General features: G+C 39.6%; 1 protein-coding gene and 2 pseudogenes across 4 annotated transcripts; 1 reads left to right on the forward strand and 2 right to left on the reverse strand.

Moving 5' to 3' along the window:
* Positions 1-11539: 11539 nt before the first annotated feature.
* LOC100353863 (transformer-2 protein homolog beta pseudogene) lies at positions 11540-12071 on the forward strand (annotated as a pseudogene).
* Positions 12072-18418: 6347 nt separating this feature from the next.
* LOC100354371 (vesicle-associated membrane protein 4 pseudogene) lies at positions 18419-33669 on the reverse strand (annotated as a pseudogene).
* Positions 33670-39510: 5841 nt separating this feature from the next.
* YTHDC1 (YTH N6-methyladenosine RNA binding protein C1) lies at positions 39511-76469 on the reverse strand. 4 transcript variants are annotated; one of them, XM_051820233.2, is made up of 17 exons: positions 76073-76469; positions 65581-65682; positions 64534-64862; positions 63980-64412; positions 60337-60426; positions 59824-59877; positions 59187-59281; positions 57696-57804; positions 57496-57613; positions 50343-50427; positions 49243-49409; positions 46636-46718; positions 45399-45435; positions 45263-45302; positions 45087-45149; positions 42153-42287; positions 39511-40510 (listed from the first exon to the last, which is right to left on the reverse strand). In XM_051820233.2, the coding sequence occupies exons 1-17, from the start codon at positions 76098-76100 to the stop codon at positions 40286-40288; spliced, it is 2193 nt and encodes a 730-aa protein (XP_051676193.1). In that variant the 5' UTR covers positions 76101-76469; the 3' UTR covers positions 39511-40285. The 4 variants fall into 4 exon arrangements, with proteins under 4 accessions (XP_051676193.1, XP_051676192.1, XP_051676195.1 ...); XM_051820232.2 differs by having other exon boundaries at positions 45263-45326; XM_051820235.2 differs by lacking the exon at positions 59824-59877.
* Positions 76470-126038: the final 49569 nt, after the last annotated feature.

Here is a 126038-nt window from a genome sequence, read left to right on the forward strand (position 1 = left end):
GGTGCGCCAGCCTCAGCGTGCTGGCCGCGGTGGCCATTGGAGGGTGAAACAACAGCGAAAGGAAGACCTTTCTCTCTGTCTCTCTCTCTCACTATCCACTCTGCCTGTCAAAAAAAAAGAAAAGAAAAGAAAAGAAAAGAAAAGAAAAGAAAAGAAAAAGAAAAAGAAAAAGAAAAAGAAAAAGAAAAAAGAAATTGGTTACAAGCCTTCTGTTTCTCCTTCCCCCTACCTCTTCTGTAATATTCTATGGTGGAAAGTTTTCTGGATGTGGAGTTCCTGAAATCCCTCTGAACTTCACAATGGAGCTGATAATCCCCTTGGTGCACAGTAGGGAAGATTCCCTTTGGCTGCCCTCTGGGAGAGTGTTGGTAGCCCCTAAGAACGTTATTGAACAAGAACAAGACTTTTGATATTTAAACTCTGGTCTGCTTCTACATTTCTTCCCTTGTTCAATGCACATACTCACACACACACAAAGAAAAACCATCCAACAAGGCTATGAAATAAGGGCAAGTCTTAATGTGTAAATACTGGTCTGCTCCCAAGGCTGGCTTCTGTATTTCTTGCCTCATTAAACCACACAAAAACTTCTATTTTTTTGGCCCCTCATACACACATAAGCTAATGTCTACCTAGCTACCTTAACATTCTCCCCTCAAGAGAAATTACCCATAATCTTATAGGAGTAGCATAGGTAAAAGTCTATCTTCTGTATTTTCTTCAAGTTGGCAAATGAATGTAGATCTGGTTATAAGTATTCTTATCTTGTTGTCTGTCCTATGGTGTTTAATGGTGACCTTGAAAAGATTGTCTTGTATGGTCCAAAGAGCTGATCATATTGTCTAACATGACAGTCTCAAAGTCCTACATCATAACCATGTGGAGCTAGAAGGCTTTTATTCTGTTAGAAACAGAATGAGGGCATTAAAGACACATGGTATAAAAAGAAACAGTAAGAATGGAGCTTTAGGGACAAGGAAAAGAAATAACCAGGATTTCTACTACCCAACGCTGAACCAGAAATTTTGGGAATTTATTGGAGTAGGGTAAATGGGGTGTTACTGGCAAAACAAAGGGATGGAGTGCAATAAGTACAGAGGAAAGCAGAGTTAAAAAGTCTTTTAAGCATATACAGTGACAAATCACGCTCTTCCATGTATTGTACGTTCAGATATGGCTGCTGAAGCATCATCACAAGAGTGCATTTGCATTATAATGAAACACAGGTAGCTTTCTAGTCATTCTGAGCTGTTCCTCAAAGACTCCAGTCATAATGCTGGATGTAGCTGGTTTTGTCTGTTTTTAGCACAACATAGCTCAGCAGACTTCTAGCAAAGACAATTGTTACGGGATACCAAGTTACTACACAATGGCACATAAATGACTGTTGCAGGCTATTAATATTTTAGGTAACTGGCCGGCGCCGCGGCTCACTAGGCTAATCCTCCGCCTAGCGGCACCGGCACACCGGGTTCTAGTCCCGGTCCGGGCGCCTGATTCTGTCCCGGTTGCCCCTCTTCCAGGCCAGCTCTCTGCTATGGCCAGGAAGTGCAGTAGAGGATGGCCCAAGTGCTTGGGCCCTGCAAAAGCATGGGAGACCAGGAGAAGCACCTGGCTCCTGGCTTCGGATCAGCGTGGTGCACCGGCCGCTGCGCTCAGGCCTCGGCAGCCATTGGAGGGTGAACCAACGGCAAAGGAAGACCTTTCTCTCTGTCTCTCTCTCTCACTGTCCACTCTGCCTGTCAAAAAATAAAAAAAAAATATTTTAGGTAACTAGGTAATCTTGCTAATAGGCAAGGGGAAGAGGGTCCTTTATTTTTCAGTTTCAATCCTCTCTTTTCTTTGTTCATTCCTCAGTTTGAGAGGAAGAAAGGACAATGACCACTCCTAGTTTCTTCCTGCTGATGAAGGGTGCAGATCAATCGGCATTTAAGGAATGAAACTTCTTGGCATTGAACTAGATACATTCTTAGTCACTTAGGCAGAACTGATAGAGAATTTGATATCCTCCAGACTCAGATATGAGATGGCACAGAAAGCAGGAGTGGGAAATGTCCAGCCTGCAGGACTTATACAGCCCGTAAAATAATTTGGTCATGCTGTGCAAAGGCAACCGTAGATGAGACTCGAAATTCAATACATCTACAGCAGGTTAATTTTTAGGCTGATAATTTTTTTGACCCATGAATGATGTCATAAATATCCAAATGGCCTTTGGCAGAAAAAAGTTCCCCCACCTAAGCCTAATGGCCTGCAATCTGAGGAACAAGTTTGCCAAGGAATTTGAGAACTATGGACTCAAATAAAAGGACTAATAAAACCATGACCAAAAACCTTGTAGTGGGTATCATCAATACCAGTGAGAAACTCTGGATATAATTGCAAACCTCTCAGAAAGAAGGATTGCTAATGTTGTATAATCAGCTAGCCAGTTAGTATATTTCCCTCATATTCTGTTCTACTGCAGTTCTGTTAATCCACATGTAGCAGGAAGTGTTAACAACTGTATAAACAACTCCTTGTTCTACCAGAAAATACTTAAGGACTGTTCTGTTATCCATTATTATATTTGCTAAGGAGTGTATTAAGATCTTTAGTTTATCTACACTAAAGGCTATAGTTTTAGCCAATTACTACATTGGCTACACTGAGGCATTTAGATTTCAAAGGGTGGCCTCATGCTAAGTACATCCTCCCCTTGGTGCAATCAATCCCAGTGCCAAATTTACAGGAGATTATTCATTCCAAGACTGTCTTTTTTGTTTATTCCCTGTCTGCTTTCCTGAGTGAAAAATTCTTATCTTTGGGTATACATGTCCCAGTGTACTTTGACTACTGATTCACTGGAATGCTCTTGTCTGGTCAGAAGTTGGGCCCCTGTTTTCCTTGGACAATTGGTTCCCTGGACCTCCACAGAGAAACATGAATCATTTTGGTGCACACAGTGTCAACCATGTGTTATCCTGGAGGGGCAGGATAAGGTCAAAGATGAGTTAGTAGTACATGGGTGATATGAGGAAGACAGTGGGCCTGATTCATTTGATCTGATAAGCTATCGTGCCAACTTTTATTCTGGTTGGCTTATACAATCACAGTATTATCATCTGCATGAATTCCAGTAGTCAACATGTGTTAAGATTTTCTGGGAAGCCAGCGCCGCGGCTCACTAGGCTAATCCTCCACCTAGCGGCGCCGGCACACCGGGTTCTAGTCCCGGTCGGGGCGCCTGATTCTGTCCCGGTTGCCCCTCTTCCAGGCCAGCTCTCTGCTGTGGCCAGGGAGTGCAGTGGAGGATGGCCCAGGTGCTTGGGCCCTGCACCCCATGGGAGACCAGGAAAAGCACCTGGCTCCTGGCTCCTGCCATCGGATCAGCACGGTGCGCCGGCCGCAGCACGCCGGCCGCGGCAGCCATTGGAGGGTGAACCAACGGCAAAGGAAGACCTTTCTCTCTGTCTCTCTCTCTCACTGTCCACTCTGCCTGTCAAAAAAAAAAAAAAAAAAAAAAGATTTTCTGGGAGAGATAGGAACATCCTTGGTAAATTTTCCCAATTTTTATTAGGGTCAGGTCATTTATTAAACATAAGAATTATTCACTAGGGGCAGCATTGTGCCATAGCAGTTAATTAAGCCACCACCTGTGAGTCCTGGTTGCTCCATTTCCAATCCAGCTCCCTGATAATCATCTTGGAAAGCAATGGAAGATGGCCTGAGTGCTTGGGCCCCTGTCACCCATGTGGGAGACACAGATGGAGTTCCAGGCTCCTGGCTTTGGCCTGACCCAGTCCTGGCCATTGTGGCCATTTGGCAAGTGAACCAATGGATCTCGATCTCTCTCTCTCATCAGTTGTCCTTTCAAATAAATAAAATAAATCTTTAAAAATTTTTAAAAGATTTGTATAAAAAATGACTATTTTAGATTGCCCTGGCAAAAATGTCACAATTTGGAAGATTATATGCTTTAGCTAAGACACACATTTTAAGGTATCTTGAGTTGCAAATGTATGCCGAGTTCAAGCTCTGTAGAGAGGCATTGAAGAATACGTTTCAAAACCTGATTAGCATGTAAAGGGAAGTCAGATTAATATATGGGAATGTTGTCTGAGAAGTAGATATTACAGTAGCCTCTAGGGGGAGTGCCAACCTTACATAATTTGGTTCTCCTTTAATTAATAATGGGAGACTCTGGGAAATGTTTTTGGGCTGTGAAAACTGAGACTATTTTTTCCTGGTTATGAGGATTCAATATTCCTTTTCACCTCCTGCTGTAACAGTTTTTAGAGTTGATACAGAGTATTTGTATCATTACACAACAACTGTGAGCAGAAAAAGAGGGAGGGCCAAAGACTGTGCTCCATGGGGTTTCTTAAGATCGGGGATAGTTAAGTTACATGTATTAGATTCTTCAGTTTACAGAAGTATCTATGTCTGAAAGCAGACTCTCAACTTATTCAACTCTACATTAATATCTGAGGATGAACGAGGTTACATATGAAAGGACTATGACCTTCTAAAAGTAACATGATTGAATTTATCAGGTCATACCCAAGAAAGGCCGACGCCGCAGCTCACTTGACTAATCCTCCACGTGCAGCGCCGGCACCCTGGGTTCTGGTCCCAGTTGGGGCACCGGATTCTGTCCAGGTTGCTCCTCTTCCAGTCCAGCTCTCTGCTGTGGCCCGGGAAGGCCACAGGTGCTTGGGCTCCACAGGTGGAGGATGGCCCAGGTGCTTGGGCCCTGCACCCACATAGGAGACCAGGAGGAATCACCTGGCTCCTGGCTTCAGATCGGTGCAGTGCGGCAGCCATAGTGGCCATTTGAGGGGTGAACCAATGGAAAGAAGACCTTTCTCTCTGTTTCTCTCTCTCACTAACTCTGCCTGTCCAAAAATAAATAAATAAATAAATAAAGCATAAAATAACAAAAATTGAAAATATACAATTAAGTAGGCCAATCAGAACAGCAAGACTGGCAGTTCCATTCATAAGCTAAAGGGCACTATAATTACAGTGGAAGTTAATCTAGCATTTTTGGCAGAAGTCAATGAGTATCCAGAAATTGATCAATATAAGGTAACAACACAAAATAATAGAATGCCAGGCAGTGATTATAACATTGCCTACGTATACTCACCTTAGTGGAACACACATATAACAAGATGAGCATTAGCTTTAGAAAAAAGAAATGAACGTTCTCCTACAAAGAATTAGTCAGTTAACTAGTACTATGCCAGTCAAAACAATAATATTCTCTAAGTTCTGTCAAGATCTGACATTAGGACAAAATAGATTACTTAACTGGGAATTTTTTTGGGGGGGTAAGAATTTAAGATCAGTCAATCACTAAGTGGAGTATTCAGTTCCTTCTGATTGGAAGAAGCTGGTGTTTTCAATGTGCTAGTCTTCCATGAAGGGGAGTGTCAGATGCTGTGCTCTTTGCTGTGAGCGAAGTTTCTGTTTCCTGTGTTGCCCCAATAGTGGATGCCAAGAAAAGAGCTTGGTTCATCTAAGGGTTGCAATGCTTCATGTTTGACTTGGGAATGATGGATCCAAAGCTTGATTACCTGAAGTTTTCCTTAAGGATAACTAACTCACCAGTAGCATGGGTTTGGGTCCTTCCCAAGGAGACTGGAGTTCTTCTTTAGGGTACTTGTATTTCCAGGATTTCAGCAACACCAAGTCTTCTGAGGCCAATCCCTAAAGAGGCACATCTGTTGGACAGGTCAACCTGGCGGAGGCAAACTTGAGAATAGCAGTTACTTTCACGCTGATAGATTACACGTTATGGCATCTATTCTTACCTGATCATTGTTGGTTGAACTTTGATTGTATTCATTATATAGGAAGGGTCTCCCACATAGCATTTCATAAAACCTCAGTTGGAGCCCACTTCTGAGGGATACAAGAACTCTAAGCGGTACCTTATCTCAAGTTTGTTTCTTGGCAAATTTTGTTTGTTTTTCCAATGTTCATTTTCTCTGTTTTCCACTGGATTTCTAGAACTCCTGATACTTCCAGAGCTCTGTCGGTGAGGATGGTTCTTCCAATGTCACTCAGAATTAAATAGTGGAGTCACAATTTGAGAATTATTTCCTAGAGAGGCTCTTTATCATTTCAGAAGCCTTTTTCCATTCTGTATGAAAAAACTTCTCCCTATCCTTTAGTGGTGTCTACTAAAACCATTAACTACTGAGGTTTCCTCTTGCCTTTGTCATCAGAGTAAAATCTATTCTCCTTGTCCAGTTCCCCTGGCCCAAACTACATTAATGACCAGGGGATTCCAAGTCTTTGGATTATTTTTCGTACAGTGTGCCCATTTCTGGAACACCATGTCAATAGTTTTTCTCATATTTAGGTCACTTCCATACCCATGTATCCTTTGGAGAGTGGCATATGGCCATAATGGGCACTCTGGAGAATGTGGTTAGTCACCTTTTCAATAATTGCCCTGATATTAATGATTCCCAGTGGCCGAAATTCAGACTGACAGTAAAGATACCATATAAGGTGCCTTCATTCCATGAGAGTATTTGGGATTTGATATCTACCTCTGGTTCCTGACTCCAGCTCCCTTCTAATGTAGACCATGGATGCAGTGGCAATAGCTCCAACCACTGGATTCCTGCCACCCATGCAGGGAGACCTGGATCAAGTTTACAGCTGGAAAGCTCAGCCCCCATCGTGGACACTTGGGGAGTAAGCCAGTGAATGGGAGCACTCTCTCTCTCACCCCCAAATAAATTTTTAAAACGTGTACAGGCCTGTATTCATTATAAGTCCATATTTTCATGCTACAATTCTGAATTAAATCACATAAGTATGGAAGGCCTCATTCATCAGGATTTCCAAGTCTTCGTCAAAATAATTAGGATGGATATTTGTTAAGCCTGTGTGAGGCACTGAAACCATAATATTGTCTTCTCGGAATTTTGGTAGCTTAATTCACAGTTTATCTGCCTGGGCTGTTTCTTTTAACTCTTGTGATCTTTGGTGTCAGCTTTCAGAAGTCCCAGACAATGCAAAATAGTGACTTATTTGGCATCATGATGACCTTGAATAGCCAAGAATTTCTTACTATGTTCACTTTCCCTGGTATTTGCTGCTATGAGTCCTCATTCCTTCCAGATGACTCTAGGAGCATTTTCCACTGAGAATACATACTTTGAGTACAAATAGTCACCTTCTGATTGGTCAAGCAAGCATAATTAATTTAGCTTTCTGAGCTCGGTTCAAGAGTCTCGTTGTGGGTGACTGCCTTATACTCAGCCTATGTACTTCTTCTTCCATGCAACTTCTCACACTGGTGAACATTTTCAAATCTGAATTTTCCAAGGAGGAACCAGTCAGTCATGGGCAGTTTATTCAGTACTGCTTGGCAATAAAATGGCAGGGATAAGGACTGATACTGCTCTTAATTTCACATTTGGGTTGTCTAGCAGAGTGGTCTGATAGCTTCAGCCAACACCCCCTTTTTGTTCTGGCAATGGTAATATATAATGTGGGGTGTGCATAGTGGTTGGCTAGCCCAGGGTGAGCTTTTCTACTTCCTATAACAAATCAGCAAGTGACTGTTACTGCACTCAGGTAGGCTGGCCATCCATGGGAAACCATGTCTAACCATTTAGACAAATATGCCACTGCTCTGCTTAATCCCAAATTCTGGATCAAGACTCCTTAGCTGATTCCCTGTCGTGGACAAACACATCAAAAAAAGTTTGACAATATCTGGCAGACTGGAGGCTTGTGCAGTTCATAGCTTATGATTAAGAAGAAGGATTGGTGTCATTCTCCATTTCATTCTAATGGCTCATTTTCTGAATTTTGGGGGTTTCAAATAGAGGTTTCACTCTCAGGTTGAAGTTTGGAAACCAAATACAGTAGAAGCTGGAAATTGTAGAGCGTGGCAGAGACGGACAGCCTGGAAAGAGCCCCTCTCTGGTCAGGAAGTAGGCTTCTTTGCCCTATGAAAGTTTAAATCCCAGATCCTTTATAGTTGAGAAATCTAGGCCCTTTATATGAAGACTCAGTTGGAAAATTTGAAGACAATATGGTATATTTGTGTGAGGTCTCTGTTCTTAGTGGTAATCCAAATGTAATTTACGTATTGAAGCAGTGTGCCCTTTGTGATTGGTACATCTCTCAAATCCCTTGCTGGGGGATTTCTTCAAATATGGTTAGGGCATATTTGAATACCTAGGGTAGGACAGTGCAACAGCATTGTTGTTTTACTTGAGGCTCAGGATCCTCCCAATCAAAGGCAAATAGGTCCCAAAACCCAGAGCCCAGCGGGGGTACAGTAGAAATCATCCTTTTAACCTCTAACTGTAAACCAGCTATAATCTCCATCAAGTATGCAAACTGCTGGGTGGATATCTTCCACAGTCTGGTTGATAGCCCTTCAATCCTTCACAAACCAATATTCCCACAAGGAGACTCAAACTGAGCTCAGAAAGCTAAATGAATTGTGCTTGCTTGAGCCCTGCAGCTGGGAACCATTTATACTCAAAGTATGTCTTCTCAGTGGGCTGTGCTCCTAGACTCATCTGGAAGGAGTGAGGACTCATAGCAACATATAACAGGGAAACTGAACATGACAAAGAGATTCTTGGCTATTAAGGACCAAATCAACTTGTATTCAAGGAGTTTTCTTAAGAGGGTCTGGATTCCTCTTTTGGGCAATCCTCTCAAAGGCTATTGCTTGAAGCTGGGTGTTTGGAAGTCAGGTCAGAGCTTTACATTACATGGAGAGGATGCTCTCACTCTTCCCTGATTCACCTGCCCTTCTCTCTCTCTCAAGAAATCTTCAGGACTGTCAGCTGGTGTTTCCCTTCCCTGTAGGAGCAGAGCTGCCAGGAAAACACAGGCATTCTCTTGAGGCAGCTGAATTCCCAGTCTTTCAGGGGATAAGGCATTTGTCATCCCAGGTTTGTAATAAAGCCTGCCCCAGTAGAGGTACTGGACAGTCAGCATTTGGAGACAAGCTTGTTTTAAATTATTCTCTCTGGGCACTCTAATGGTCAGAGGGGATATTTTCTCAGTGGCTCCACTCAAACAGAGTAGCTAACTCCTGGGTTCAGCAGAAAACCGCCACATCCTTTCCCACCTTTAATGTCATCAGGAGCTCCACGGGGGTGATCTTCATGGAGCTTTTGAGGTGTCTTAGAGCCTTGGGATCCCTCATTCTTGGTCACTCTTGGTTATCTGGAGCATTCCATTATAGTCTCCAGACTTCCTGGGAACTGGACCCTCCTTTTTCTAGTGCCCCACTTCATTACAGTAAACACATGAATGGGGTCCCACTGATTGGTGACCTTTCTTACTGGGGATTTGGGGCCCAGGGCTCTTCCTGGGATCTGATGGTGATGACTGCAGTAGAACCCTTCTCTCCTGGCCAATAGCTATGCCATGAGGGTGGTCTGCTCTTTTATCTTATGTTGTTCCTTTTTTCCCCTGAACTTAATTATATCTACTAAAACTTGAAAGTCAATCTCCACCAATTCAGAGATTTTCCCATGCTACTTTCTTTTTTTCTTTTAAGATTTATTTTATTTATTTAAAACACAGAGTTACAGAGAGAGGTAGAGCCAGAGAGAAAGAGAGGTCTTCCATCTGCTGGTTCACTCCCCAAATGACAGCAACGGTCAGAGCTATGCTGATCTGAAGTCAGGAGTCAGTCGCTTCTTCTGGGTCTTCCAAGCAGGTGCAGGGATTCGAGGACTTGGGCTATCTTCCACTGCTTTCCCAGGCCATAGCAGAGAGCTGGATTGGAACAGGAGCAGCCAGGACTCGAACCGGCACCCATATGAGATGCCGGCGCTGCAGGACACGGGCTTTAACCCACTGTGCCACAGCGCCAGCCCTGGTACTTTCCACTCTTGGAAATTTCTTTTGAACATCAAGTTTGCTTTGCCCACTAAAGCCCGTGCTGACCACGTTGAAGTTAGCAGCACCCTGGGGATGCACGTCAGTATACATCTAAGCGCCTCAGCACTCCTTCCTGAGTAGGCGGAAGGGTCCTCATGTGGCCTTTGCTTCACTTCGTGTTCCTTTCGTTTTGCTGTCTGAGCACTCCTTTTTTATATTATTATTCTTAAGATGTATTTCTTTATTTGAAAGGCAGAGTGACAAAGAAAGGGAGGCAGAGACAGATATCTTCCATCCACTGGTTCACTCCCCAGTTGGCCACACAGCCAGAGCTAGGCCAGACCAAAGCCAGAAGCTCCATTCAGGTATGCCATGTGCATGCCAGGGGCTGACACTTGAGCCATCATCCACTGCTTTCCCAGGTGCACTAGCAGGGAGCTGGATCAGCAGCTGAGCAGCCAGAATTCCAACTAGGTTCAGATATGGGATGCTGGAAAAGCAAGTGGTGGCTTAGCTGGCCACTCCACAACACTGGCCCTGGGACTCCTTTCTTTAAAGGAGGGTGTATTCTCCACACTAGGCCAGCATCAGTAAAGCCCAAGGCTGGGTCAGTTACTCGGAAAATCAGAGCAGCGTGCTGGTGACTTGGGACGTCATTCCCCTACAGTCTACCCAGCTCTTTCCTAGCCTGCTGTGAGGAAGGTACTCATGAGCAGAAGGACTTCTACCTGCCTAAGTATACAAGTTGTGAAAAAAACAGAGGCCAATTTCCCCATCTTTGGAAGGTCTTCCCTATGAGTGTGCTATTGTTAAGCTTGAGGTAGAAAAGTGAGCATAAACATTAGAGCATTCCTGACGTTTATGTCACTTGCCATCACCTGCCTTTAGGGAAATGGCTCTCCTCTACGGAGGCAGTACAGAGCACCTCGGCTCTGGGACACTCTAAAACTGGCATCCTGCCAATCCGCAGTGGAACCTCTTTAAAGAAAGGGAAGAGGGGCCAGACTGTGGCATAGCAGGTAAAGCCACCGCCTGCAGTGCCAGCATCCCATGTGGGCACCAGTTCAAGTCCTGGCTGCTCCACTTCCAATCAAGCTCTCTGCTATGGCCTGGGAGAGCAGTGGAGGATGGCCTGAGTCCTTGGGCTCCTGTGTCTGCATAGGGGCCCTGGCACCTGGCTTCCGATCCATGCAGCTCTGGCCATTGCGGCCCGCTGGGGAGCGAACTAGCAGATGAAAGACTTCTTCCTTTCTCTGTGCATCTCCTCTCTCTGTGTAACTCTTTCAAACACATAAATAAATCTTTAAAAAAAAAAAAAAGAGGTTGACAGCTTTGACGGAAGCACAGAAGCAGCAGCGAGAGGAGCCAGGAGCAAGAGGAGCCAGGAGTCACGAGTGGCAACAGCTAGCAGAACTACGGCGAGTGGGATCCCGTTCCACTTCTAGCAGTGCAAGTGTTAAGGGATCCAGGAAGTCTGCAAGGCTTTCCCCTGCAAGGTCTCACTCCAGGGGAGATTCCAGGCGTTCCAGACATAGGCCGGGCCAGATCTGAATCTAGGTCTAGATCTGAGAGAAGCTCTGGACAGCCTTATACAAGTCATGATCTGGGACCAGTTCCCATGCACGATACTGCAGCAGGCCTCACAGTGAGGTTAAGCAGATGGCATGGCCATTCTCCCATGTCTACTCACAGGCGTCTTGTTGGAAATCAGGCAAATCCTGACCCCAACTGTTGTCTTGGAGAATTTGGCTTGAACTTGTACACCGCAGAGATCTAAGACAAATTTTCTCATGGCTATTGTATATGACCAGCAAATTTAACCATTCAAGAGGATTTGCCTTTATTTTGAAAACGTATATGATGCCAAGAAAACTAAAGAGCTTGCCAATAGAATGGAGCTTGATGGGCGTAGAACCAAAGTGGATTTCTCTATAACAAGAAGACCACATACTCCAACACCAGGAATTTACATGGAGAGACCTACATATGGCAATTCATGTTGCCCGGATTGCTGTGACACAGGGTATGATCGAGGTTGACAATGGAGACTACCACAGCAGGTCCTAGAGAGGAGGTAGCAGAGGAGGAGCAGGTGGAGGGCTGCTCCAGATAGAATCAGTTACAGAAGGTGGTCACCTTCTCCTTAATGTAGTGATGGAGGGTGCAGATCACATTCCAGATCTCGATCCTACTCACCTGATCACTACTAAACCATGAAGCTGGAAACTCCAAACCCTGCCCCAGATAGGCTGGGATGTTTTTTGCGGACAATATATTTTTTAAAAAATTTATTTATTTGAAATTCAGATTTACAGAGAGAGGTAGTGAGAGAGAGAGATCTTCCATCCATTGCTCCACTCTCCAGATGGCCACAACAGCTGGGGGTGGGCCAGATGGAAGCCAGGAACCAGGAGTTTCATCCAGGTCTCCCATGTGGTTGCAGAGGCCTGAGCACTTGGGCCATAGTCCTCTGCTTTCCCTGCACATTAGCAGAGAGCTGGAATGGAAGTGGACAACCAAGACTGGAACTGGGGCCCATGTGGCATGCCAGCATTGCAGGTGGCAGCTTAACCCACTATGCTGTATTACATGCCCCTGTAGACAATATTTTTATCATCTCCTGTTTAAAAAGAGAACAGTGTCTAATGAAGTTGGGTGACTTTTACAGTTTTTATGATGACTACTTTTGGTGGAGTTGAAACGCAAATGCTGTTGTCATTCTGCATTTGTGTAGTTTGGTCCCTTGTCAAAGTTAAGTGGTTTCAGAGAAGTATATTTTGCAAGTATTTTTTTAGTCTAAATGTTGACTGCTGAGAAATTTCTATAGTTCCAAACTTCATTTAAAGGCTTTTCTGTTGAATCCAGTGTATTCCAAAGATTGATGCCTGTGTGTAAATTGCTACCAAATGGCAAAACTTAATGGTAAAGTTTTTTTTTAAAGGGTGGGTTGGGGAAAGAATTGTTCTGCATCAGTCTGAGTAGCTTCTTGACCAAAATGAGCACACTGCTAGGATTCAATGGAGACCATTCCCAGGGAGGAGGAGCAGGCAGGGGTGAAGAAGCCCTTGGTGGTCTGAGGGTATGGGATCACCTTCAGAACCCCTGTAGGGAGGCATCAGAGCTGCCGGGGCACTCAGCAGGGTCAACAGTGAGTCCCTGTCCCCCACACTGGACTCTGGCAAAGCATTTTATCTTTTTGTTTGAATCACATTACATTTCCTTTGCACAGTCTTAATTCTGATATGTTATAAAAACCTGCACCTAAGGCATTTCCCTCTGTCCCCTGCCCCTTGTCTTTTATAGAATAAATCCAATTGCAAAATGTTGCTATAATTCAGGAAGCCATTTTCTGGCCAGATTTCCTGAGCTTCAAGAATGTACCAGAACCAAGCACTGCCACAGAACCATATCATACTCTTTTTTCTTCATGGGCTTATTACTAAAAGTACAAAAAAAAAATACTATTATTTTCAGAATACAGTGTAAAGGGCTGCACCCAGGGGTGGACATTAGCCATTTCCCATGATGGCACACTCACAAAAGGACAAAGAAAACTAATATAAACAAACCAACCCACACATAAAGATGAAATGACTGACAAATGAACCAACCAACCATTGAATGACCAAATCTCAAATCACTTTTTTTTTTTTTTTTGACAGGCAGAGTGGACAGTGAGAGAGAGAGAGAGAGAAAGGTCTTCCTTTGCCGTTGGTTCACCCTCCATGGCTGCTGCGGCCGGCGCTGTGCATTGCAGCCGGCGCACCGCGCTGATCCGATGGCAGGAGCCAGGTGCTTATCCTGCTCTCCCATAGGGTGCAGGGCCCAAGGACCTGGGCCATCCTCCACTGCACTCCCGGGCCACAGCAGAGAGCTGGCCTGGAAGAGGAGCAACTGGGACAGAATCAGGCGCCCCGACCGGGACTAGAACCCGGTGTGCCGGCGCTGCAGGCAGAGGGTTAGCCTATTGAGCCAAGGTGCCGGCCTATATATATATTTCAATAGGTTAGTTTTGAATGAATAAAATGTTATATTTATTGAATAAAAATGAATGTACTAAATCAGTTAGCTTGTATTTATGTGTAATGAATTAAAATTTGTATTCACTATGTTTTTGTTTAATGTATTCTTCTGATTTTGTTAAAATGCTCAATATGTTTTTATTCTCTTAAGCTGCCAATTATAAGTTACAGATCCATGTTTTTCCCAACTATCTCTGATATGAAGGCCCAGAAGCAATAACATCCCTGTGATAGTTTGGCACACCTACTACCTGAATCTTTGTCTCTAGATACTACTGTTTCATAAAAGGAACAACTTTTTAGGGAAAATTATCAGTATTAGTCACAGAGCAGGAAAAGTACAAGATGAGCCTAAAATATTTAATAGTGTCAGAAATACACAAAACTGGAACATGTCCAAAGGATTTTTGGCACAACTGAAAAAAGCCCCAATAAATGAAGTCTGATTTTAAGCAAAAAAAAAAAAAAATATGATTGATAGGTGTGCATTACAATCCATAGAATAAATTAAATATCTATACTGGTAGAAATAAAAACAAGAAGATAACGTAAAAATATTGTTCTTCCTCATAAAATTCTAGTAATTGAAGAAGTGATGGAAAAGAGAAATTGTCTTTAGCCAAATCCCACAGTAATTTTAGAGAAGATGCTAAAATGGGAAGAAAAAGCATGAGAAGCAAGTATCTCCTCACAAGCTACATATCAATTCTTATTTTATTTACTTGACAGGTAGAGTTATGGACTGACAGGGAGAGAGAGAGCGAGAGAGAGGTCTTCCATCCACTGGTTCACTCCCCAAATGGCCTCAAAGGCCAGAGCTGTGCTTATTCGAAGCCAGGAGCCAGGAGCTCTCTCCAGGTCTCCCACGTGGGTGCAGGGGCCCAAGCACCTGGGGAACCTTCTACTGCTTTCTCAGCCCATAGTAGAGAGCTGGACTGGAAGAGGAGCAACCAGGACTAGAACTGGCCCCCATATGGGATGCCGGCACTGCAGGCAGAGGATTAACCTACTGCGCCACAGCACTGGCCCCCAGCTACATATCAATTCTAAAAAGGAATAACTAATACTTTACAATGAAGAAAGCTACAGATGTCAACTTATCAAAATGATCAAAGCTGACATCACCGTTAAGATACATCAACATCATTTACCTCCGGAAAATGACACACTGCGTGCACATTCTCTACAGCACTACTCTTGCAACACCTGAATTTAATCACAAGGAGACATCAAACAAAAGAAAAGGAAAACAAAACAACTACAAAGGAAACAAAAAATGAAAAAAGAAAATTAAAAAAAAAAAAAAAGGAGACATCCAGCAAACTATACTGAAGGTCATTCTACAAAATAACTGGCTAACACTTCATCAAAGGACCAAAATTCAGACAGGCAAAAAAGAGGGAAGAGAGCGGAAAGACAGAAGAAACATCCCAGATTTAAAGACCAAGGAGAAATGAAACTAATACCACAAGTGATCCTAGATTGGATCCTGGAACCAAAAAGAAGAAAAGCAAAATAGTGAGCCAGAATGAGAATGCCTGAGGCTAACCCTTAGTGCAGCCCCTGCACCCCTTCTCTGCATTTCCTCTCCAAAACCACAGAGTGCTTTCTCTAAAGAAACTGAAATCAGCTGTCCAGGATGAAACAGAGTAGCTGAAATCAATGTAACACAAAGTAAAAATGTCTTCATTGTGACATGTTCGGGTCCCTTTAAGTAATGTCTAGTAGTGTATGCTCAGCATACAAATCAAAGCCAACCGATTAGCAAGTCCTTCACAAATACAATGAAATCCCAGTGAATCATCCTATTTCTTCATTCTGAAATATAAACCCACGAATGATCAGCAGACATTCGGAGAAAGCTAATAAAATGACAAGGCCAAAAATACACACATAAACCAGAATAAACGGATATTGTCAGTTAAGAAAAAAGAATTTGGGGGAAAAATACAAGTCTTAGTAGCCTCTGAGATAGTCAAAAATATTTCACCCATATAAAGATAGCATACCATAAAGATCAAACGATAGAATGGTGGAGTTATTGTGTACTTGACCTCTCCTATGCCTCATCTCAGTGTCTCAGGCCGGATTTGGTCTCTGTCCTTGGCTGTGGCAAAGGCTTTGCACAGACATCATGTGATGGCCCATCTCCCACCTCTGCACAGGGCTCCTGTGACAGCTCTGAGGGTCCTCTCCCAGCACCCACCCACTCAGGGATGACCTGGCAGCGTGAGCAATAGCAGCTGCTGCTAAGTGTTCCCACCTTCCCTCCTCACAGCTTCCTACTGAATCCCAGTGGGACCGAGTGCAGTGGCTCACGGAGATGAGGACTCGGTAATACACTGTACTGAGCTTCCTCCCTCCCAGTTTGACCCCTCTGTGTCTCCTACAGAGATCCTGTACCCTACGATCACTTCCCAGCACAAACCACTGTGCTCTAATCCCCATCTCACACTCTGCCTCCTGAAGTGCACACACACTGGGACACTTTGTATCACAAGTGGTTCTTTATTTAGTATGTAAAACTTTTACCTCCTTTTTAGTGATCTAAGCTGGCTATAAAGTTCAACAAATATATTTAGACCTCCATAACTTGCCAGTGTCTTGAGTGAATGTCATTTTTTTCATTTGGAATTTCTCAACAGAACACTTTTGTCTCTTATTAATTCTAATCCTATAGAATTAAGCAAAAAATCCCCATAAGTTTCCATGTTTCATATATTTTGAGTTAAAATACCAAAGAAGTAAAATGTACACAGCATTCCCCCCACACACACCATTTCTATTAGCTTCATTTCTAATTTAGGGGCATCTCAAGATGTCCACATGCATAAGTTTCTGAAGAACCTCAAATTTTATTATAAAGCTTCTTTCTCATACACATTGGGGGACTATATATTTTCACTTTGATTGTTTAAACAATACAAGGAAGCTCGTACACTTTAATATTAACATGTTTTATAAAATATATTATTAAAAATAGGCCGAAATTAATGGAGACCCCTAGCATTTGGTCACTGACTGACCAGCCTACATAGAGATTACCTATGCTCGTCATTGTGTTACTCATCACCATTGCCTGATTTGACACTTCACTATGCAACACATATCTCCCCAAGGATGACAAGAGAATGCAAAGATACAAAATTCAAAGCTGATGATTTTGCAAATTTTTTTATTTTGTTTTATTTTTGACAGGCAGAGTGGACAGAAAGAGAGAGAGAGAAAGGTCTTCCTTTTTCTGTTGGTTCACCCCCCAATGGCCACTGCAGCTGGCATGCTGAGGCTGGCGCACCGCACTGATCTGAAGCCAGGAGCCAGGTGCTTCCTCCTGGTCTCCCATGTGGGTGCAGGGCCCAAGGACTTGGGCCATCCTCCACTGCCTTCCCGGGCCACAGCAGAGAGCTGGACTGGAAGAGGAGCAACAGGGACATAATCCAGCGCCCCGACCAGGACTAGAACCCGGTGTGCCAGTGTCACAGGCGGAGGATTAGCCTATTGAGCCGTGGTGCCAGCCTGATGATTTTGCAAATTTTAGCACTTCTGGTAAAAGGGCTAAAAATAAGATGAGGAGTTAAAGTCACCTGTGGATTTCATTGACTCACAGATTGGACACTAACTGGTAACTATACTCATATACTGAGCATTTTAAAACACTCCAATGATGTTCTCCAATACTTTTATTATCTCTGGTTTCATGGCACCATAGTATGTTTTTCATTAAATTTCCCATTTCTATAATCAGAATATCCCCAAATTACTACACATTCCCTTATACAGTCAAAAATAGTTTTACTGGAATGTTTTTAGTAATAGCTGAAGGCAGCAACGTTTACAACCTTCAGCTTTTGTTACACCCATAAACATGTGGGAATTCCTTGCAAAGGACCTGCACAGTAAAAAGAATGATTTTTTTTTTCTGACAGGCAGAGTGGACAGTGAGAGAGAGAGAGACAGAGAGAAAGGTCTTCCTTTTGCCGTTGGTTCACCCTCCAATGGCCGCCGCGGCCGGCGCACCGCGCTGATCCGATGGCAGGAGCCAGGTACTTATCCTGGTCTCCCATGGGGTGCAGGGCCCAAGCACTTGAGCCATCCTCCACTGCACTCCCTGGCCACAGCAGAGAGCTGGCCTGGAAGAGGGGCGACTCGGACAGAATCCGGCGCCCCGACCGGGACTAGAACCCAGTGTGCCGGCGCCGCAAGGCGGAGGATTAGCCTAGTGAGCCGCGGCGCCGGCCAAGAATGATATTCTTGCAAATATTGATGGAATGGTTATACATCTGTTGTAGTATAATGATTTGGAATTCCATATAGGCACCTTGACCCCACCCTGATTCAGTTAACACAAGTCTATATGCCACTATAATACTAGTATGAAATAGTATCATCAATGTTTACACAGATATAATGAACTGACAAATATCTAGTTTCAAATTAGCTCCTTGGAATACAGCAAAATAGAGGCTGGTTATCTTAGCCTTAAACATAATTATTAAAAGCACATTTTGTTAGAAGAGAAGAAGGTAATTGGACATTCTCAATGCTCCAACTTGAAATGATACTTGCCCCTTAATTAGTTTTGAAAATTATAAACATAGGTTTCATCTAAATTATGCTTTTATTATTGTTATTGTCCCAGATCTTGTTTAATGAAGATTTCTGTCATCAGATCAAATATGGTATTTCACAACTATAAGAATGATAATCACTAGCAAAAGGATAACAGCAACCAAAGCCATGGTGGCTTTTATTTTGCACCCTCACTGCCACATTTGCCTGAAGTTGTTTGGCTATGTTGCTAAAAGCAGTTGCACTATCTGACAAGCTTCCTGATTTGTCCTGTAGTTCATCTAGCCTGTCCCCTCTTTCAATTACCTGTGTAATATTTTCTTGCATGACATCAGTAACTTCATCCATCTGATTCTGAACATGCTTAATTTTATCATTTCTAGGTCCCAATCTTGGTCCAGACAGTCCCCTTAGAAAAAAGTCCTCTTCTTCACCTGAATCAGCTTCCAAAAGATTTTTCCTTTCACTTTTCACAGAACCAGTGGCATCATCATCATCATTTAGGTGACCTTGAACTTGGGAGGCTTTTTTTTTTTTTTTTTTTTTACTCTTCTACTTCCCACCAGAGCAAGTATTCACCACCTGAGGCTCCAGGGGAGCTCCAGGAAGCTCTCTGGAGCTGGTGGTGCAGGGCAGGCAAGGGAAGGAGTGGGAAGCCAAGGAAAAAGCTGGGAGGGGGAGACAATGGGCGGGACCCTGCATCCGCCGCTGTACCGCAGCTCATCGAGCCCACAAATGGTTCTAAAAAGCAGACTGGAAAGAGGAGACTTGGAAACTCACACAACTCAGTGGTAACTGGAAATAACCAGCTCATTGCTATGGCAGTGAGAGGTACTGAGTGCTAGCATCCGGGAAAGTCACAATTTATGATTCATACAGGGGTGAGAGGAATAGGAAACTCTTGGAGAAGGTCAAGCATCTGCTTATGGACAGAATGGGGGAAATGTTACTTACACACTTAGAAAGTGAAGTGACTTTTTAATAATTTCTAAAGATTTACTTTGTATTTTAAAAGTCAGAGTTACAGAGAGCGAGTGAAAGGGAGGCTGGGAGGGTGAATCTTCCAAACAGTAGTTCTCTCCTCAGATGGCCTCAACAGCCAGGCTGGGCCAGCCAAGCCAGGAGCTTAATATCCCAGGCCATAGCAGAGAGTTGGATTGGAAGAGGAGCAGCCGGGACTAGAACCCGCACCTATATGGGATGCTGGAGCTTCAGGCCAGGATGTTAACCTGCTGCGCCACAGCGCCAGCCCCATGAATTAACTTTTTAAAAGTAGTTCTAGAAGCCTGGTTAAAAGAAAATGACAGAGTTATTTTGGCACAATGGTTAAGGTACCCCATAATGGGATGCCTGGGTTTGTGTGCCTGCTCAGTTCCAGATTCCAACTTCCTGCCAATGTACAACTGGGAGGCAGCAGGTGATGGCTCAACACTTGGGTTCCTAAAACTCACATGCGAAACCTGGATTGAGTTCCTGGTCTATCTCTGGCTATCGTGGACATCTGGGGTATGAACAAGAAGATGGGAGATATCTGTCTCTTTCTCCCACTTTCAAATAAATATTTTTTTTAAGATTTTCATTTGTTTATTTGAGGGGTAGAGTTAGAGAGAGAAAGGTCTTCCATATGCTGGTTCACTCCCTAAATGGCTGCAAAGGCCAGAGCTGGACTGATTCAAAGCCAGGAGCCAGGAGCTTCTTCTAGGTATTCCATGTGGGTGTAGGTGCCCAAGCACTTGGGCCATCCTCCACTGCTTTCCCAGGTCATACCAGAGAGCTGAGTAGGAAGAGGAGCAGCCAGGAAATGAACAGGTGCTCACAGGGGATGTCGACACTACCTGCAGGCAGAGGATTAACCTACTATGCTACTGCGACGGCCCCTAAATATGTTTCTTTTTTTTAAAAAGAAAATGATCAATATTTCTGCAAATAGTTTTGTCACATTGTTTTATATCTTTGTCAAACACAAATGGTTAAGAATGATATACTACTATAATTTTAATGATCTTAATTATTTCTAAAATTTACTTATGAGTGAAACTGATGGCTTTTTTTTTGTTTATAGTACTTGTGTATATTCCTGCTTAACTATGTTTTTCACATTTTACTTGCTGAATTCTTTATTAAGTAGAGCATTAAGCCTTTGACTATAATGTAAACTGTTAATACAAAGCTCTTATAATGAAAATGTTATCTCAAAAATTAAAAACAGGGGCCAGTGCTGTGGCATAGCAGGTAAAGTTGCCGCCTGCAGTGCCAGCTGCTCCACTTCTGATCCAGCCCTCTATTATGGCCTGGGAAAGCAGCAGAGGATGGCGCAAGTGCTTGGGCCTCTACACTGACGTGGGAGACCCTGAAGAAGCTCCTGGCTCCTGGCTTCAGATTGGCTCAGCTCTGGCTATTGCAGCCATTGGGGAGTGAACCAATGGATGGAAGATCTCGATCTCCCTCTCTCTTTGCCTCTGCTTCTCTGTAACTCTTTCAAATAAACAAATTTTAAAAAAAATTAAAAAGAGAGCTGGCATTGTGGCATAGCAAGTTAAGCCTCCGGTTTGAAACCTGAGTGCTCCACTTCCCAAGCAGCTCCCTGCTATTGTGCCTGGGAAAGCAGCAGATGATAACCCAAGTGCTTGGGCCCCTGTACCCATATGGGATATGTAGAGGAGGCTCTGGGCTCCTGGCTGTGGCCTGGCCCAGCCTGGTCATTGCGGCCATTTGAGGAGAGAACTAGCAGACAGAAAACTCTGTTTCTGCCTCTATGTCTTGCTCTGCATCATTCTATCTTTGAAATAAATAAATAAGGGAGCCAGTATTGCGGCATAGCAGGTTAAGCCTCTGCCTGCAATGGCATCCCATTGGCACCAGTTTGAGCCCTGACTGCTCCACTTCTGATCCAGCTCCCTGCTAATGGCCTGGGGAAGGCAGCTAAGGGTGTTTCAAGTGCTGGGGGCCCCGCTACCCATGTGGGAGACCTGGAAAAAGCTCCTGGCTTCGGCCTGGTCCAACCCTGGCAGTTGTGGTCATCTGGGGAGTGAGTCAGCGGATTGAAGATCTCTGTCTCTCCCTCTCTCTCTCTCTCTGTAACTCTGATTTTCAAATAAATCTTTTTAAAAATTTAAAAAGGAAGAGAGAGAGAGGGAAGGAGGAAGGGAAGTATAAGAATTGCAACTATGGGGGCCGGCGCCATGGCTCACTTGGTTAATCCTCCGCCTGCGGTGCCGGCATCCCATATGGGCACCAGATTCTAGTCCCATTTGCTTCTCTTCCAGTACAGCTCTCTGCTGTGGCCCGGAGTGCAGTGGAGGATGGCCCAAGTGCTTGGGCCCTGCACTCGCATGGGAGACCAGGAGAAACACCTGGCTCCTGGCTTCGGATCAGCATAGTTCCGGCTGTAGCGGCCATTTTGGGGGTGAACCAATGAAGGAAGACCTGTCTCTGTTTCTCTCCTCTCACTGTCTATCTATCAAATAAAGAATAAAATAAAAAAATAAAAAAGAATTGCAACTATGAACTATATTAAATGTGTTCTCTTTATATTAAAACAAATGCAATGACAGGCTCCATTTAAACAAGAATCAAAAATTCTGCAAAACTCAGTGTTTTCCTTTGTAGTGTTTAAAGAGAGCATAACCAAATATAGAATTTAATTGTAAAGGTGCCAGAGGTACAAAGGGACTTAATTCCTAGCCTCAGTAAGCCTCCTGTGCCAAAGTTAGGGCCTGGAGAAGAAAATAATGGGGTGTTGAGACCTTGGATGGGGGGCAAGCCTAAAATTATTGAACCCCAAGATTCCCCTGGGTTCTGTTTCGGGGTGTGGAGTAGCAGAGATATTTTTACGAGGGGTCACAGAAAGGTTTCAACTGAACTTAAAGCTATAGGAACCACAGTAGTGATCTTAGTTTGGGCAGCAATATCACAGCACCATGGATGAATGGCATGTCAAGAAAATGTTTTTCACGGAGCCAGAGGCTGGACATGAGATCAGAGTCCCAGCATGGAAGGTTCTGGTAAAAACCCACTTACAGCTTGCAGGCTCCCAGAGGGAGGGTCACAGATCTCCTTGGGGGCCATTTTATGACAACTAATCTCATTTACAAGGGGTCTTCCCTCAGCACCTAATTATCTCCCCAAACCCTACTTCCTAAATCTATCACATTGGGAGTTGGAATTTCATGTTATATTGTGAGAGGACACATTCTCTAAGAGCCATTTAGGATTCCTCGTATCAGTGAGCCAGCAGACTAAAAAGTCACAATATTAGTGAGTACTACTGATTACCAGAAAGAGGCTACGATCACAGTTACACGAGAGGGGAGGAGAGGAGAGGAGAGGCCTTGTGGTAACTCAGCTCCTGGTGATAACTCGAGGAGTGTACTTGCAGCAACCGTGACCAAAGCAGGAAAAGGCAGCTTGGGGAGGAAGGCCCATGTCTCCCAGCAGACCAGCAATCTAGAGCAGCCAAATTACTAGCCTAAAGTGAGGACAATACAGAATTTGTAATGGAGGAGGTGGAGGATGAGAAATGCTAACTACACCTTGAGGATCACTGGTAGCAGCAGGGACACCTTTGTAAAGGCCCAATTTGGCCACTTGCTTTGTCCCACCGCACAGCAATACTCTTCAGCTGCACTGCATGTACTGCATTGTGCCCTTGGCTTTCTGTTCCTGTGAGACACCTGTGAGAAGCTGTGCAAGTACTGACTCATGCATATGCCCATCCAGATGGTGTGGAGTTAGCTCCAAATGATGCAAATCTGAACCCACGGAGAAAAAGGCCAACACACTCTCCTCTACCATTTTCAGGTGAGCTAATCTGACGAGCATTCTACATCCCACTCCAGACGGCCCCAGCAGCACCACTATCCACAATTATGCACAACAGTGACCAGCGTGGTAATGCATGGTAGAACTGCCTTTCCCCTTTTCTGTGTTACTTTCCTCATCCCACGCTCCTTTCTAGATCAGTTCCAGATACAAATAATAGCATGTAAGCTCTTCTGTTCTTGTTTTCTTAGGGCAAATAGGCTAAAAGATACATTTTTGAAAGTCAGAACTATAGTTAATAAAATTAAAATACACATTAAGACATATTAAAAGGTAAAGTCAAGGAAATATCTCATAATGTAGAAACAAGAGATAAAGATGACCGAAAATAAGATGACAGAGAAGCAAAATGTACAGCAGGTTCACCTTGTGGTCCAAAGAAAATAAACTGGACACAAAAAAAGCAAGGAAAAGGTAGAGAGAAAATCATGTAGCAAAATAATGCAATGAAGTTTTCCAGAATACACACACAAATGTGACCTAAAAACAGAAACACCCAGAGCCAAGTTTGATGAATAAAATACTCAAATTCTGCAAAATATCAAATGAGGATTGATGAAGATCCTGAAACATTTGAAAAATTATTATCTGCAAAGAAATAGGAATTATAGTGCCATCACTCTTTATCAGCAACCAGGAATGCTGGAGGATACTAGAGCAAAGTCTTCATATTTCTGAAAAGGAAAATAGTTTTAATCTAGATTTTATGTCACACCAAATTATCAAGTGTCAGAAAATTATGTTTCACATATCCCAGGAGTGAAACAGAGTCACATACTCTTCCTACAATATACTAGGTCATGCTGCCATAACCACTCAAAAATCTCTCTGGTTTACAAACACTCAAGGCTTATTTCTCTCTCATGTTACATACCCCTTTCCAATATAGTGGGAACTCTGACACCTTTTCTCACTCCAGAAAGCTAACAGAACTGCCGTTATTGGGAATATTGATGGTGACTGTCACAAAGGGAAAAAGGCATTTCTGCTGGGCAAATCAAGCTAATTTCATGAAAGCACAAAACTGTAATTCTACCACACTCCTGGAACGTAAGTTGTGTGTGCAGGGGAGAGAAAAGTAAATGGTGGATAGCACAGGGCATTCTTAGGAATTAATATGAAGAATATATTCCAGTAAAACAAAATTGTAAACTAACAAGTTATTGGGGGGCTGGCACTGTGGCTTAGTGGGTAGGACCACCTGCAGTGCTGGGCATCCCATACGGGCTCCAGTTCAAGTCTTAGCTGCTCCACTTCCGATCCAGCTCTCTGTTATGGCCTGGGAAAACACTGGAAGATGGCCAAAATCATTGGGCCCCTGCAACCACAAGGGAAACTCGGAAGAAGCTCCTGGCTCCTGGCTTTGGATCTGCACAGCTCTGGCCATTGTGACCATCTGGGGAGTGAACCTTCAGATGGAAGACACCTCTCTCTCTCTCTCTCTCTCTCTCACTGCCTCCGCCTCTAACTCTGCCTTTCAAATAAAATAAATAAATCTTAAAAAAAAAGTTATTAGATCTAGTAAACAATGGATTTACTGACCTGAGTTGACTTCAAGGAGGAAAATAGATAACTAGAGGCAAAGACAGTAAAAAGGGAGTAAGATTAGGATGATTGAGAAGCTAGGGAGAAATGAGATTATGATGAACAAAATTACAAACAGAGGAGGAGGACAGGAAAGAGAAGGAGAAAGAATCATATTAGAACTGACCCAGAGGGACTGATGCTGTGGTGCAGCTGATAAAGCCACCACCTGCAGTGCCGACATCCCACATGGGTACCAGTTCTAGTCCCAGCTGCTCCACTTCTGATCCAGCTCTCTGCCATGGCCTGGGAAAGCAGTAGAAGATGGCCCAAGTCCTTAGGCCCCTGTACCCACATGGGAGACCCAGAGAGGCTCCTGGCTCCTAGCTTCAGATCAGCTCCAGCCATTGTAGCCACTTGCGGAATGAACCAGAGGATGGAAGACTCACTCTCTCTCACTGCCTCAGCCTCTTTGTATCTCTGCCTTTCAAATAAATAAAAAATCTTAAAAAAAAAAAAAAAAAAAAACTGACCCAGAATATCATCCACTCAGGAGCATGAATATAATGATATGAAACACATAAAGAAGTAAATGGCATTATTTGGCATTGGAATGAGTAACAGTAACAAACATAAAGAAAACAAAACATTTATTAATTTTCAGTGTTAAAAATCAACTTACAGGGAGCAAGCATTTAGCCTAGTGGTTAAGATTCCTACATCTCACATTAGAGTGCCTGGGTTTGATTGCTGGCTCTGGATCTTAATTCCAGCTTCCTGCTAATGCAGACCCTGGGAGGCAGCAGCTGATGACTCAATTAGAAGTGTTCTTTGCCACCCATGTTGGGGACCTGGATTAAGCTCTCCTGGCTTAGGCCTGGCTCAGCCCCAGCCATTGCTGGCATTTGGAAAGTGAACTGGCAGATGGAAGCACGCTTTCGTTTCTCTCACAAAAAAAAAAAATGTTATAGAAAAAGTCATCCTACAGATTAGAAGTGTTAACTACAATTACAAAACAGCATATGCTATCTACTTTGGCAAAGTAAAAGAAGCATATTTTAGAGTTGTTACATGAAGGTGGAACAGGAAGTGGAGGAAAAGATGAGACTCTCCTGTTAGAATATGAAGAAACAAGTGAAGCTTTCTCTGAAGAAAAAGAACTAGCGGTTGCAGTTCTCAATGGAGGAACTGAGACGAAAACTGTAGCTGGCTCAGAAAAGACAAAAAACTTTATAGCTACGGAAATGTGTTACAATGTACATTGCCGACTCTTGGGAAGTCAGGAAACAGCACGCAAACACACTATTCAGAGATGTTTTAAACATCAGAAGAAACAGAAACTAAATTGGTTTAGTGAGGCTGATGGTCAGAAGAAGAAACATTTATTTCAACATAAACCCATATCCATTATTTGATTGGTTTAACAATGTGGATGAATTCTTAGATTTTTCCTAAGTCATTTTTTCTGTCACTAATAAAGTGTAATGAATGTCAACAATTGAATAAGATTTTTTGCCAGTTAATATTACTGTTTATCATTGTATTTGAAGTCCCAGATAATTCAATATGTAAAAAAAAAGTTTATAAACTATAGTATTTGGAGACCAGCATTGTGGTATAACAGGTAAAGCCACCATCTGAGAAGCTGGCATCCCATGTGTGTGCTGGTTTGAGCCTTGGCTACTACACTTTAAATCCAGCTCCCTGACAATGGTCTGGGAAAGTGGTAGATGATGGCCCGAATACTTGGGCCCTAACACTCACATGGGAGGACTAGAACTAGCTCCTGGCTCCTGGCTTCAGCCTGGTCCAGCGCTGGCCACTGTGGCCATCTGGGGAATGGACCAGCACACAGAAGCTCGCTCACTCTCTCTCTCTCTCTCTCCCCTCCATGCCGTAACTTTCAAAATAAATAATCTTTAAAGAAAAGCAACAGATTTTGGAACACAGAATAATTTAGAATATATGACAATAATGTCATTATTTGTGGGTAATAAGAAAAAAACAAAAGTAACAACTGCAAAATTATCACAGGCATTAAAGCTTCTAAAAGGTGGCTGATTATATGAGATCAATATTAAAAAAATCAACAGAAGTGATATTGGCAAGACAGGGGAGTAGGATATACAAACTTTCCTTGCCCACAGAAATCAACAAATATGTAGACAATTATCAATGAATGATAGTAACCTTAGGAGATTTGAGGGACCATTTAAGGAACTGCAGCAGTATAGCTGAAGGAAAAAAAATACCACTTATGAAGGGTTGCTGGGGAGATCAGCAAAGCTGAGACACCTGAAGATGGGAAAACAAAAAAAGACAGGGCTATCAGTATTAGCCACTCTGCAGGTGCCACCATGGTCCCCAGTGGTCTGCTGCGTGGGTGACACTGGCATCATCTGCCACTGAAGTAACCAAAAGCCATCCATCATGTGGACTCCCAAGTGGGAAATATAGCTGTGCCCCTCCCAAGAACAATTCACTGTTGTGCTGCTCCAGGGAGCGAGTCACCCCCTCTCAAAGCTGTGCACTGCCACTCTGTGCCTGCCTTGCATTTCATATCCTGGCTTTGTGGCAGCATCATGCACACCTGTGCCTCAGACATCAAAGCTACCACAGGTATAGTGTAGACACTCCCCAGACACTTAAGCCCAGTGTCTGACTGCAGTACAGAACCCAGCTTCGTAGATGGTCTATGACCACCCATGCCCCTGACATTTGAGCCATACACACACAGTTAACCCAATACCCAGATCTCAGAGCTGCTGCATCTTCTGCCATGCTATAAAGATTCCAGCTCTAAGACTGGAGTGCACACCATCACAACAGAACTCCTACTCTGAGCTTGTCTGCAACCCAGGTCCAGAGCTGCTGTAGCTCTGCACATCCCTGCAGTCTATAACCGCCCAAATTTGTGCACCATCACCATGGAGGCAATATGGGTATCTTTGCCCCCGGCAATGATGGCACCAGTGCCTCAGACTATGAAGACCGGATCCCTCCGCATGTACTTAGGACTCAGACCCTGGTTCCAGGGTCACTCGATCTGTATCATAAACACTGGTGCCACTGCTACCACGACCAGGTCCAGAAGACAGACCTGCTGCCTAGAGGGATCCAATTTGCCACCACTTGCCTAGGTAGAAGAAAAAGAAATAGGAAAGACCCCAGCAACCTTCACCACCAAAGACCCCAATAGACATTTCCGCTGTTGCAGACACAGCCTTGGCCACTGGGGATTCCTGCCATCTCCATCCATGTCAACGGCTGCTGACAGGGCTAAGAGACTACATGGCTACGCCTCTCCCAGAATTGCCACATCCCATCTAGCAGTCACATTGGCAACCACCCATGAGTCTTTCTCCACTGAAACCAGTTCAAGAAGTCTAGAAGTGGCAACTGCTCTATCAAATATGTAGATATCATTGCAAGGTAACAAAAAACAGGAGGTGGGAGGGAAGGAAACAAAGCACCAAAAGAACACAGTAATTTACCAGTAACTAACACCAAATACACGTAGACACATTGTCTGACAAAGAATTCTAAATCACTGTTTTAAGGAAACTCACTGAACTTCAAAAGAATACAGAGACAACTTAAAGAATCAGGAAAACAATGCACAACAAAATGAAATCTGAAAAAAAAAAAGAACCAAATGCAAATACTGGAGGTAAACAATGAATGAAATTTAAAAATGCATTTGAGGGCATCAACAGAATTAATCAAGCAGAAGAAAAAAAATCCATGAATCATTTGAAATATATAGTCAGAGGAGAAAAAATGAAGATGAAAAATCTACAGGATTTATGGAATATTCTCAAGAGTTAAAATTCACATTATAGAAGTTAAAGAAGAGACAAAGGGACAGAAAACTTATTTGAAGAAATAATAGCTAAAATTTTCCCAAACCTGAGGAAAGCTACAGGTAGCCGGTTACAGAAAGCTCAGTAATGTCCAAACAGATCCAAGCAAGACATAAGCCATCAGGGCAGGCACTGTGGTACAGCAGGTTAAAGCCCCAGCGCGCAGCACTAACATCCCATATGGGTACCAGTCCCAGCTGCTCCACTTCCAATCCAGCTCCCTGCTAACACACTCGAGAAAGCAGTGGAGGATGGCCCCCTGCACTCACATGGGAGACCCGGAAAAACCTGGCTCCTAGCTTCAGATGGGCTCAGCCATTTGGGGAGTGAGCCAGCAGATGGAAGACCTTTCTCTCTGTCTCTACCTCTAATTCTTTCAAATAAATAAATCTTAAAAAAAAAAAAAAAAGACATAAACTGTCAAAAGCTAAAGAAGCTGGTGCTGTGGCTCAATAGGCTAATCCTCTGCCTTGCCGACACACCGGGTTCTAGTCCCGGTCGGGGCGCTGGATTCTGTCCCGGTTGCCCCTCTTCCAGGCCAGCTCTCTGCTGTGGCCAGGGAGTGCAGTGGAGGATGGCCCAAGTGCTTGGGCCCTGCACCCCATGGGAAACCAGGAGAAGCACCTGGCTCCTGGCTTCGGATCAGCGCGATGCGCCGGCCACAGCGCGCCGGCCACGGTGGCCATTGGAGGGTGAACCAACGGCAAAAGGAAGACATTTCTCTCTCTCTCACTGTCCACTCTGCGTGTCAAAAGCTAAAGAAAAAGAGAATCTGGAAAGAGCAATAAAAAGATCCTTACAAGCAAGTCCTATAAGGCTTTCAGCAGATTTCTCAACAGAAACTTTGGAGACAAGGAAACAGGGATAGAATCAAAGTGATGGAGAGGGGAGGCGGAAACCCGCCAATCAAGAATACTTTGCCTAGTAAGGCTGTCTTTCAGAAATGAAGCAGATACTCTCTCAGATGAATAAATTGAGGGGGTTCACCAAAAGGCCTCTCCACCCATGAGAAATGCTAAAGGGAATTCCTCAAGCTCAAAGGATGCTAATTTAACAGTACCCCTCCCCCCACCTTTTAACCACAGTATTTCTAAATCTCATCCATTTCCCAATGCATCCTAATTCACCACCTGAATTCCTGCTCATATTCTCCTTGGATATACTTTAACCTCCATATAAGATTTAAACTCCTAGGTGGCAGAAAATGTCCATCTATATACATCTGCCAAGGTGTCCCACCAGAAGTACTTAATGTTTGCTGAATAGAACTTACACATACTGCAATGCTGTATTGAACATACTTTCACATTTCCTTTCCCTTTTTAACAGGAATTCTAGGGAGGAAGAATGTAACTGCACTGTTCTTCCCTCACCAAGGGAGGGAAAGCAGAGTCCAGTTAGGTCAGTTACAAAACATAGCCTTGCATGACCAAGTTTTATTTGTCCCTACTGATCCTCTATTTGGTTTTCACTCAGATCTATGTCCTCTTCCCAGTTATTTTTCATGTTTATTTCATTGGCTGCACTCACAGGGTCTTTGTATCCAGTGAAGTAGAAAACTTCCTCAAAGCTTACAAAACTTTTACCCATTTCCATCATCCAAGATACTTCAGCCTTTTGCCTTTTTCTGTTGGACTCACCCTTAAGCCAGTATTCTTAGGCTCAATACACTCTCATGATTCAGTGTTCTTCTAACTGTCCTCTAAGAACAAGTAGACCCCAGGAAATCCTTAGAAAAACTGTCATTGGCCTACCTTCCATAAACTGCACAGTCTTAGACCAAGTCTTTTTTTTTATATATTTATTTATTTGAAAGTCAGAATTACACAGAGAGAGAGGAGAGGCAGAGAGAGAGGGGTCTTCCATCTGCTGGTTCACTCCCCAATTGGCCGCAATGGCCAGAGCTTCGCTGATCTGAAGCCAAGAGCCAGGAGCTTCTTCCAGGTCTCCCATGTGGGTACAGGGGCCCAAGGACTTGGGCCATCTTCCACTGCTATCCCAGGCCATAGCAGAGAGCTGGATTGGAAGAGGAGCTGCCGGGACTAGAACCAGCGCCCATATGGGATGTTGGCTCTACAGGCCAGGGTGTTAACCCACCGCACAATAGCACCGGCCCCTAGACAAAGTCTTGGCAAAATTAATATCATGCTTTGATTTAGGAATTCCTGAGAACAGTATTTCCCAGCCACTGCATCTACTCTTTGAATAAGACCAACTACTGCTCAATCAAATGTCCTGAGAATGGTGGAATCTACTAGAGTGATAAGTTTAGTACAGTTAGGAAGAATAAAAGGAGGCTATATTACAGGGGAAAAAAAAATCACACTTCTCACAATTTAGTAAGGATTTATATATTGTTGGGCCGGCATTGAGGAATAGTGGGTTAAATCATCACCTGCAAAGCCAGCATCCCACATTGGAGTGCCAATTTAAGTCTCAGCTACTCCACTCCAATCCACCTTCCTGCTAATGTGGCTGGGAAGGCAGCAGAGAATGGCAAGTACTTAGGTCCTTGCTACCCACTTAGATCAGGATGGAGCTCCTGGCTCCCAGCTTCAGTGCAGCTTAGAACTCACTGTTGCTGTCAATTAGGTAGTAAACCAGAGGATGCAAGCCCTCTCTCTAACCCTCTAGCTTTCAAAGAAATAAATAAATAATTTTTAAAGGATTCATATATTGTGTCAGTGGAGACTATTTCAAATTCTCCCACTCAGTATGACCTCACAGAAGTAATGATAAGCAGCTGCTATTGGAAAGGCAATGAATGTATTTGCAAAGATGTCTGGTTGAAGCACAGAAGCTGTTTTTGCATGAAAGAGGAAACAGAAAACATGGGCTTATGATTTTATATCAGATGACATCAAGAGGGACCTAGCCACATCAAAAACCTCTAAAACAGTCTATATACCTGAAATATTTCATGTGTACATAAATGGCTTAAAAAGAGAAACACAGTGTTGAACTTAAAATTAATCTCAATAATATTCTATCTCCATAGATATAAGTTGAAGACTCTTATAAAATACAGAGCAAAAAACCTAATTACCTCCATCACAAAGGAGACACATTATTCTTTATCCTGCTAAGGATGCATTCATGAAAACCACTTGATCCTTAGCTTTGTACCTAAATTCTCCACATCTGAAAATCATTGTAAATCCAATGGGATTTAACATTCTATAAACCAGTGCCAATTTAATATTTTCAGCCAAATCACAGGCACAGTTAATCAAACAAAGTTCACAGCCCAGAATCACTAAGAACACCTGGAACCTCTGGGCAGCTAATTGCACATGTGATGTAAAGACAAGTTCTTTCAGTGACTTCACTGGTACCAAATCTGAAGTAGTTTACTGACCTGTTTTACGGTCTTCAGGATACCACAAACAAGTTTAGGATATAGAAGAAACTGAAAGGGAAACTGAAGTGTAAGATTTAGAAACAAAGGAGAGACAAAATATTAGACAAAATGATCCACATGGCAGATGAAATACTATGAATTGTACATGCACTTTAAGGTTTTTATCTCTACTATCAAGAACTTGGGGTCTAAACTGTTTGGACGGCCGGCGCCATGACTCAATAGGCTAATCCTCCGCCTGCGGCGCCAGCATCCCAGGTTCTAGTCCCAGTCGGGGTGCCGGATTCTGTCCCGGTTGCTCCTCTTCCAGGCCAGCTCTCTGCTGTGGCCCAGGAAGGCAGTGGAGGATGGCCCAAGTGCTTGGGCCCTGCACCCGCATGGGAGACCAGGAGAAGCACCTGGCTCCTGGCTTCAGATCAGCGTGGTGCACCGGCCACAGCGGGGGTGAACCAACGGAAAGGAAGACCTTTCTCTCTGTCTCTCTCTCTCACTGTCCACTCTGTCAAAAAAAAAAAAAAAAAAAAAAAAAAAAAAAAAAAAAAAAAAGGACCACTTCTGTAGAATATACTTCAATTTTTAATACGCATCAAGATATTAGGAATGCTTTCTATCAAAGCAGTTAAATGATAAAAATCAGGAAAAAGTGACCCAGGGTGTCATAGACACACACTTATCCTGGTCCAGCTATCCCAAACAAAAAATTTAAAACAGAGTCCTAAGTTTAAGACTTGAAACTATGTAACTACTTAGTAGAAAATATACAGGAAAAGCTTTAAAATGTTAGTGAAGGCAAAGAAGTTTGGGATATGACCTCAAAAGCAGACAATAAAAGCAAAAATAGAAAAAAAATTACATCAAATTTAAAAAGCTTCTGCACGGAAAAGGAAGCAAATCAAGTGAAGAGATAACCTGCAGATGGGACAAAAGATTTACAAACTAAACATGTGATAAAGGGTTAATATCCAAACTACATAAGGATTCAAACAGCAAAATAAATAAATAAAAAATTACTCAATTAAACAATAGATATGAAATCTTCATAGATACTTCTCAAAAGACATACAAACAGCCAACAGGTCTTTAATCACTAACCATGGAAATGCAAATCCAAACCATGAGATACCACCTGTCTCCTGTCAGAATGACTATTATTCAAAGACAAAAGGTAAGTATCATAAAGGTAGGGAGAATTCCTGAACATTCTTACCAAGAAAGTAAATCAATACAGCCATGTGAGAGTAACCAAGATGACAGAGTAGGAGGGAGCTTACTGCTCTAGTCCAGAGGAAAATAGTTAAAAACCATCAGAGCGCAGTCTCTGGAATGAGTTAGGGAGAAAACGGCAGAGGAAGCTCCACACAAATCAGAGAAACACTGTGGATCCAAGAGGAGGATGTGAATGCACACAATTCAGGACCCCAGCAGTTGAGAACCTCAGCACCAGCTTTGCAGAGTGAGGTGAGACCAGACTCCAGCAGCCCAAGCCACTGGCGATTAAGCTGCGGGAAGAGCCTGGCGTTAGTCTAGCTTGGAGCCCTGTGGGGGACAGCATACCTGCCAACCTAGAGGATAAAACAGGGTTCGTTTTTCTCTCCCTGACCACCCAGCATTGATGTCCTGTAATTAGCCGAAAGCGGGCAGGCACCATTTTGGACATAGCAATCAGCCAAGAGATGTCGGAGTCTGGCTGGGGGAACTGACGAGGGGCTTGGTGCTCATGACTGTGGGAGCCTTGTGTGCTGGACTGTGAAAACACTGTGGCTTCATGTGATGGTGCAGAGTATGGGCTGGGTCTTTGGGCAGTCACTGTGGGCGGGGCTACGCATGCTTGGGGCTCCCTGATTCCCTGGTAAGTGTCAATGCGGTGGAATCTGCACGCACACCGAGGACTGCACGGATCCTTTGTGTGGTTGTGGCAGTGCGGATGAATGTTGTACCCACAGAGGCTAGTACCCAGGCATTGAAAAAAAGGAGGGGTGCGTGGAGACTACGCCAACAGAGCTAAATACATCTCCCCTCTGATTAAAAAAAAGAAGCATTGTGGCACAGTGGGTTAAGGCCCCGATCTGCAGTGCCGGCACCTCATACGGGCGTCAGTTCAAGTGCATGCTGTTCTACTTCCTATCCAGCTCTCTGCTTATGTGCCTGGGAAAGCAGCAGAGGATGGGACTTGCACCCACATGGGAGACCTGGAAGCTCCTGACTTCGGATCAGTGTGCCCCGGCCTTGCCACCATCTGGGGAAGTGTACCAGCAGATGGAATTCTCTCTGCCTCTGCCTCTCTGTAACTGCGCTTTTCAAATAAATAAAATAAAATAAAAAAAGCCAAAACAGGGGAAAAATAAATAAACCAGTAAGTCTCTCTACAAATGCCTAAAAATAAATGCAGCAATTCAAGAAACAAGAATAAGACAACATGACACTCCCAAAAGAACCCAACATTTCAATGCTAGAATGTGAGACTGAAGTAACACCAGAAATGGAATTGACAGGATCACTTAGAAGTAATCAGAAGCAAATCCATGAACTAAAGAAATCCGTCAACGACATGAAAGAAAATTTTTCTCATGAAATTGAGATTTTTAAAGAGAAATCAAAATGAAATCTTTGACATGAAGACTTCAATAGAACAAATGAAAAATACAGTGGAAATCCTTCCTTAACAACAGAATCAGTGAGGTAGAAGAAAGTATATTTGAGAAGACAAACTTCAGGAATTTTACAGTCAGGTCAAATTTGAAAACTGAAAGGGGCCTTCAGGGGTTTAGTGAGTAAAGCCACTGCCTGCAGTGCTGGCATCTCATATGCGTGCCAGTTTGAGTCCCAGCTGCTCCACTTCCGATCCAGTTCTCTGCTATGGCCTGGGAAAGCACTGGAAGATGGCCCAAGTCCTTGAGCCCCTGCAAACAAGTGGGAGACTCAGAAGCAGCTTCTGGCTTCAGATCAGTGCTGCTCCAGCCGTTGCAGCCATCTGGGGAGCAAACCAGTGTATGGAAGATGCTCTCTCTGCCTCTGCCTCTCTGTAACTCTGCCTTCAAGTAAATAATCTTTTCAAAAAACTAAAAAAGAAAACTAAAAAACAGTGTTGGCAATCTATGGGATACTATAAAATTACCCAACATACAAGTCTAAGGTGTGGAAGACAATGGGATTAGAAGGCCCTTTAAGTGAAACAGTTATAGAAAACTTCTCTAATTTGGAGAAAGAAAGGGATGTCCAAGTACACAGAACTCCTAACAGACATGACAAGAAAAGATTTTCACCATGAAGTCAAACTCTCCACAGTAAAACATTAAGATTCTAAAATGTGCAGTAGAGAAATGCCAGATTACCTTCAAAGGATCTCTAATTAGACACACAGCTGACTTCTGATTAGAAACCCTACAGGCTAGAAGGGAATGGTGAGATAGAGTCCAATTGTTAATTGAAAAAACCTGTCAACTCAGAATACTACACCCTGCAAAGCTCTCATTTATGAATGATAAACAAAAACCTTCCTAACATACAGAAACTGAATTTGTCACCACTCATCCAACCTTACAAAAGATGCTTAATGATGTGCTACACACAGAAATATGGTCATTATGAAAGAAGGTGAAGGCAGAAAATCTGCCAGTAAAGGTATAGAGAAATCCAAAGTAAACAATAGGAATATTTATGGGAAAACACGGGGGACAAGTTGTTACTTTTAATAGTCACCTTGAACCTAAGTGGCCTCAGCTTTCCAGTTAAAAGGTAGACTGGCTGAACTGGGGTGGGAGGGACCATCTATTTGCTGCTTGTAAGACACACTTCTTAACAACAGATATACACAAACTGAAAGTGAAAGGATGGAAAAAGATACTCCATGCTAACAGAAACCAAATTAAAAAAAAAAAAAAAAAGCTGGTGTGGCTATCCTAATATCAGAAAAAATAGACTTTAATCAGCAAAAAATGGCTGGGGAAAACAGTAGAAGATGGCCCACCAAGTCCTTGGGCCCCTGCACCCTCATGGGAGACCCAGAGGAAGCTCCTGGCTCCTGGCTCCTGGCTTTGGTGCAGCTCCAGCCACTGCAGCCAACTGGGGAGTGAACCAGCAGATCGAAGACCTCTCTTTTTCTCTGCCTCTCATTATCTCTGTGTAACTCTTTCAAATAAATAAATAAATCTTAAACAAACAGATGTTAATACAAAAATGATAATAGGAGAGGAGGAAGAACGGTGGGAGTGGGGGTACGGGGAAGAATCACTATCACTATGTTCTTATAGCTGTATTTATGAAATGCATGAAGTTTGTAAACCTTAAATAAAAGGTTTCTGGGGGAAAGATAATAAATGAAGTTAAAAAATTTCAAGTATTATACTTTAAAAACAAGTATTTACTTTACCTTTTTTTTTTTTTTTTTTTTAAGATTTATTTGAAAGACAAAGAGGCAGAGACAGAAAGGTCTTCCATCCGCTGGTTCACTCCCCAGTTAGCTGCAATGGCCGGAGCTGTGCTGATCCGAAGCCAGGAGCCAGGAGCTTCCTCCAGGTCTCCCACATGGGTGCAGGGGCCCAAGAACTTGGGCCATCTTCCGCTGCTTTCCCAGGCCATAGCCGAGAGCTGGATTGGAAGTGGAGCAGCCGGGACTCAAACCAGCGCCCATATGGGATGCTTCAGGCCAGGGCTTTAACCCGCTGCACCACAGAACCAGCCCCTGTAATTGTAAAAGAAAAAAAAAGAAACCAGCCATATGGAAAGAGTGTTGAGCTTCCTCAAAGTTAAAAATGGATGCAGGGGCAAGCGCTATGGCATAGTGGGTAAAGCCACTGCCTGCAGGGCTGGCATCCCATATGGGTTCCAGTTCAAGTCCCAGCTGCTCCACTTCCAATCCAGCTCTCTGCTATGGCCTGGAAAAGCAGTAGAAGATGGCCCAAGTCCTTGGGCCCAGGCACACACATGGGAAACCGGAAGAAGATCCTGGCTTCGGATCGGCACAGCTCCAGCCATTGCAGCCAATTGGGGAATGAACAAGTAGATGGAAGACCTCTCTCTCTCTGCCTCTCCTTCTGTGTGACTCTTTCAAATAAATTTTAAAAAATAAATAAAAATGGATGCATTTTAGTGCAGCAGGATAATCCATTGCTTGTAGTGTCAGCATCTCATACTGGAGTGCTTGTTTTTAGAGTCCCTGCTGCTCTGTTTCTGACCCAGTAACCCTGGGAAACAATCAGATGATGGCCTAAAGTACCTGGGCCCCTTCTACCCATTTGTGAGACCACGATGTAATTCCTGGCTCTTTGCTTCCAACTGGCCCAGCCCCAGGTTTTGAGATCATTTGCAGAGTACACCAGAAGATGAAAATAGTCTCTTTCTCTCAACCTTTCAAATAAATCTTTTAAAAAAATTAAAAAAAAAAAATAGACCTACAAAATGATGCAAGCCGACTGAGTATCCAAGGAAATGGCATCAAAGTCAGATATTTACATTCCCATGTTTACCTCAGCACTGTTCACAACAGCCAAGATCATGCATAAACCTGTGTGACATCAACAAATGAATGGATAAAGAAAATGAAATATATGCAAAGGACATTCAGCCATAAAAAATAAGAAAATCCTGTCATTTGCAATAAAATGGATGACCCTAAAAGACATATGAAATAGGCACAGAAAGACAAGTATCATGTGAACTTTTCTATGGCTAGAACTTAAAACGTTGATTTCATAAAGGTAAGAATAGCATGATAGTGACCAGAAGCTAGAGTGGTTAAATTACATGAGAGGGCCAGTTAGAAAATGTTCATCAAAGGATATAAAATTACCATTAGGTAACAGGAATATGTTCAAGAGATCTATTGTATATCATGGTGAAAATTAATGACCACTTGTATTTAGAATAATGCCTGATACTTAATAAGAGCTCAATACATTTTAGCATCTCAGATTAACCCAACACAAAGTTCCTTAATATTCAAAATACAGAGCAAAACACCTACCCGGATAGTCACTTAGAAAAATCTGAAGCTAATGTTAACATTTGAAAATCAGTAAAATTTAAAAACACACATAAGCATTTATCAATTTCTATTCTGCATTTTTCAAAAGCAATGAGGTAGTTTCTTGGAAAGACTAAATTAGATCAACATCATCACAGTATAAGCATCGAAGTGCCTGTTGCATATTAAGTGCTAATTATGATTTGTAACTCATTACAATTATTTCAGCAAAATTAGCATTACCGACCAGTTTTGCATAGTTGGTTATCTTAAAAATATCTTTTCTGATGATTCTTCTAAACTCTTTAGCAATCAAGAATTTGGAAAAAAAAAAAAAACCACACTGACATTAAATTTTCTAACTTACTGAAAAATATAAAATGTCATGGAAATGACTCACCTATATCACCTACTGGTTTAATTAAAAGTTAATGCCAAAGACAGAACCTAGATTTCCTAAAACAAAGTCAACCCTCTTTCCTCTGTACCACAATGCACAGAATTAGAATAATTTTTCTTAAGCTTTATTTTTGTGACAGGTAAACAAACGTTATTGAGAATGGCTGGGAAAATATTCTAAATTCTATACAAATACACACATAGTAATATTAGTTTTAAGTATCCCTCAAGAGTGAACCTCCTGTGGTACAGGTCAAATATAAGCCTGTTCCCTGGGATTTGACAAATATGTAAGTGTCTTAAATACGACACTGTATGAAAAACAATAGCAGCCAAAAAAGCAAATGTCTTTTAATGTTTATTGAACTTCATGAAGGCTAAAATTCAAGGTATAATTCAAAAAAAGTGAAACACACAAAAATTCTGATGAACTTTTCTTGTGTTGCTGTATTTGTTATAACTTAGTTACTATTAGGAGGGACTGAATTAACTTAAAATATGGAACCACAGTGGCTAGTGTCATGGCATAGCAGGTAAAGCCATGGCCAGCAATGCTGGCATCCCATATGGACACCAGATTGTGTCCCAGCTGCTCCACTTCTGACCTAGCTCCCTGCTGATGGCCTGGGAAAAGCAGCCAAGTTCAGCTCAAGTGCTCTGGCCCCTGCCACACACATGGGAAAGCAGCCCTGGCCATTGTAGCCATCTAGCTGATGAACCACAGTATGCGAGAGCTCTCTCTCTTTCAAATAAAGAACTAAATCTTTTTAAAAATATGTGTAAGTATAAAAGGTTTAGATTGCAGAAAGCCCATTTAAGAATTAAAATAGAAAACATCTACAGAGTACTTCACAGAAGACAATGGATGAAAACTTAAAATGCAGGCATCTGGGGAATAAACCAGAGGATAGATGATCTATGTCTGTTGCTCTTTTGCTCTACTTTTAAATTAAAAACATTTAAAAATTTTTTAAAAACACAGAAATGTTTTCATATATAATTGGCTTAGACTACTCAGTTCTGTTGAGTTTCTAAAATTCTTATACAAAAAGCAACCTTTTATGTTCACTAATCAATCCATAAGATAATCTTTAAGAAATTTTGCAATCAGACAAGAAATACAACAGATAGGTGTCAATCTTTACCAATTTATTTTATACAAAACAGTAGCAATGTAGAATATGGGAATTATCTTCCGCTGCCACACACGCAAGTTGTGAACATTCCAAGCCAATGTATACAGTTTAGAGGGGAAGGCTATAATGGCATCAACCATGCTACTGAACATAGGATTTTTTTTATTTAAAAAGATTAAAAATTAGATAGCAATGTCTTCTTAATATTGCTCTCATCATTGAAGACTGAAAAAAAAAAAAAAAGTGACTTTATAAGTTTAAAAAAAAAAAGGAGGGAAAGGGAGAAACCAAGAGGCTGCTACAACACTGCCATATAGTCAAACCATCATACTTCTATATTTGCATACTTGATAGCAGCATTATTTTTTCTGAACCATGTGCAACTACATGTAGAAACAGATCAAAGCAAAATATCATGGCAGTTATGAATCAAGATCCAAAAGAAAGAAAACAAAAATAATAACTCTAGGATGAACACACCGTAAGATGAACATTTATGGAGAATGAATCAATATCTACATCCTTGGACTGTTCTTCTGCCCCAATAAAAGTGTCAATTCAACTGTCAACTGTGCATTTTTGGCGATTGTTGAGAGTTTCCAGTTCTTATTATACTGCATGCTTGGAACAAAGGGGTCATAATAAATCCTTCTACACAATGAACTTTTAAGTAGACAGCTGAAAATAAAATTTACTACTTGTAAACACACACAAAAAAAAATACAAGTTTTTTTTATCTTCAAACAATCAGTGCTTTCAAAAGCACATTATCTTCGATATCGACCTCTCTCCCCTCGGTCTCTGTCCCGGTCACACAATCGCTCTCTTTCTCTTTCTCTATCACGGCCTCTATCTCTCTCTCTGTCTCTTCTGTTATCTCTAGGGCGATCTCGCTCTCGCTCCCGATCTCTTTCATGGGGTCTACTTCTCCGGCCACTGACAACAGCTTGTGTGCGACGAAGGAAATCATCCACCCTCATATCATAATCATGCTAGAAAAGGGAAGAAACAGGTTAGGCATATCAGAAATCTGAATGGAATTTATGAGTTCCTATATTATGACTGGTATAGAGGAAGAATTTAGAGAAATGCAATAATGAACTAATTCACACAATGTAATTTTGACAGAAAGAGAAGAATAGACATCTCCAGCAAGTCACTCAAATCTATTCCACTTTAATGACTTTATGTATCTGCTTTAGTAAGACTTGGGCTAATGCAGTCACCTAGTCGTAAGCATCAAGCGTTATGTTTACATGCTGCCTAAATTTTCCCTCTTGAATCCTACAAATTCATCAAAACAAATTCTGCCCTCTTAAGGTGAAATTGCTAAGTCTTATACTCTAAATTTTCTTTCAAACTAAATAGCTGTTACTAAAAATTTAGGGAATTTTAAGAAAATATGTACTGTTTCACACAAGATGAGTATCAAAATGAGGCACAAGGGCAAACTGTGGCTACCTGTAAGCCTGGCTCCATCCCAGTTTAAGGATTCTATCATATCTCTCAGCTTACTTTTACTTACTGATTTTGGTCCCCTTTCAAAAGTCAGCTTAAATGTAGCGAACACACAGTTCAAAAACACCATTCTACACTACCTTTCATAATAATGAATAAGTGAAAGATATAAACCATACGAAACATTGTCATGTACAAGTCCATGAAACAGAACTTGTTGAAAGTACAAACATACTTCAATAAAGGAATCTTAGAAAGACTTCCTATTTTAAAAATCATGATCATTTATTTTAAGCATGCTTTAAGTCAACCCAACTCAACTAGTCAGTCAAGATTTCATCATATACAGGCTGTGTATTTCTTTCTTGTGTGACTAACTTGGGAAAAAAAGCACTAAAATCTATTAATTAGTCATAATTACTTTTTCTAAGATCAGAAATACTCTCAGAAAAAACTGAACACTTTTTAATGAACAAAAAATCAAATATCTCAGACTATTATCTTTCACACATCCCATTTTGAAGTGACCCAAAAGGCTTTCAGATCAATTAAGTAATTTGTGTGAACCAATTACTAAGATAGTTATTCTTTTTCATTTTCTAACATCTGCTTGTTGCTTACTAGCATTACCATAGCTAAAAGAGCTAAGAGACAAGTGATAATTTTTTTAGTTCCTAGTTTCAAAAAAATTGGGTAGAAATCTATTACAAAATGAGTTTAGAAAAATCTGTTGATATACTCTTTATCTATTAATAGGACTTAATAACTAACAATATATACCATCTATCCTAGAAAATTTGAGGCAGTTAAAATATACAAAAAGCTTAAAAACACCTATTGCAATACTAATTACGTAAGTATCATTTAGATCCTAGTACAGAAAGAAAAATACCTTAGGTATAACCTATCTAGGACATGACAGTTATACTTGTCTGCGTAGGAGTTGCCTCAACTTAAATAATTTGTGACTTGAGTGGTAGAAGGATCATAGTCTGTCTAAATAATCCAAACATGTAGGACCAAGATTTTTAATAAAAACAAGTTTTGAAACTCCAAAAGACTTCAGTAAGAATACAAAATGGTCCATCATTCAACATAAGCCGGTATCCCCATATTTAAATTACCTACAAGAATTCTAAGTGGTTCCCTCACACCTTTGCCTTCATGTGCACTTACTACTCGTTTATCTCTGTATCTTGCTTCATGTGGTACTGGATGATGTCCTGAATAAGGTGGATGAGCTTGAGGAGGTGGAGCATGGTGTTGATAGTAAGGATGATGTGGAGGTTGTTCCATTCCTGGATAAGGGGGCTATTAAAAAAAAAAAAAAGCTATTCTTAGAATCTCTCCCATCAAAACCACCAATCCCAAACAAATAATGTAATATGTACTAGCTACTTATTTTGATGACAGTAAAGTTTTTCAAAAACTTATCCATATTTGTTGAAAACGGAATGCAAGTAATAAACTACATACATTCTAAATACTTTTACTTTTCTTCTCCTACCATTTAATTAACAGAAATGGCAAATAAATAGTACTTACTATGAGCCAGGCACTGAACTAATTATACACAATATCTCATAAAATTCTCAGAGGAACCCCATGAGTTAAATAGCATTTCTAGTTTACAGAAGGAAAACTAAGACATCAAGCAGGTAACCTGGGGCCAGTGCTGTGGCACAGTGGATAAAGGTCGTCACCTGCAGTGCCAGCATCCCATATGGGCGCCGGATCGAGTCCCAGCTGCTCCACTTCCTATCCTGCTCTCTGCTATGGCCTGGGAAAGCAGTAGAAGATGGCCCTGCACCCATGTGGGAGACCTGGAAGACGCTCCTGGCTCCTGACTCAGCCGTTGTGGCCAAAGGGGAGTGAACCAGCAGATGGAAGACCTCTCTCTCTGTCTCTCTGGCTCTCCTTCCTTCTCTGTGTAACTCTGCCTTCCAAATAAATAAATAAATCTTAAAAAAAAAAAAAAAGGTAACCTGTTCACAGTCACAATGCTAGCAAAGGGGATACAATATTGGTCATTTGGTTCTAAAATTAGGGATGTGCTTAACCACTATGCCAAAATCTACCCCAAAAGTCCAGGAGCTAAATGACTTTTTCAATGCCAATTTAAGGGCAAATTAAGGTTACTTTCATACTATTATAATCATACACTAAATATTTCAATTTGTAAAAACTTGCAAAGAATCTAAAGGAAGAAATCTTATAATTCAACTGCCTGTGTAGAGTGCTATAAGACCATATATATGGTAAATGAAACAAATGTCATAGGAAGAGGTCAGATAACAGCACTGTTTTCAAAGCTTTCTTTTATTTATTTGAAAGGCAGAGTGACACAGAAAGTGGGAAAGACAGGGAAACAGGAAAGAAGATCTTCCACCCACTGGTTTAATCCCCAGGTGGCCAACACACACATCAGGGATAGAGCCCAAAATTCACTGGGTCTCCCATGTGGGTGGCAGAGGCCCAAGTACTTAAGGCATCCTCTGCTGCTTTCCCAGGTGCATTAGCAGAGAGTTGGACTGGAAGCAGACACAGGGACGCAAACGAGCACTCCAATATGGGATGCCGGCATTGCAAACTCAGTGTAGCCCACTGTGCCACAACACCAGCCACAATGGATAGCATTTAAAATAAAAAGATAATAAGGTAAGAAACAGTAAGACTACTAAAGTTACTAAATTCTTATTTATTGTCAATTAATGTTTTAACTACTCTAAATATCTTAATATATTCTAAGAATATCCAATTTTCTTAAGGGAACTAATTAAAAATCAGGAACTGGGACTTTTTTTGGGAAAGATTTGAAAAAGCAAAAGGAGAAGGAGGGAGGCTGGGGGTGGGGGACAGGGACAGAGAGAGATAGAGAGATTGACTGATCGATCATCTATCCCCTGGTTCAATCCCCAATTTCTTACAATAGCCAGACATAGAACAGGCCAGGCCAAAATCAGAAATGTAGGTGGTAGGGACCAAAGTACTTGGGTCTCCCATGTAGGTGGGTAGGTACCCAAGTACTTGGTCAATTATCCATTGCCTCCAAGGCACATTAGCAAGAAGCAGGATGAGAAGCATGGAATAACAAGGACTTGAACCAGCAACCCCAACAAGGGATGCAGGTGTCCTGCGCCACAATGCTTACTCATATTGGGGCTTATTTAATTTTATTTTATATAGATTACTATTGTTAACAAGCCCTATGCTATAACTGCCACGTGGTCTGTGGATTTATCTTTTCTTTCTTTCTTTTTTTTTTTTTTGACAGGCAGAGTGTGCAGTGAGAGAAAGAGAAAGTTCTTCCTTTTGCCGTTGGTTCACCCTCCAATGGCCGCCGCCCGGCGCGCTGTGGCCGGTGCATCCCGCTGATCCGAAGCCAGGAGCCAGGTGCTTCTCCTGGTCTCCCATGCGGGTGCAGGGCCCAAGTACTTGGGCCATCCTCCACTGCACTCCCGGGCCATAGCAGAGAGCTGGCCTGGAAGAGGGGCAACGGGGACAGAATCCGGTGCCCCAACCAGGACTAGAACCCGGTGTGCCGGCACCACAGGCGGAGGATTAGCCTATTAAGCCACGGCGCCCGCCTGTGGATTTATCTTAACAACCTTATGAGACTGACAGACTCCATTAAATTGTAAGCTACGTGAGGACGATGTAATATCCACTTCATTAACCACTTATAATATACAGAACAAGCACAGTGCCTTGCACACAGTTAAGTATTCAATATGTCTGATAAGCCAAACAATGAACAAAGACTCACTGAATTTTACAGATGAAAAAAACTAAAGAGATGCATTATAAAATCACTTGTCCAAGGTCGGAGAGTTGGGGAAAGAGAAGGGAATGCTTTTAAGCCCCAAGACAGAGCTTGTACCAACTATTACCATAATACACCACTGTATTTCCCCATCAGGCAGCAGATACTATTAACATAAATCAACTTACTCATTAGTCTTTGGATTTCAAAACAGTATGTAATCACTTATCATCCAAAATTTGTATTTTCAGTCTAATGACTAACTGCCACAATATTCTAAGTGAGCACTGAAATTATTAAGAACTGCATATGAAGTTAATAACGTGTAAAAAAAGTAGAATACAAACCATTCCTTGCCAAGGTGGTGGTGGTCCCATGTTATGAAATTCCCTCACATAATCATTGTAGGACTAAAATGAAAGATGACAATGTCAACAACAAATAAAAATCATCCCAGAAATAAAAGCAAAGCAGACCCTGATTTAATTTAATCTGTATGAAATACGTAAAATGTAATGCTTACCCCATTTAAAAACACATCTCGACGAACTCCTGAAAATCGTCTGTTGGGAATAAGATTTGTGAAACTAAATTCAGGTAATTCATATACTAGTTCCAAGAATGTAATTCAAAGCTAAGCAAGAGTGAACCCAACTTACCTGTCTACTTCCTGGTATCGTGGATCCTTTAAATACCCTGTTCAAACATCAAGCATTTTAGTAAATCAAATTTATATTTCTTTATTACGGCATTACAATTAAACCTTCCTTACCACACATTTCAATTCTTTCCATGAAATATGACTCTAAGTGATGTTATTATTCCATTTTCAAATTTTCTTCTCAGATTACATGATAATCTAGAAGTAACTAAATAACTTAATGATATTACTTCTAAGGAAGTTTTCTTATGTATCTTGTAAGTTCACGGCCCAAATCTAGAAAATTTCTTCATTCAGCATGATGGGGAAGGTAAGGGCAGAGGTACTACTTTGAAGACACTGTAAAAGAACTTCCTTAAAACAAATGTTTGCTTTCAACCTATGGTATATAGAAGGCCTTGCTAAGTAAGCCATAAATAAGCAGGGAAAAAAAAATTGCAAAAGTTGCAAAAATGAAGACAAATACATTGAGTATCAAAGAACGTTGGCATTAAGAGAAATATTCTTCCCCCTGCTTCTATTAGAAGCACCCAACAAATCAAAATGCAAAAACATCTGCGTGGTCATGTTACTGAGGAGAAATGATTTCCATCATCTGCAAGAAAATCTTCCATTTTGGAAAAGAATGAGAATTCTTATGTCACTTATTATACAACAGTTTTAGGACGCTCAGTAACACCAATTATAAATTGTGTCGTTTCATAAATGTAACCCTGTATTCTAAATATGGCATCATTTCTCGAATATGGTTTACCTTTTAAGTTCCATAATTTAAAAAGTACATTTAGATTACAAACCAAGTACCTCCCATTCCTCTCCAAAAACAAGAAATCAAAGCTTTTTATTAAAAAAAAACATAATTTCATTTCTAGTTAAGGTTAAATATTTACCACAGAAAACAATAGTATCACAAACGTAATAACGTAAAAGATCTTCATTTTCCCTAATTTTAATACATGTGCAAGTTTCCATTTTTGCAAAATTAGCAATTTCATGTAATTAATAGGTTATGATGAATCACACTGAATAAGACTGAACCTTAACGTGTTAGATGAAGAATTTCTAAAGAGAACTATTAATTATTTTCTAAGGTTTAAGTAATCCTGTCCTAAACTTTTCTCTTTTAATACTATAAGTTTTTCACTGAAGGGTTTTTTGTTTTGTTTTTTTTGCTTTTTGCTTTTTTTTTTTTAACAAGTTTAAGTCAAATATCTGCAGGATGATAAAATATTAACCTGGTCTCTGGTGAAACTCAGGGGGATAGTCAATCCTTGGTTTCTTTCTGCTGTTATGAATATCATAATCTTCTGGTCGACGCCTACACAAATTAGACACATTAAAAATTAAACCAAAAACTGCTAGGAGAACAAACAGTAAACAAGAGTTTTTGACAGAAGTAAGAACAAAGAATAAACCATTATTTCCTTTACATTAACATCTCAATTCTTGAGAAATTATCTCAACATTCCTAAATTGATTCCTCAAATTAATTCCTATAAACCAAACCTTAAAAGTATCACAATAAGTAGATATTCTCTGTAATCTCATGCTATGATAAGACAACTGTAAAGAGTAATCTGATCAAAACATGTAAATAAACACTTTAGTGGTCTGAACAAAAGTAATTAAGTGACCAAAACCCTAATGTAAATGTTCAGTATAACAATTGAAACATTTTCCCAAACAAAGTCTCCATTCAGGTGAAAATGGGAAGGAAGGGAGTCCTACCATAATTATACAAAAAGTAGCTAAAATCTGTATGTTTAAACTTATTATTAATGTCATCTTAAGTCTGAACAAAATTTCTTAAAAATATTATTCTCTGCACAAAATTTTTACTTTTTACAAAATCATACAGAAAATTTAACACTTATTAAAAGTGACTTTACAGGCAAATTTTTAAAACCTTAACTTTGAAAAACTAATTTTTTAATCTCTTAATTACACTTATTCTTTCTATATTAAATAACATGTAGAAAGTGAGGAAATTTTTTTTCCAGAGACAATGTCTTATAATAAATTTGGCTTTTATAAACTGGCAAGTAATGGGTCAGAGTTCTAACAAAGTTCATAAAACTAATTTCAAGTGCACTCTTTATAAGGTGAAATTTTACTATGTACAGCAGGCTGCTTTTTACTACCTTCCATAAATATTGATGGTTTTGTAACACATCATAAATACACTTCAATTGCTTAGCATTTAATAAAGAGCTAAACAAAATTAAAAAAAAGTATCTCTTTTTATCCTTTAAGTCAAATAACTGTTATACCCTAGCATCACTAACTTTCCAGGTGTTTTTCTGAATACTGTTTTCATTAACTTTTCCAACACAAATTCACTTAATCTGCAAAGTTAAGTGCAATAAACCCAACCCCCCCAACAGAATTAAAAACAATTGCATCTACAATAAATAATACTAAGAAAATTAAAAGCTGGTTTAAAAAATAAAACATACCGCTTTCCTGTAGTTTGGGGAGTGCATTTACGACCGGTATAAAACATGATAGTAACAGTTCATATAGTAGTCCAACTACTGACTTTAAGCTGTAAGCCACATACATAAATGGAGGCCCTGGCAGGCTTGAGAGAAGGTGTAGTGGTGTTATAAGTATAGTTTGCAGTCCATTGCAAAACTGAGGTAAAAACTTCACTTGCATATACTGTATTTTGCACTGGAAACCTCTTAGCTTAAAACTTCAAAAGACATCTTGGTGCTCAGTCCTTTTAGGCCAGAAATAAGGGGGCTCTGCCAGGTTTCCTCCTACCTACTCGATAGTGTCCTTTTTTAAGCTCAAAGAAATGGGGACTCTTGTTGGAATATCTGTACCTACCACAGGATGTTTCCACCAAAAGGAAACTTAACCAAAGGTTTCATCCCATCAACCACATATCCAATAGTCTTTAGTAGAATATTTTAGATATAGCTGTACGCAAATCTATACAGGGGAAGGTGTTGGGTAGAAGGGCTTTTATCAGTCCTTTGCAAAGACTTCTCCAATTCTGCAACAAGTTAAACCCCCTTTTCCTGGAAAATGCTGTTTAGTTCATAAAGTAGTGATCAATAACCATGGCGATCCTCTAAAAAACACTTTTAAGTCCACAGGTACTGCCAGCATCTGGAAAAGTTGTAAACAGACACAGCAACAGCCCTTCTTTTCGGTTTGTTGCCGGGTCTCCCAGGGCCACTTGATCCCCTTTGGAAAGAACCTATTGTTTTCAGAAGCTCAGGAAGATGTATGAATTCACTGGGTACATGTTAGAGCATATCTGGCAATGGGGTTAACACATCACGGTGATAAAATTTCAAACAGTCCCAATAATGCTCCTCTTGAGTATCAGAATAACTTAAAATATTTATCCTCTAAATGAGGCGTCATCTTCTGAAAAAATATTAGTGATCCTTTATATAAGTCCCATATCTGATAAGGCTTATCCAGAGACACACCTGAAAGAAAAGGCTTTTTACAAAATATTAACAATTTTTGCAAATAAAGACTTGACCTTCTTTTCCTTCTTTCTATCCTGTTCTTAGGAACAAATGCCTACCTCATTTCAATAGCATACTGTAATTATCAGAGTATTATCTAATCTAAACTGGCTATCATCCTTTGGCAAATAATTTTTTCTGCATAAGGAAAGATCCCCATTTTCATCTTGAAAAATGACTGAGACCAAGGTGACCATGTGAAATCCTCAATGAAGCCACAAACTAGTCCATGCAGCTTGATTTGAGGATTTTCTCTTTCTTCTTTACCGCAGAACAAACTTTTGACGAATCACATTCCTCCATCATGTTATTCTGATACATGTGCCTATTATCAGTCCAAAGAACGTTTCTAACCTTCCCACATCCCGGACTGGTTCTCGACGGGATGGACGTCCTCTTGATCTGGGCTGAGAATGCATTCTTCTCTTGTGACGCATTTTATGAATGACCTGATACAAGTCAATACTTTCATCAGGGGGAAATAGAAGACAAAGCTGGGTTCCACATTCAAGTTCAATTTCCTAGAATAGGAAAGCAGCAGTTTACAAGACAAAACCAGGAGAACCTTTTAAAAGATTTGTATTTTCCTGATGTATAGAACAAAAACTGACTCGGAGGCTTCCTTCCCATAGCTGATCACATGGGATTCCAATAAACTTCCTTTCACATAAACAAAAGTGCTTTGTGCATTTGTATAACAGGCAAAAACCAAAAGCATAAAATCTCCAAAGCTAAATAAGACAATAAGTCTCTGAAAACAAGTGAATATTTCTTTGTACAAAGTACAAAAATAACCAGGACAAAGTCATCCATCCTAAAACAATGTAGAAAAAATACATGTTAACGTGTATTAACAACTTTGATAATAAGAATTCCTAAATGCAATGAAATATATTAGAGTAATTATAAAGGCTCACTAACCTATGGGCTTTGAAAAATGAAATCTTATTCTCAATCCCCAGTATTTTCTCTCATGAGCAATGAAAACACCATACCATAACTTCTGGTTCCAAACTACAAGTAGGAATTATGAGGGTTACCAGTTGGGGCTCATTTTAAACCACACTACACAATTTCAACTTCATTTGCAGATTTGATGTCAGGTTTCTTTCCATTCTGATAAGTTCAGCAAAAAGTTTAAATGGCAATTCTAAAATGTATTATACAAAGCGCAAAATTTGTTAGCGACACCATAATGAAAACCATTTAAAATCACGTCACCTCTTTTTCTCCTTCAATTGTATTAACGAAAGGAATATATAGTCTACTTATATTCAACATTAATCAAAGTCTTGTCCGTCAAAACTCACAGTAATCATGAACACTAAATAAGAATTTTCCCCTCCATCTTTCCTATGAATTCTATCAAAAATTTATTATAAAATGTCCTTAATAAAGATCTCAAAAAGGGTGGTGAAATAATGTATTTTTTTAAAGAATCAATAAAAACAAACCTGTCCATCACGTCCAATTTTTACTGGCTTATGTTCATTCCAAGGATTCGTGAGATGAGCCGACTTAGTGAAAGGTAATTCACGTCTAAAAGAAAGTAGCATAGATTACATTCTTTTGCAAAAACCTTTCTAAAAGATAGCAAATTCCTAACTTGACATTTAATGTGACTAACATTAAACACTCCCTTACCACTGGTAGAGCACAGTCCCTACAGAGAGAGATCTTTCAGGGACTAGCTCTTTCCGCTTTCTCCAAAATTCTCAACAAAAGCTAACACTGGTTTTCTTCAACTTACTACAGGGTTACATCCCAATAAACTCATAAAAATTATCTTAAGTTGAAATGCATTTAATATATCTAACCAGGGCACAGCAATACACTATGAAGTCTTCCTTATTTACCCTGGTAAGCACATGGCTCACTGAAGCTGCCACTACTAAGAGACAGGGCACTTTTCTGCATATCATTAGCTCAGGAAAAGATCAAAACTCAAAGTTTATGGTTTCTATTGAATGTGAATCACTTTCACATTCTTCAAGTCAAGCCAGGGACCACCTATCTGGACAGCATTTAAGAGCATGGGCTAGAGAACCAAGACAATCTTGAGTTTGTATTTCAGCTCTCTCTAGCAACCTCTCTGAACCTGATTACAAACAAGGTTATTACCATCTACATTTCAGTTACTTTACAACAGTACTTCACAAGCGAAATAATGTACTTGGTTCTGCTTCTGTGTACTCAAAAAAATGTACTTATTAACTGACCACCAAGAAGCTCCACCCTAATCAGACTATTAACACGAAATGAAAATAGAAGAATTCCCCATCCTTAGTTCAAGGCTGCTTTCCTAGATTCATATCTTCTCCCCTACTCAGTGAGGCACATTCTCTACCACTCATGGAATGGCTCCAAGTTGTACAAAGACTCATAAATATAAATTATGTCCGCTACTAAAATTCAATAAGGCACTAAAAACCTGGCTCTAGGAACTCTTGAGCTATAGGGCAAAACAGTCTTACCAAGCTTAAAAAAGATATTCTGTGTTTTAATAGTTCTTTATCAACCTAACACAATACTGAAACACAAAGATGGCAGGTAATAAACAGCTCTTAGGTAGGTAGGAATACTAAAAAATTAATAGCATTGGGTAAGATTTTATCTTATGCAAAGCAAATAATGACAAATTAAAGAAATGCTTTAAAGAACTTTTCACTGTACCTACAACTAAAACTGTTCAGCTAAAGGATACACAAAAATGAGAGGCATATAGCTTGTATTCCCACTTTTACAGCTTTTAGTCGAAAGTGAATGAAGCAGCACATATAATTATTTAGTAAGACAATGGGTACTATGTGCATAATATAGAAATTTTGCTTTATTTTTAATAAGGGTGGTCACATATATTTTGAGAAAAAAGAAATTTGTGAAAATATGTTTCAGGAAATAAATGCCAAATGAGTTAAGCCTGAAAAAATCACGAGTAAAATTTTATGTAGAGGCAAAGCATGATAGCAAGAGAAGGGAGTGCACAAAGGCATAATGAAGGAAAAATATAATTAACTAGGTTTTATAGCAAGTTATATAACCTTACAAATGAATTCTGAATGTTCAAATTTTATATAACTTTGTATTAACTTCAGACAACTTCTGATATCTACAGAAGTACAGTAGAGTTACACTGACAACGTGGCAAGCTCTGTGGCATCCATGCTGGGGATACGTATGCATGCCAAGATCCAAAATGGGATAGTGAGTAATGGAATGTAAATCCCCTCTAGATACGGTAAAAAGCTTAGTTTCTCAGTCTAATATACATCTCACTTCATACATTCAGAGTAATACAAAAACAATTCCCCCCCCCCTTTCATTCTGTCAGAGGTAGAGACTATCAAAAGCTTAGAATATGCAGTGCTCTAGTTATTTCCTTACACTTTGTCCAGTATTTTTAAGATTTTTCCTTCTAAACTGCCAGTTTAACAAGAAAGGAATAAATAAAAGCTTTCTTCAGCCACCAAAAATACAAGAGGGTTACAGATTATTACTGAATGGAGTAAACACTATAATCTAAATATTAGCAACACAATGCCTAAGATCCAAACTAAAGGTATATGTGCCAAGTGAAATACATCATTTTGGGCTGAGATTCTTTGTTGGCATTTGCTCTAACTAGATGCAAGAGACACCTGCTCACTGAAAACAGTCTTAGCCAGGACACATCAGAGAGAGCTGTGAAACCATGGGCAAAACAATACTCAGCATTGCAGGGTATAAGGTCCATGCATCATTCTTACTTTATCCTTTCTTCTCAGGACCACAATTACAGAACAAGTATCCTGTCACCTTTTGAGCAAATGGATTATGAATAAATCTACAGATAGAATTAACTTTTATGTGAATGCTCTGGGGAATGCTGGAGGGACACTGACCTAAAGCTGCTCTGCAAGGTGGACAAACTGAACAAAAGAACATAAAATCAGGTGCCAACAAAGTACCTGACCCATCAAAGATTCACCAAGTTCGGGGTGGGTCTTCGCACTCTGCACTTAATCAGACGTCACTGATGCAAGTGATCCAGTGACCACACTGAAAGAAACTTATGTCTAGTTATTAAATACAAAGGATGAGTAAATCAGTCTAGTAACTACCAAATGTGACAAATATTAATAGTACTTAATTGGAACACACTGGATTCATGTCCAAGTTCCACTTAGGATTCAGGTTTCCTGCTAATGCAGACCATAGGAGGCAACAAGTGCAGGCTCCACACTTGGGACCCTAGCTACATACATGGAACAACTGGAGACTGAGTCTAGGATCCTTGGTTGGGATCCTGATGCAGGCCCAGCTCCAGCTATTACAAGCATTTGGAGAGTGAACCAGAAGATGGAAGATCTCTATCTCTGTCTGCCTTTCAAATAAATGAGATAAATAAAAACTTGGAACAAACTCAGGGAGTGCAAGGGATTTATCAAAGATAATAATAGTTTAATAAATATCACAAGGCTTACAGAACTATCAAGTAGTATAAAATTACGAATAGTATTTCCAAGTATTTTAAAAATGTTTAGTTGGTTCTTTTTTAAAATTTAAAGATATTATTTCTAAGAAACGTTAAAACTTACTTTAAAACAATAAAAGCACTTAGGGTCAGCGCTGAGGTACAGTGGGTTAAGCCACAACCTGTAAAGTCAGCACCCCATAGAGTTCCATTTGGAGTTCTGACTACTCCACTTCTGATCCAATCCACTGCAAATGCACCTAGAAATTAGCAGAAGATGGCCTAAGTGCTTGGGCCCTGCCACTCACGTGGGAAACCCAGACAGAGTTCCTGGCTCCTGACTTCAGCCTGGCCCAGCCCAGACCTTGTGGCCATCTGGGAAGCAAATCAGTGGATGAAATGGAACATCAATCTTTGTCTGTAACTGCCTCTCTAGTGAATAAAGAAATCTTTTTTTTTTTATGTTTATATTGACTTTATTTCCTTTTTTTTTAACTTTTATTTAATGAATATAAATTTCCAAAGTACAGCTTATGGATTACAATGGCTTCCCCTCCATAACATCTCTCCCACCCGCATCCCTCCCCTTTCCCACTCCCTCTCCCCTTCCATTCACATGAGGATTCATTTTCGATTCTCTTTATATACAGAAGATCAGTTCAGCATACATTATGTAAAGATTTCAACAGTTAGCGCCCACACAAACATAAAGTGAAAAATAATAGATGAGTTTTTAAATGATGATGAAATCAGATCAGACCTATTGTCATGTTTAATTCCAGCGAGAGTCAAGTTGGGAGTTGATAATTTCTTTCTTTCTTTTTTTTTTTTTTTTTTTTTTTTTACAGAAGATCAGTTTGGTATACATTAAGTAAACAGTTTGCACCCCCATAGAAACACAAAGTGAAATATACTGTTTGAGTACTCATTATAGCATTAAGTCTCAATATACAGCACATTAAGGACAGAGATCCTACAGGAGGAGTAAGTGCACAGTGACTCCTGTTGTTGACTTTACAAATTGACACTACTGTTTATGGCATCAGTAATCTCCCTATGCACCAGTCATGAGTTTCCAAGGCTATGGAAGCCTTCTGAGTTCACCGACTCTTATCTTGTTTAGACAAGGTCATATTCAAAGTGGAGGTTCTCTCCTCCCTTCAGAGAAAGGTACCTCCTTCTTTGAAGACCTGTTCTTTCCACTGGGATCTCACTCACAGAGATCTTTCATTTAGGTTTTTTTTTTTTTTTTTTTTTTTTTTTTTTGCCAGGGTGTTTTGGCTTTCCATGCCTGAAATACTCTCATGGGCTTTTCAGCCAGATCGGAATGCCTTTAGGGCTGATTCTGAGGCCAGAGTGCTGTTTAGGACATCTGCCATTCTATGAGTCTGCTGAGTACCTCGCTTCCCATGTTGGATCACTCTCCCCTTTATTTATTCTATCGGTTAGTATTAGCAGGTACTAGACTTGTTTATGTGCTCCCTTTGACTCTTAGTCCTTTCATTATGGTCAATTGTGAACTGAAATTGATCACTTGGACTGGTGAGATGGCATTAAAAAAAAAAAAAATTAAAGCACTTTATTGTCCAAAATTTTACACCTAATGTTACTACAATGGACTGTATAGGTCTGCCTTTACCTCTTCTGTTATACACATTTCAAACAAGTTAGTAAAATATTCAGTAAAGAGCAATATGGAGATTAAATAATGAATGAATAAACTAGTATTATAAAATTAAGTAACAAATTTTCTTCTCAATGATGTGAAAATGAAGGTTAATAGAGTAAGTTACATAAAATAAAATCTCTTGCAACATTATCTAAAAATGGCACTTTCTCCCTTGCTCTCAAAAAGGCATCATCCAGAATTATTTTCCAATGATACCAATGTCTCCTTTGGTCTTCACAGTCAGTCACATACATACACAAATAAAAACAAACACAAGTAAAAATCAATGATAACAAAATGTCTATATTTAAAAATAATTGCCATGTTGTTTTCATTATAAATTGTCAGTAGGTTCTAAACTTTTAATTATACTTTGACTATAGTTTTATTTCTAATAAGCAATAAATTTTATTGAAAAACTAGAGGCAGCAGAGTGGGAGGAAAGAGTGAAAGTCTCATTCCAACATTACAAGTACATATTTTTTCATTTGTTATTTATTTTCATGTTGTTACATGGAAAGTTATTTTTGCATAATTATGTTTAAGTGACAACCCATAATTTACTTAAATAACTTTCTACTTAGGAAAATTCAGATGGCTTCCACGTTTTCATGCAGAAAATAATGATGGGCTAAATACCTTTTCAGAAATGGTTTTTGCTATGTTCTACATGAAGGATCTCTGTGAGTAAGACCCAACAGAAAGAAGTGGCTATCACCTGGGAAAGCAGTAGAAGATGGCCCAAGTCCCTGGGCCCCTGCACTCACATGCAAGACCCAAAAGAGGCTCCTGGCTTCGGACTGGTGCAACTCCGGCCACTGCAGCCAACTGGGAAGTGAACCAGCAGATGGAAGACCTCTCTCTGTCTCTCTCTCTCTGCTTCTCCTTCTCTGTGTAACTCTGACTTTCAAATAAATAAATATATCTTAAAAAAAAAAAAAAAAAAGAGAAGCGGCCATGAAAGGATGTACTTTTCTCTAAAGGAAGGAGAGAACTTCTACTTTGCATATGGCCTTCTCCAAATACTGATAGAATCTGTGGAATCAAAAGGCCTAGGCAGCTCATGTCAAGAGCCCTGGGTGGTCACTGATGTCATACCAAATAGTGTTAATTGTTAAATCAACGACAGCAGTCACTGCGCACTAACTCCCAATGCAGGACCACTGTCCTCAATGAGCTGTATTATGAGAGTTAACTGTAAAACTAGTTCTCAGTTGTGTGTGTGTGTGCAAATTATTGAAATCTTTACTTAGTATCAAGTTTGTCTACTTAGTATAGCATTGGTCTTCCATTCACAAAGTTAAATGAAAATGAATCTCAATGGATAATGGGACTGGCAAGGGGAGAGGAAGGAAGGGGAGGTCTGGGAATGTGGGTGGGAAGGCAGGTATAGCGGGAAGAATAACTATATTCTTAAAGTTGTATTTATGAAATTTGTATTACTTAAAAAATAAATTTAAAAAATTGTTTTTTGTCACCCTAACAATCAACTTCATATAGTATTTCTACTTTGTATTGATCCATAAATATATCTTAATAGTTCTTCACTATCCCTAAAAAGTTTATGCTAGTTAGCATTACAATTTATCCTTGCCTTTTCTTTTACTAACTACCTTGCTTCAAAAAAAAAAAAAAATCTGGCTATTATTCTATCATATCTGTTGAACCATTCTCCAATGGTTTCTGTTCCCACATTATCCCTGTGCTAGTCAGCTTTCCTAAATACAACTAGCAGATTTTTCTTATTTATTCTTAACTAATTTCCTCATGCCCAACAAAACACAATATCCTAAGCCAATTTATAACTCACAAAGAATCCACATGGTCCCCTTTCAGACATACTTTAAGTAAAATTAATCTTATAGGTAATAGATTTGTGTATTCCATGAAAAGTTCACTTAAATAGCAAGCACTGTTACACACAATGATTCAGTAAGGAACTAAAATTAGGACAGTAACTCAATGTTCTGTTTTTCTTATATATAGTCTCAATCTATTTTCAGAAGATCAAAATGCCGACTAAACATGTTTATTAGTTTCCTTAAAAAACAAAAAAACTTTAACTTCTCACAACCAAATCAGTTAGCCCCTAAACAGTTAGCAAGTTAAAGATTAATTATTTTCCCACTCCACAGTAACTAAATGACATGCTGAATCACTACAGTGCAAGCATATACTGAGCAACATTCCCAGCAGGTGTCCCATTATTTTTATCACTATATTGCTAATACACAGAACAAATGAAATACATGAACCCTTCACAGAGTAAACTATTGCCCTTAGCATAATTATAACAGATTTAAGAGGGTACTGAACAAAGTAATATCAGAATATAATGCTTTTACTATTAAATGTTACGGATACAAATCAGTCCAGGAACAACACAACCAAAAAAGGAAACAAGTATAATAGTAAACTACTATGGAGTTTTTACATTATTCCCAACTGCTGCCCATTCAAAACAAGGGTGGACTGCACAATATACCTGCAAATCCAGTCAATTTTAAAGACACCTCCCAGCATCTTAGCATTCATTCCTGCAGGAAGCACCCAGTGTATAGGAGATCCTCCATGATGGGATTCTGAAGAAAGTCTTGCAAACCCTAAGGAAATCATAACACAAGAACTATGAAGATGTTAATATAGTTAATGCTTTTATATGCCCAAACTATTTTATTTTCTTACCTTGAAATTTTCCACTCTCTCTGACTGAAAATATTAAGATAACACTCCTTGCAGATCTGAATGCAGCATTTAATTTCTTCTCATTTACAGGCAGTGTTGACCATACACCCTATACAAATAACACAAAGAACACAAATTGCACTTAACTGTAAATCTCACATTTTCTGCACATGTGGCAAAGCAGCACAGCTGATTTCAGTATGCTTTAATTCAAGTAAGCTATAATGAAGAAACATCTTATTCCTCAGCCATCAAAATAATATAGTAACGACTTAAAAAACCTCGGGAAAAAAACATGGAAAAAACAACTAGCAAACACCACAAGGGGGTAGTCAACTCTTAAGGGATAGAATTCAATACAGTAAAACTAATCACTCACAATTATCTTGAAATTACAACCATTTACAGTGGTAAATACATGTTGTTAGAAGGTGGATCACAACTGTGTCTGAAAATCTGTGCCAAATCAAATATTAAAAGTCATTTTATTAGTAAATCTGTAAATTATGAAATTCTGGGAAGATTCTAGCATTTCTAAATTTTTCTATTTAAGTTCAAATGTTTACGTATCAATAGTCAGAAGAGGCTAGTGTTTCCACTATATATATCTGGAATATATATTTACTAATTTTTGAAACATTTTAACCAATTGTTTATGCATGAAAAACAGAAATAAAAAACAAAGAAGCTTTAATTCAGCTCACACCAATCTCATACAAACTATACTTTCTCATTCACAATAATGATTAATTATTCCCGTCTAAACCCACTTATCGAAAGAATAAGCTAATGCTAGATAAGCTATTTGGTGTATTACTTCCCTCTGTTTATAAACGTTTATGGGTAATCACTGACTAAAGGTAGAAGTATAGATTATTTTAAGTAATATTGATGGAATTATGGATCAGAAATGCTTAAAACTTTCTGAAAAGTTATTCAATTTAAATCAAGAATAACAAACTATTCTAACAGCTGTCATAACATGTCATATACTTTGTAGCAAAAATACTAAAATAAAATTAGGATTTTGTATCTATAGCAACTGGATACATGCTTTTCTTCTGAACCCAAATGATCTTACTTCTAAAAAACAAAGGAAACTCAAGAAATGGTTTCTTCTCAAAACAATCTCAAAAGGTATAAAGTAACCATTGACAAAAAAAATTGGTTAACCACAGGAAATTTTAAGTGTTTGTAAAATTAGTAACTGAATATAAAAGCTAATATTAACAGAAAAAGATCTCATAAAGTTAAACTATATAGCTTTAATACTGAATATTTTGACACTAAAATCATCCTTTAAATATTTTAGAGAACTCAAATTACTAATTAATAGGTTGCCTAGCTAGCCACAAACCAGATCCTTGGAGGTTGGGCTGGATCTTTAAAGCTTGAATGAAAATCACAGTATCTCAGCTATTTGAATTAATGCAGGTCCATGTTGTCATTTAAAAATTTTAAGATTAGTTTCAACAGAACTGATGCTAATACCTTAGCTTTGGCAAGAGACACATTCTCATGGTTGTTACTCTTAATGAGGAAAAATCTTGCATCCTGAAGGACATATTTGAGTTTACTGGTTTGATCTGAAAAAAAGAAATCCAAATTGATTAACCACAAAGCACTATTACACAAAGGAAGAGTGAACTGTACTAACTGAAATTGGCCCTCCACAACCCAGCTAAACTTTTTCACCCACTCAACCTAGAAAGCTAAGCCACAACATGTAATAAAGCAAAACTAAGACAATTAGCATTTTACAAAATAAACCTAATCTAGTGATGTTCCGATATATCAGATCCATGTTTAATTATAAAAGTGCCTATAATCTGAAAGAAATTTAACAATCTCATTTACATGTTGATAACAGTAAATTATACAACACACACATACATCATTCCATTGTGTGCTAGAACTAAAAGAACCTAAAATGTTTGGTACTGTACTAAGAGATGCAATAAAAAGCAGACATGGAACATGAAGTTTCTATGTAAGACTATACACTTTTTCTTAATGTAATATATCGGAACATTACTATATTAAAACCAACTATTAATGGAAAACCAATTAGGCAAAATAATGACTTTATGCAGCATGCAATGAAAACGATTTCAAATTTAAATGATACCTTTTCGGACAGCACGAACGGAAGATGATAATTTCTCATGCTTCTTTTCTGAACCTGTATTTAGCCAAAGTACATTTGTTCAGATTGAGCTTTAATAGAGATAAGACAAAATTTCTACAGTCTTGTCACATATAATTCTCATTCAAGACAAATTATTCTTCCTGGCGCACCCACACACACAAAAAAAAATACTTCTCAATGTGTACGAGTGTTTTGCTTTTTGGGTTGTTTGGATTTTTTAAAAAATATATATTTGAACAGTTTCCCACTCAGAAAACTAGTCACTGAATCATCATCTTCCAAGAAAAAAAAAGTGAAAATTCCACTTAAGCAGTAACAGAACAGGATTAAAATAAGAAAAAGCTTAGTTTCTTCTAGAATTATTACACTGAACATGCCAAAATCAGTACTAATGGACATCAACAAGTTCACACTAAACTACAGCCTCCACACTTTCTAAAGCAGAATACATTAGAATCACTCAGATATGATCACAAATGAAAATGAGAATACCTGCATAAGACTCTGATGCAGAACTTCCACTTCTATCAAAGACAATTGGAGAAATGCCTCTAGCTCTCTTCCTTTCCTTCTTTTTCTCATCTAAAAAGAATCCAACCAAAAGTTGTTAAAACAGCTCAAAATAAAAACTAGCACAAATACTCAAGTATCATTCTGTGTTTGGTTTATGCACAGCTCTTAAGTTTCAGTCATTGTTCATCTCTCTCTTGATCACTCAAGTTTCCTCAAAAGGTGTCCATTTTAATGATGTGAAAAAAAAAAAGAAATTTTTTCTCCCACCAACTCCAGTCAAATCAAACTACAATGATGTAACTGAGAAATTAATTACTTTTTTTGGCCTACATAAAGGTGACCTTAACTAAGATTTTCTAAGAGGAATAAGAAAAAAAAAAATAGCAAATACAATTTTCCTTTTAACAAAATTAAGTCCTATTTTGTTTGCCTTACACTGTGCTACTATTTTTCATCACAATTCCAACTCTGATTTTATTTTAAGATGTTTGAGAAGCCCTAGCACACAATGCCTTATAACTGGAAAATATAATTCTTAAGCATTTTCTTCCTAAAATAACTGCTGTTATTTTCAAATTCAATTTAAAATTTATCCCCAAAATATTAAGTACAGCTAATGTATTTGTATCAGAAAATTAAGCATTTTCTGTAGCCCAAAAAGGTCTGAATTACTTGTCATGAAAGAATCATTTTAAGCTTAATTTGGACCTTTACAAGCACGGATAGAAAGACATATATGAAACTAAGCTCTTCTGTCTCTCCTGCTTTCAATTATCCCACAAAAACCATTTCCTTTCTAGGTAGGAGATAAGAAGGAATATGGAAAGAGAAAATGTACATACTTATTTTTATAGAAACAATGCAAAGCTGAAAAATAATCATCAGCAAGCATACAGAGAATATCTTCCTTTATACCAATAGCTAACTATTTAAAAATCTTTAAACAAATTATTTGTCTTAATCCTCAAAACAAGTTCATGAGATAGTCTCATTTACATATGCTTACCTGTTCCTGAGTACAGGAATCTAGACTCAAACGGCAGATATTCTGGCTTAGGAGTACAAGCCCTAAGCTCTTTTCTTGAGTGAATGGAAAAGATATTTCACTACTGTTACTGAATGGGGATTCTAGGTCTAACTAGTTTTAGTAAGCTTTTTGTTCCATTGCTTTTTTCAAAAGTGTTGACATGTTTTCTTGTAATTTTTCCTCCTTGGATATTTGATCAATAGATTGAGGGTAAAACAGCTCTTGTTACTGGTTAACAAGAGGCTATGTGCTTCAAAGTACTATAAATGATCTCTTACTAACATAATGCAGAAAAAATAACAGAAGCAGAAGATCCTGTCCAACTCTCTTTACATAATGTTGAACACAGCATTAGAATGAGATCTCCAAGAAACTTTCATCTTGTTTGTATGAGTAATTCCTGCTGCTCTCAGGTTAATGGCACCTCCCCCAAATACTACTTTCAGGTTAAAAGAACAATTAAAGTCATACCAAGTAAAGGTTTGTATCAACCACTGTGTTGCTTTTAATTTTCTTAAATTACAAAAAATTCTGAGCCGGCGCCGTGGCTCAATAGGCTAATCCTCCACCTTGCGGCGCCGGCACACCGGGTTCTAGTCCCGGTCGGGGCGCCGGATTCTGTCCCGGTTGCCCCTCTTCCAGGACAGCTCTCTGCTATGGCCAGGGAGTGCAGTGGAGGATGGCCCAGGTGCTTGGGCCCTGCACCCCATGGGAGACCAGGAAAAGCACCTGGCTCCTGGCTCCTGCCATCGGATCAGCGCGGTGCGCCGGCCGCAGCGCGCCGGCCGCGGCGGCCATTGGAGGGTGAACCAACGGCAAAAGGAAGACCTTTCTCTCTCTGTCTCTCTCACTGTCCACTCTGCCTATCAAAAAAAAAAAAAAAAAAAAAAAAATTCTGAGAAAAAAATTAGGTAAAGTCAATTAGAATCTAGGAAAATCACGACGCAGAAACTAAACTAGAATCTATTGTATTCAAAAACAGGTTTCTCACAATCAAGAAATTCCAAAGCCATTTCATATTTCTCTCACATAATACAAAAAGAAAACTACAAGAAAAATAATTTCTTGAATAAAATGTAGGATCTCATGTTCCAATGATTCTTCCAAGGAAAATCTGCGTATTTTCCTTTATAAGGAAAATAAAGGTTGCAGGTATCTCTTTTAAGACAATAAATCTTTTCTATTAACAGTTTTAATATCAAGAGTCATTATAAAACTACAGGCTACCAATTTGAAATGTCTTCTCCATAAAAAGTGTCATCAAGTACCTTGCTACAGCTCCAGCATCATCTAGGAACTTGTTAAACATGCAGATTATTTCAGGTTCCTATCCAGCTTACTTTTTTTCACTTATCTCAAATGCTCAAGTCTACGCTGCACTGTTTCTCATAGAACTATCAAAAAGAAGAGTCCTCTAACAAAAAATATTTCCTTTTCCTATGGGTAACTTCAAACATTTTCCATAATAAATGAACATTCAAACATTCTGCCAATGCAACTTGTGTTCCCTATTTGCTATCCTAAATTTTAGAAGACAACATAAAAAGCATGATGGGAACATAGAACTGAAAATTCCAAAAGTTTTTACATAAAACCTAACTGCTCATTTATTCCGTTTAACTTTTTCTATTCTCTTCAAAAATCTACATTCTCAAATCCAGAACTCTGAGAAGAAAAGATGAAAAGCACTTCCATTGCCTATCACAAGAAAATAGCTGGCCATTTGCTCTGTTGCCTACACTACATCAAGAATATGATCTATTAATAACAATTATAAATGATATAATTTCATAGTGGTGAAATTATATATTTCCAAAAATACAGAATTTTTCTTTCATTCTAATATTGAACACATAGATAGCCATGAGACTATAAAAAGCAGGGATCTAGAAGTAGCCCAACCTTGTCTTGTACCCTCTGAATTTTCAAAGAGAAGGCTCACTCCCTCAATCTACTGACTCCATCTACCAGACTCACATTTTTGTCTCACTGCTCAACAGGCACAAAGAGGTAAGACATGTACTGAAGATATGATCCAAGATGGCTTTTAAATAACCTTTCTACAAGAATTATACTCTTCTTTTAAACTTCCACTCTCTGTAGTATTAAGTCAACACGTAAGTATAGAATTGGAAGACAGGTTTATGCTCGCCCAAGAGAAAAGAAGATGTGATTCTGTTACAACATGATGGAACTCTAGAGGTATTCTATTCTGGAAATATTATTATACCTAGTAGGCAGGTTTTATTCATCAGTATTTAATAAATAGTTTTCAATTAATATAAAAACCTAAAAACTTACAGCACTAAAACCTGAAATGCATGTCCTTATAGTGAAACAACTGGACTTGTATTTGCCTATAACAAATCAATCTGTAGCTGGGAAACACCTTTACTAAATATGTACATCTTACTCAAGATTATTCAAATGTATTCAAAACACTCAATAGCATAGTTAACTTTGAAACAGATCAAGACAACCTTATTAATATACCCTATCTCCTCAAACATTTTACATAATCTAAACATACTCAAGAATAAAACCAATCATATCCTTAAAAAAAAAAAAAGACAAATTATATACATAAATTAGTACCTGATGCATCTGTCCCTGAACCAGATCTCACAGACCCATCTGTGAAGGAAACAGATTCAGAACCAGAATCACTGGCCTCACTTCGAGTGTCATAATCATTTCCCTCCTCCTTCTGGTCTCTCTCATCCTGTTCATATTCTTCCTCCTCTTCTTCTTCTTCCTCTTCCTCTTCTTCCTCCTCCTCTTCTTCCTCCTCCTCCTCTTCTCCATCTTCATCCACCTCTTCATCTTCCTCTGCATCCTCTTCTACCTCTTCATCTTCCTCCACATCTTCTTCTACTCCTTCCTCCTCATTCTCAGTATTGTTGCCTTGCTCATCAGAAGAACCACTGCTGCCAGTCTCATGATCAGAGCCATATTCTTCAGAGTTCACTTCTTCCTTAGAAGACTGGCTGGATCTACTTGCACGTCTATCCACTTCAAGCCCAATTCTCTGATGTTTAAAGAAAAAGGTAATCAGCAGTCATATAACACATAAGGTCAAGGTGACTAAATAGTTCTAAAGCCTCAAAAAGAATCTCTTTTTGTTTTATATTTGCAATAATATTTACTACCTCAGAACCATCTGGTGTTGGGGATTTGGTCCTCCTTTCAGGATCTCTTTTGCGGAGACAAGTTTTTTCAGGTTGACTCTTATAAGGTTCTCGGGAGGCACTGCTTGACACGCGAATTTTCCGATCAGCATCTAGACGCTTGTTTCGTTCAGATCTTTGATATTCCTCATTTTTATACTCAGTGACTGATTTTCCTTTTGTACTAACTATTCTTTTGTTATTACTAACAGATGAGCTCAGTGGTTTAGAAATCAATTGTCTTGAATGTACAGAAGACTTTTGTCGCTTGGGATCAGCAGATTCCATTCGGTCACTTTTTCTTTTTGATCCTTTAAAATAAAATTTAAAGAGAAATATAAATGTATTTGTAGTATTCACATTTATTTCACCAAAGATTAACAAATATTTACATCAGGAATAAAGGAAGTCTTATTTTCTAAAAACATCTACTAAAATATTTTTGTTTCAAAGTTAATCTAAAACAATTATCAAATATAAGAGAAATCTATATATTTCAGAAGTTCCATATATTTTTTAAAAAGTATTTTATTAGGGACCGGTGCCCTGGTTTAGCAGGTAAAACTGCCAACCGCAGCACCAGCATCCTATGTGACTGCTGATTCAAGACATGGCTGCTCCACTCCAATCCAGCTCCCTGTTAATGCGCCTGGGAGGGCAGCAGACAATGGCCAAACTGCTTTGGCCCTTGCACCTGTTTGGGAGACCTGGAGGAAGCTCCTAGCTCTTGGCTTTGGTCTGGTCAAGCCCTGGATGTTGAGGCCATTTGGGGAGTGAACCAGCAGATAGAATCTCTCTCTCTCTCCCTCCCTGTTTCTCCCTCTGTGTAACTCTGCCTTTCAAATAAGTTAATCTTTTTTAAAAGTAGATTGCTTTTGTTTATATGGAATATGGTATTATCAGTTTATTATGCCTTTGGTGCTAACTGCCTCAAGTACAAAAACAAAAACAAAGTCATTTTCTTAAGAAATGAAATATCCTCTATTCATATTCCTTGCTATTTTAACAAAAAAAAATTGGAAATCTTACCCTTTTTCTCATTTTTATCTTGTTCACTCTCTGGATTATACAGTTCATCATCTTGTTCAGGTACTTCAGTCAAAATATCATCTAAAACATTAAGTTCCCCATCTGTAAATTTAAAAATTAATAGGGAAAAATTAGTAACCAATAAGCATTTGTTTTTGAGTACTAAGTATGAGAACAAAATCCTCCATGAGTTTTTATTTCTGGATCACAACGCACAATTAATTCCTATAAAATAACACAATGTAAAGGACACATAACTCTGGTCTACAAAGTCAGGAGCATACACTTCATGTTATATACAAAATACACAAAAAAATTCAAAACTGCTGTATTTTTCTACTTTTAAGCTCTAATTTTTATGGTGACTTTAAAATGTGTATAATGAATACTGAAATATCTGTATATAATATATATACACATATATTTATCAAGATTGTATACTTCCCATAAGATTTCAAAAGGAAACTACTAACCTCACAGTGAACAAATCTGGCAAATGCCATCGTAACCAAGTAACCAAAATCAGCATCCCTAATTAAATGGAACAAGTCAATTTCAGGACTTTCTGGTAAGAACTGAGAGTAAAACAACACATCAATGATATTCCTATGAAAAATGCAAAATATGAACCTATACATGAGGAAATATCAAACCCAAAAGAACAACATCCAAATATGTCTCTATCCTAAACACAAAGGAACTATTGCACATTAACAGAAACTAAAGAAACGTAACTGAATACAGTCTGAAAATTATGTTTGCAGTCGCCAAACAATGGACTCCTTTGGGTGGTACTGATGCTGGTCTAAAAATGAGTAAGTACAAAACAGGCTGCTTTTACTTTTGTTTACTTATTTTTTAAATGTTATTGAAAAGCCAGATACTCATGTCAACCAAAAAGGCTTCTCTCATCTCTACATTTATGTTTTCGAGAAGGATAAAATTCCCACAAGATTTGAGTTTTAGCAAATACCATTTCCACATGCTAAAAGATAAAAACAAAACGAATAGTTTCATAGAAGTAACCCAAGTTTTGCAAGTTTTAATTATTATTGGCCAAAGGTCTCTTATCAGTAAAAAAGTGGATCCAAGAGGTCTTGACAGAACCAGAAACATTTGTTGGAAGACAGGAAGAAAAAATTTATACTATCCCGAGAAAAAGACAATTAACTTACTACAGTAATAGGTAAAACTCTTGCATGAAATCACCAGATCTCAACTAGAAATATCACCTCATAGCCTTAACATTTACCTGAAATTAGATATTTTCTATGTGCTAAATTTAATATAGAATGAATATGCAGTAGGTTAATTTAAAACAATCTATTTCAAGGATATATGTAAATTGTGGTTTCACAATAAAAAAGTTATTAAAAATTTCTAATTCAGTTTTATAAAGTACCTACATACTTTTTTTTTTTTTTTTTACAGGCAGAGTGGAGAATGAGATAGACAGAGAGAAAGGTCTTCCTTTTTGCCGTTGGTTCGCCCTCCAATGGCCGCCGCGGCCGGCGCACCACGCTGATCCAAAGCCAGGAGCCAGGTGCTTCTCCTGGTCTCCCATGCGGGTGCAGGGCCCAAGCACTGGGCCATCCTCCACTGCACTCCCAGGCCATAGCAGAGAGCTGAACAGGAAGAGGAGCAACCAGGACAGAATCCGGCGCCCAGACTGGGACTAGAACCCGGTGTGCCGGCGACGCAGGCCCAAAGTACCTACATACTCTTTCAAGATAAACATTAACACACTCACTTACTTAAATATCTTGTCACTTTTGACATTTTATGACTTATACATGCATCATATAAACAAACAACATGAAACAAATAAGGCATGTTTTACCATCTTTGCAGATAAAGAAATAGAAGCTCAGAAGTTCAAGGTAACCACACATATTTTGCCCAGTAATGGATGGATATGAGTCTGGAATTCACGCTTTCTAAATCCATGGTTATCTTAGATGGGGAGCATCAACAGCAACTTTAGGGGCAGGCATTTGGCAAAGAAGTCAAGTCACTACTTAGGATGTCCACATGCCACATCAGAGTGCTTGTTTCAAGTCTTGCTTCCTCTACTTCAGATCCAACTTCTCACTAACGTGCATCTAAGTACTTGGGTCCCTATTTATCCACGTGAGAGACCCTGATTGAGTCTGGGCTTCTGGTTTCAGCCTGGCCCAGCCCTGGCTGTTATGGGCATTTGGGGAATGAACCAAAAGATGGAAAATCTCTGACTTTCAAACAAAACAAAACCTAAATAAAAATTTTGAAGTCATAATACAAATGCAAAATATTAAACACACATACGTACAAGATTAATTTCACATATGCACGAGAAAGCACTCTATCTCCAACACTTTAACGTCTTAAAGTTAGTGGAATATCTGAGATCAACCATAAATCCTCACTTTATGGTACCTACATTTTTATCTATATTGTACATAGCATCAATGAGCTAACTCCATGGTTTTATAACAAATTGGCAAACTAAAACCTCAAAAACAAGTATGGCTAATAGCCTATTTTTGTATGGTCTGCAAGACAAAATAGTTTTTACATTTTTAAAGGCATTTTATAAAGACATTTTTAAAAAGACAAAGAAAAAGATATACCAGAGAATCTTTGGCATCCACAAAGTCTATCTGCCCTTTTACAAAAAGTGGTGCTGATCCCCAATATAAGTGACCACATTTTATGTTACCTTTCTTCAACACTAATAACAAATATCTTAAATGAAATATGATATACATGGGAAAAGAGATAAATCCAGGTTATCCCTTATGAGTTAACTGAGAAAGTCCCAGTTTTTCTGAGCTCAGTTATTTACCTCTGCTAAGAAGCATTTAGAATAAAAAGATCAGGGACTAGTGCTGCATGTAGCAGGTAAAGCAGCTGCCTAAGGCACCAGCATTCCATATGGGCACTGGGTACGTCCCAGCTACTCCACTTCCAATCCAGCTCCCTGAAAGCAGTGGAAGATGGCACAAGTACTTGGGGCCCTGGACCCACGCGGTCTCCAAGAAAAAGCTCCTGGCTCCTAGCTTCAGATCGGCCCAACTCGGGCCATTGCGGGCATTTGGGGAGTGTACCAGCAGAGGAAGACCTCTCCTTCTATCTCTAACTCTGCCTCTCAAATAAATAAAATTTTTTTTAAAAAAAAAGATTGGACTTTTCAGGTAGATACAAGTAACTAAAGATTTTAAAAAAGGACCAGTATTTTGGAGAAGAAAAGGAGGGTATCCATATTAATCTCCTGTAGAGTTGACCGCTAAGCCTTTCACCAGCATTGTATTCCAACAAACTGTGCCCACTTCAATCCTTTAGCTAATGACAAGGCTACATGATACACAAAATCTGGTCCAGAAAGAAAACATTCTTTTTCAATTAAATAAACATATACCTGTACCAACTATCTACTACTACATAAAACATTATCCAAAACTTGGCAACTTGAACAATAAAAATCATTTTTCATTATTGCTCATGGTTAAGAGGATCAACTAAGATCTTTCCTTTGTCTGCATTCAGATGATAGTTAGGGCTGGAATCATCTCTAGGCTCTGTTCATTTACATGTCTGGTACCCAGGCTGAGAAGGCCGAAAGCAGTAAGGCTTCTCAGGTACTTCTCTCCAAGGTCACTCTCCACTAAGGGACTTCAGAGTACACTGTGATTTAGGGCTGACTGTAAATGTGTATGTCCCAAAAAGAGGAAGAGGCAGGCAGATGGCCAGTCACATTACCACAGTATTTTTTTTTAATAGACCCAACCACAAAAGCCTCACCCAGGCTCAAAGAGAATGAACAGTTTAACCTAGTGGTTAAGACACAGCAGTGCATCTACACTGGAGTGCCTGGATCCAATTCCCCACTCTAGATACTGCCACCAGTTTCCTGCCCTGAGAGGCAACAATGATAATGGCTCAAGTAGTTGGATTCTCATCATCCATGTGGGAAGACATGGACTGAGTTCCCAGTACCTGGCTCCAGCCCTAACCCAGTCCTGGTCATTGCTGACACTAAGGAAATGAACCAGAGATGGAAGCTTCACAAAAAATAAAAATAATATTAAAGAAGAACATATTTTCTATTTGTTGTTGGGAATAGTGTTAAAAAGTGGTAGATGATTTAAAAACTACCACATATAGTTTCATTGTAATAACTTTAATTATAATAAACTGGCTCTAAAAGATCTTTGTTAACCTGCATGGTATTGGATTATAAAGTTAATTTAATCTGCTTCTTCTGGCCATTTCCCTGACTGGCTAGAAAAAGTATACACTACATACACTTTAATTCACTTTTTTCAATTTAGAAAGAATGCACTAAAAGGAAAGAGAATATTCTCTCCAAAGCAACAGCTATTAAAAACTATCATCTCTACTGGCCTATCATTCCTGGAAAGAAATAATTATCTCTTTTAAAAAATAAAGTAACATCCTCCAGGTTGACTATCCTTAAAATGCCTCAGTAAATGTTGTAAGTCATTTTCTTTACCCTGAAATTTAACATTCATGACCTAAATTTAAAAAGTATACCTCCTGTTACTTCGCTGTAGTTTGACAGCATCTTCCCAATCTAAAAGTACTAACAGTAAAATGAACAAAGATTGGCAAATGTCAAAAGCTCTACAAATGTACAATTCCTGTACTATAAAAATAACATTTCCAAGGGAATAAAGTGCTTCACATTCAACATTTTACTGAAGTCCTTATGAAGACTATACAGACATTAAAAATTTTAAAACTTCTCAAAACGTTTCAAACTTAAGATATCACAAAGACACAGATATTTTTGCACAATGTGCCAGTAAATTAATTAGTTCAATAAAACAATGCTTCATTAAACAGTATCTCTATTCAGACCTAAAGTTCAAATATATAGAAAAATTATACATTATCAGTCTATAGAATGAATCCAGGCTTTGGATGCTTTGTTGTTAAAAACTAACTTTTTTAAAAGGCTTATTTAATCTTTAGAATACCAGACTTTCACCTGAAAATAGTAACATATACTAATGGGATTTAAAAAAAAAAAAAAAAAACAGAAATTTATTTATTTCAAAGACCAGAGTTATACAGAGAGAAAAGAGAGAAGGAGAGACAGAGATCGTTCCCTGCTGGTTCACTCCCCCAGTGGTCTAAAGGGCTGGGGCTGGGCCAAGCCGAAGCCAGGAGCTTCTTCCAGGTCTCCCATGTGGGTGCAGGGGCTGAAGCTCTCAGGCTATCTTCTGCTTTCCCAGGCACATCAGCAGGAATCTGGATTGGAAGTGGAGCAGCCGGGTCTCAAATCAGCACCCATGTGGGATGCCAGCACTGCAGATGCTGGCTTAATCTATGATGCCACAGCGCCCACACCTGTATTAAGGTTTTGCATGAAAAGATTTTGCATAAAACTGGATTTATGCCTAGTCAATCAATACATTTACCTAGCTCTGCATGAACATAAACAAGTTCAGTGCTTTAGTAACAGTAATAATATTATGATACTTCAAAAAGTTTGTGGAAAAAAATGCAATTAAAACGTTAAGTTTATTTTGGTGTAAAATTCTGAAATCCATGCTTAGTTTTTCCATAATACGCATTTCTAAGAATCTCTTGAAAACCCCTAGTATATGTCATGGCTCAGAGTTAGGAACACTACAGGGAATAATCCTATGGAACTCCAATGAGTTAACTTCCTCAACAACATGCAAGTACTTGTTGTCAGATCTTCCAAATTTTCAAGTGGATTACCAAACCCAGATTTTTATTTGCAATCACCTTTTAAATTCAAAAATCACTAGTGCAATTCCTCCACTAAAATACGATCATCTGTGAATGTCCCTCATTCATGCTGTTTATAGACTATATTACCATCACTAATCAAGCTAGCACGTTGTTTTATTACCACTGCGTACTACTAGCATAATGAATTTTGAGGTAAAGGTACATATTTCCAGTGTGTAAGAGGTAAAACATGGAAACAGTAAGAATCATTGTTTTCAAAGCCTGTTCAAAACTGACAAGATGTAAAAAGTAACAAGGCTGGCTTTTGTTATTTGGGGATTTGTTTGTTCTAGGTAAATATGGGAACTTAAAAATCTAATTAGCTTTCAAAGTAGTTTAACCTTAGAATGAATATATATACATGTATATATACATATATATACACACATGTGTATATATAAAAACAAGAATCTCAAGATGAAGCCCACAAAATTTAAGTGACTTAGCTAAAATCTCACAACTCTGAAGCTAATCTTGCAATTCCTAGTCCAGGTAGTTTACAAGCCTTAACTGCAGGGGTATCAGTGCAAAAAATTAACTCTATCTGGGACAGTCATTTCTTTCAATCCTTTAAAGCTACAAAGCCAGAAAATAACAAAGTACTATTTATTTTGGGTGCAGCACTAGACTTAGTATTTGAAGAAAGAAAACATAAGAGGTTAAATATACTTCACATTCTGTTTTCCAACATAAGCCACCAAAGTACATTATAGCTGTTTTTTTAGTTCACTTAACACAGTTTTAGTGGACATCTGCAATGGAAAACGATTTCCTGGGACCTACCCTTATGTTACCTGCAGGGTATATAGTTTATGAGACTAGTCTGCCAACTACATTGCCATTCAAAACTGTAATTCCTCCATGAAGCTGGTAGTCTTATATTTCCCATGCCATTCATGAACATCAATTAAAATCCCAGAGATAGTTAACATTTCTACTTTTCTTCTATTATATGTATTTTACCTACAAAATCATTTACTTACTATTCTATTTTATATAGCCTTATGGTATTATACTGAACCAGGAAAACAATTTTATCCTAAGTACCTACTACAGTTGACGGCCATAATACAATTACATGGATATGTGTATATATAACTGTGTAATCTTAACAAGCTTGTGTAAGCTTATTTTTCTATAACAAACTGAGAAACTCTCAGTTTTGGATTTCACACTGTACATGCCATGTAATTAGTCAGTTACTTAGAAAGTTCAACCTTGTAAATATTTAAAGCATTGAGACAGTTACTATACCCTATGAACTTGGTCAACAAGACAAATTTTCCTTTGCTTTCATGAAGCTTCCAATCTGATGATGTAGAAATTGTAGATGGGGCAGGTGCTGTGGTACAGCGGGTTAACCCCCTGCACTGAAGCGCTGACATCCCATATGGGCGCTGGTTCAAGACCCAGCTGCTCCACTTCTGATCCGGCTCTCTGCTGTGACCTGGGAAAGCAGTGGAAGACAGCCCAGGTCCTCAGGCCCCTGAACCCACATGGGAGACCCGGAGGAGCCTCCTGGCTCCTGGCTTCAGATCGGAGCAGCTCCGGCCATTGTGGCCAATTGGGGAGTGAACCATCAGATGGAAGACCTCTCTCCCTGTCTGCCTCTCCTCTTTCTGTGTAACTCTTTCAAATAAATAAATAAATCTTAAAAAAAAAAAAAAAAAAAAAAAAGAAATTGTAGAAAGCACATTACCTATGAAAGCAGCAACTCATACATATATTTTTGGATAGATTTAACTTTTTTTTTTTTTTTTTTTGGACAGGCAGAGTGGACAGTGAGAGAGAGAGAGACAGAGAGAAAGGTCTTCCTTTTTTTCCGTTGGTTCACCCCCCAACGGCCGCTGCAGCCGGCACACTGCATTGATCCGAAGCCAGGAGCCAGGTGCTTCTCCTAGCCTCCCATGCGGGTGCAGGGCCCAAAGACTTGGGCCATCCTCCACTGCACTCATGGGCCACAGCAGAGAGCTGGACTGGAAGAGGAGCAACCGGACAGAATCCAGCGCCCCGACCGGGACTAGAACCTGGTGAGCCACGACGCCAGCCTAGATTTAACTTTTATAACTATTCTTTGTAGAGAACTTTGTGAGAGCTGAAGAAATAAAATTTATACAAGATATTTATAATAAAGAGATGTATTTTCTTCTTTACTTAGAAAAATGGCATTTACTCAACAACATTCTAACACCTTTCAAATCCACTCTGAACAACCATAAGAATCACAGTCAACTTGCAAACTGTCCGGTTAAATAGGGCTCAGCTTCTAGGTATGAGTATCATAAAAACATAGTAAAAACTGTATTACACAGCTGATGTGCAATTTTCAATACTTCAACAACTCCATCATCAATAGATCTGTCAGGTGATTAATATAGTAATTGAAAATTGCTGCCGACGCCACAGCTCACTAGGCTAATCCTCCGCCTTGTGGCGCCAGCACACCAGGTTCTAGTCCCAGTCGGGGCGCCGGATTCTGTCCCGGTTGCCCCTCTTCCAGGCCAGCTCTCTGCTGTGGCCACGGAGTGCAGTGGAGGATGGCCCAGGTGCTTGGGCCCTGCACCCCATGGGATACCAGGATAAGTACCTGGCTCCTGCCATCAGATCAGTGCGGCTGCCATTGGAGGGTGAACCAACGGCAAAGGAAGACCTTTCTCTGTGTCTCTCTCTCTCTGTCCACTCTGCCTGTCAAAAAAAAAAAAAAAAAATTGCTGCAATTTAGACTCAAGTACAGAATCATTTAAGAAGGATCTTAAGGTCTATGACATGCCTAAGATTCTCACAGGATTTATCAACTTCCTAATACTCCTATAAGATAACCTGACAGTAAGTACTTAGATATCCATGTTTCCTTGCTTAAATTTAAAAGAATAAACACTGGTTCCAATTCTGGCTATAATTCTCGAGGGTGTGCCAACGATCAAGTATATGATATACCCTTTAGATTATTCAAGAATGCTTCCAAAATAAAATAGCAATTCCAATAGGTATCAGCTAGCTTTCCATGTAGCCCACAGAAAACGTTTGTTCTAAACCATAAAGCCAACCTTAGAACTTTTTAAACTAAGAAGTTCAGTTTTGGAAATTGCTATTTAAGACAGTAAACAAATGTGAGGCAAAGAACACTCACTGAAGTTGGAAAACTTACCCTAAGTATTAATGGATGACACTACCAATTCTCTAATAGTTAAAAAGTTTATGTATTTGGACTGCATCACTATCACAAAATCCATTTCTAAAAAACAAACTTTTAAATCATCTACTTTCTTTACATTATAATCTATCTTACTACTGACTTGCATGTTTATCTTGATGGATTCTTCAGCAGCACTGTATTTTACTTATCTTTATATTTGGTCCATCGTATCTACCACAACCATCACAGACTCCCATGCACATAATTGCTCATCAATTACATCCTGACAATCCAATGTTGACTGAATTCTTATTAAGATCATTAAAAGCAGTTTCCTTTACTCATTGACACATTATCATATATCTACATTCCTTTCAGATTTCTCCAAAAACTAAGGGAAAGGAGACTGGGGAAACTTTTTAGGACTTACTTGAAGGACAGAAAATAAAAGTTATAATCGAATCAACGAACTGCTTTAAGCTAACCCCCACTCCACATCCCAATTCTGTCCCTATCCAGAAGTAGTTCACTGAAGTATGAAGCGTCTCCTGATGTAGAAGCCGGAAAAGTTGAAGAGAGGATTACAGGTCTAATGCAATGGGACTGTAGACCCCATCTGACAAACCCCCATCCCAAATCAATTAGCCATAAGGAAGAGACCTGTGAGACACAGGGTAGCAACAATACTATATTTTCATCACCTAACATTACCTGTGCAAGACTACCACGGTGTTCTTCAGGCTTAAAAGATCTTAATGTAACACCCACTCTAGGTTACTCTCCAGAGAAGTACAGACGCAGGATCTACACCAACCTCTCTGGAACCAAGGGAGTTCAGTATTTCACAAAACCTGGCGTTTCATTCTAGCAACATCAGTTCTTCTATTTTATTCCTTCAATTTTCTTATACATGAAAAAATCTGTTCCTGGTTGCACCCTGTGATAGCTCGCGCACAAGGTGTTGCCAGTAAAACAGCAGCCAGGATTTTTTTTTTTTTTTTTTGGGGGGGGGGGTCAGGTCTAAGTCACATAATCATCTTTCCAAACGTCATACTTCTCAAAAAATAAGAGCTCAAGGAACAAAACGGGCAATTCTCGACACTTCACCTGCTTAACCGAGAGCAGGCCCAATTGTAGACGTTTCTCCCGATTAATTGTCCCCCACTTCCGCATTTACTCAACGACCAGCGTTTACCGTGACATTGAGCATTCAAAATCTGGCCCACCAGAAAAGGCTGTTCTGGGAACACGCATTACACGCGCATAGCCCCACCCCACCAGGAAGTCAACCTAGAGGCCTGCAACTCAGAAGGGGCCCTCTCAGCCGCGCCCGGGACAGCTACACGGAGAGCCAGGCGTGGAATCCGCGTCAAAGCACAAGCCCAGGCGAGACTCAGTGTCGGGCCGTAGGGCGACTGAGGACGAAAGGGCAGGCCTGGTGTCCGCCAGTGTGGGCCTCAGGGTCTCGCAGACGGCCAGCTCCGCGCGAGGCGAGCTGACGGACCCAACCCCCACCGCGCCCGGCAACGACGACCCCCGCTCCGACCCCACGGCCAGGCCCCGCCTCCGCCCGTCACCTTTCTCCGCACTAACCTTTCTCCTCCCGGCTGTCGGCCGCCATAGCTCCCCGCGGGTTGCCGCGGCTAGGATGCGACTCACACAGGCGCCGCGGCCCCGGCAGCAGCCCCACGGGCCCGTCCGTCAGCCCGTCCCCCGAGCTGCGCCCCGCACTCCTGCGACGCACCCTCCTCCTGCCCGCTTCTCTCCTTCCTCCCTTCTCCCCTTCCCTCCTTTCGGCCTCCGGCGGCCTCGACCCAACCTTCCCGCAGGGGCTCAGAAGCGGGCGGGGGTAGGGGGAGGGAAGGGAAACAGATGGCGACGGCGGGCGGCGCTAAAATGGAGCCTGCTTCCTGCGTGAAACAATCCCGTTCCCGAAGTGCTCTGCGCTGTTTACGCTCCGTTCCTCTCTCGGAACGTCACAGTGCGGAGCGGGGCGGGGGGTGCGAGGCAACGTGACGTGACGTAATCACGTAGCCCCGCGCCCCGGATGTGCCGGAGGCGAGTTTTGTTTTCAGTGATAGGGGGTCTGCGCGCGTCTTGCGGATGTGTGAATTCCCGGGTGGCGCCATGACCTGAAACGCTTGGTGGAGTCCGCTGCCGGCCTCCTCACCGGGTGGAAAAGGTGCTGCAGATGGCTCTGCAGGGCCCCTGATTAAGTTCTTGAAGTTTTAGGACAAAGCTCTGTGCTTTTCCTGTGCGGAACGTACTGGTACTCTCTCATTTGGGGTCCCAGGCTTACCAAAAGCAGTGCAGCCTACAACTCAGGTGTAGTGACAAAAAAAAGCTTCTTTAATTAGGAAAGCGAATGATACTGTTTTAACATGGTTTTATAATTTATATATTTAAAAATATTTTACCATCTGCGGGTTCATACCCCAAATGCCAGCATTGTCCAGGACTGGGCCAACAGCCTGGCACTCCCACGTGTGTGCCAGGAATTTTTTTTTTTTTACTTTTTTATCTTATTTAATACAAGTTTCATGTATTTCATATATACAGATTTAGGATCATAGTTACACTTTCCCCCAACCCTTCCTTCTCCTCCCTCTCAGATTCCCACTCTTAATTTTTAGAAAGATCTATTTTCAGTTTACTTAGTGATCCTTTGTTAACCCTACACTAAGTGAAAGTTCAACGAATAGTATGAAGAAGAAAAGAAAAAACACTGTTCCCTATTACTTGAGCCGTCAGCACTGCCTTTCAGCGTCTGCACTAGCAGGAAATGAGTCAGAAGCTGGAGCCAGGAGTTGAACCCACACACTTTGATATTGGATGTGGACATCTCAACTGTGAGGCCATAAATTTGATTTGAACACTTATCAGACCTTAGGGTACAAAGTTGACTTAAAATAGACCATTAAGGAAGTGAAACTCAGAAGTGACCAACAAGTAACTATGCAACTGTTCTCACCTAAAATCTGTAAGAGAAATTTGCATGAAATTCATTGTCGAAAAGAATGAAAGTGAAATTTTGCCTCACTGCACCAAAACTAGGTTACAAGGGAGAAAAATTCATTTTAAAAGGTAGCAAGGTAGCATAATATACAGCCAAGAAAAAAAAAGACATATTCAGAATAAGATAAGTGTGTTGATTCTTAATGGCCATTGTAAAGAATTAAGACCAAACTGAAAAGAGTGGGAACATTTTAAAAATTGGCGAAACACGGAGCCTTGTTCGGAGTGTGGCTTGGGGGTAGAGTAAAAGAAGAAAAAACAACTTATTAGACATAAAACCCAGTTTTCTGCTAGATTCTCAGGATTCAAGAACGAACAGGACAGTATCTTCACTTTTAAGAAATTTTTAAAATACTGTAGGGAAGAGAAGTTAGCAAGAAATTTCTGGGTAAGAGTGGTAACTAAAATGTGTGTTTATTGATGGTGTTCTCAGCACTTTACCTATATAATCTTACTTCATCCTCCAAAAACCCTATTATATTACTAACTATTTTACATAAAGGGAAAGTCAGTTAATATGTAACTAAGGTCCTCAAGGTTGTAGGCTAGTAGTAGGTAACACAGCATGATTCAAATCCAGACAACTTGGTCCAGCCCCCACCCATTTGATAATGTTGCTTCCTGGGAAGTAAACTCAGGTTGTTGATGGAACCCAGGGAGGCATGGCCCTCAGACTGGTGAGGGAGAACCATGGAGTCAAGAAAGGATTTCTGGAGATGGGGAACCAAAGCCCAGGGTGAACTAAAAAACATACCCTAGGTAAAGGGGAGAAAGGCCCAGAGCAGTTGATGAAAGGGTGACTTTCAACAGAAGGGGTACAAGGGGGCAGAGTTGATCATGGTTCAGTTCAGGTTAAATTCTAGTTAGGGAGAGAAGGTATAATAAACAAATTAAAAATCATGATCGAGTCTATAAAAGAAACAAATAGAGACTAGTGAGAGGAAAGACTTTTCTATGTAGAAAAATAGTAAAAGTCATTATGAGGAGGTGAGGTTGAGACTGTTAGCTTGTTGAAAGGACCTAACTGGTAAAAAGTAAGAGTCTTTCAGAGAACAGGATATACAAAAGCTCTGAAGGAGAAAAGAATCTTAATGTAGTTAAGGAGCTAAGGAGAACACTAAAGAGCTGGAAACCACATGGTGAGTGACAAGGCACGTGGCTGTGATGTTTCAGGCAGAGCCGTATCTTAGGAGTAAGAACCAAGTCTGAGCCCACCCTTTAATAAAAGCAACACAAGATCTGCAAGGAGACAGAATTTAGAGATTGAGCCCACCTTGGGATTTCTGGAGATCCACACCAGTAAAAGGTAAAACAAGGCCCACACAAATTCAACAACCTTAAGATGATCAGCACTCTTCTGGGATTCTTCACAATATTCGTTATTAAATCACACAAGGACTAGGTCATATATCACAAGTCGCAAATTAGAGCCTGCTAACTTGAGATTTTTCTTGGGCTAGCACAATGTTTGTGTTTTTCTCTTCAGATCTTTTAGAAATGTCTTTAACCAGGGCATGCACTTTCCAGTGAGACCTGACCTGCATTATCCTCTCTGAATTGCCTTATCTCTGGCCAGTGTTACTGATTAAAGTGTGTATCTTTGAAATGTGTGAATTCAGAGGAAAAAATGATAGTTCTATTCTATTGCCAAGGAATATTATGAAGAGTACAAAGTAAAGGAGATGAGTCCAGAGTCTCAGAGACTAAAAATATCTAAAGGAAATATAGATAAACAGTATGGTCTTAGAACATCTTATACCAAGAAGCAAGTAATCAAATAATGCAAGTATTCTGCCAAAATTATGCAGGATAGAAGCTACCTAGCTTGTCTCCCAATAGGCAGATATAAAATATCTCGAGCATCAGTAAAGATAAAATTTCAGGGGAATGAAATATAAGAAATATGTTCAAATCCATAAGTTCATTGTAGTTCAAATTAATGAATCAGTCTCCCTTTGAAGTATAGCAACTAAAACTTAATTATTTTGAAAACAGGTAAACAAAAGAAGTTATCATTTATCCTGTCTTTCCCATGAGATTTGCATTTCAAGGTTATCAAAGGTAGTTGATGGAAGAAACTTTCTCTTGATGGAAGCATTCCAGCTAATGCATGGCCACGACAAAGCACTGACAAATGAGGATATCACCAGTTTGCAACCAATAATGAAATAAACAGATCAATGCAATGATTATCAATAGTTGCTAATTGATATAACAAAAGAAAGAACAATCAAATGTTATCTGCCTCCTAAGGGAAGTACAGAACATTAAAATTAATCTTGCCAAAAATTAAATCTGTATCTTTTATGCCACTGGTTCTTGACCAAGGGCTGGAACGGAGGAAGAGAGAGTATGATTCTGTCCCCATGAGACATTTCGCAATGTCTGAAAAAGTTTGTGGTTGCAACAACAGCGAAAGTGATACTGGAATATAGTAGTAGAGGCCAGGAACATTTCTCAACATCCTATAATACAGAGGAAGGCACCCCACCATAACCACCACCAAAGAAGAACAGAGAATGGTACCACCCAAATGCCAGTAATGCCCACGCTGAGAATCCCAGGGCATGGATGGACCAAAGGCAATATATAAAGCAATCCCACATAAATACTATTAGCAACATCCACACAATAAGAAAATCTACAGGACAAACAAACAGGTATCTTCCAAAATATTGAAGAGTCACTCATACATTAAAATAAACTTACTAGAAATATAAAATATTGGGGCCAGTGTTGTGGCATAACAGGTAAACCAACTGCCTACCATGCTAGCATCCCATGTAGGTGTGCATTCATGTCCCAGATGCTCCACTTCTGATCTAGCTCCCTGCTGGTGGCCTGCGAAAGGCTGTGGAAGATGGTTGAAGTATTTGGACCCCTGCAGTCCATTTGGGAGACCTGCAGGAAGCTCCTGGCTCCAACCTGGATGAGCACTGGCTACTGTAGCCATTTGGGGAGTGGGCCAGCAAATGAAAGCTATCTCTTTATCCTCTCTCTCTCTCTCTCTCTCTCTCTCTCTCTCTCTCCTCTGTGTGTGTGTGTGTGTGTGTGTGTGTGAATCCCTCTTTCTGTGTGACTCTGACTTCCAAATAAATAATTAAATAAATCTTTAAAACAAAAAGACAATATAAGCTATATATTATGGGTTGAATTGTGTCCTTCAAAATAATATGTTGGGGCCGGAGCCGTGGCTCACTTGGTTAATCCTCCGCCTGAGGCACTGGCATCCCATATGGGTGCCTGGTTCTAGTCCCGGTTGCTCCTCTTTCAGTCCAGCTCTGTGCTGTGGCCTGGGAGGGCAGTGGAGGATGGCCCAAGTGTTTGGGCTCTTGCACCCTCATGGGAGACCAGGAAGAATTGGCGCAGCGTCGGCCATAGCAGCCATTTGGGGAGTGAACCAACAGAAGGAAGACCTTTCTCTCTCTCTCTCTCTCTCTCTCTCTCTCTGTCTATAACTCTACCTGTCAAATAAAAAAAACAAGAACCAAAAACAAAAAAATATGTTGAAGCGTTAACCTGCAGTGCATTCATGCATTCAAATTTGGAAATAGGGTTGTTTCAAGTGTATTTAAGATAAAGTCAGGCCAGAATAAAGTGGGCTCTTATTTCTATAAGACTAGTGTCCTTATAAGACAGGCCAGGAGACACAGAGATAGAGGTACACAGGGAGAAAGCAGACTGTCCTGAAATGATAGAGGCAGAGAATGGAGTAATTACAGCCAAGGAATAACGAGGATCTTCAGATTCTCTCCTATGGGCTTCAGAGAGGGAATGGCCCTAGGCACACCTTGATTTCAGACTTCTCACTTCCATAACTGTGTGACAATAAATTTATTTTATTTTAAGTTGTTCAGTTTCTGATACTTTGTTGGAGTAGCCCTTGGAATACATGAAATTACAGACACACTCTCCACTCTCTGTCCCCATACATACATCAGGGCACTTCAAAAAGTTCATGAAAAAGGCTTACTATGAAAAAATTATGCATGAATTTCAAAAATTTTTTGCACCAAAATAAATTTATGTTTTAATTCCATTTTATTTTATTTTATTTTATTTTTTAGAGGCAGAGTTACAGACAGACAGAGGGAAAGACAGAGAGGTCTTCCATCTCCTGGTTCACTCCCCAAATAGCCACAATGGCCTAAGCTGGGCAGATCCGAAGCCAGGAGCCAGGAACTTCATTTGGGTCTCCCACGTGGGTGCAAGGGCCCAAGCACTTTGGCCATCTTCCACTGCATCCCCAGGCCATAAGCAGAGAGCTGGATTGGAAGAGGAGGAGCCAGAAAACAAACTAGCATGGTATGAAATGCCAGCACCGCAGGCAGAGGCTTATCCTACTATGCCATAGTGCCAGCCCCCCATTTCATTTTATTTTAAGATTTGGTTTTTTTTTTTTTTTTTTAAGATTTATTTACTTGAAAGTCGGAGTTACACAGAGAGAGAAGGAGAGGCAGAGAGAGAGAGAGAGGTCTTCCATCCGCTGGTTCACTCTCCAGATGGCCACAATGGCCAGAGCTGCGCCGATCCGAAGCCAGGAGCCAGGAGCTTCTTCCAGGTCTCCCATGCAGGTGCAAGGGCTGAAGGACTTGGGCCATCTTTTACTGCTTTCCCAGGCCATAGCAGAGAGCAAGATCGGAAATGCAGCAGCCGGGACTCGAACCGGCAGCCATATGGGATTCCAGCACTGCAGGCGGGGGCTTTTACCCACTACACCACAGCGCCGGCCCCTTAAGATTTGTTTTATTACTTGAAAGGGTTACAAAGAGGGAGAGGGAAGACAGAGAAAGAGGTCTTCCATCCGTTGGCTGATTCCCCAGATGGCTGTGACAGGCCAAAGCGAGGAGCTAGGAGCCTCTTTTGGGTCTCCCACATGAGTGCAGAGACCCAGGCATTTCAGCCATCCTCTCTTGCTTTCCCAGGCACCCTAGCAGGGAGATAGATCGGAGGTGAAGCAGCCAGGACTCAAGCCGGTACCCTGCTACACCACAATGCTGGCTCCTAATTCCATTTTTTAACCAGTTTTTGAAAGTATCCTTGCACTTAGAGTAAATACTGAATGCATGCCTGTTTGAGAAATTGCTATTTGTTTTATAGTTGTAATATGTTTTTGAAAAGAGTTCATATATTTTGAAATATGCCCCTAAAATATTTTCAGATGCCATCTAGAACTTGTTTCAAAATAAACCAGTAAGGGGCAGAGAGATACGGGTGGCATCCTATACGGGTGAGGGTTTGAGTCCCAGCTGCTCCACTTCTGATCTAGTTCCCCTATGGGATGCTGGCATTGCAGGAGGAAGCTTAACCTATGCCAGCGCACCAGCCACCTGTTGGTAGTTTGAAAGAAGACATAGTTTACAGAAGTAGTAGATAATAGGGTGAAAACATCTTCTGATAGGTACCCCATTGACCATGGTGAGGTGGTGTTTAATAACTAGCTGTCCAGAATGAGAAACCTTATTTGTAGTATTTGCCAGTTTCTGTGGTGTAAATACTCCTACCAGAACCAATGTCAAACTATCAATGGGACATTATGTTACTAAACATGGCTGGGAAGAAGCATGCAATAACCAGTTTTATTGTATTTCCACCATATAGAGGCCAGTGGCTTCTGTAATAAATGTCAGTGTAAATAACCTCACAAACAAATAATATTAAATATTAGTTGAAAGAATCAGAAATTGGCGAGTTTTGAATATTTATTACTGTCTTTTTAATATAATTACTCATCTATGACTTTATATAACTTAATTTTTAATAATCGCTGTGATTAACAAACACTTTGCAAAATTTATGAAAATGTAACAAGCAACTCTTTTAACTTATTATAGTTAGGTTCTAGTACACCACCAATCATTAACTGCCCTTCAGGTACACAGCTTCCAGTAGCCATATTTTTACAATGTTTTACTAGATCCTGGCCACTGCTGATGGAAATAAATAGGGATAGGAAGAGGTCCAAAGTCATTTCCCACAGAACTTGGAAATGAATCAGACTGGGAATCATTCTCCCCATGTGGTTGAAACTATAACTCATGAACATTTGAAGCTACAGGCAGTCACTTTTTGACTCTAATGTGGACTGAGTAGTAGGTAAGATTGATCTCCTAGGGAGGAAAAATGAAGAGATGAAAAGGAAAGAAAAAAGTGGGAAACACGCATCTTGGGTGTCTGAAAACCTGGGTTTTTTGTTTGTTTTTCTGAGACCTGGCTGCATTCTACACTCAGGTTTGGGGAGACAGCCTTCTCTCCTTATAATAGTTTTTCCATTGTTTTAAAATAACTTCAGTTGTTTCATATGACTTGAAAACAACAGGGGAGGGGACAGAGCTAAGCCTCCACCTGTGGCACCGGCATCCCATGTGGGCACCGGTTCGTGTCTCAGCTGCTCCTCTTCCTATCCAGCTCTCTGCTTATGGCCTAGGTAAGCAGTGGAGGATGTCCCAGGAGCTTGGGTCCCTGTATGCATGAAGAGAGATAGGAGGAAGTTCCTGGCTCCTGACTTTGGATCAGTCCGGCTCTGGCCTCGTGGCCACTGACCTTTCTCTCTGCTTTACGTCTCTCTCTCTCTCTCTCTCTCTCTCTCTATCTCTGTGACTCTGCCTCTTAAATAAATAAATAAATAAACAACATTTTAACAAAATAAAATGGGAATACAATGGAAAGATTAAATATCAAAATTGACATAATACAATACAAAGAGAGAAATGTTCAATTGCTTTACAAGCTGTAGATGAAAACAGGGAAATCTGCCCTAACAATGTTTATAGATAACAAACAGTAGATTAAATATTTGAACTCTCCTCTCTGACAAATCACAAACTAAATAGACCTATTTTCTCCTTAGATTCCACTACAGTGTATGTTTTGGTTAAGTGCTTCTCATTGTTGCATAAAGCATTGTTTTAAGGCAGCTGAATGATAAATAGCTCTGCGTTGGTGAGCTCAGCTACTCCCATGGTTTAATCGTCACAAACACCATCTATATCGCAATGATTACTTCAGCCAGGCTTCTTACTTGATGTTAATTATCTCCTTGACATCTTTACTTGGATGTGTCATGGATAGCTCAATTTGTAAAAGCCCTACAGTGTCCATCCACTTACTTATTCTAGGCATTTGGAACTCATCCTTCTCCCTCACTTCACACCCCTAGCACTTAAGGTGCCATGGGGATGGGGGTGGAGCAAGAGAGATCTCAGAGTGAGGGGCTTATACACAGACAATGAATGCCTTATTTACATCTCTGTGTGGCAAGTGTTACAACAGGCATAATATACAGTACTTTGGAGACACGTAATAGATGAAAAACCTCATGAAAAATTCATATACTCTTTTCTAGAATCTTCTCTCTTCTGGTACTTACTACCTGAAAAACACATTTTACCTTACAGATTTGAGCTCATTCTGCATCTTGCCCAGGACTTCTTTGATAACCTTTCTCTAATAGAATTAGGTGTCTCTTTTGTGCTCCCACTGCCTCTATTATAACAATTAGAATCATAGAAAAGTTATAAGGTACTATGGAAACTCAGGAGAGTACTGGGCGCGTAAAAGGTATCCAGCACATATTTACTGAAGAGAAGAAAACAGGACTGAACAAAGACTGATAAAACTTCTGTATCAGACTATCGGAAAGTCTGATTGCTGGCCACCATTCAATGAACTCCATAAATTCTCCCCCTGTCTTCTTTTTCTCATTTGTTGAATAAGAAATTGGGTCCAAAGTTTCCTTGATCTTTAGTAATAAGATACATAGCTCCAATTTTTTCATGAATAAACTGAAGATATTATCAACTACATAGAATTACCATGAAAATCAAATGGGTGAAAGTGCATTTACAAGTGTAAGATGCTAAAAAATTTAAATATGACTCAGTAATTTTAATTTCTTTCTAGCTCTAAATTTCTATTATTCTAATCATGTTAAATTGTAAAATTATAAATCACTGTTTCTTACTTTTTGGTATAATTTTCTTATTTTTTGGTCACTTGTGGGCCTGAGGGGCAGGAAGCAGGTGAAAAAAATCAATAGACTTTTCATATGGTTAAGTTTTGGCATTAACTGTACCAAATTTTCTATAGCAACTTTCAGGACAAGTTTTCAGGAATGTTTTAAAAATGGTTTTGGCTAACCAGAACATAATGTGTAGCTGCTACTTTTGTGCTTGGGTAACTATGCATGCTTCGGAAAGACGTCAACACAAGTGTGCTCCTGTAAATGAATGCTGTCTTCTAAACTGACTCACTGGACCAGCACAACCAGTTCACATGCCAGTGTAAGTGGAGAAAGGTGTAATAAAACAAGGCAAGGTTGAAAGGCATTTAAAAGCTGAGTAGTTAAATCTATACTAAGTTAATCATTGCATTTGTTTTTCTTCCTTTTGGAGAAAGAAAAACAAGTCAGAAAGTCAACCCAGGTTTGGAATTAATATGTACTGGCTTTCTGTTGGGAGAATCTATTTATACTCCTTCTTCTCCATCTCCAGCCTTAATTTGATAAAAAATTAAATAGATTAACTGCTCATCCTGGCTTCCTCCCTTCCTGCCTCTTTGGTTTTTTTCCACCCAGGAGTATTTATTGATCATCTATTACATGCCAGGCACAGACCAAAGCATTGTTTTTTTATGCCAGAACATAGGACTTGAACTTGAGCTTCTTTATCAGAAGTTCTCAAACTGGTCTGTACGTAGATTTACAGGGAAATATTATTGAAAATGTAGACTCCTTGCCTTTATCAGGGAGATCACATGTGAAGTCTCCTGGTAGGCCTAAGAATCTGTCATTTTAACCAGTATCTCAAGGGAATAAAAAAACTAGATTTGTATTTTTATTTATGTTATTTTTTAAAGTTTTTTTAAATTTATTTGTAAGAGTTACAGAGAGAGGTAGAGACAGAGAGAGAGAGGTCTTCCATCCACTGGTTCACTCCCCAGATGGCCGCAACTGCACTGATCTGAAGCCAGGAGCTTCTTCCAGGTCTCCCACATGGGTGCTGGGGCCCAGGGTCTTGGGCCACCTTCTACTGCTATCCCAGGCCATAGCAGAGAGCCGGATCGGAAGAGGAGCAGCCAGGCCTAGAACCAGCGCTTCAGGCCAGGGCTTTAACCTTCTGCTCCACAACGCCGGCTAGATTTTTATTTTTAACGGATAATTCTATAAACTTCTGTATTTAGAAATATTTATTGGAAAGGCAGAAAAACAGAGAGGAAGAGACAGAGATAGAAGGGAGACAGAGCAAGAGCGAGAGTGAGAGAAAGAAAGAATAGCTCTCTGCTGGTTCACTCCCCAAACAGCCACAACAGCCAGATCTGAGCGAGGCTGAATCCAGGAGACTGGACTCCACCCTGGTCTACCACATGGTGGTAGGGACCCACATATTTGGGCTATCACCCACTGCTTTCCAGTCATATTAGCAAGGAGCTGAATCAGAAGCAGAGTAGCTAGGACTTGTACCAGTATTGTGATGTGGGATGATGGTGTTGCAAGTAGAAGTTTAACCTGCTGTGCTGAAGTCTATCAGTTTCAGTGAAATTAACAGAACACCTAAAGATTGGGTTTGTGGGCAGGCTAATACCCAAAAGTTTTATCTAGCTCTCTTTGAAAACTGGAATGGGTGTCAGCATTGTGGGTGTCAGCATTGTGGCATAGTGAGTTAAACTGCCGCAGTACCAGAATACTGTACAGGCACCGGTTTGAGTCCCAGCTGCCCTACTTTCAATGCAGCTCCCTGCTAAAGTGTCTGGGAAAGCAGCAGAAGATAACCCGGTGCTGGGGCACTGCACCCACGTGGGAGCCCCAAATGAAGTTCCTGGCTTTGGCCAGGCTTAGCTTGGCCGTTGCTGCCATGTGGGGAGTGAACCAGCAGGTAGAAGATCTCTCTTTCTCTGTCTCTCCTTGTTGCTCTGTAACTCTGCATTTCAAAGAAATAAATTAGTCTTCAGGAAAAGAAAAAAAAAAAAAAACCCTGGAATGAAGTTCTCCAATCAAATCTGGACTCTGACACTGCCATGTAGGAGCTGTTTGGCTGGTTGTTTAAGTCAAGTTAACTCTTAGTACTTGGCCGTCCTCTGTGAAGGTATCACCGTATCTCTTAGAGACACTCTGTAGATCTATCATGTAAAGCATGTGTGTTTCCTGTCACTTAGCAATAAATGCTCAGAAGATGGTGACTATAATAATGATTGTTACTGTTACTGTAACATTGTTGGTAGCAGTTTCATCATGGCCCCCTTGTTTACAGGGAAGAGGTGCAGCACCTAAGTTTTGTGCAAATTAAATGGTTATGCTCTTGGAAAATGACTAGATGATTGTATTAAACAAGAAACATGTTCTGACTGCTTCTGTATTATTTTCATTGAAACAGATCTGATTGTGTTAGTAACAATCCTTTTGCTGTACACTTTCCCTGTATTTATTTATTAAACCTCTAAATAGGAGGAAACATTATTGTTCTTCTGAAGTTTTGTTTTCATTGCTTATTTTACTTTTTCTTTTTCTTTCTTTCTTTTTTTTTTTTTTTTTTTTTTTGACAGGCAGAGTGGACAGTGAGAGAGAGAGACAGAGAGAAAGGTCTTCCTTTTGCCATTGGTTCAACCTCCAATGGCTGCCGCGGCCGGCACTCCACGCTGATCCGATGGCAGGAACCAGGTGCTTCTCCTGATCTCCCATGGGGTGCAGGGCCCAAGCACTTGGGCCATCCTCCACTGCACTCCCAGGCCACAGCACAGAGCTGGCCTGGAAGAGGGGCAATCGGGACAGAATCCGGCGCCCTGACCGGGACTAGAACCCGGTGTGCCGGCGCCGCAAGGCGGAGGATTAGCCCATTGAGCCAAGGCGCCGTCCTCATTGCTTATTTTACAAGAGCAGAAATTTTATCCAGTCCAGGGAAGGAAATTACATCTGGCCCTGACTATGATATAAGACATGTCATTAACAAAGACAAGGAATGTGGAGAAGAATCAGGATTGTCAGTATTAGGAGAAATTAGTTCAGTTTGGGCCAGTTTCTTCAACACTTACACCTCGTACTTTGTACTCTAAAATGCTCAAATTTAAGTGCATGCAGCATTATCTCATTGCATCTTCTTAAGAACTCCAGTGAGGAAGGTACTAATATTATCCCCATTTTTAAAAGAGATTTCCTCTTTAAAAATGAAACTTAAGTTAGCCAAACAAAAGAATGTGGAAGACTCCAACATGAACCCAGAACTATTTGACCTTAATTCCCACCTTGGCCTGCCATACTAAACTGCCTCCCAAAAATTTCCATTTCAAGGGTCGAAAGTGATTGGAGCATCCTAAGAAGACTCAATAGGGAAAAAAGGGGAGTTACACAATTAGCTCTCAATTTTACTGAGTCCAAAGCCTACTTATTTCTAAAATTCTTCTCTAAAATCTTGAAGAAAATATAAAAAGACATTTCCAGAAAATTGTCTTGTAGCCCTTCCTCTGCATGATTGACCTTATCTTTGATCCACACTCATACTCTTTTTTTTTTTTTTTTTTTTTTTTACAGGCAGAGTGGACAGACAGAGAGAGAAACAGAGAGAAAGGTCTTCCTTTGCTGTTGGTTCACCCTCCAATGGCCACCGCAGCCAGCGCACTGTGGCCTGCGCACCGCGTTGATCCGATGGCAGGAGCCAGGTACTTATCCTGGTCTCCCATGGGGTGCAGGGGCCATCCTCCACTGCACTCCCTGGCCACAGCAGAGAGCTGGCCTGGAAGAGGGGCAACCAGGACAGAATCCAGCGCCCCGACCGGGACTAGAACCCGGTGTGCCAGCGCCGCAAGGCGGAGGATTAGCCTAGTGAGCCGCAGCGCCGGCTCACACTCATATTCTTTATCCCAGTGTATCCACAACATGAAGAAGACATTCGTGTGTTCTTAGGTTTATTAGGGTTTTCATAATGAAATGTGATGACTCAGTAACCCTGTGTAACGCAAGTTAAACAAAATCATTTAAAATTAAAATGTCTGTGCTGCTTCTACCTGCTAAGAGAGTAGTTGAATTCATTTCAGAGGGAGAAGAAATTTATATATTGTTCCCTTTCCCCTTTTGTAAAGAATGAGAACAGCAAGCATAAGAGCACTCAAAAAATCTAAAACATTCTCACACCTTCTCTTTTCTAAGAACAGGTAGAGCAATTGCAATCAGGAGGAAAGTAAAACTTTTATTATTCATGTGAAAAGATTTAGACCATAATTGCTTGAATTTCAAAGGACATGCTTCTTTCTTTATAAAGGGGTAACACTTAAAGCCAAATGCTTTTGAAGACTATCTGGTAATGCAACCTCAGGATCTTGGAGAAAGCTTGGCAGACATCTGCTTTTTAAAAAATTATTTTGGGGACCAGCACTGTTGTTCCACTCCAATCCAGCTCCCTGATAATGGGCCTGGGAAAGTAGAGAAAGATAGCCCAAGTGCTTGGGCCTCTGGCACTCCTTGGAGACCTGGATGAAACCCTTGGCTCCTGGCTTTGCGGCCATTTGGGGAAGTGAACCAGTGTATGGACTATCTCTCTGTCTTTCTTTGTAACTGCATCTCAAATAAATAAATAAATATTTAAAAAATTTTAAATCCCTCCTAGAATACTGAACCACTAACGTGAGCAATTGTTTGCTCTCAAAATAGATAATTCCTCTAAGAAAATATTTTTTGGCATAAGTACCAAATAAGTGAAAAAGAAATTGAATCAGTAAAAAAAAGTGTGCCGCGGCTCACTAGGCTAATCCTCCGCCTTGTGGCGCCAGCACACCAGGTTCTAGTCCCGGTCGGGGCGCCGGATTCTGTCCCGGTTGCCTCTCTTCCAGGCCAGCTCTCTGCTGTGGCCAGGGAGTGCAGTGGAGGATGGCCCAAGTGCTTGGGCCCTGCACCCCATGGGAGACCAGGATAAGTACCTGGCTCCTGCCATCGGATCAGCGCGGCGGCCATTGAAGGGTGAACCAACGGCAAAGGAAGACCTTTTTCTCCGTCTCTCTCTCACTGTCCACTCTGCCTGTCAAAAAAAAAAAAAAAAAAAAAGTGTTACAGAACTGACTTCTGTATTATCATATATTGTCAATGTGATTTTTAAATTGATGTGCCATATCCTGCCTAATGGAGGCTTCAGTCTTTCAGCTGCAAGATGTAATTTACAAGCTTTGGAATTGTAGGAGCAAGCACTAGGTGAACTCCTAAGAACAACCTCCACTCTCCATACTCACAAGACCATGCCGGCCATGTGCAGCAAGCCCTCTTTGCTTCCAGAACACCCCCTAGTCCAAATGTTATGGCAGCAGAAAGCACTCTGGGTCTGGACACCTTGTACCAAACAGGGCCAGGACTGTCCACCACCACGCATGGATCTCATGGATCTGATTGGCGGAACCCAAAGCATCTGCAATGCTTAGTATGAAGGCTTTTTACTGTCCAACCAACATGGTGTACAAAGTGTGATTACATGCCCCCCAGAATAAAAACAGAGCAATGTGTTGTGGTTTTTTTCCTTAACCATTCTTTGAATTTCATATTTTTATGAAATTATATGTTACATGTTTTTCAGTAGGAAAAATTAACAAAACAAGTTGCTGAGTCAAATAGCATGAACACTTTTCAAGCTTTTTATAATGATTGCAAAATAATCCTCTTGGAAACATCCGTTTTATATTCTTTCCAGTAATTCTAGTTGCACACTGTCAATCTTGATGAAAATATTTATTAGTATTTTAAAAAGTGGAATAATACATAATGTAAAATCTTTGAATTTCTTTTGCTAGTGAATTTGAACATTTTAATTCTTATCTAATTGTCTTTTTAAAAAACTTTTTTAAACAGAAGCCAGAGTGAGCTTCATTCTTTTTTTCTTAAGAAGTTTTAACCTCATTCTTTTTTGTTTGTTTGTTTGTTTGAGAGCCAGAGTAACAGACAGAGAGAGGGAGAAACAGAGAGAAAGATCTTCCATCCACTGGTTCACTCCCCAAATGGCTGCAATGGCCAGAGCTGGGCCAATCCGAAGCCAGGAGTCAGGAGCTTCTTCCAGGTCTCCCATGTGGGTGCATGGGCCCAAGCACTTGGGCAGTCTTTTGCTGCTTTCTCAGGCCATTAGCAGAGAGCTGGATCAGAAAAGGAGCAGCAGGGACACGTACCGGCACCCATATGGGATGTTGGCACCACAGGAGGAGGCTTAGCCTACTGTGCCACAACACTGGTCCCTATATTTGTCATTGGCCTTTTCCCCTAGTATTTGTCAGCGATGGGTAACTTATTAATAGAGAAATAAAGAACTTTGACATCATGTGACCCTTTACTATAGACCTGTGTTGGTAGATAATCCTTGTAAGATCTTTCAAGTTAAATACCAAGGAAAGCTTCTTCTTTTTTACTATCTCCAAAATTAAACTTGATTGAAGCCTGCAGTCCTTATCTTCCAAAGCTTGATTGAGATGCAGCCAACTGAATTTAGCTGCAAATACTAAACTTCAAATGTGAGCCTCTGAACAGTGTAATTGTATGAGGTCTGGTGGCACAGGCACTGGTTCTGAACGGCTAACTCCTTAAGGTAAGAGCCACGGAAGGAGGAGCGTTCTGTAAGGGAGAGTGACTCAGGGAGGCTGCTAAGTATAAGCCTCGAGAGCTTGCACTCCACCTGCTGGAGTCTGCTGGTGAAGGAAGTATTTTCCCTTGAGTTAATGAGATGAATTCCCAGGGAACTCTCAGGCAGTCAGGACAACAACTCCTTTGCTTCTAGTGGATAGCACGTACAGCATCCAGACTGAAATGGTGACAGCTTTATTATTATTCATTTTTAAACTATTCCTAGAGGATAAAGACCTTCTCTTCTGTTCTCAGGTAACTATAGGGAAGTTTAGAGGAGGCACAAAAGAGAAGAGTTGTTTTACTCACATTTAGTAATTTATAGAAAAAAGAAGTCGTTGTAAATTCCCCTTTGAAACTAGAATATTAAAATTTCATTAGGAAAGACCTGTACATGCGCATAATAATTAAACAACTGCCGTATCTTTACAGGCTATGTTGATCATACTACAGACTTGTCAACATTCTCCATCTAGTGGCAAGATTGGTTAATTGAAAGTAAGTCTTTGAAATGAAATATTATACTTCAGCTATGGTCTTAAATATTTAAAAAGAGAACAGTAAAGATTATATTACCAGACATATCTCATCACTGTTTTATTAAATTTTGATGTAATAAATAAAGATAATCCATAATTGCAATTTTATATGGTGTCAAGTTATCTAATTTGGAACAGAAAAAAGCACCATTGCTGGGTAAATAACAAAGTATTTGTAACTGCAGATTTTTTACAAAAGTGTTTTATCACCTTTAATATTTCTAGTTATAATACTGTATTTCTTTAAGATTTATTTATTTATTTGAAAGTCAGAGTTACACAAAGAGAGAAGGAGAGGCAGAGAGAGAGAGAAAGGTCTTCCATCTGCTGTTTCACTTCCCAATTGGCTGCAACGGCCAGAGCTGCACCGATTTGAAGCCAGGAGCCAGGAGCTTCCTCCGGGTCTTACCACAGAGACGGCCTAAGGACTTGGGCCGTCTTCTGCTTTCCCAGGCCATAACAGAGAACTATATTGGAAGTGGAGCAGCTGGGACTCAAACTGGCACCCATATGGGATGCTGGCACTACAGACAGTGGCTTTACCCGCTATGCCACAGTGCCCGCCCCTGGAGCTTTATTTTAACAACAATTTTTGTTTCTTTTATCTGGTTATTTCATGTGAATTCTTTTTTTTAACTTTTATTTAATGAATACAAATTTCCAAAGTACAGCTTATGGATTACAATGGCTTCCCCCGCCCATAACTTCCCTCCCACCTGCAACCCTCCCCTTTCCCTCTCCCTCCCCCCTTCCATTCACATCAAGATTCATTTTCAATTCTCTTTATATACAGAAGATCAGTTTAGCATATATTAAGTAAAGATTTCAACAGTTTGCACCCACATAGAAACACAAAGGGAAAAATACTGTTTGAGTACTAGTTATAGCATTAAATCACAATGTACAGCACATTAAGGACAAAGATCCTGCAGGAGGAGTAAGTGCACAGTGACTCCTGTTATTGACTTAACAAATTGACACTCTTGTTTATGGCATCAGTAATCACCCTAGGCTCTTGTCATGAGTTGCCAAGGCTATGGAAACCTTTTGAGTTCACCAACTCTGATCATATTTAGACAAGGTCGTAGTCAAAGTGGAAGTTGTCTCCTCCCTTCAGAGAAAGGTACCTCCTTCTCTGATGACCTGTTCTTTTCACTGGGATCTCACTCGCAGAGATCTTTCATTTAGTTTTTTTTTTTTCCAGAGTGTTTTGGTTTTCCATGCCTGTAATAGTCTCATGGGCTTTTTAGCCAGATCCGCGTGCCTTAAGGACTGATTCTGAGGCCAGAGTGCTGTTTAGGACATCTGCCATTCTATGGGTCTGCTGTGTATCTCACTTTCCATGTTGGATCATTCTCTCCCTTTTTTATTCTATCAGCTAGTATTTGCAGACACTAGTCTTGTTTACATGCTCCCTTTGGCTCTTAGTCCTATCATTATGATCAATTGTGAACCAAAGGGAGCACATAATGATAGGACTTCATGTGAATTCTTTATATATTGGGTTTCAAAATGAATTGCAGGTGCAAGATAGATTATTATGATATGCAAAGACAGTTGGATAAATCTAGCCATTTGAGCTCTGATTGTGTCTGACTTAGAACGTGCTGCTTCTCTTTCTTCACATTTGCCTGCCAGTTATTGATTACTGGTGCCTTTTCCTCATAATTTAGTCCCCAAATTAGTATTTGTGAGACTTGGTTCTGCTTCTGATTTTCATCTATCCATCTGGGTCAGGCTAAGTTGCAAACTTCACAGGTCATTCCCACAATTATAAAAGTAAGACAAACTAAAAAAAAATCTAGCTTCCTCACTTTTAGGAGATAAGTCTTTGAACCCAGTGAGTGTGATTACTAATTTGGTCAAGGGAAAGGAATATTTTTCCTATTATTCTGTATAAGAACATTAAATATCTAGGCTCTTATGTTCTGAATACACCAAAATAATATTGAAATTATGTGAAAAACTTAACCTAAAGCTAATAAAAACATCTTAATATCTATTCATACTGTCTTACTAATAGTAAAATTACTACAGTAACACAGCATTTTCACTTATGAGATCCTTCTAATTCATAAAATACTTTCCTATATAGCTTTTTAGGGGCACAAACTTTTTCATTGGCTTCTATCCTTTGAACTCCGAAATTGCCAGGCATAGTTGTTTGGAGAAAACATTTGTCTTGTTTTTGTTGTTATCTAGAGTATAAATTTTGTTTCTGTATTTGAAGAATTCTCCACCATGTGCTTTTCTGATAGGAGTGTCAGAATTCACAAACTGTATGTTCCATCTTCCTTTTCAGCTGTGGCCCAGGAAGATGACCTACATTCAACTGATCAGCTGCACACACTCGGCCTTCCACTGGGAGGTAGTCATGCAAGGGAGCAGCAATGGTGGAGAATTTTCTCCAACAATCACACCAACGTGGAAAGGCAAGCTGTTTCAGAGTAGTAGTGGGAATAGAAGTAGTGCAGATGCAAAGTGGCAGAAGAGCTGCTGCTCATGTAAGTGGTGGCACCTAGTGGTCAGCAATGGCAGGGAGGTGCCTTCACGGCTCTGGATCTGTGGTTGCAGTTGTGGCCCTGGTTGCTTAGTGTCACTTACATCTTCATTTTTTCAAAATTTGTTTCCCTAATTTTCTTGGCGATTCTTTTAGTTATATTAAATCCTTTCAATAAATTGCTTTTCTGCTTTAATTAGATTGGTTTCTGTTAGTTGCATTAATAACCCTGACTCTTAAAATGTGAGCATAGAATTGAATGACAAGACTGTATAATGCTGTAAAGACAGATTTTATGAATACTACTTATATACAAAGAAACAAAGACTAAGAGACATTAATCGACTTGGCTAAGATTAAACATTTAGAAAGAACAAAAAGCCAGGAATCAAAAATAATCACTCTCAATCTAAGCTAGGGTTCTTCCTCCCCTATCATAGTGTGGCAGAGCATACAATGTGCTGAATAATTCTTGTCATGTTACCAGGCACACAGGAAACTGAACATTTCACAGTCTCTTTTGTAATTAGTTTGGGGCCATGTGACTCTAGTTAGATTTCACAAAAAAATGTCTTCAGCTCAGCATATTAAACTTAAAATGTTCAAAATAAAAAAAATTTCTAAAATAGCAAGGAAAAAGAAAATCATCAAGTCACATTGAGGGAATACCCATTAGACTAAACAGATTCTTAGCAGAAACCTTATAGTCTAGGAAAGAATGAGATGATGTATTTAAAGTCCTGAATGAAAACAAACAACTGTCACCCGAGAGCATTATTCCTAGGAAAAAAATTCTTTTAGAAATGAAGGAGAGAGGCTGACACTGTGGCATAACAGGTAAAGCCGCCGCCTGCTGTACTGACATCCCCTATGGACACCGGTTCAAGTCCTGGCTGCTCTACTTCCAACCCCGCTCTCTGCTATGGCCTGGGATAGCTGTAGAAGATGGCCCAAGTCCTTGGGCCCCTGCATCCACCCGGGAAACCTGGAGGAAGCTCCTGGTTCCTAGCTTCAGATCAGTGCAGTCCGGCTGTTGTGGCCACCTGGGGAGTGAACCAGCGGGTGGTAGACCTCTCTCTCTCTCTCTTTCTCTCTCTGCTTCTGCTTCTCTGAGGCTCTGCCTTTCAAATAAATAAATCTTAAAAAAAATGGAGAAAATAAATATTTCTAAGTTAAGAAAAAACTGAGGTAATTCAGTTTTACCAGACCAGCCCTATAAGACTTAAGAGAGTTTTTTAAAAAATTTTAATTTTATTATCTTTATTAATATAAAAGGATACACACTTTTAATGATGCACAATGAAATTATACTGCATCATTATGTCTATGTAATTATGGAGAAAGATTCTATTTGCTTACCAGATACTAGCACATATTTGTTGGCCACACACTTATCTGGAGGTTTCAGAGGGTGCTTCCTGGCATGTGTAGGATCCTACCCAGGCCCCACGTGTGTTACCTTTGTTGTTACAAATGCTTACCAGGGTGCAACTCTGCCTCTAGCTTCTGGGAGGTGACATTGCTGTTGTCATTATAACATAGTTGAGGCCTGCTTAGGACTTTGGCCAAGCTTGAGGGTCATAGAGGTTGCAAATGTGAATGTCAATGGAGTTTTGGTGGCAAGGGAAGTGTGTGAAGGCTGTATGGTTTAGCAAATGTGGCCCACATTATTTAGCTTTAATGTCGGGAAATAATATGAAAGAATTGACTAGCACACACCTCATTTAAAAAGAGAAGTGGGGCACAGTGTGTTAAGACAATGCTTAGTATGCTCATCTCCTAAATTGGAGTTCAGTTTTGTCTGTTGACTGTTCCACCTTTGATCCTGCTTCCTGCTAATTCACCTAAGAGAGAACAGATAATGGTCTAAATACTTAGGTTCCTGCTACCCAGGAGACCTAGATGGAGTCCCTAGCTTCAGCCAGGCCCAGCCCTGCCCATTGTAGGCATTTAGGGAGTGAACCAGCAGATAGGGGATTGATCTCTCTCTCTCACACATACACACACACACACATTTACACTATATTGTTCAAATAAATGAATTTAAATTTTTTATTTAAAGAGAAGCCATTGTTCATAGCCAATTGATGGCTGGTGTGTGGGAATAAAAGCTTAGCTTTTACAGATATAAATTCGAAAAAGAATTCTAAAATTCATATTTTTAAGCAAAGTCTACCCATTTCTCAATACCTGCAACAGATTCTATTTTTGAAGACACAACTATGGGGGTTGGCATTGTGGTACAGTGGGTTAAGCTACTGTTTGTAACTCTGGCATCCCATTTGGAATGCTGGTTCAAGTCCCAGTGAGTCTGCTTCTGATCCAGCTTCCTGTTTATGTTCCTGGGAAAGCAACAACAGATGAGGCAAGTGCTTGGCCCCTACACCCACATGGGAGACTCAAGATGAAGTTCCAGGCTCCTGGCTTTGGCCTGGCCCAGCCCCAGACATTACAGCCATTTGGGGAGTGATCCAAGGGAGGGAAGATCTCTTTCTCTCTTTGAATCTGCCTCTCTGTTACTCTGTTTTTCAAATAAATAAAATACTCCCCCCCCCTTTTTTTTTTGTAAAAAGACACTATTGCGGCCAAATCAATTATTCCAGTGGGCCTTAATGGAACTGACACCAGGGCATCACCACTAACAATTGCTGCTAGAAGTAGCTCCTCCCTAGTGCTAGAACCCACTGTCCAAATACACTTCGGAGTCTCTACATAGAAACCAGCATATCTCCATGTGGCATGTGCCAAAACATACGCACTTACTTGAAAAGCAGAGTCCACACATAGAGTACATGAGTAAAATTTCCATTCATATCCTATAAGGAAAAACATGTGTCCTCTTCACTATTGGAGTTTAACTCCACAAACTACTCAGAACAGTCACAGTGCTTGACTAATTTAGTCTCAAACAGTATTTTATGGGAACGAGAAGAGTTATATGATGGTTTGCAATGTTTTGCATTAAATCCAGTAGAGTTTGCTTTCAATATTACCTTCAAAATGAGGCAAAGAAAAGTTGCTAATGCATGGATGGCAGGAACTCATTTCCTCTCCTCCTGGAAGAAAAAGCCTAAACAGATCTTAAAAGCACAACCTCGAAAAACAAAATAGTAATTTTGTACTAATAGGTTCAAAAGTGGGTACTAAGTAGGCTAAGTAATTTTGTACTAAGTAGGTACTAAGTCAGCTGAATCCAGATTTAAGAGAAACTGTCCTCAACATGGAGATTCAGTCTTCTTAATAAAGCAAATTACATTAATGAACATAATATTTAAGCCCAATGTCAGGCTTCTTGTCAGCGGCTGTTCTGCTAATTAGGACTTCATTCAAGATTAATGGAAAACTACTCATGCACGAGAGTAAAAGGGCTAACTCACCCTAGAACACAGAAAACACATTAAATCACCTTTTCTATTCCAAAATTTAAAATCCCTCTTCCCTAGGTAGTACATTTCATTTCAAAGGAAAATAGCCAAACTCTAAAAGGTTAAGCTGTGGAATAAGCCCATATCCAAAGCCATCTTAAAGGTGACTCTCAGGCCAGTAAGATGAGATAGTAGCTGGGCTTGAGGGCAAGACAAACACCATGTTTAGCAAAGGGACAGAGGTCAGGTCACCTCTGATTTCTGGGTAAATTGGCTGGTAGATACTCATTGTGGAGGAAGTTGTTATCAGGTACCTTGAAATTACATAATTAATCTCTGGTGTCACTAAAGGACATGCTCATGAGTTGTTGTTCATGGTAGATATGTCTATCAGGAGAGATTGTGCTGGGTACCCTGAAAAGTATGCTCCACTCGACCAGGCTGACAATATTTCTCCTTGCAAATTAGCAGGGAGAAATTATATACTTCAGGTTATATACTTCAGGCACACACATATTTTGTGTAACTACAGGGTATAAATTAATTGAGTGGGTGGGGCTCTACATAGTGTGTGCATTCAACAATATTTTCTAATTTGATTTAAATAGGCATTTTCCGATGGCAACATGAGCAAATAAAATATAACCGTGTATAGCCCAATTTTAACTTGTCTTTATTCATGGGCTGGAAACATAACTTTTCATCTTTATTTCTGAAATCATTTGTAAAGTTAAATGGATTCTTCTTTCCCCACCTGTAGAACATGCTTAACTATTAAGAAGGAAGAAGGGGAGAAAAGTCAAATATATTGATGACCTGTTATAGTCTAGTTCTTTGTTATGTCACCTGTTTTGATCAATCATCTCGGAGGGAAGAAAAAGATATTTTCTCTGTTTTATAAAGAAGGTTTAGGCATGCTTAATGAAACTTGCCCTGGGTCACATAGCTAGTAAATTTCAGAGACAAGATTTAAATCCAAGATCCAATGACTGATTTCTTATCGGTATGTTGCAGGCTAAAAACCTAAAACAACATATAATCTTGTGTGCTACTAAAAATATTAATTTGTCCTAACCAAGGTTTATGCTGCTTTGAATGAGCCAGGTTGAGAGAGGCCATGAGTCAAGCCTGAGAGACATGCATGACTGGGAGAAGGATGGGTTTTTGAGGTGATAATTGGGCCAGAGACAGGAGTCTTCAAGTAAATCTAAAATCTAGATCATTCTTTGTAAGGTAAAGGAGAGGACAGGGAAATGGATAAGAAATAAGTGTTTTAGCCAAAAGGACAAAAAGATAATAGCCTGCAAGGAATCTTTTCAGTAGCAAATAAATAAATGAAAGGATGTATTAATACATAGGAGGTCCAGGGGTAGAATCAGGCATATAGTATATTCAAATTATGCCTTATGCATAATTAAAATATTTAATGTTTAAACTAGGACTCATATAAACTAGAAAAGAAGACCACCAAATTCTCCATTATTATTTTCTCTGACAATGGGTCTGTGTACTTCATAATTTGACAAGATATATAACTCCTGGTTCTGATATTTTTCTTTTATATAAAGATTTTTTTTAATATTTGAAAGTAAGGAGAGAGAGAGACACACACACACACACACACACCTAGAGAGAGAGAGATAGAGAGAGAGAGAGAGAAAGAGATTCTAACTACTGATTCACTTTCCAAATGATTGCAATGGCCAGGGCTGGGCCAGGTGGAAATCAGGAGCCAGAAGCTTCTTCCAGGTCTCCTACATGGGTGCAGGGGCCCAAGCATTTCGGCCATCCTCTGCTGCCTTCCCAGGCACATTAGCAGCAAGCTGGATTGGAAGTGGAGCATCCAGGACATGAATTGGTGCCCATATGGGATGTCGGTGTTGCAGGAAGCAGCTTAATCCACTGTGCCACAACACTGGCCCCCCTAAATTTTTTTTCACTCAATATTTTGCTCAGTTTGCCATCAGTTTAATGATGAAAAGTCTGCTATTGATCTTGTACTTATTTTCTTGCAATGAATCTATCTTTTCTCTCTATTAGTGTCAAAACTTTTTCATTTTGTACTCAATATTCTCAAGATTTTAGGATCCCATACCTATATTTTTAATTTTGAGTTGCATTCACTGGTCCTTTCAACGGCCTCATGTCTTTTCACAGTTCTGAAAAATTCTAGGCTACAATATCGTGAAATATTTCTTCCACTAAAACCTCTCTAAATCTGTTGAAGGAGGTTACGCTTGGTGGGGTAACTGATGATAGATCTGTATATTAGTGTTCCTTATTCCTCTTCCTGTCACCAGCTTTTTGGTTCACTGCACCTTGCCTCTACAATAAGTGCCATAGTCACTTTTTCCCGTGTGGAGATAGACACACCATTGTTTGTCTTACAGGGGGAACAGGAGAAAGACACCCAAAGGTTGACTTGCTTGGTTGCTTCCTTTGTGGGGCTCTAACCGATCATCCTGACAGTGGCTGCTGTGTGTACTCCTGCTCCTGGGTTCCGTCCCCTCAGACACAGAGCACTTGGGTTACTGGTCTCACTGCCTGGGTTACAACTTTCCCAAGAGATTCATGGACTATGACCTCTTTCTTGTCTGCTCATACTGTTCAAAGACTAATTATTGCTTCTGAAATTCTGTAAGTTTTGTTTTTCTTTTTTCTACTGTGAAGATTTTAAATCACTATTTAAAAAAAATTGGAGAGGCAGAGAGAGAAATAGAAGAAGTTCCCATTTGGGGTTTACTCCTCAGATGCATGTAATGGTTGGGCTTAGTCAGGCCCAAACCAGGAGCTGGGAACTCAATCTAGGTCTCACAGGTGGATCCTTGAAGCATCACCGCTGCCACCCAGGGTCTACATTAGCAGAAAACTAGAGTCAGGAGATGGAGATGAGTAGCTTCTCAGATATTCAAAAATGGAAAAAGTATCTTTACTGGCATATTAGCTGGTAGGCTAAATGCCTGGCTCTTATAATTATTTAAAAAAATTTTTTTTGTAATTTCTATCAATTTTGTGTAGGAGGGATGGATTGCATCCAATGTTCTATATTTTGAAACTTAAATTCTACCGTCCAACATTTTTTCACTATTGTGTGAGTTTTATATGTGGTATACACAAGAAGTTATCTGAAAAACAAAACAAAAGATTAGAATTTCCCCTACTGTTCACAGCATTCACTACAAACTTAGCGAAGTCTTCCTGCTCTGTCCATTTGTCTTGAAAATACACACATACAAATCACACACTGAGGATAAGCTAATACATAGATTAGAAGTAGATTTACCTATACTTTGAGTATATAGCCCTTCATTAAATGATTATGGAGAAGGAATAATGACAAACTGGAAGGGTAGAGTTGAGAGATGGCATTAAAGTAACTTTGAACCTATTGGTCATGGATATGGAAGAGAGATGGGTGGCACATTCATTTATACTTTAACCTATTTATTTATAAGTTGATAATGTTGTTTGTTTTATTTTTCTCATGTGTCTAAATATTGTTTAGTAGAAAGGACAATTTTTTCAACCAAAATAATGGTCCTTAAAGGCATTTTCAAAAATATTATTTTTAAAGCTATTAATAGAATGAATCCATAACATTTTAGGTTCTTAATGTGGAGAGTCCAGCTGTTTTCAACTCTGTTGATTTATTCCTACATTTTGCAATCATGTTTTTTAAGTTCTCCTCAGACTTTAAGTATTGGCAGCAAATTGAAAATGGACCATGTGTGCATGATTCTGATTTTTTATTTACTGAGTCCATGTTTGATCAGAAATGTTTTTTTAGAAGAATTTGTTGTTGTTGTACCTAACCTTGAAATTATTGCTCTACATCTATGTAAGCACCTTTTTATAGCTACTTTCCTTTCATCTTTCAAAATAATGAAGAGTGAAAACTTCTACAATTTGATTAACTGTGTCCCTAAGTATATCATCCCTTGGATAAAACACTACTACGATAAAGGTGAAAAGGTTTTAAAGTATTATATTAAAAATTGACAAACAGGGACCAGCATTGTGGTACTGTGGTTAAACTGCCACCTGTAACACAGGCGTCTCATATTGACATGGGTTGGTGTCCCAGCTGCTCCACTTCCAATGCATCTCCCTGATAATGTGTCTGGAAAAGCAACATAATATGGCTCAAGCACTTGGACCTGTGCCACTCAGGTAGCAGACTTGATGGAGTCTCAGGCTTTTGCTTTCAGGCTGGCCCAGCTTCAGCCCCAGCCCTAGCATTTATGGCCATTTGGAGACTGAACCTGCAGGTGGAAGATCTCTATTTTTCTCCGTGTCTCCCTATCTCTCTGTAACTTTGCCTTTCAAATAAATAAATAAATAAATAAATCTGAAAAAATCCTGACAAACCTTGTGAGATAACAGAGGACACAAAGAAGTTCTCTTTGTGGTGGAAAAAAGCATGATGTGTACAAAGATGAGAACGCCAATTTAGGAGTGTGGAGGAAGCCACGGGTAAATATTTATACCTACAAGGAAAAATCTGGATTTGAAAAGCTTATACAGCTACCTTGGAAAATCTAATATTAGTTTTATGTGTAACCCTGAAATTTTCAAGACAAGGGAAACCTTTCGGAAGCAGAACTGAACGTGCAGACTGAATCTCATCAAAAGTATTTATCTACTTTTTTTTTTTAATTGACAGGTAGAGTTAGACAGTGAGAGAGAGAGACAGAGAGGAAGGTCTTCCTTCCGTTGGTTCACCCCCTAAATGGCCACTACAGCCGGAACTAGGCCTATCCGAAGCCAGGAACCAGGTGCTTCCTCCTGGTCTCCCATGCGGGTGCAGGGGCCCAAGCACTTGGGCCATCCTCCACTGCCTTCCTGGGCCACAGCAGAGAGCTGGACTGGAAGAGGAGCAACCGGGACTAGAACCCAGCACCCATATGGAACGCTGGTGCCGCAGGCGGAGGATTAAGCAAGTGAGCTACGGCGCCGGCCCCTTCTCTACTTTCAAGAAAGCAAATTAACAACATTTTGTAGTGTCTGCTCCTAGAAGGCAGCATCCATTTCCCACTCTTCTATCTAAATGAGATACTTTATTATAAATACTCTGCCATTGGTGTGACTTTATTTACTTGTGCGAATCCATTTTGTACTCTGTACCCTCTGCTATTCTGGACAGGATCAACAGATTCTCATGTTTTCCAGCTTCTAGTTTGATTCAGTCAATGGAAGTCAGAACAGTATATCAGAGGAACCAAGCAGATAAGATCAGGGTATTTATTTCAAGATTCTCTCTTTGTAAAGTTGCTTCCTGTGTCCCTCAACCAAAGGTCACAGCTCATCTCAGGCTAAATGACTTTATGTGACACTACTTCCTTTGATAATCCATTGCTCAGGGCAATAGCTCAGCTTCTATAAAAACCCAGATCATTGAACTATATGTTTTAAATTCCCCTACATCCATATCTTAGTAAACATTTACTTTGTAAACAACCTGTTTCTCAAAAGTTGCGCATTTGTTTGTGCTGTTTTTTTCTTCCTGGGATGCTGATTGATACAGCAGCAGAACACATCATTTAATTCAAGACTAGGGTGGGTATTTTAGGACTTCACATTACAGTCTGACTCAACTGCACTAAAGGGGATTGCATATCTTACAGAAAGCTTGGACTTGAAGAGCACTAACCTCAGATACTGTCTGCGAAGATGTGGCAGATATAATTTTATGCATTTCCCACTGGGGAGATGAGGTCCTGGTGACACATGAATTATGTTTGGTGGGGGCATTTCGGGGCCATATTCAGCAGTATTATGTCATTATGACACAGGGTATAATTATAATAAAACAGAAATTAATGTGCCCATTCATAAAATCCAAAATAATGTTAATATTTTACTTTTTTAACAAAACAAACACCTTAAAAAAGCAAATACCCAGGGAAATCATGAAGATGCAATCAAATTTGGTGGTGCAATACAACCATAACTTTTCCATCATGATAGGTTATTTCATATGGCTATTTACATATATAAAATATCAACCTTTTCACATTTTCTCCACCCATATTGGGTATCTTAAGCAATAGGAATGTCATAGTTAAAAGAAATTATTGTCTATTCTTAAACAATACTAATTCTAACCTGTTAATACAATATAATTTTTGATAAGGTTGCAGCCAATCAAAGGATACTTGGTTAAAATAACTTATCAATCTTAAATATCCCTAAATAAGTCTCCCTACAATAATCAGTTTCTCTGGAGCTCATCACCACGTGAGCTTTCTGAGTGGTGTGTGAGTATGCCATGAAAGCATTCATGAAAAATCTCATGCAACTGAGCCCTACCTTTGCCTGGAGCTATTGGGAAGGATCTTTGCATAGCATCTGACATGAGGTGGCAAAATTATAATGGTGTGGGTTATAGTAACCTTTTCCCTAATTAGGGGTGGAAAAGAAGACAATGACATGTACAACTTTCCATTGGTTCATAAGAAAGAAGGTCTCAGAGCCCAAGCTTAGATAGTGATTTTGAGTATGTAGTTTCTTTCTTTCTCTTTCTTTCTTTCTTTCTTTCTTTCTTTCTTTCTTTCTTTCTTTCTTTCTTTCTTTCTTTCTTTCTTTCGACAGGCAGAGTGGATAGTGAGAGAGAGACAGAGAGAAAGGTCTTCCTTTTGCCATTGGTTCACCCTCCAATGGCCACCGCGGCCGGCACGCTGTGACCGGCACACCGCGCTGATCCGAAGCCAGGAGCCAGGTGCTTCTCCTGGTCGCCCATGGGGTGCAGGGCCCAAGCACTTGGGCCATCCTCCACTGCCTTCCTGGGCCACAGCAGAGAGCTGGCCTGGAAGAGGGGCAACCGGGACAGAATCCGGTGCCCCGACCGGGACTAGAACCTGGTGTGCCGGCGCTGCTGGGTGGAGGATTAGCCTATTGAGCTGTGGCGCTGGCCATATGTAGTTTCATTCTTGTTTGTAATGATCATGTAGTGAAGGGGTGGTTGTACCTTCAGAAAGTACACAGCCCTGTGTTTCATACCAACATTTTAGCCAGTGACAGATTGCATAAAGGCAGGTGGTCCCATAAGGTGGTAGTAGAGCTAAAAAATTCTTAATGCCAAGTTACCTAACATTGCAGACATGGTAACAACATAGTGTAAGGCATTGCTCATGTGTTTGTGGTGATGCTGGCATAAACAAACCTACTGTACTGCTAGTTTTATAAAAGTAAAACACATACAATTATGTATAGTGCATCATACTGGATAATAATAATAAACAACTATGCTACTGATTTATGTATTTACTACATAGTGTATTTTATTATTTTACAGTATACTCATTCTATTCATTTTAAGAAATTTAGTGTAATTTATTGTAAATGTACAGCAAGATATTAGAGGTGGGCATTTGGCTTAGTGGTTAAGACGCCTACATCCATTTTTGAAGTACCTGGATTCAATATCAAGCTCCTGTTCCCTGTTTTATCTTCACACCAAAACTACCCTGAGAAGCAGCAGGTGATGGCTCTTGGGTCCCTGCCACACATGTAGGAAATCTGAACTGAGTTTCTAGTTCCTAGCAATTGCCCTTGCCCAGTCCCAACCATTGTGGGTATTTGGGGGAGTGAATCAGCAGTTGGAAGCTCTCTTTCTGTCTGTCATCTGTCTCCTTCTCTTGTTTCTCTGCCTCTCAAAAAACAAAAACAAGCATATCACGTCTGGGCATGTCCCTGTTATCAAGAGGCCACATGAACCAATTGACCTATAGTATCTAGGTTTGTGTACTCCATAACATTCACACAATGACAGAATCATTTACCAATGCATCACTCATAATCCATCCCCATGATTATGCAACATGTGACCAAACCGATATCAAGATTGTGTCCTTATTAGATTCATCACACAAAAAAACTCACCTATTTGGCAATAAAAAGAGATTACACGACAATGAATATTGGAGCTCTTAGAAAGGTATAGTTCAGCAATGGAGTAGCACATAATCATTTAAATGAGGACAAATAATTGAATTTGTTGACACAGGAATATGTGCATTAAATATCATTACATATTATGGTATCAGGTTAGATTGGTCAGCAAGCAAAAAAGCATCTGACTCAATGAATTAAAGAGATATTATTTTTATATAATTATTAAATTTATTCATTGAATAATCTAGTGCTGAGGTAGAGCAGGCTTCTGGGTTCATTGATTCAGTGACCCAAAAATGTTACAAAGATTCAAGTTTTTTCTGCATCATTGCTCTGTCACTCAAAAATATTAGTTTTATCATACAGCTGGTTCCAGAATAATTATTAGCATGAATTCTAAGGGCATTGTAGTATAGCTACTTGCTCTGTCATTCATATGCTAGAGAAGAGAATGCAGCACTAATAGTTGGCTAAGAGAATGTGATTAACTTTAGATCAGTCAGATTCACCCATTGAGCTAAGATTAATTTCTGACCTCAGCCACAGAAAGATATGAGAAAAACAAAGGAAGGACCACATTTACAGGTGACAGACTGACAGAAATTTTCAGTGAAGTGATAGAACATAACACAGACTCCATGGGATAGCGAGGAAACAACATAGACACACTGGTTCAGCTGGCTGTACTGTGCTGTCAGCTGCCAGCTGGGAAATGCCATTTTCCCAAGTCAAGATAGGAAGCAGTCGCTGCACACCCTGCCACCAAAAGCTTTACCTGAGGGAGAACTTCACAGTCCAACCATTGAATTTAACTACATTCTGGCAGCTGTCTTGGGTCCAAGCAACTACCTGTCTCTAGAAAGGAAAGACACATAACCTCCCTCCCTTCCCCTACCTGTGCAAAGTGCCAGACTCATTGGCTGTGTAGGATCATGCAGCATGTAGGATCATGATCCTTGTTCCACTGCTACCAGAATTAACCAGTCAAAGTTAGGGAAATTTGTGGGAAGGAGAGCAGAACCCCTGCATGCTACAAATCTGGGAGTTTGAGGCATAAGCCCCAGAGCTGCACTCATTCTAAGGGATCTAGAGGAGTTCCCTTAAGCTTCTTGGGGTTAGCACCAGCAGCAGCTCATAAAAAATCCAGACCTGACCTGAGGAAGTTCCTTCCATGCCTCCTAGCTCATGGTTCTGGGAACCCTGGGCACAAACCCCATCAAGAGCCTTGCATGCCTTCTGAACTCAGGTAGTTTCATCTGTGCCTTGTAGAACTGGACTATTAAAGTTGCTATTATAATCTTTGGAGTAATCAGCACTCATCCATGGTATCTGGAGTGCTCTACCTGCATTGCTGTGCTGCAGGCAGGTGCTGAACACCATCCCTAACAACTGGCTCCCACTGCGGGAGATCTGGGTAATGACCCCACTGTCCCCTGCATCATGAATACTGTAATAATCTTGCTAAACCCAAGGGAATTTACCCCATGGGAACTAGGGAAGAACCTTCCTGCATTCCACCTCACCAGACCCAACCCAGCCTGTGCATAATCTCCTATACACATTGTAGTCACCCTATAGGACAGGAGCAGTGTTCATGTCACATCCCTCAGTCCTGGGACTGGGGTTGTTGGTGTTATAAGCCCCAGAACCAGTTGTACTTTCCCAGCAGGACCTGAGGAAGGGATCATCTATAGCACACAGTCCTAGGGCCACAGATACTGGTGCCACAGCACAGTATCTCTCAAGCTTTCTAAAGGGGCAAGGGAATAGCCCACTTTATGTCCCTCAGCATCAAGAATAGTGCCCTATCACAATTCTTAGTATAATCAACACCAAACTCTGTGGAAACTGAAGATACACACCATCGGATGCCCACATTTAACCTCAAGGTCACACTTCTACCTCTATGAACTGCTGCAGACAAGAACACTGAGATCCTTAAAGACACAGGTGACACTGATTATACCAAAGTAAATCACTCAGAGGTTATGCTTCTGGGCCCACAGAGAACCAAAGCCAAAGCCAAAAAACAAGCCAAATGATATCCTGTGTTCCATCTAAATCACCAACCTTTTTCAAATAAAACTTACTCCATAAATAAGAAGGGAGTTTTTCACCAGATAAGCAGACATTATATGTAGGGACAGAGAAAATAAACATCAAGGTAGTATGACACCTCTGAAATAGCATGGTGATTCTCCAGATTAGATTCTAACCTGAGGGAAATTTATGAAATGCTAGAAATGAAATCCAAGATAATAATTATAAGGAAACTCAGTGTAATGTAAGAGAATACAAATAGACAATTGAGGAAGTCAACAGGTGACATGAATGAAAAATACACCAAGGAGACAGGAATCATTAAGAAGAACCAAACAGAAATTTTGGAGATGAAAACTTCAATCAATGAAATAAAAAATATGATTGAGAGCTTCAACAGCAGAGTTAGGCCAAGTGAAGAAAGGATTTCTGATCTGGAGGACAAGACTTTTGAAATAACCCAATAAGACACAAATAAAGAGAAAAAAGTAAAAAGAATGAAGAAAGTCTACATGAAATATGGGATACAATTAAAGGACCAAGTATTCATATTATAAGGATTCCTGAAGAAGAAGAGAAGGAAAAAGGTGTTGAGAAACTACTAAATGAAATAACAGTTGAAAATTTCCCGGGTTTTGAAAGAGACATGGACATTCAGACTTAGTAAGCTTAAGATACCCCCAAGAAGACTCTGACAGAAAAAGATCTTCAGAGCATATTGTAGTCAAATTGTCAAAAGCTAAGGACACGGAGAGAATCCTAAAGACAGTAAAACAAAAGTATCAAGTTCTGTATAAAGAAAAACTAGTCGGACTAAGAGCAGATCTCTTAGTATAACCCTATTACCAGGAATGAGTGGGATGATATATTCAAGGTCCTAAAAGAAAAAAACTTCCAACCAACACTATTATATCCAGAGAAGCTATCCTTTAGAAGTGAAGAAAAAATAAGGTATTTCCCAAATAAGGAAACTGAGAGAATTCACCACCACCAGACTAACCTTTCAAGAAATTCTGAAGGGCATCCTGCATTAGAAGAAAACTTCATAAAAACACATGAAACCACCAAATTCACCAAGAAAGCAGGTATAATCAGCAGCCAAAGAACAAAATGACAGGTGTTAGTTCTTATTTGACAATATTAAGCTTGAATATAAATGGATTAAATTCCCTAACTAAAAGATTTAGTTTAGCTGAATAGATAAAATAAAAAGACCCAAATACATGCTACCTTCACAAAACTCACTACACAAATAAAGATACTCATAGACTGAAATTGAATGGCTGGAAAAAGATATATCAAGCAAATGGAAACCAAAAATGAGCAGAATAAAACAGACTTTAACACAAAAACTGTACTAAGAGACAAATAAACATTACATATGAATAAAAGGATTGATTCAGCAAGAAGATATAATAATCATGAATATATAAACACCCAACACAGGAGATCCAGATTTACACAGTAAATATAATTAGATACATAAGGAGATATAAGTTCCAATGCAATAATAGTGGGTGACTTCAACACCTCATCCTCATCAATGGACAGATCATCCATACAGAAGATCAACCAAGATTCTTTGCAGTTGAGCATTCTATTGATCAAATGGAATTAACAGACATTTAAGGACATGTCATCCAACAGATAAGAATGCAGTTTCTTCTCGTTAGCACACGGAACATTCTCTAGTATAGACTATATATTAAGTTACAAATCAAGTTAGTAAATTTTAAAACATTGGAATACCATTTGTCATCTCAGAATACAAAGGAATAAAACCAGAAATCAAAAACTAGAAAAATAGAACACTAAGAAATAAATGGAAATTAATCAACATGCTACTAAATGAACAATGAGTCAGAGGAAATTAAAATGGAAATAAAAACTTTCTTAAATAAATAAAAATGAAAACAGCGTATTAAAACCTTTGGGATACAGCAAAACAGTATTAAACAGAAAGTTTATAGCATTAAGTGCTTACATTAAAAAAAATGTCTGAAATAAATGATCTAATGATGTATCTTGAAGACTTAGGAAAACAAGAAAAAAAATCCTAAAATTAATAGGGGGTGAGAAATAATGAGGATCGGGTGGAAGTAAATGAAACTGAAACTAAAAAAAGAAAAACCACAAAAAAAATCAACAAAACAAAAAGCTGGGTTTTTGAGATGATAATCAAAATAGAAAAAACTGTTTCCAGACTAACCACAAAAAAGAAAAAACTCAAATGAATAAAACAATATATGAAAAGGAGACATTACAATTGACACTACTGAAATTCAAAGGATCATAAGAAACTATTATGAGGGGCCAGCACTGTGGTGTGGTGGGTAAAGCCTCAGCTAGCAGTGCTGGCAACCCTTATGGATGCCGGTTTCAGTCCCGGATGCTCCACTTCTGATTCAGCTCTCTGCTATGGCCTGAGAAAGCAGTAGAAGATGGCCCAAGTCCTTGGGCCCCTGCACCCACATGGGAGACCTGGAGGAAGCTCCTGACTCCTGGCTTTGAATTGGCACAGCTCCAGCCATTGCAGCCATCTGGGGAGTGAACCAGCGAATGGAAGACTTCTCACTTTCTCAATCTCAGCCTCTGCCTCTCGGTAACTCTGTCTTTAAAATAAAATGAATAAATCTTTTTTTTTAAGAAACTACTTTGGAAAACTGTATGCTAACAAACTTGAAAACTTTGAAGGAATGGACACATTCCTGGAGATATATATATATATATATATATATATATATATATATATATAAAACCATGATTAAATCAAGATAGACCCAGAGTAAGCAAAAAGATTGAAATGGTAATTAATTCTTCCATCAAGGATCTGATGAGTTTACAAATGAATTCTTAAAGATTTGAAGAGGAGCTAACCCCAATACTTTTCAAACTATTCTGAAAATTTCAACAGGATAGAACTCTGCCAAACTCTTTTTATGAAGTCAGGATCACTTGATACCAAAATCAAGTAAAGACCCAACACAGAAAGAAAACTACAGACTTACATCATTGATAAATTTAGATGCAAAAACTCTGAACAAATTACTAGCAAACTAAAATCCAAAACATATCAAAAAGATCATACATCATGATCAAATGAGATTTATCCCAGAGATGCAAGGGTAATTCAATATTCACAAATCTATAAATGTCATAAGTCACATCAACAAAATGAAGAACAAAAATCATGTGGTCATCTCAATAGGTATGGAAAAAGTATATGACAAGATTCAAAATTCCATCATGATAAAAATCTTTCACAAATTAGTTATAGAAGGAGCATACCTAAAAATTACAAAGGCTAAATATGACAAACCAACAACCAATATCATACCAAATGGGGGAAACCTTAAAGCATTTCCCCTAAGATTTGGAATAAGACAAGAATGCCCTTTTTTTTTAACTTTTATTTAATGAATATAAATTTCCAAAGTACAGAATATGGATTACAATGGCTTCCCCCCCAATAACGTCCCTCCAACCAGCAACCCTCCCCTTATCCACTCCCTCTCCCCTTCCATTCATATCAAGATTCATTTTCAATTCTCTTTATATACAGAAGATCAGTTTAGCATACATTAAGTAAAGATTTCAACAGTTTGCTCCCACACAGAAACATAAAGTGAAAAATACTGTTTGAGTACTAGTTATAGCATTAAATCTCAATGTACAGCACACTAAGGACAAAGATCCTCCATGAGGAGTAAGTGCACAGTGACTCCTTTTGTTGACTTAACAAATTGACACTCTTGTTTATGGCCTCAGGAATCACCCTAGGCTCTTGTCATGAGCTGCCAAGGCTATGGAAGCCCCCTGAGTTCACTGACTCTGATCAAATTTAGACAAGGCCATGGTCAAAGTGGAAGTTCTCTCCTCCCTTCAGAGAAAGGTACCTCCTTCTTTGATGACCCATTCTTTCCACTGGGATCTCACTCGTGGAGATCTTTCATTTAGGTTTTTTTTTTTCCCCAGAGTGTCTTGGCTTTCCATGCCTGAAATACTCTCATGGGCTTTTCAGCCGGATCCGCACGCCTTAAGGGCTGATTATGAGGCCAGAGTGCTGTTTAGGACATCTGCCATTCTATGGGTCTGCTGTGTATCTCACTTCCCATGTTGGATCATTCTCTCCCTTTTTGATTCTATCAGCTAGTATTTGCAGACACTATTCTTGTTTATATGATCCCTTTGGTTCTTCGTCCTATCATTACGATCAATTGTGAACAGAAATTGATCACTGGGACTAGTGAGATGGCATTGGTACATGCCACCTTGATGGGATTGAATTCGAATCCCCTGGTATGTTTCTAACTCTACCGTTTGAGGTAAGTCAGCTTGAGCAAGTCCCGAATTGCACATCTCTTCCCTCTCTTATTCCCACTCTTATATTTAACAGCGATCACTTTTCAGTTAAGTTTCAGCACTTAAGAAGAATTGTGTATTGATTACAGTATTCAACCAAAAGTATTTTTGTTTTTTGTTTGTTCTACTTAATACTTTTGGAAGAATGTCCATTTTCACCACTCTTATTCAGTATAGAACTGGAAGCATTAGCAAGAGCAATTAGAGAGGAGAAAGAAATAAAGGAAATCAAAATTGGAAAGGAGAACATCAAAATATGTTTGCAAATGACCCAATGCTGTACATGAAAAAACCTAAGCTCTATACTAAAATGCTGTTAGTACTGATAAATCGATCAGTAGAGTTACAGGTTACAAAATAAACATGCAAAACCCAGTAGCTTTTGTATATGCTAACGATGAACTCACCTAAAGTGAAATTAGAAAATAAATTTCATTCACAATAGCCACAAAAATAAAATACTTATAAATAAAATGACCAAAGAAGTTAAAGACATCTACAATGAAAATTATAAAACATTGATGGCACAAATCATCAAGGATACCAAAAAATGGAGATATTCCTTGTTCATGGATTGGAAGAATCAATGTCATTAAAATGTCTATACTATGTAAGGTGATCTACAGATTCAATCCAGTCCCTATCAAAATACCAATGACATTATTTATAGAATTAGAAAAACAATCCTAAAATTCATATGGAATCACAAAAGACCCAGAATAGTCAAAGTGATCCTCAGAAAAAAAAAAGAAAAAATTATCACCCTGAAGTTGTTAGAATACCTGAATTTGAAGCATACAACAAAACTATAGTAATTAAAACAGCATGGTACTGGCATAAAAACTGTTGCATAGATCAGTGAAATAAAATAGAGAGCCCAGAAATTAAAATACACACACACAGCTGAGTTTTGACAAAAGTGCCCAGACTTTCACTGGAGAAACAATAATTTCCTCAATATATGGTGCTGCAAAACTGGATGTATTATATGTAGAATGAAATTAGCACCCTACCTCTCACCATATACAAAAATCAGCTCAAGATGGATCACAGATCTGAATGTAAGACCTGAGGTATGACGTTGTTGGAAGAAAATGCAGGGAAAACACTTTAACACTTCGGCATAGTTGGTGACTTCTTGGATAAGACCTCCATGCAGAGAGAACAAAAGCAAGACTAGAGAAACGGGATTATATAAAACTCAGAAGATTCTGTACAGCGAAGGAAACAAATCAAGAGTGAAGAGACATCCAATAGAATGGGAAAAAATATTTGTAAGCTACCTATCCACCAAAGGATTAATATTTCCAATATATTAACAATTCAAAACACTTAACAATAACAAAATGCACAAGCAACCCAGTTAAGACATGGTCAAAGGACTTCAATAGATAATTCTCAAAAGAATAAGTACAAATGCCCAACAAGTATACGAAAAAATGCTCAACATCACTTACCACCAGGGACATGCAGAACAGTCAGAATGGCTATTATCCAAAGGACAGAAAGTAATAAATGTTGATGAGGATGCAGAACAATAAGAACTATTTACACTGCTGGTAGGAATGTAAATTAGTGCATCCACTGTGAAAAACAGTATGGGGATTTCTTAAAAAAACTAGAAATAGCCTTGCAATATGATATAGTAATCCCGCTACTGGCTATTTACCCAAAAGACATGAACACATTGAATCAATGTGTCCATCATTAGATGAATGGATTAATATGAATATATATACACACACACACATATATATATATACACACATTTTTAAAAATTTATTTGACAGGTAGAGTTACAGACAGTGAGAGAGAGAGAGAGAGACAGAGAGAAAGGTCTTCCATTCATTGGTTCACCCGCCAAATGGCTGCTATGGCCGGAACTACGCCTATCCAAAGCCAGGAGCCAGGGGCTTCTTCCTGGTCTCCCATGCGGGTGCAGGGGCCCAAGCACTTGGGCCATCCTCCACTTATATGACTTTTTAAAAAAATTTATTTATTTTATTTGAGAGGTAGAATTACAGAGAAAGGGAGAGTCCGAGAGAAAGGTCTTCCATCCACTGGTTCACTCCCCAAATGGCCGCAATGGCTGCAGCTGAGCTGATCTGAAGCCAGTATCAAGAACTTCTTCCAGATCTCCCACACGGTTGCAGGGACCCAAGGGTGTGGGCCATCTTCTACTGCTTTCCCAGGCCACAGCAGAGAGCTGGACTGGAAGATGAGTAACCAGGACTAAAACCTGGCGCTCATATGGGATGCTGGTGCCGCAGGCAGAGGATTAACCAAGTGAGCCGACCCATATATACATATATATATATATATATATATATAATAGAACATTATTGAGCTATAAAATAACAATGAAATTTTACTATTGGCATCAATAGGGATGCAGCTGGAGGACATCGTGTTGAGTGGAATAAGCCAAAGACAATTACCACATATTTTCCCTTACATGTGGAAGCTAAAATTACAAAAGAAAATAACTAAAATACATGAAATGCCTGTGTGTGTGTGTGTGTGTGTCAATATTGCTGCAGATATATTGTTGTCAAACTTTGTTTTACACTTTTGATCTTTGTTTTATAACTATGGTCTCCTTGCTTTTTACTTGTTGAGTTACTTATGTAGTAGAGCATTATGCCTTTGACTACAATGTAAATTAAAAATGTTATGTAAGGGGCTGGTGCTGTGGCTTAGCATGCCAGCATCCCATATAGGCACCAGTTCAAGTCAGCTGCTCTTCTTCCAATGCAGCTCTCTGCTGTGGCCTGGGAAAGCAGTAGAAGATGGCCCACATCCTTGGGTCCCTGCAACCATCTGGGAGATCTGGAAGAAGTTCTTGATACTGGCTTCAGATCGGCTCAGCTGCAGCCATTGTGGCCATTTGGGGAGTGAACCAGTGGATGGAAGACCTTTCTCTCGGACTCTCCCTTTCTCTGTAATTCTACCTCTCAAACAAATAAAATAAATAAATCTTTTAAAAAAGTCATATAAAAAACTGAGAAAGAAAAGAAAGGAAAAGAGAAGTAGGAAAGAGAGAAACAAAAAAGAAATGAAAGAAAGAAAAAGAGGGAGGGAAGGAGGAAGAGAAGTATCAGAGCCTAGGGTGATTCCTGAGGCCATAAACAAGAGTGTCAATTTGTTAAGTCAACAACAGGAGTCACTGTGCACTTACTCCTCATGGAGGATCTCTGTCCTTAGTGTGCTGTACATTGAGATTTAATGCTATAACTAGTACTCAAACAGTATTTTACACTTTATGTTTCTGTGTGGGAGCAAACTGTTGAAATCTTTACTTAATGTATGCTAAACTGATCTTCTGTATATAAAGATAATCAAAAATGAATCTTGATGTGAATGGAAGGGGAGAGGGAGTGGATAAGGGGAGGGTTGCTGGTTGGAGGGACGTTATTGGGGGGGAAGCCACTGTAATCCATATTCTGTACTTTGGAAATTTATATTTATTAAATAAAAGTTAAAAAAAAGAATTGTATCTGTGAAGTACATTGAATTTGCTCTCTTTATATTAATATCACATTAACGTGAGAATTGACGAGAATTGTGTTGTAGCAATTATGTATTTGCTGGGATGCTGAGATCTAATGTCTTAATAAATGACATAAAAAAGAAAAATTGTATCTGGTATTGTTATTAGGAATAGTCTAGAAAATACATGTCACAGTATGGTGTTAATAGACAGTGAAACACATTTCTTTTTAATTTTCTTTCTTTTGTTTATCTGTATGTAATATTCTGTACATAGCATGTATTTTTTTCCTGTTTGATCTTTTAGATTTGAAAATTTCAAATACAGCCAAAAATAAAGGGAATAATGCTATGGACACTTGAGTATCTGTTACCCAGCCTGAACAGCTTCTTGGAAAATCTTGGTTTATATCTTGTTTTGTAATACAAAGAAAACACATATATTTTTAGGCAACAAGAAGTGAAGACCTATACGCCTACTAACATTTTCTTCTATCCATAGACTACCCCTTAAAGCAAATGAGCAAATTTAGCTAAATAGACTAAAATATTGCTTCTTTTATTTTCTCAGATCTTTCTCAAATAATACTCCATGCATGTCTTTGAAAGTTTGGTTTTATTCAGTTTGTTACTGTGCATATGCTTCTCAAAAACCTGACCTGCTGTACTCCAATCAAGGGAAAAAGCACTTGACTCTGCAAGTCCACACACATGAAACGGAGTGACTCAAAGAAAGTACAGAGGCATTTTGAAATCACGTTTTTATTTAAAAAATCTGTGAAAACTTTCATTTTACTCTACCTATATTTAATAAAAATAGAATGTTTTGTACTACTCACCATTGAGTAACTGTGGCAGTGCGGGAAAACGCTCCATGTTGATCTTACAGCTTCCTGCCCTCTGAGGAACCCTGATAAATATCCCTGTGAACATAAGGTCCCCATTTTAAGATCACAATCTAGACTTTTCTCCCCATTTAAGACCCTCCTGGGGCTGGTGCTGTAGCATGGCGGGTAAAGTTGCCGCCTGCAGTGCTGACATCTCCTATGGGCACCAGTTTGAGTCAACGGCTGCTCCACTTCCAATCCGGCTGTCTGCTATGGCCTGGGAAAGCAGTAGAAGATGGCCCAAGTCCTTGGGCCCCTGCACCCACATGGGAGGCCCAGAAGAAGCTCTTGGCTCTGGCTTCAGATGGACCCAACTCTGGCTGTTGTGGCCATTTTGGGAGTGAACAAACGGAAGACCTCTCTCTCTCTCTCTCTCTCTCTCTCTCTCTGCCTTTTGGCCTCTGCCTGTCTATAACTCTGCCTTTCAAATAAATAAAAATAAAAAGAAGATCCTGCTGTGCCCTTTGACTTTGTTTCCTTGTCTTTGATAAATTTGGCTTGAGTTCTGTCATCCTGACTTTTCCACCCTATACCTCGTAAGGTAGTAGCATTGCTGTAGAATGAATGTTCACTTTCCAGCACTATAGATTCTTGCCCTGGCCAGACCTTTCCCAATGCCCGTGCTAGAGGATCTTGAACCCATATACTGCAAGTGTTAAGGAACTCATTCATTTAATACATCTTGAAGTGTCCACTGTATTTCTGGCACTTAGCTGGTGGGATATTGTAGTTTAAAAAGACATAATCCCTCTATTTCAGGAGGTTATATTGTCATGAGTGATACAAATATAATACAGAGACACAAAATGGGCCAATAAGTGCTACATCGGATGAAATATTGAACCCTAACAAGAAGTTAAGACCAATTTCCTGCTAACATTTTCTCTTATCCATAGAATACCCCTTAAAGCAAATCAGCAAAAAGCAGGGTCCCCGAATTGGATCAAAGAAATTTTCTACTAATAATGATGCAATATAGGGAAAGGTAAAATAGGAAATGGAATAATTTCCAATTTTTGTACAAAAGTTTGTTTTGCTCAACCATAAAAGATGGTTTCTTAGAAGTAAAGGGATCCCCTCAAACAGCATTTGATATCAGAGCTTCTTACACTGATATACCCAGAAAGGACTAATATGAAGAGTTTGATTACTTGAGGGGAGAAGATTAGAAAATAACCATGTTCCTTTAGCAGCAAAATTGGGCTCCACCAGCCAGAATCAATGTTTCCACTCTCTCTTGCCTTAGCTTATTGTTTCCATGCTGCAGGCAGAGCCTCCTTATCTGCCTCTCCTCCTATGCATTCATGCTAGAAGGAAGAAATTAATCATTCTAGCTTCTAACCTCAATACTGTGGATGGTATCGAAACATAACAGATATTTTTAAAGATGTATGGCTCCACTTGATTTAATTTAGTTCTCAATTATTTCACTTAATTTCTCATTAAAAGATTATATCACATCAGTGTTAGAAAATTTATTTCCTCTTTCTTATTGTTCAATGAAAGAGTACAGTAGTACTGTGTTTGTGGCATTTGTTCTGAAAGGTGAAACTAGATGTGATACTTATTTCTCATTGAGTAATTGAGACAGATATACCCAACCACTGATGAATTCCCTCCTCTAAGATAGGGTTATAAGAAAAACATTTAATAAGGAATGAGTAATGGAAAGGAATGGGAAAATAGATGAAAAAATATCTAGTGCTGACTTCTACCATGCCTCCTATGGTTGTGTAGTTTTGTATTTTGCTGTTTAAGTACAAGATCTGTTTTTTTTTTTATATGGATTTTTTTTTCTTTTCCAACTTTAACCCTTCCTTCTTTTCTCTTTCATATACACATATTTTATAGGGTGTAAAATACTAAGTCACTGTTGATTTGGGGTATTTTCCTTTAAATCTTGTCAGATGATAAAAAAATAGTATGAAGATTCTGATAGTCTGTTTGAGAATCCCAGTTTGAATCATTTGTATTTCATACTTCCAGATAGTGTCACTTGTGGATTTCACTATAATTTTGTTAGGTTCAAACAAAGCAAGAACCAATAAAAGGTAAGAAAACATATTACTGCAGTGAACCAGGGATGGGAATAATGACAAGAATTTGTGGCTTCCAGGGATTAAAAATGTCCTTGTTTAGGATCTTAGAGGAAAAACCATAAGGTATTCACTTGGATCCAGTTTTAAACCAGCAGAATAATGTATTTTACAGGAATGGTTCTGGTAATTCTTCAAACACTTTTCAAAAGCCTGCTGTGCTAGATAAATGATTAGTAAAAGATGGATAAGAACAATTTTTTTTTCTTAAAAGAGACTGCAATCTCCATTAGCCTTTTGCTTTACTTTGCACAAAATCATTTATAACGTCCAAAGATATATACATGTCAAATATACCTTTCTAGAACTTATTGAAATAGCCATTTCGGGGTTCTGCAGTTCAAGTTCAATGAATTAACTTCATTTAATTTGGATACTTTTAATAAGAGAAAGATCACTTTTACACCATCACCCATTAAATAATTAATATTGTTAAAGTTACACTCCTTTTTTTTGGAAGGAAGTATACATAAAACTATGTGTATATAAAATTTTAAAGGAAAGCAAGAAAGCACCGAGGTTGAGCAGTGAAGACCATTCCTCTGATAATTAGATATATTACATATATAAAGGTACTTCAGAAAGTTCATGGAAAATGAGATTAAAAGTAAGTTTATTTTGGAGAAAAATTTCATGAAATCTAGGCATAGATTTTTCAGTAGATATGTTTTTCCTTGAATTTTTTGAAGATCTCTTTTTTCTCCATGTGGTTAGCCTTTTGGATGAATAATGATGTTCTTTTATGTCTTGAGTTGAATACTTTTCAAAAACAGATAAAGGCTAGGAGATCACCAGTCAAGAATTTAGAAATGCAATATTATAATATGGGAATAAACAGCTAGCTTAAATCCCAGCTTAACCATCTACCAGTTTGTGACCTACATTTAGGTATATAAGCTCTTGTACCTCAGTTTCCTTATGTACAAAGTGGAGAAAATAATAACACCCACTTTACAAAATTATCATGAAGATTAAATCAATAAATATATGTGAATGCTTGGAAGAGAGTATGGAGAAGATACTCTCTATCAGTTATTTATTTCAGTGTGGGAATTCACTGTGCAATTACATCAGTAGTCTCTTACTGTGACCTGAAGAGAGTATGCACAAAGAAATGCCCAATAAATAATTAATTTGTTCAACAGTATTTTAGTGCCTTTGGGTTGGGTGCTATCTAGATCCTGGGGATACAGCTAAAGTTCTCTGTTTTAAGTAACTTTTATTCCAATAGAGTAAACTGAGAGTAAAAAAGGAGAGAAATACACATATATAAATAATTGTGCTAATAAATATCTGAAGAAACAGAAAGCAGGATAAAATGATAGAGAATTAAAGAGGACACGGATACTTCTCAGTTGCAGTTGGTTTATATTCCAGTAAATCCATTGTAAGTTGATGATACTATAAGTGCAAAATCCATTCATTATACCAAACCAGCTAAACATCTTAGCTTAACAACACAGTACACTATAGAATAACACTTGTTTCCCCTTGTGATTCTGTGGCTGACTGGGAACAGAAATTCACTGCTACTGCCTGGTAACCGAACAACGAAACATAATACTATAATCCACATCATATTTTCTTTTCTTTCTTTCTTTCTTTCTTTCTTTCTTTCTTTCTTTCTTTCTTTCTTTCTTTCTTTCTTTTTTTTTTTGTTTTTTTTTGACAGGCAGAGTGGATAGTGAGAGAGAGAGACTGAGAGAAAGGTCTTCCTTTTGCCATTGGTTCACCCTCCAATGGCCGCCATGGCTGGAGCGCTGCAGCCGGAGCACCGCGCTGATCCGATGGCAGGAGCCAGGTGCTTCTCCTGGTCGCCCATGGGGTGCAGGGCCCAAGGACTTGGGCCATCCTCCACTGCCTTCCTGGGCCACAGCAGAGAGCTGGCCTGGAAGAGGGGCAACTGGAACAGAATCTGGCACCCTGACCGGGACTAGAGCCCGATGTGCCGGCGCCGCTAGGTGGAGGATTAGCCTAGTGAGCCGCGGCGCCGGCCCCACATCATATTTTCTTTTTATTTATTTATTTATTTTTTTTTTTATTTTTGACAGGCAGAGTGGACAGTGAGAGAGAGAGAGACAGAGAGAGAAAGGTCTTCCTTTTTGCCGTTGGTTCACCCTCCAATGGCCACCGCTGCAGCCGGCGCACCGGGCTGATCCGATGGCAGGAGCCAGGATCCAGGTGCTTTTCCTGGTCTCCCATGGGGTGCAGGGCCCAAGCACCTGGGCCATCCTCCACTGCACTCCTGGCCATAGCAGAGAGCTGGCCTGGAAGAGGGGCAACCGGGACAGAATCCGGCGCCCCAACCGGGACTAGAACCCGGTGTGCCGGCGCCGCAAGGTGGAGGATTAGCCTATTGAGCCACGGCGCCGGCCTGCATCATATTTTCTAAGAAGTCAAGTGCATTAATCTAAAATCATAAGTGCATGATATTTGACTTTATTTAAATGCAAAATTTATTCTAGCTCTTCAGGTTAAACAAAGTAAACTGAAGTTCTCTCCATCAGCAATATATACCAGGAAATCTCTATGCCCTTGTCTGTAATATGAACTCAGATGAACTCCTACTCTATTTCTATACAATTCTTCCGGGCGAATTAACATATAAGAAATTTCCTCTAAGGAACATTGTACCTCCTAGACTAGGAACTTTCAAGTTCCTTTTTTATTTTTAAAAAAGATTTATTTATTTGAAAGACAGAGTTATAGAGAGAGAAGGAGAGACACACAGAGAAATCTTCTATCTGGTGTTTTGCTCACCAAATAGCAGCAACAGCAGGCGCTTAGTGAGGCCAAAGCTGGGAGTCAGGAGCTTCATCCAGTTCTCCCACATAGGTGCAGGGGCCCACATACTTGGGCCATCTTCCACTGCTTTCCTAGGCTATTAGCAGGGAGCTGTATTGGAAGTGGAGCAGCCGGGACTCTAACCAGTGCCCATGTGGGATGCTGGTGCTGCAAACAGCTGTTTTACCTGCTATGCCAGAGCAGCCCTAGAACTTTTAAGTTCCACCACTGGATCAAGCTAGACCAGTGAAAGTATTATATATATATATATATCCTATAAAATATCTCCTTTGAAAAATCACTGACTTCAACTTCAAAGTTACAGTCTCAGTCATTTGGATTTATTATAAGAAGTAGTTATGTAAAATTATCTTTTTGATAAAAATGTTGTTATGAACACCTAATGAAAAATTTCTTCTTCAACTTAGTGGCAGGATAAACTTTATGTTGATATTGTACAACTAGGTTTCCTTTGTTATTACTGTTTCCAGGAATTCCAAAGTCAAATTTTCAGCTCTGTTAGATTAAATGTCTTAAACAAGATGCGAAACTAGGCCGGCGCCGCGGCTCACTAGGCTAATCCTCCGCCTAGCGGCGCCGGCACACCGGGTTCTAGTCCCGGTCGGGGCGCCGGATTCTGTCCCGGTTGCCCCTCTTCCAGGCCAGCCCTCTGCTGTGGCCAGGGAGTGCAGTGGAGGATGGCCCAGGTGCTTGGGCCCTGCACCCCATGGGAGACCAGGAAAAGCACCTGGCTCCTGGCTCCTGCCATCGGATCAGCGCGGTGCGCCGGCCGCAGCGCGCCGGCCGCAGCGGCCATTGGAGGGTGAACCAACGGCAAAGGAAGACCTTTCTCTCTGTCTCTCTCTCTCACTGTCCACTCTGCCTGTCAAAAAAAAAAAAAAAAAAAAAAAAAAAAGATGCGAAACTTACTTGCATTTCTACTTCTTCCCGAATTTGATTTCTATTTAATCAATTTATTGTATATTTAGGGAGTATCCACTTGTAAAGAGATAGAATATGAATAAGTAAATTTAGTTCATGTCCTATGAAGAGTTTGTTCAGAAGACTGAAAGTTGACCCCCAACAAGAAATTGATTAATCTTAAAAATTAATTTTAAAAATTAAAAGTTAAGTAAGTGTTATCTTCATGTATTTTCTAGTTTAATAACATTAACCAGAGGCTGGTACTATGACAATGCAGGTTAAGCCATCATCTGCAGTGCTGGCATCCCATATGGGTTTGAATCCTGGGTGCTCCACTTCTGATCCAGCTCCTTGTTAATATACCTGGGGAAGCAGCTGAGGATGGCCCAAGTACTTAGGCCCCTGCACCTATGTGGAAGGCCCGGATGAAGCTCCTGGCTTTCAGCCTGGCTCAGCCCTGGCTGCTGCGGTCATTTGGGTAATGAATTAGCAGATAGAAGATTCTCTCTCTCTCTCTCTCTCTCTCTCTCTCACTCTGCCATTCCAATATATGAATAAATCTCTTTTTTTTTGAATAAATCTTTTAAAAAATAACATTAACCTTTCAGCATTGTATATCTCAATACATGGAACAATGAAAAGATTGTTTTAGTGTTACTAGTATTGGTTAATTCTGAAAATCTTATTTCTGGTTTTTCACTGTATTCTTATATGTCCTTACATCTTTGTAAAGTTCAGCAATTATTTATATCAATGCCCAGAAAAATTATCCCCTGTCATGAAGACAATTATGGCAGTGGCAGAACACCTTCTGGAGGAATAGAGAAAACAAAGCACATTTTAGTGAAGATTAGAAGACAAAGGAAAGTCAGTGACAGAGTAGTGTCAGCTTCATGTCCAGCAGCACTTTTATATGATATGTTCTGCTAGGACCGAGACAAGGATGAATTATTAATGCTTTTGTTTTCTGAGCTTAAACAGATGAAGGCATGTGGGTACTTGCAAAGCAATACATGGTAGGAGGAAATAGATATACAAATGACAGTAGCTGTTTTTACCCAGACAACTAGCTCATTCACTACCTCAACAAAACTGGCCAGTCTATCGCATACATTCCCAAAAATTGACCAATAAAAGGATTGATTTAGCATTATAAAAACATAATCTAGGTGTAACTTTTAAGACTTCCATAAATTAATCACATTATTATAGGTATCCAGGTATTATCAAGCACAAAATAACTTGGTACAAGCCAGGGGATATTCAAACTACGATAAAAATCATCCATGACTAGCCACACTGGCACTGTACTTTTATAGCTTACAGCCATTAGATGCTTCCTTGCTATAAAATTGCCAAGTGTGGGAAGGACTATGTAATAATTTGTTGGCTGATAAAAATGCCTGTGGTCAAGTTGCTATTTTACTTGTTACGCAACATGCCATATCTACTGTGGGATTCCAAGAGACTCAAGTTCACAAGCATGTTGTTCTTGACTCTGCTACCACCAGAGCACAGAACGGCACAGAGAAGACAGACTAATTGATTCATGCACGGAGAATGGTCTAACTCTTTGAAAATATTTTATTCATACCACAATTTAGGAGAAAAGCTTTGAAGAATAAAATTTATGATTTCAGCAAAAAAGCAAAGCAGAAAATAAATATTTGAAGGAAAAACTTTTGCTCTCAGATCCTTTTTTTACTCTTAAAGATCAATTAATTTTGAAATTATTTACTTTGCTGTTGGGCACTACAAGGAAAGCTATCATTTAACTATCAATTTAACAACCTTGTTAACTTCTCCACTCAATGAAGAATTTAGAGTCTGATGTTCATTGCTACTTATTCCCAGGTCACTCTTCAAATTTCTATTAAAATGCAAGCAATATCTGGAAAGTAGGTGACATATACTGTAATGCTCTTTGAGTGACCTAACCAAAGGCCATAAGTACGGGAAAGAAAGATATACTTATGATTATCTTTTAATGTCTTTGGACTGGTGTCCTCTTATCCTGTATAAACATATCCTTAACCTCTGGTTTTCTGGTTTTCTATAAATTTTACTTTACTAATAAGATTTGTAAAAAATTCATGAAAGCCCTCTCATTTTTAAAAATCATTTTATCTTTTTTACTATAAATTATTTTAAATAATAGAGAAAAGTACAAAGATGGTTCAATGAGCACCCAGAGATTTAACAAGTTTTAAAATTAGCTCTCTCATTTTCCTCATCTATATTTCTAAGTATGCGTAAGTGTTGGTATTTGGGACTCTAGGTCTATACAAAGAATTTATTTGAATTTGGAATATCAATTTTGTGAGAAAAAAAGTAATGCTATTCTATTAAAGTGAATTTGGCAAACCTTGGTTCAAATTGACACTGAAGAGGAATTTTTTTCTTTAAAAGTAAGTTCAATCAATATTTTCATAAAGTATGAGTGTAAAGTAGAATATACTATTATTAAGCCATATTAACATTCTTTTTTGCAGATTTTGTGGCTTACGGGCTATATACAAAACACAGAAGTTCATAACCCAGAAGCATTTACTGCATTATTACTGCCTTTTACTTTTTGTCTAAATAGTGCTATTCAACTAGGTAGACAGAAACCTAACACCATATAACACATAAGTTTAAATAGCAAGATATACATATTACTGTTCAGTGTTAAGTGATCTCCTGAATAAAACGGGTATGTATCTCTATCTCCAAGAATGTTCCAAGAAAGAGTTTTCTTGTGTTACTGCTACAGGTGATTCCAATCCTTGGCAGCCTGATTCCACACTTAATCAGGAATCCCAGCTTCTTTATCTGTTTTGGCAAGCCATTGGCTAAATGGATGTGTAGTGGTGTTTAACAATATTTGCTTAGTTTCCTTATGCTGATGTCTAAGGCTGATCACACACACACTCTTTCTTCCCCCATCCATCCCTCCTTCTTACATATATTTTTGAGAGTTTGTATATGCTGGGAATACGGTTCTTAACTGTTAAGAATGCATAGCTCAGTGGAGTTGTGATACAAAATCACATTTTCTAGTGTAATGAGGTAAGTGTTATTAAAACATGAGAACACAAAGGGAAA

This window comes from Oryctolagus cuniculus, chromosome 8, assembly GCF_964237555.1.
Source record: "Oryctolagus cuniculus chromosome 8, mOryCun1.1, whole genome shotgun sequence".
NCBI lineage: Eukaryota > Metazoa > Chordata > Mammalia > Lagomorpha > Leporidae > Oryctolagus > Oryctolagus cuniculus.

Coding starts and splice junctions, on each gene's coding strand:
- YTHDC1 (XM_051820232.2), bottom strand. CDS start 76,100: ATGGCGGCCGACAGCCGGGAGGAGAAAG. Junction 45,327..45,398: donor CGATACCAGGAAGTAGACAG/GTAAGTTGGGTT, acceptor ACCTGAATTTAG/TTTCACAAATCTTATTCCCA. Junction 42,288..45,086: donor CACCACCTTGGCAAGGAATG/GTTTGTATTCTA, acceptor TTTTTTTAATAG/CCCCCTTATCCAGGAATGGA.